Raw genomic sequence first — 128,855 nt, forward strand, 5'->3', positions numbered from 1 at the left:
TTACCGCAGTGCTATAGAATTGACGCGATGCTTACTTTGCTGTGAAACTCTCATGTTGACGTATACGTTATGATTGTCTACAAACCCCTAATGGACATTGTGACGATTAGAATTAAAGAGTTAGCTCATTAAGTTGAATTAACTAAATGGGCATTAGCGCGTAAAAAAACTATATAGGCGGTTTCTGAACAAGACTTCGAGCAACATGTACTTATTCTAATTCGCACAGAATTTATCCATCCTTTTTCGAAGTTTGTGAATTTATAGATGGATGGTGACACCATGTATAAATGTGTGCTTAGTTCGCTCCAATTAGAACTTTTCTAAAATACAACACGCCCCAGTGTGATGTACATCATTTTCTACAAAACGGCATCAAACGCGGCTCCTGTATCTTGTACTGTACAACTTGTACATATCCACAACATTGGTTCAGAGGCTGTGATGTTCCGCTGCTAACGCAAGGTCAAGGGTTCGGCTTTCACAAGAGACAACAGCAAATCTACAGAGACAGAGTGCGTACAAGCTCGTGCACTTCGATTTCGGTGGGGTTGAAGGATAAATTGACTGTTACTTAATTATCCTTACGTGATTTGAACAGGAAAGTATTATAATTTCGGAAATAAATAAAGTTCTTCTCTCTCTGTAATGAATTGGTTACGTCTATGATAGGTGACGTCATCATTGTCACGTGTCCTTTAAAACTCCAGCTTAATCCACCTTGATCCACTTTGCTCTAATTTGTACCAACCATAATCCGCCTGAATTCTCATTATTCCACCTTAATCCACCTCAATCTATTTGAGTCCACTTCAGTGCACGTTTACCCGCCTTATTTCAACTTGCTCTAGTTTGTACCGCCTTAATCAACCTTAATCCACCTCAATTCGTCTGATGATGATTTTTGGTAGCGCTCGTTGAGGACAACGCCGGCTTTTCTGCCTCATGGGACGTATAATGCTTTCGCATTGAAAACATATGGTCAAGGTTAATCCGGAGCCCTCCAACTGCGGCGTGTCTTGCTTGGAACGTTACACAGGTCATTCCGCAAACGCTTCCAAAGTCATTCAGAAAGAGCTAAGGCTGTATACGCCTTGGGTACCCGACTGTCTCCACGCGTACTGTCGCACATAACGAAAACAAAAAAAGACAGTTTGCTCTAAATATCATCGTGACTACTTGTTTTGTCTATCCCGTCTTCATGTGCTTGCGCTAGGCAAACCTTTTTTTTTATTCTTATTTTTACAGCGGAGCTGTTATACGCTAGTTTCCAGCGGATCGCTGCATGCGTAGACCGAGCGCGTAGACCAAAAAATCGTCCGCCCTTCCACTCCGTGAAGATGGATGATAAGCGAAGCTTGTCCCTTTCTATACCTAACCGTCCCCTTTGCCATAAACATTATGTTTACTGGAATGTGCCCTTGTGATTAACGACGTGCGCATTGTGTGGATACTGGCGACATCAATGAAGACAAGTCGGCAGGGAAATACGTTTATTGAACGTCGGAAACTTCACCGGGCAATTTTTTTTTTTTTTTTGCAAGTGAGCAGAGTAGCCTTGTGATCGCTGTGGTATACGGAAAACGAACCACAAGCGCTTGCGTTCGATGTCTCGAGTTCACTCGGCGGCGTGGTTAGCAATATCTGCGCGCCATTGCCGCTTGTGATTCCTCAAAATTAAATTTCTTCAAAATTAAATCTGTTCGTCGCGTAAGACAACGAATGGCGGATACCCCCTTAAGCAATGGCTCAAGCCCCCGTAAACGCGGCCTCCCCATTACGACGACAAAAGAGAAGTGAAATTCTACGTTGGAATGATGAGCGGCAGCGCAGCCAGCTGTGTAAGAAGACGACGACGACGACGACGCTCGAGCCATTGCTGATGATGATAGTTTCTGCGAACAGAGACGGACTTTCAGGCAAGACAAAGTTTGTTTGTAAAGCTATTGTCATCAGCAATGTCTCGAGCGTCGTCGTCTTCTTTCACAGCTGGCTAGTTGGCGCCCCTTGGCGCAAACGCGCGAACATGCTCGTGCCACTGCTCGCGCGTTCGTCGTCGTCATCGTCTTCCACAGTTGGCTCCGTAGTGCAAAAAACTGAAAATAGCCAATGGGTGTATCTCTTTGGCTGGTGACGTCACTCACTGCATAGACATGTTATCTCAGTTGCGTTCCGGCTCTGTAATAGGTAGGCCATGTGACGTTGTCACAACAGTCGACGTTTTCCCGGAATGTCCGAGGGAGACCTGGAGAAATTTTTGGTGGACGCCTTTGGCTGGACAACCCCTACCGACTCCACACCCATCATAATTGTGGGTTATTTCAACGTAGACCTGTCTCGGCCAGATGAAAAGTGGGTCTTGGCGTTTCTGTTGGAAAGGTTCGGCATTCGGTGCTATAGAAACGTTGGCGGGCCTACAACACGCCATCGGTCTGCATAGAATCGACGTTCGCGAGGAACGTTTCCAGCGTCGTTACAGAACCCATATCCGTCTACCATAGCGACCACAAAACTATAGTTTTCTTAGTGACAAAACAATTAAGACTGTAGAGAATGACAATTCATGCGGTATTTATCTTTATTTAAATCAAAATAGTTTATCACCATTTGGATGACCACCATCACCAGGGTGGAATGACCCTGAATTTATTTAAGGAAACGCAGTAGATAGTTATCACGTGATGTCACCGAAGTGCCTACGCACAGTGCTGGTGCCTGAAATTTATGAATCATGCCAGTACACCATATTGGCACGTGTACATTATATTGCTTCTGTCTGTGGCCGTTTCTTCATCGAATTATCCCAGTTGTCGATTTCTCACTCGGCGCAAGACGAGTCTGTCGTGCTTTCACGTTTCTTGCTTGCGCAGCTAATCAAAGATGGCGGTCCCGATGACGTCAATGAAAACTATTTATAGCGGGTACGTGCATAGCCTTGCACAGTTATTCGCCTGTTCGTGATGTCTTGTTGACCTTGTTGAAGTCAAACTCACCTAACGAACGATAGATAAAAACGCCAGCGAGTTCGCAAAGTACGTATCTATTTATCTAGTCTGTGTTCTTGAATAAAACACGTTCCTCAAAGGAGGGCCGGATAGCAACCGTGATTCCATGAGCCCGACAATCGAGGCCGGTTCTTTCGAATTTCGCTCATTACGTGAAATAAATTACAAATTAAGCACAACCGCAAGCGGCAATTCGCCGTTCCATATGTATCCACACTCTACAGCACCGACGCCACGGGATCCACAAAATGCTTCGTCAGCAGTGACCATTCACTTCTGATACATATCGCTACCTTTTCTTCAAGAGCGCGTCGATTTATCTCTCTAAATTGATACACTTTCTTTTTTTTTACATTTTGAACCGTCACTCGAGCGTATAACATTCTGCGCCTGCGCTTACGCAACGGTGCGGCCCCTGAACGGTGTTCGCAACGCATATATGCACTGTTAACTAACAATAGGGTAGCCACGTTTTTTTTTTTTTTTTTGGTGCGGTTGCCCCCACTCGTAAGTGAACGGCAATCGTTGCCCCGTAGATGCTGCAACTCGGCAGCCAAGTGACCAGACAACAAAACACCCAAAGAATGACACTTGCTATCACTCTAACGGCTAACCACGTGACCCTACTAAATTTGACGACGTTTCAGCACTTTAACCGCATGCCTTTTATGTATGGTTCAAATTCGCGTTCAGCGCAGGCGTGTTAAATGCGCAGCGGATATACGTATAAGCGGCGACTGCAAATACCTACACTACCGATCGACAGTCGACGCAACCCGCACGTCGGCACCTGCTCAAGAATTCCCGCAATTCTCCCGAGATCCTCATCTTCGTGCAAAGGTGAGGCCGCTGGTGCGGCGATGATTCCACCTAGATGCACCCGGAGCCGCTCTCGCGTCTGTTGTCTGCTGCGACACCTGACAGCCTGCAACAAAGTGTTGTGGCGCGCGGGCCTTCAGCTCAGAGAAGAGTCTGGCAACAAGCTCGGGGACGTAAGCGTCGTGACGGTGCCGGGCATTTGTCTCGGATTCCCATATTGCGAATTTTGCACCCACACCGAACAAACAGCCTTGCTCCTCCTGAGCTGGCTCCTCAAACGGCACCAATGCATTGTCTCAGTGGCGGCGAACTACGGGGCCGCGAACACAAGCGTGTTGGTCGAAGCCCTGCAATCCTCGTCGAGGCTCGGGAGACTCACGTTATTCGGCAACGCTAGCGGCCAACCGGAAATCCTCATGCAGCGGGCGTGGGCAGACTCCGGTGACCAATACCTGTTCCCGCATGTCCATGCGTGCTCCGGGGAGCAAATGAAAATTCCCGTCCGCTTGCTGGAAAAAGGTGGCGCCGGGCTGTTCTCACTGGACGTGATGGCGCTGAAACTAAGCGTTTTCACGGCGAAGAGGCTCATCGACGCTCTTCTCAAGAACGACACCGTCACGGAACTGGCCGTTGGAGGCTGTTTCTTTGCTTCAGACCCCTCCGAAGCCACATCGGTGTGGTTCGCGGACTATCTGGTCAAGAAAAACGCGACCCTCCGAAAGCTCACTGTGAGAGAGCCTGAGCTTGTGTTCTCGACGGCCGCGTTGCAGACGCTAGCGGAAGCCATCCGCGCAATGACGACGTTGGAAGATCTAGTCGTGCAAGGCCAGGCCGCGAGCCCCGACTGCGCCCTGTTCTTGGCAGTGGTAGTCCCATAGCCTGTCCCTGAGGAGTTTGAGCTTGCATCTCGCGTTAAGTGACGAAGACTTCGTTGATCCGAAACCGAGTGAAAACGTCGACGCACTCGGCGTCCCAACTTGGGTGTCGGCGTTGCAGCAAAACAGCACGCTACAGCATTTGGAACTTGACTTCTCGTGGTCCACCAGCGAAGACTGCTGCCTCTTACTCGAAACTGCTTGCGAGCAACCACCCCCTTCAAAACCTGACCATGTTTAGTCTTCCCAGCGACGGTGGTCTCCGAGAAGTTTGTCGCAGAATACGGGACGGGGGACTTGACCAAAGGGTGTGCATCGAAAGTTACGCCGTTGACCCCGAGGACGTTCCGACGCTATGTTCTTGTCAGGCAGTGACATCCGTCATGGTCAGTTCCTTTCACTTCGTAGATGTGGCTGCTCTCGGCAACGCATTTAACGTCATCGCTACGTGTGACCACGTCACGTCACTTCGCGTGTTTCTTGATTTCTTCGACAACGACGCTTTCGCATCGTTAGCTGCGTACATTAGTGGAGCAACCTCCCTCAGGGCAATCAAGCTCGTTATCGAAATTTATGGCTCTGACGATGAAGGGGACGAAATACTTCATGAGGACGACGAGTCTCTACGTCAGTCTATATCTAACTTGTGCGAAGCATTGTCTTCAAATGACAGCCTCACCAATATCTATCTGGACTCGACGATCGAACTGCGCGACCAAGATTGTCGAGTGTTCGCCGACGCCGCTTTGAACAACCGACAGCTTTATGAACTGATTCTCGCAGCCGTCAAAAACACTTCTGTCGCAGTATTTCTGGGGCGTCTTCTGCCGCGATTAGGCGAGAACTACAACCTACTTCGCCTGGAAATCCCCGCCTGCTTGCAGCCAAACGACGACATGTGTGCAGCCCAGGATGTCGTGCGACGTAACTGCGACCTCATCAATCGAGCGACCAGGTTCGTGATGGGAGACCACGGCTCAGAGTGCGCACGCCCCTTCGAGCTCCTCTCGGGTCACCCCGCGCTAGTCGAGAATGTCCTGCGCAAGGCGACCTGGACGAAAACGGACGAAGCCGTTGCCATGACCAGGAACGCCCGCCAAGTTCTGCGCAACGCTGACTTGCACATGTACATGAGGCTGACGGGTGTTGTCAAGGAACGGGTCGAGTGCGAGGTCCAGGAAGACGGTGGAGCACAGTTGGACCAGCTGAACCACTACTGCTGGCTGGAAATTGCCCGGTACCTGAAGTTAGCGGACATCGTGGAACCGCAAAACATTTTGACGAGGTCGTCAACTCTGTGATACACTTCTGGATAATCGCTCCCAAGAGATTATCCAATAAATATATAGTGGACATTCGCAAAAAAAGTGGACATTCGCAAAACTATTACTCGGTAACTACGGGAACCCCGTGTATTTCAATGCGCGGAAGAATTCTAGCGAACGGCAAAGACGCCCTGGTGCCAGTTTCTGCACCGAGCAAAGACTCTTGCTGTTCGTGTGCTACATTTGCCTTCAGGCCAGCGCACGTGAAGCCACCGCTGGATAGTTAAGAGGAAGCTTTGCATATGGACAAAGTCTGCACCCTGTTCAAATATATTGACGCGCGAATTTCGTTTGTATTTTACCATCGACCACTGAAATAATGGCTAACAAATTTTAAACGTCGTCGCTCGGCGGAAGACGCGCTTGCATGTATCGGAACATTCTCGATTATTGTAGGCCGATTCCGTCTGTTGCCTTTGTTGTCGCTGAACCTTGCGTAATCTGTCTGTATGCGCGACGCGAGTCGTGTTGTACTTTCTGAAAGGTATGAGAGAACCAGTGGTTACGCTGGAACCTTCGACGTTTCATGTATAAGAGCCGACGCACTTCGCCCACCGATCAGATTTTCGACGATCGCTGACTTGTGCTGATCGCTATCATTGTATACCTTGAGTGTCACAATTGCTTTTCTGGGTTCAAGTTCGCCCAATAAAGAGTTAGTTTCGTTATTCATGGTTTTTGATACTGTGTTCTTCACCGTCACTACAGTGTGACAATATGCTAACCTCGGAAATGCTCTATATAGACAGCCACTGAATTATATGGAAAAAAAATTATTCGTTGCCAGAAGGCTGAATTCTAGCGGCCCTAGGAAGCGCAGTTCAGATATACTACTTCAAATGGTTTACGAACATTCCGCGAATACCAGACAGTTAAAAAAAAAAAAAGGCTGAAACACAGTATTCGCAAATTCGCAGCACTGCAAGATACTCGGATATTCGAGTTTCATAAACTGTATGTGTTCGAGCATCTTAAGCAGACACAGCGTGATATAGAAATTTACAAATTACGTGAAACTTGCTAGTGCTTACGGTTGCTTATGCAGATGGTTTTGCGTAAATCCTATTCGTAAATTAGTGGTATAATTATTAACCTTTCTGCGCGAAAAAAGACTTGAACACGTGAGGGGATCTTGTAGTAGGTGGTCGCGGAATCTATTAGTAGGTTTTATTTTCGGCTCTTCCCTTCTCGCGGAGAACGTGCGAGCAAGCCTGTAACGCATCGTTCGGATCAATCAGATCGTTATGCTTGTCCGTCTGCGTCCTAAAAATGCGGCTTTACGATCTGCATAATTTGATGCTGCAAGTATCTTCCCCACTTACCCCTCAGCGATATCGTTGGTCGATAAATATCTATAGTGGATTTAAATTTTACTGCCCATAAAGTGCAGAGCCTCGGGAATCAGCGCGCGCCTTTATTATTCTGCATAAGAAGCGCATCGTGCCGTGTAGTCGTTATCTCGATTGCACGCACCCCATGGCACACAGAGGATTAGCTTTCTGTAATTATATTTCGTCGCGAAACGTCTTTAACAAGGGTCAAAGGGGGATTCGCTTGCAGAAACCGTCGTAACGAAAACATGTTAACTATAGCATTATCGCTTATACCTTTGCAACCAGACCTACCGACGCCCCTCACTCTTACTTTGGTATCGTGTGCAGAGGCACGAAGCCATTGCTCGACCACGCGCGTGTCGCACGCACAGATGGCGCCGTTTTGGCCCGACGCATGACGCAAACGGGGCTAAATCTATAAAGCCTCGCGGCGATCGTCGTTCCGAGAGGTGCATCTCGGCGGTGTATATACATTTCTCCATCCGGCAGGATTAGCGGTGTAGGAGAGAGCTCACTATGCCATCGTATAGGTATACCTTACAAACTAATAGTGGTGTTCATCGGGGAGTTGTGAGGCTTACAAATGTGCAATTTGTTGCAAAAATATGACGCGTTCTCGGCTATTATAACACCACCACCCTCCTTGCGTTCGACACGTACGCGGTCCAAAAATGGCGGGGAAACAGTGGGGCAGCGCTTGTAATGCATTTGCCGCGGCCAACTAATTTCTCGGCGATAGAAGGCATCCCAGCATTCCAGCGTGCTCTTTGCCTCGGCTCACCTCGTCTCTTCTTTGTGACTTTCAAAGGCTCTCTCCTCTCGTTCGTCCTTCCCTCAAAAAAAAATGATAATAATTAAACTATGGGGTTTTACGTACCAAAACCACAATATGATTATGAGGCACGCCATAGTGGGGGACTCCGGAAATTTGGACCACCTGGGGTTCTTTAACGTTCGTCGATGCTTATGATTATCTCTTGGCATCCACCTTTGAAACGGGTGGTGACACAGCCACCTACACTGCTTGAGTTTTAATCAGGGTAAGTCGGCGTGCAAGTTTGGCGCGGCGCCAACTGGCGTACTCGCTAGCATGAGCGCGCACTGAGCACCATGTGGGCGCCGGCAGCGGAAAGGCGCGCGCAGTTCAACAATCGAATCGAATCGGCCAAGAAACGCAAAGCCACCCAATTTGTCTCGATGCACACCTTGCTTGCTCTGGATGCTAGTAAGTAAGTCTCGATGCCGTCTACGATTTCTATACCGCAAAGCATCTGGCTCCCCCCGAGACGCAAGTTATCAGAACAGCCGAGAACCTTATCAGAAGATTGGGCGCTCCCTGTCTATCTTACTGCGTGGTTGTGGCTTCTGCTGCTGGCGCGAGCGTTGCGCGCGCAGTTTTAGTAGAGCGCCGCTTACGCTCCGCTCCACTCAGATTTGACGCTCTGAGATACTGCAGGGAACTGCGTCGATTTCGCATTTGATGAGCGCGTCTTGCCGAGACGCGTGCGACGCGCTATCAACTCGGCTGCAAAACCATAGAGTAACATACGGATTACAAGAGTGGCCACTCCAGCATAAAAGCGGCCGAGCTACGCAGCTTCATGCCGCCCGCTAGAGGGAAATACAACACTCACTGTCGCCAAGGGAACGCGCGTACTACCGTAAAAACCCGGAATATAGGTCGAACTTTTTTTCAAAAACAAACCATTGCGAAAAGTCGACCCTCGTCTTATATACCGGACATTGGCGGAAAAACTAGGAAAGTCTTCCAACAATGGGCAGATGAAGTAAACAGCCGCCTTCGCCATCGCATTCAGGCTGCTTTTTCACATTTTGTTTCAAAATGAGCGGAAGCCGACGGCAATTCACCGTCGCCTTCAAGAAAAAGGCGATTGAGTGCGCGGACGCCCACGGCAACCCCGCCAGGTTGCCGTGGGCTTCGTATCGTGCGACCATCGACCCGCGAGTTTGTCAGCACCTGATCATCACGGCACGGAGCAGCATTTAAATAAATACTGTCACCATTGTGCAGCCGACTGAGTCGCATTTGTTTAAAGGTAAGGGGTCTTTCGGTACTTATGCCATCGAAAACGATTTTTTTTTTTTCATTTTTAGAATTGGTTAGTTGGGGGGTCGACCTATATTACGGTTCGACCTATAGTCCGGTTTTTACGGTAGCTATCTACTGTAGTAACTTTTCTATAGTGCACTATACGTCTACTTGTCCATGTGGCTGTAGATGTAGACATTATCAACGGGATCAGCCGGCCGTGAGCGGTGGATGATAAGATTAGTATATAGAATGAAGCGTACCGCATCGCTAAAAAATATCGGCCATGGTGTGATCACGCAAGGTGACACTACAAAAGATGTGCGATTACGTCTGCGTGGTCTTTGCTGGGTTCGTCTGCCAGACGTCTGTCTGCTTGGTTGCTGCTTGGTAAGAAGGCCTTCATTACGTTCTTTTATCCCTTCATTACTTTGCAAATTGCTTATGTATTTGTCACTTCAGTCGTAAGTTGACATTTGTCACATTGTGCTGTTCGGCGCAGAGAGCTTTTTGTGTTCTTCACTTCGCGCATGATGTTCGTGGATTACTTCACATTATGTAATAAACAGCAATTTGGAATGCTGCGCAGCACGTTTGCGAGAAAATCGTTTCTTGGCGCGAGAAAGTGAGTCGGCACACGCCGGTATACGCAGTGTGAATTCAATGCACGTGTGTGCAATTGTGTGAAAGAATGCAGTTATGCTTAGGATCGTTATTCGTGGCGTGCGCAGATTGCTTGAAGCCTTTGTTACGAGCGCAATTAGAGAGAACTTGCAAATTGAGAAGAATGTTTGTAAGCTGTGGCTACGACGTATTCTGAATAAACACTCCTGCCTCACTAGCTCATGCATGGCACCGAAGGTTGCTTTTTTTTTTTTTTAGCTGCGACAATTGCACGTGACGCTTTTCGCGAAAGGGCGATCTGAAGTGCGTAGGTGAAAATTTGTGCGAAGGCGGGAGAGACGACATAACCAATACTTTTTTTTTTCAGGTCATGCCGACCATAGTCAAGTACTACGGGAATTACTGCTGTGTTGCGAGGTGCAGTAACAACGGCAGGACAGGGAGAGAGCGTGGTTGGCTGACAACTGCAGTGAGCAGCCTTCATTCCTTGTTTGCCATGCAGCCCGAAACTACCACTTAATAAGAAAGGTTAGGCTTCAAAGGACGAGCGTTGTTTTGCTCTTTAATGCTAATGCCGTCTTCTGCAGTTTTACTGTTCTGTGGGGTTTTTCATAATATCGCCTGTTTATTCCTTTTGCGAAATTTATTCTCAACATGTGACAGCTGTATTGGCATGTCTCTCATTGTGCAGTGCACCCATCTTTTTGTGCTTGCGTTCATCGAACGTTGCGGAAAAAAAGTGTGCATGTGCTTACTGAGAATATGACTTGAAAATAATATGTTTCGTATCTTCCAACACTTGTCATGTTTATTTAAAATGTCTGCATAAACACACAGTGGCATCGTGTGCTTGCTGCTCTGGTGGTACAGCTTACACGAAGCTACTCGATGCATGCATGCAACGCATTAAAAAATCGAAATATAGCCTCCGGGACGAGTACTCGTACGGAAGCGATCTTGAAGGCCGTGTAAATTTTCTAATCACCAAAAAATAACCTTCGGGGATTAGTTTTTCTGCGGTCCAAATCTCTGAGGCTGTGTAGATTTCACACACCCGCTAGGTGCGCTGCGAACCAACATCGGCTAGAGTTACTGTATATGCTACCAAAGGTCCCGTAGGGAGCATATACAGTAACTCTTAACATCGGCCGCAGGGGCCTATGGAAGTGTCCTCTCTTATCCTTGTATGTTACTCTATGGCAAAACGACGAAGAGGCCAAGTAGACACGCTGTCACGCTCCGCTCAGTCGGCTTTGTAGCGGAGCGAGGGATGCGGTCTTAGTTCCGCTGCCGGTATGAGCGCTGTGCGCAAGCGCAGTAGCGTTCCCGCTAAGCGGTTGTGTGGCATTTGCTAGCATATGCCGGTCTGAGCGGAGCGGACAGCAAGCGCTCAGCTAAAACACACTATTATAGCGTTAGTGCCGAGCTGCTTTGTGCAGTTCAACATAATGGTGCATACACTGGTCTCAGCAGAACAGACAGTAAACGTGAAGCTATATCTGATCCCTTTCAAATGTACGTGAGAGCACATTTTTTTAGCCTTTTGGCTGCCTTATACCTCACTTTGGCCTTCCTAAGTGTGCACGCTATAAGATGGCGTCAAAAGAATTGGGAAAGAATTTGAAAAAAAAAATAATTTCAGCAGTCAGCCTTTAGCTGGACGGTAAGGTGCACGCTGCAGGAGGTGTTACAAGAAACACTATTTAACCACGACTCAACAACGACGCCATCTCGCGCCCTACAGACGAGAAGCCCGAAACCATTCTAGCTACGACGAAAATCAAAGCATTCAGCCGTAGCCTCGTGGAGCCTCTCTTCACCAGCTTAGAGTAAGCCTAGGTGTCATCCCGTTTATTCCGATCAACATTGAGTGAACAAGCAAGGCCGACGCCTCGAACCAATGTATTGTCAAGAGGAACTGCCTTCGATGTCAGGGCCCTGAGGAAGGCCAGTCTAGGTTGGCACCATGGGCTGTGGCTCCCCCTTTTACGTCCTGTGTTGATCGATTCGAGTATGCCTGGCCGCGACACATTTGTCTTGTGGATAAGTGTTGACCTGCCTCTTGAGACCTCTAGCCTAGGTTTCAGCCACAGGAATATTCATGCTGTAAAGACTTTACCACGTAACCGTTTCCGAAATGGCTCCTCAATCTTTTTTTTTTTGCGGGAAACGTCTTTAAAGATGGTCACAGGTGGTCGCTTGGGAAAATTAATGTAGCTAAATCATGTTACAACATGATCGCTCATACCTTTGCAACCACGCTACCCGCACACCTTACTTCGGTATCGTTGTGTAAAGGAGCCCTTACTCAGTCATGCGCGTGTTGGTCGTGTTGTCGCGCCACCTGTGCAGCGACCTTTTTGAACCTTTAATTCCCATTTCATCCATACGTGCACCGCAAATCACGTGACACGGAGGCAGTCGCCAAATACGCTGGCCTCGGGGTGGTGCTGCTGGAGGAAGTCGCGTAGCCTCAGCAGGAAGCGCAACCGAGACCAGGTCCCGTTGATCCACATGGGGTTGCACATCGTGGATCTGCGGTCGTAGTTCACGTCGTACACGGCCAAGCCCACCCCTATGTCCGTCGCTTCGAGAGTCCAGGCGCTGCAGATCTGCGCAAGATATCGCTCATCCGATCACTCGCTTCATCCAATCACCTTATCCTCAGACATCGCCAATGATGCGCTCAAAGCTGACTGATTTATGCACAACCGGCTGTGTGCTCTTGTTAAGCTGTCTCAGTGATAAGCATTTTTTGCCCATGCGCCCCCTCCTACTATATGCTTGTGTTGGAAGTGGGAAATTATTATTATTATTATTATTATTATTATTATTATTATTATTATTATTATTATTATTATTATTATTATTATTATTAATGGGTTTTTGGAAGGTGATGAAATTCCGGCATGCCTAAAAACGGCAGTTGTTTTACCGCTACATAAGTCAGGGAAGAAAGATAAGATTGAAAACTATCGGCCAATTTCTATCTTACCGGTTATTGCTCAGGTCTTAGAAAAATTTCTCTTCCACACTATGTCTTCTTTTCTTAACAAATTTTCTATCCTGACCGATCGCCAGTTTGGTTTTGTTTCTGGGCGCGGTACTGTTGCACTGCTTGAAGAATTTGCAGGCGACCTGTTCTCGGCATTCGATCAGAATCTTTTCGCGTGTGCTCTCTTCTTAGACGTAGCGAAAGCGTTTGACACCCTGAACCACCAAATCTTGTTAAGTAAACTGTATTTTTTGGGATTTCGTGGACCCTTTTACAACATTCTCAAAAATTACTTGAGCAACCAATTTCAAGTGGTCGTTTTCAGTGCTAAGTTGTCGCTGAATGCGGGTGTACCGCAGGGGTCAATTTTATCGCCATTGTTGTTTAACATCTTCGTTAATGACTTTCCTTTGGCGATTTCCAAATGTTCTGTGTTCCAGTATGCTGACGACACTGTGTTACTAGCAAAACATCTATCTTACAAAATGTCAACTGAAATGTTGCAAAATGACGTGTACAATGCGATGCTTTGGTTCAGTAACAATGGAATGGCTGTCAATGCCCCAAAAACACAACTGGTATGTTTTCGCTCTCCACTCAAGACTACTGTGATTACCTTGCCTCTATACTTACATAAGTCTAACTGTGTTCCTTGTAAGTGTACTCCTATTCCATACGTAGATTGTGTTAAATATCTTGGAATATTTTTCGATAGCAACTTATCATGGCAACATCACTTATCACTCATTTGTTCAAAACGGAGGTCAGTCGCTTGGCTGATGTTTAATATGAAAAGTATTGCGCCTCTCTCTGTAAAAAAATTGATTGTGCATGCATTGGGTTATAGTGTAATGAGATATGGTATTACGGTCTTCGGATTCTGTTCGGATCGTTGGAGATGCAGGGTAGACAGGATTATAAAAAATATTCTTATAAATGTTGCCTACAATTCCCAAACAGTAACAGCTGCAAATATCTTCCGTGAACTTGGTCTGCCTAATTTTCATTCTTTGCTCGTTGAAACAGTTGTCATAAAACACTTCTGGACTTCCGCTTTCAAACAAAAAAATACCTCCACAAGGGAACTTCGTAAACACGTCCGCTATATGGTTCCTCGTTCATCCACAAAGTATGGTGCGGCCAGACACTGTGCATATGTGCCGGACATGTTTAACAAGTTACCGAATAAAATTTTTAACGCTACTTCAAAAAGCATGCTGAAAGAACTATTGAAGGAGTCATGGTGAAACTAACTTCCACAACACTTTGGCATCATAATTTTCACTGCTTCAACTTCTGTTTCACGTAGAATAACCAAATGTTATCTTATTTTTTTCTGGTCATTTTTTTCTTTGTCTTTCTGTCTCATCAACATCTTTTTATTTACCGTTTGTATTATGTTCATGGCACGGTCCTACAAGCCAATTGAGGCTTAGACCGGCCTGTTTGTGTTGCTCTGTATTTTTTTGGTGAATAAACATTATTATTATTATTATTATTATTATTATTATTATTATTATTATTATTATTATTATTATTATTATTATTATTATTATTATTATTATTGGGTACGAACTTGTACCCATTGGGTAATGGGTACAAGTTCGCCTGGGTTAAAGGCGGCAAGATTTTTGTAAAGAAGGACGAAGGTGCGCCTTTGATCCGAGTGATCAGGCCAGCTGATATTGCTAGGATTGTATAAGCAACATGGCGTCTAGTTTCTGTGTGGTTCCGGATTTTAGAAGTTTCAAAAATACGTTTGGCCTGAGGTCGCAACATAATTTTACTCTCGTCAGCGTAAACATAAGAAGCCTCCGAAAGTACTGGAATGAATTTAAAGAGATAGCGGAAGCGGCTAGCAATTACGTTGACGCTTTTGTTCTCACTGAAATAAATATACCACATGTCGGTGCCGATATGTTTACGCTGTCTGGTTATCGTTCACATTTCGTGACCCGGCCACGAGGGCGAGGAGGTGGTTTAGCGATTTTTGTCCGTGGCACGTATATTACGTCTCAAGTAGATATTACGTTCGTTCATGCGGAATGCCTGGCCATAAATATAAATCTTTCAAATGCAGATTTAATCCTCCTTTCCATATATCGTCCACCATGTAACAGCGTGAGGCAATTCTTGGCAGAACTCGATGAAATACTGGGCAAATGGGGTTCAGCTGTGCAGTTATGCTTAGCTGGTGATTTGAACATAAATACGCTATGCGTCACGTCAACTACTGTTTCCGATTACCTATCCATTTTGTCTTCTTATGGTATGGAATCCATCATAAATCATCCGACTAGAGAAGAGTGTTTAAATAACCGAGTAGTAGCGTCCTGCATAGACCACATTGTGGTGCGGGCATCTGACTATTCATTGGCTGCTTGCGTCATAAATCAGAGGTTAGCCGACCACTATTTTGTGGCCTGTCGCCTTTCGAATCCTTCTCTAGCTGTAGAACATCAATCGGCTGGGAACACTAAAAGAAATAAAATGGAAATTCAAATCACTAATACAAAAATGTTCGACCAACACATCACTAACTTTGACTGGTGTTTGCTGATTGATGGCAGTGCACCCGATAAGGTTTATGAAAAGTTCTCCACTCAACTTAAACACTTTGAGCGCCTAAGTACATATACTGTTATGAAAAAGTGCAGAAGCAATGTTAGCTGGCTTAATGCCGATATTATGCGTGCCATATCATTTAGGGATTGGCTCTGGAAGCGCTGCAAACGTTCGCCTAAAAATGAGGGATTAAAAGCTGAATACAAAATGGCAAGAAACAGGGTAGTCGGGCTTTTGCGAACAGCGAAAAGAATGTATTTTTTAAATAAATTCAACCATTCGCGCAATAGTCCCGCGAAAACGTGGTCGTTAATAAATAATCTTAGGAGAGGAAGTGACGTGCTTACTAATCCCATCGACTCATTTCCAGATGACAAAACTGTGGTAGTTAACGCATTCAACCGTTTTTTCTCGCATGCTTCTGAAAACGCTTTAACCCAACAGGAAAATCATTGTACGTTGAAGGAATCTGTGTCGGCGTCCGCTTTTTTGCCTAGCTTATCACCGCCTGACCTGAAAAGGATTCTTTTTAGTTTTCGGCAAAGTAAAACACCAGGAATAGATGGCATATCAGTAGGCACTCTCCGAAGAAACTTCGATGTGCTTGCGAACATCTTGCTTTTTTTAATTAATGGCTTTTTAGAAACTGCAGTAATTCCCGAGACTCTGAAAACGGCTATAGTTAAGCCACTATACAAGGGAGGCAGGAAAGATAAGGTTGAAAATTATAGACCAATCTCAATTTTGCCGGTACTTTCCCAGATACTCGAAAAATTCCTGTACGAATGCTTGACTTCTTTTTTAATGAAGTTTTCGATTTTATCGCCCAGACAGTTTGGTTTCGTTGCGAATCGAGGTACCACAGCCCTGTTAGAAGAATTCTCAGATGAAGTACATTCGGCATTTGAAAACAATTTATTCACCTGTGCGCTATTTCTAGACATAGCAAAAGCTTTTGACACAGTGAATCATAACATTCTACTAGCGAAACTAACTTTAATGGGATTCAGAGGACCATTTCACAACGTACTGCGAAACTACATGTATGGTAGGTCACAGATAGTTATGGCCGACAAGGAAACCGTCAGTAGCAAGCAATGGCTTACAGCCGGTGTTCCTCAGGGGTCAATTTTATCACCTCTTTTATTTAACATATTTGTAAACGATCTTCCTCTAGTAATTTCTAAAGGTACTATCTATCAGTACGCTGACGATACAGTAATATTAACGAAGCATATAAATTATGAAAGGGCTGTGGCCGCCCTGCAAACTACAATACATAGTGTAATGCACTGGTTTGCGAAAAATTGTATCAATGTAAATATCAAGAAGACACAGTTAATATGTTTTAGAAATCCCTTAAAGACCACAACAATAAACATCCCAGTATTCTTGCATGACCAGCACTGCGTTTCATGTACGTGTGCCCCGGTTCAGTATGTAGACTGCGTGAGATATCTCGGTTTATTTATAGATAGCAGCATGTCGTGGCAGCATCATCTGGCCTATCTGTGTGGCAAACTTAGGAGTGTCGCTTGGTTGCTTTTTAATATAAAAGGTTTTACTCCATTATCGGTAAAGAAAACCATAGTGCATGCTCTCGCGTACAGCATATTGCGATATGGAATCACCCTATTCGCTTTTTGCGCATTGCGATGGCAAACACGAATTGACAGCTTATTAAAAAATATTTTGAAAAGTGTTGCCTATGGCTGTGGCCAGGTGTCAGATGAAAATTTATTTTCATCATTAGGTTTTCCTTCATTTCAATCGTTATTTAAGCAAACTGTTGTTCTTCGTCATTTTTGGAACGACCAATTCAGAGAGAAACACGTAGCCCCTCGACTTTTGAGGGACAACAAGCGTTTTAAAGTGCCTCGTTCATCAACTAGGTATGGTGAGGCACGACGATCTGTCTATGTGCCAAAAATCTTTAATGATCTGCCTGACGAAATTTTCTCGGTTCAATCAAAAAGGACTTTAAAGAAAATGTCATCTTCCATTTGAGTTTTTCTGTTTTGTATGGGTATATGTTTATTGGATGTAATTTGGTTGCCTTAACCTGTACGTATATATATATATATATATATATATATATATATATATATATATATATATATATCTGTGAAAAAATGTTCACTACGTTGTCTTAACATGTTTTTAATTTTTGTTTTTTGGTCTATACATGCGTGAAAAAAATGTTCACTACGTTGGAATAACATGTATTCAATTTTTGTTGTCTATGTAAGCGTAAAACTATGTTCACGCTACATTGAAATAACATGTCTCTAATTTTTTTTCTTTGCACAACTTTTTTTGTCGGCATTAAGGTAACGTCTGTATGTATATACGCTGATCTCATCGCTGTTGCCGGCGCTGCCGGGCCTAGTCACACAAGCCATTCAGGCTTCGACAGGCCCGCCTACTATGTATTTGTTCTTGGTGTGCATAAATAAATATTATTATTATTATTATTATTATTATTATTATTATTATTATTATTATTATTATTATTATTATTATTATTATTATTATTATTATTATTATTATTATTATTATCATCCATAGAATACAGAGTCTTTATAACGCCCACTTTCATGACCTTGATATTTTCCACAACTCTCTGTCTTTGTTCTGCTCTCAGCTTTCCGTTGTTGTGTCTTAGTTTCACCATATTGTTCAACTTCCCTTCTCCATTTTATTATGTATGCATTTTGCGCCTTCGGTTACATGTATTTACACTTTTCTTTTCAAGATTGATATTTTTTATTCATTGTTTTTTTTTTCACTGATACTCCCCTGCTGTATTTCTTTTTCTATGTATACGTGCACCAGCACCCAGACCTCACGGTTGTTCCTGGGCACGATAAATAAATGATTGATTATTATTATTATTATTATTATTATTATTATTATTATTATTATTATTATTATTATTATTATTATTATTATTATTATTATTATTATTATTATTACAGAGAGTGCTCTTGAGGAAAACAGTGGTTCAGAATGATATTACTGTTGGAGGAGCTATAAGGGAAATCAGAAAAAGTTGGCAATAATTGCTGGTTCTACATAAGAAGGTTGATTCTCCCTTATTGATGCAGAAAGAGTTCACGATGGTATCTAAATCAGTTAGGAAACTCGAAGGATCGGTGTCGTTTTTTTTTTTTTTCACAGAGATGTACGACTCTGTATTGAAACAGCAGCAGAGAGATAGATGTACGACTCTGTATTGAAACAGCAACAGGGTATTCATGAGCGTCAAACGTCTGATGCTGCTGCACTGGAAGCTCTCAAAACAACAGTGTTAACTGAGACGGCATTAATACAAAAACTAGAAGAAAACCAACATGAAATTGAGCAGTACAGCAGAAGAAAGAATCTTGAGATTCATGGTCTGCCAGAGAAAAATAGCGATAGCTTAACACAAACAATTATGCAAATGGCAGCAAAACTGTAACGGTCTGGGATTTCATCTGACGACATTACGACCGTACATCGCTTGAAAGTCAAAACTGGTGGTACACCGGCGGTCCTGGTGCGCTCTACATCTCTAATTTGGAAGGAAGAATGGTTTGAAGTGAGTGGGAAGCTAAGTGAAGGTGTATCAATTCCAAACATCTGCTTAAATGATAACTTGACCAAAGCAAACCGTGATTTCTGGAAAGCCAGAACGAATGCAAATGAGGAGGGCTGTCAGTTTTGTTGGACAAAAGGAGTCAAGATCTTCGCGAAAAAGCATGAAAGAGCGTCTCTTGCTCGAATCGGTAAACAAGCAGACCTGGAAAACATTGTTTAGCCAGCGTGCCTTTTTGTTTCCGCCAACTACAGGACTTCAGTTCATTTAAAACAGAATTTTGATGCAATTCTGATCAAAGTTTCACCGACCGCATTTCGATGGGGGCGAAATGCGAAAACACCCGTGTACTTAGATTTAGGTGCACGTTAAAGAACCCCAGGTGGTCCAAATTTCCGGAGTCCCCCCACTACGACGTGCCTCATAATCAAATCGTGGTTTTGGCACGCAAAACCCCATAATTTAATTTAATTTAAAGTTTCACCGTTGTGAGCGTTAATATGCGAAGTCTGCGTAAATACTGGGAAGAGTTTAAATTTCTGGCTGAATTGGCGGCTGGATTTCTAGACGTTTTTGTAATAACAGAAATCAATGATTCCCAAGCTTGCCTTGATACATTCACTTTGCAGTGCTTTTCCACACATAGTGTTATAAGAAGCGGGCGCGTCGTGGCGGGGGCATTGCTATCTTTGTAAACGACAACTGTGAAGTTTCTTCTCTGATGCTTCTTTTGCACTTGATGAATCTATAATGGTCAAAGTTTGCAAGAAGTCATTTTCGGTGCATATCCTGTCGATTTATCGAGCGCCCTCATGCAGCCTTTCACGGTTTCTTGTAGAGATTGACGAAACTTTGTGGCAGTGGAGCTCAGTGGACCAATTGTGTTTGATCGGGGACTTTAATATAAACATTTTATACCCTGAAAAGGTATCTGTTTGTGATTATCTATGTTTTCCGCTTATGGTGTGGAACGGACAATTGGAGCTCCTACTGCATGGGAATTAATAAATAATAGCCTAGTGCTGTCCTGCTTAAATCGCATAGCGGTCAGAGCTCCCAAATGTACATTTAGGTCATGTACTATTCTACAAAAGTTAGCTGACCACTACTCCGTAGCATGCCGTCTTGTTTTACCCGACGCGTCTGGAACGCCGTCGACCGGAATTGCATCTGGGCAGCGCAAATGCCTTGTCCCTACTGTCAATCAATCCAAGCTTGATCATCTTATCGTTTCGTTTGACTGGACATCCTTAACCAAGGAAGATTCGTTGGGGAAAATGTATAAAAGGTTCGTTACGCAACTAAAAAATTTTGAATTACATTGCGCACGGTTGGTAGCCAAACCGATAAGAAAGGTGATTAGCCTAAGGTTAATGAAGTTCCTCTAATTAGTTAAACATTAGGTGCTGCGTTTTTGTGCAATTGATAACAGATTTCTCTGTTCTCCATATGATACACTACAATTGTGCGGTCTGCCACAGGTCATATTGAAAATTATACGGGTTACATCACCTGCGACTGCTGAGCTGACCACAGACTGTCTATGGTAGATCATGTGTAAGCCATACCATCCAACTCCCTGGGAAATAAAAAAAAAGGAACTGTCGTTCTCAAACATCCAGATATCGGGCGTGCTGTGAATGCCACGGGAAACCGTACCACATAGCCCGCATACTTTCGACAAAGACTGTACATATCTGTGTCATACTCTTCGACGACATACAACACATGGTACATGGGCCATTACACGTGATGTGGTTTGTACTCACCTTGTAACGTAAGGATCCTCGGTTCTCAAACGTGATGGCGAAACCGCCCGCGTGGTCGTAAGTCATCAAGGACATGAACACGTCGTCGTAGTTGATATTCGTACTGTACCCAGAATTCGGGTTGTCGCAGATCTAGATTTAGGAAAGAAAATACAACAAAAAATGTGGGGACGAGTTAAGTATAGTTACCTAGACCTGAAATGATTAAAGTCCAACGTTGTTCTACGCGCACATTGTGTACTAGTTACTCAACTCTATATCGATGAGTAACGGGTTATTACATACCTGCGCTTGTTCTATGTGAACGGGGTCGGCGTGACATTGAGTGAATGAAGGAGCGAATGTTGAGTTAGTGCAGGGGGTTCTAGCATCGAGTATCGCTGGAAGTTGTCAAGTGTTTATAAGGGACCAACAAGGAAGGCCTTAACCTGTAGCCATCAACCTGACAAAGGACGAGTTGCCTTTCTCAAACGTTGGTTCCAAATTGACTCGTGCCTTTGCCTATGTTCAGATATACCAGTGAACACTTTCAAAAAATTTAAAGGTTGCCTGTGGCAGATTGCGCAATTCTAGTTTATGAGCTGGTCTACTCGAAGAGACGGGCATTACTCATACAAAAAAACTGAAATACGTATTCGATTAATTCACATCAATTCAATAATTGTGTGTTTTACTAATTAAATTATGGTCCATATTGCAATTTACAAATTCTAGCCGCGAGTTCGCAAGGTGGATCCACTTGGAACAAATTCTCAGAATGATACCAGTTTCGAGATATTAATTCCCCAACTTTGCGCAGAAATGCATTGGCGCCCCAGTTACTTTACTGCTTCAATGCATAAACGACGTTTTCTTAAGAAAGTAACTGGAACGCCAATACATTTCTCCCCAAAGCTCGGGAATTAATATCTCGAAACTGTTGTCATTCTGAATTCGTTCCAAGTGGATTCGACTTGGGAACTCGACGGCTAGAATTTGTAAATTGCAATATGGGCTATAAGGTAATTAGTTAATAATTACTAGTGAAATTTCTTACTTATTCGATTATGCATTCCAATTTTTTGTGCAAGTAATATCCGCCTCTTTGAGTAGACCAACTAGAATTGTGCTATATACACAGCCAAATAAAAAAATAATGTGTTCACTGAAACACCCTATATATGCAGAGATAAAAATTATTAGATAGTAGGGTCCCATAGAACTGAAATGGCACCTGCAATCAAAGTTACATAGGTAGACTTGCGTCGTTAGGGAAGAACACCATGCAAAAAAATTCACTGTAAGACACTTACGAGACAAAAGATGCAGATACGATTATAGGAGGTCGACAAATACAAGAAAAAAGGTCGAAGTTTCGCCCGACAGGCTAAGCATCAATTGCGATAACAAATTGGTAGAGAGCTGTACGTAGTAAGGATAGTAGTTTTATCGGCTGGATAAACTTGGACACATTCGCTTACTAACTGAATTAACAAGCATGATGTCAGCACACACAAACATGACTAGATCACACTCGTTGACCGCAGACAACCGCTGTCAAAACGCTGGCGTGAGCAAGCTCGCCCGCAGCACCGAGCGAGCGAAGGTTCCTGCGGTCTATCGCTTCAAAGGAAACTGAGCAGCGAAAGCACAGAGCATACAAAGGTAGGAACTGTGTGCAGATCGCTTTGAAGATACGCTGTGCGCGACCGCTCGCAGCCGCGCAAAGTATAAGTACGCAGTTGCTGGCAGACTAGAAGCCACAACCCCCTCCCACCCGCGCTGCCTTCCCGCTTTCCTCCTTTCGCGTGCTAGATTGAATTGCCAGATCGCCATGCGCTGCGTCGCTAAATGCGTAGTTGGTTCCGGAGCACAACGCCCCCCCCCCCCCCCCCCCCTCGGCCTTTCGCACGACGGAGACAATCACGTTTGCGCTCCGCCGTGCGTTCACTCAGCACATACCATTTCGACGCCGGGCGACGATTTTATCACCCTTGTACTTTATACGGAACCTCACGGCAACGGCGACGGCAGGAATCTGCTTGGAGTGTCCATATAAATGTTATCTCAATAAAAGAAAAGACCACAATGACAGATATGAGGAAAAATCCAAACCAAGGTCTTGTGCTTAAAAGAAAGTCCATGTCGACTATGCAAAATGGAAATTGCGATGTGAGTGACGACATTTGCCGTGGAAAGTAAATCCCGAAAACTAGATAGCAGTGAGTTGCAGAGTCTTTAAACAGTATTTTGCACGGACACGTGATTCCGCCAATGTTGAAAAAAAAAGTTGTCGCAGTTTCACCTGAAAGGCGAAGCATCAATTGCGATAGCAAATTTGTAGAGAGCTATACGGAGTAATGATAGTAGCTTTATCAGCTGTATAAACTTGGACATGCAGCAGCACCGGCAACATGCAGAACTGTTGTCGACGCCGTCGGCGTTTTGCCCGCGTTCGCTCAAAATGCGTGCAGCGTTGGTGACTGTTGCCGGAGCCTCTGCTATAAATAGGCACTTGGTGCCGCAGCTGAACGTCGCCTCCTTTCCCTCCCCCTCCCCCCTCCCCCACGACCTTTCGCGCGTCGGAAGAAGGCGCGTTTGCTCTACATATATGGTGATTGTAAAGAAGGAAAGAGGCGCCTACTTCTGCTACAGTGTACTAGTAGTACACTGTACTTCTGCAGCGCTTAAGGAGCACGGCGCAGAACGCGCGTTTGTTCTCCGCCGTGCGTTCACTCCCCGTGAAAGCGCGCCTCCCTCGCGCCCTTTCACTCGCACATGCAGCGTTCGGCACGCGGCGACGATTTCATCTCCATTGATGTCATACGGAACCTGACGGCGACGGCGACGGCAGAAATCTGCTTTTGAGTGTCCATATAATTGCTATCGCAATAAAAAAAATCCATTCTTGTGCGACTCCTGCGTCGTGTTTTCGATTTGCTGGCATACGGCACATTACCAATTGGTCCGCGAAACCAACCGTTCTGGATGGGCAAGCAGTATGCGTGACACACAGCCTCTAGCAAACCTATAGGGCGTTGTGTGTACGAAAATGATACGTGGCATATAAAATTTGTACGGAATTCCTGTGGCGTATGAAATCCCATAGAAATTTAGCATATAGTTGCGAGATGAAGTTTCACACATTGTCACTAAAATCCTCTCAAAAATACCATATAATACTTCATCAGCAGTGAATGAATTTGTTGGAACGCATTTATGGTACACCCGTCCTCACCCGTCCTCACAAGTAATCAGAACCCGCCTTAGTAGACGCTTTTTTGCTTCACCTGTGCAGGATACCAGAGATCTCTGTTTGGGACACTTTGAATGGTGTTTGCTCAATGCGTCTTTCTTTCGAAGCATTAATGTTTGTTCCTCACAGCCTGGGTCAGAGAAAGATATGCAGCTATATAGATGTGTCTTCGTTGTTCGGGTTAAATCTGAACGCAGCAGCGATGCAGCATAAAGATCTGACCTGTTTTTGGCAGCACCAATTTCGTGTGAGGTGAACTTGGTGCGTTACTCTCGGAGATTTGCGCCGTCGAGATTTTACGGGCGTCCCATGAAAAACATCGCAATGCGCGAAGCGAGCTGTCTCAAGGCTTTAGGAGCTGCAGTACTGGTGCCGCAGTACTGTTAGCGCCACCTTGTGACAAAGTGTTTAACGAAAGTGAACGCAACCATCACGTCGAATAATAAGGAATTTAGCGCCACAGGCAGGACCAACAAAGACGGGAGAACATAAAGAAAGGACGAGCACATTCATGTCTTTCTTCCCTTCTCTGTGATCGTGTTTTTTGGCGCTAAATTCAATATTATTCGACATGCACCACCTTGCCCAACACTGACTATTACAACCATCGTATCCAATACATCACACGTTGCACTAATTTGCTAGGGTAATATTGTCACGTACGACATTATATCACAAACACACACACAAAAAAAACTTTTTCCGTGTTCTCGTTTAAGACAGCAAGCTATGAAATGTATATCTCAGCGTCGCAAGGTTTCAGCACTACCGCAGCCACTACTGCTCTCGCCTGTATACTTCGAGGGTATGCATACGTCTACGGTAGCACTTCACCGCTGTATCAAATCTCTCTGTTGATCTTCACGTAAGAGATATCATTACGTTAGGGCAACTGTGGTTCGCCTATTCAAATACGTGCGAAAGCAGGAACGCTCCCGTTAGTCAAGCAGTCAAGCAATTCATAGGAATTGGTTGCATTGAAGAGCGAACGCCATTCATCTGGCAGAAGGAAGGAGAATTTCGTTTCCGAACTTCTTAAAAAATATACGAGAAGTGGTAAGGGAAAAAAAAAATCGCGTTTAGAAATGCGTAGCTCTGAAAAAAAAAGCAGATATCGTAGTCACGTAAAGTTGGCCTTTCAGAGCATCTCAAACCGACAATTTACGACTTTATCGCTCACGTGATATTGTGACAATGTTCACATATGTTTTGCAAAGGTCCTACTCCGGAATCGGTTGTTTATTTCAGAGTGCTGCGCGGTACATCAATTTTCTTCACTCTAGTTGCCCCAATAGGTGTGCAGTCCTTAAAGTAGTAATAGTTTTCAATTACTCAAAGGGAATCTAAAGGAAAACATCGACTCCGGCTAGATCGATTCAGCATTCCTCTATAAGTCTGTCACCGTCTTTCCTGCGACTATATACCCCATTTGATGCGTAGAAAATTGCCGCCGAAGGTTCCGCTGCTGCTCCTTAATTTGAAGCGCCCACGCCAAGATGGACGAGCTGACGTAATCCCCCACGTGACGTTGGTCACTTGCCGCTCTCAATGAATCGGCTGGGGTTACGTGACACGAGATTTACAATAGTAAACAGCAGGTGGCGCCACATCGGCTACGAATACTAATTCGTCGTAACAGAAGTCTGATCTTTCAGCCTAGCTCATCCTATTATTTTCCTTTAGTGTCCCTTCAATTACAAAGGTGTAAGCCTGACGATTCAGTTTTTAGAATTCTTTACGATGTTCGACAATTTCTCTAGAAAAATTCGTGGCCAATAATTAACATCCGCTCACAAATTAAGCTAGATTTAGATTGCGTTTTTCTCGCAAGGAACATCTTCAAATTAGGTGCAGTGGAGGCTGCGAAAAACGATGTCTCTCCTTTTACGCGTACCTGAGTCCCTGAGGTTATGCTGCCAATTAATGCGTACTTTTCTCCTGGAATGCGTTGATACTGTTCAGCGTGCGCGTGGATTACCTATATGCCACGAGAGATGTCGCTGTAGAGCGCAGAACGGAATGCGCGCGTACCTCCTGAGCCGTAGTACGTTGTTCGTACGGGTCAACTTCACAGTCACTGTAGAACGGCGGTTTTCCCTGGCTGCCGCTTTTAAGCTTGTACCGGCGCGCTCGCATGGTGACGGACAGGGACATGTTGGTGCGGACGTTGTGCTCCCAGAGGCAGGCCAGAGCAAGCGTCGCGTCGCGCTGCGCACAGAAAACACCACGCGGGCTGATCAAGAAGTAATAAAAACTAGAGCGAATCGAAATCCAAACCTGCTTCTGCCACGGAGGAAAGGCAGTTCTTAGTAAAACAAAAGGAATATATTGTTAAGATTGAAGACTGGGTGTGTCGGTACAGCATGGTACAATTTGAATTGCGCAGCATTCTGACGGGACGCACGGAAGAGAAACACGCACAGCCGATCACTGTGTGCGTTTCTCTTTTGCGTGTCCCGTTGTCAAAATGTTGCGCAGTCCACCTTCTAGAAAGGAATATCTTGGCAGCTCCTATCAACGAACGACTCAAGCATTTTTTGAGGAGGTGAAGCCTTATGTAGCTTCTAACGTGAAAGAACGGAAATTACTTTAAGCTATTCGCAGCCTCAAAGTAAACTCGAGTGGATGACTTTTTTTATTTCCCTTTTTGTAATGACATCCTCAGCCCCTTAGCACAGATGAAGAAGGAAGTGTTAATTTATTTAACCATTTCAATAAACGTGATATTAAGAGACCTACTAGGTTAAGCGATGCTAGTTTATTATATCGCAATTCATTAACAGTAAACACGTCACCTGCATACCGACAGTGCTACCTTAGTATGTCACAAACGACGCGATACCGAAAGGATGCTAGCGATACTGACAATCCAGCACGGTTTGGGTTTCCGCAATGCGAATCCAGGTGGAGCTTCATTTTTGTGTAAATTCAGTAATTGTGTGTGTGTGTGTGTGGGGGGGGGGGGGGGGGGGGCAACAGTTCTGCGCGTCGACAACAGTTCTGCGCGTTGCTGGTGCTGCTGTATGTTCGAGTTTATACAGCTGATAAAACTACCTTGAGTCGACCCCATGGCTGCTTCGCATACTACTCAGGCAGTAGCGCACCCAGGATATTTGCCAGGGGGGGTTGACAGTTTGCCACTACCATCTAAGCAGCACTAATTTCGATTTGTTCACGGGAAATTGTCAAAAAAAAAATGCGCTTTTGCGAGTGTGCCGACGATTGCGCGTCTTACATCTTAGTTGCAGCACTCAAATGCGTAAGGAAAGAAAAGGGGTTAAACAAAAGGGGGAGTTAAATCGGCCTCAGGGGGGGGGGGGGGTTACAACCCCTGAATCCCCCCCCCCCCTCCCCCCGTCGGTGCGCCACTGTACTCAGGGTTCCCCTACGGGAAGATGGTGTAATATTTTTTTGCAGTATCTGCGTTCGCAGTTCGATGTATATTGACCGCAATTCTACGATACTGTTCTTTACATATGATCACTATTGAACTAAAAGAAGAAAGTTTTAATCTTTAGAAACAAACAAAAAAAACGTAGTATACAGCTGCGAATGCGTTGTTTTCGATCAATTTCCTCTTGGCAGTTTCTCTTTTCGTTTTTTTTTTTTTTTTTTTGCATGCTCGCGCGAGCTAACGCCATTGGTGCGCAGCGAAGCATTGGCAGAACGCGCAGAGTGATAAATTTTTGTGACCGAACTAGCAGCGTAGCTTCCACAGTCTTGCACACCAGGCGTTGCATCTGATGTCTGAAACGGAGTATAGACTTTCAATATATGCCACCGGCAGCCTTTGTACGCCTGCCTGTATTTTGCGATGCTTTTACATAGGTTAGCATTGTCTTATGTATCGTTGGTTTTGTCGTGGTCTACTTAAGTACTGGTAAGTATGTATGTGCTAAGGAGTTACGAAAACAGCGCGTGCCTTGCTGCTTGATGCGCGGCTTACCATGCGGTGACCGTAAGTGATGCCGGGTTTCTGAGTGCGTGGGTCGACGAAGTTCACGGGTGGCATGATGACGCAATCAGACCTTGTATTATCGGCGTAGGACAAGTGTCCCAAGACAACAACACCAGTCGGAGTGAAGATTGTCCTGCGAAGAAGTGGGTGGGGGGGGGATGTGTCGGCTATATTCGAATGGGTGTAATAGACGAGCCTATATGTGATTTTGTATGTAGTCACTATAGACTGCTCGTTAACTACTGCGCCTCCTTGCAAAATTTTTTTCTGTATGTTATGTCAAGTAGTAGATGTGATGTATATAACGGAAGTCGATAACATGGTTATAGTCTACGGTCTGTTGCGGTTCATAAACCTATTAGTTGGATTATAGCATGAACTCCGTAGACATACTCGTCAAAAAAAGGAAAGCGCCAGGCCACAGGTTGCTTACGGGCAATATACTAATAAGCCTTCTACATAACTTTGCGTAGAGGTATTGAATAGAATTGTACAGTACCACATCTCTGACGTTTCTCTAAAATGTCTAAACAACTTGTAAGGGCTACACGTGTGATACAAAGCGTACCCTTAGAGGAGACAGAGCTTGGTTGTCACAATACATTTCTTAGATTATGCTGCGAAAATTCAGCTTGAGGAATAACGCTTACTTTTTATTCGGGAGAGTGATACACACAGTCACACCCAGTCACAAACACAAACACACACATGCGCAAACTTGTACGCGATGCACACTAAAAATACTATATATTACATTGTTTGGCCACGTGCATTAAGCAATTAAGCAGTGTTTAATTCACACGTAAGCGACCTGGTTTCTTCGCCGTTATCGTGGACAAGGCACTTGAAAAGGAATTTCGAACCACATTTGGTTTTCTTTTGTTTATTTTTCCTAAAACACCCGTATATACAGAACTTCTGCTTTCTGATAACTTCTTTAAAATGCATTGCACGTAAACTTGCAGAAACTGCAACCAACGATACGTTCGTCTAAATTTATGGCACACGAGGCAGAAGAAGCAGTGCAACTCGCACATTAGCATGCAAGGCCGGAGTTCTGTAGCCTCAAAGTGCGTCTCCACTTTCGCAGCATCTTTGTTGACCTCGATAAGAAGCCAAGTGCAGAGAGTGGCTACATTCAAGGGCTCAAACCCCGTCATACACTTCCGAACCGCACTTAACATTCGCGTACGATGCGACAGCTCGAGACTTACTTGATGTACTCCGCAACTGCGGCGCAGACTGGGGATGTCCTCAGGTAGATTCCCAAAAACGTGTGGGGCCGCGGGGCATTTTTTGACAGTGCGTGTTCTTGGATCTCCTGAGGTAAAACAAAGTAAATAAGAATGTTTAGCACATCTGCACAAAACTACCCGGTAAGCATTCATCGAGCAGATCCTCATGCGAGAGCAAGTAGATTTGAATGTCTCGAAGAATTTTCCGAATAGGAACGCGCTTACACACAAAAAAAAAGTGTGTCTGAACTAACTGATGCTCTAAACAATAATGAACCTCCATATGATCTCATCAGAAACTGTAATCGAAGCGAATACAGAAAGGGAGATCAACTGCTTGCTCGAAGAATTTTCTCCATAAAATGTTTCAAATCTGGCGCTGTTTACATGCTTTCTGTAATCAAATAATTATTATTCGCACATTTACAGTACAACCATCGCTATTTCATTATTATTTTATGTTTTGTAAACATTGTATACACGGCCTGCGTTCAACAATTATTTTTTTTTTTTTGCATATGTCCATGCGTCTGTAATCTGCTAAATGGCCGATGTCTCGTCGCCCGTTGAAGGGAAATAACGGCCATGGTAGAGAAGGCCTATTCAGACACTTTTTTTTTCTCTCTCGCTAAGTAAGAGTGCAATTCGTTCAACTAGTTTATAAATTACAATTTTCAATTTTTTGAGGCTGCTGAAGTTTACACAGAGGTTACTCAACTCTGTACAACCATGCACACAAGGGCCGTTAGGATCTTATAGAGGAGATTGTCTGCTGTCGGAATAGGCGCTCAAGTCTTCTGCCCTAAAACTATTTTCATTCGTTTGGTCGAAAAGGATTGATTTTTTTTGCTGACGTGGAGACCAAACTTTCATTTTCCCGAATTTCGCACCGAAGCTTTAGCGCCGGTACATCAGTGACGTCACTGATTTCAATGCATTTTCTCGTATGTTGGTTGCTTCGGCGCCTAAAGAGGTCGTAGCTATAGCTATCTTGTGATGCAGCTTTCCTCTACTGACAACTGACAAAGTGACCCGAGCGTACGCTGTCAAAGTGCCCGACGTCGTCACGGCGTGGCCTCAGAGATCGGGCGGCGCACTCTGTTTCACGGGGGCCGTATTCACGGCCATTTGGTGCGGGACTTCACGGTGGCGTCGCCACTAGTATTTCGGTTGCGCGTATTTTTCTTTACGTTTTCTTTTGCTTGCGATGCGCGCTAAACATAGAACTGTGTGGCTGTTTCTGGTTTCCAAGATGCCAACTAACTAGCGAAGCCTGATTTTATGCTAGTGTTTGTTTTTCCTGTAGCACAGGTGACGCTAAGACTTGTCACGCTCGAATATTTAGAAGCCAAACCTCAATAGCGTGGCTCGAAGATGCCTTTGCCTTCGTATTGGCTCCTTCATATTTCCGCCTGTATTTTGCGATGCTTTTTACATTGGGTAGTATTGTCTGTTACGTATTGTTGGTGTTAATTGTCATGGTCTACCTAATTACTGGCGAGTATGTATGTACTTTGTGTGTATGTTTTTTTTTTTCATATGAGTTATGTGTGAGGGAAAAAAGTGCGTGGGCGAAAGCGTTTCCTGTGGGGCTTGCATTCTTGTATATATATCCTCTGGCTACGCGTCTGACTAGCGCTGCGTATTTCATATATTGCACTGAGCAAAGTAAAGTCAGAAGCTTCATGACCGTAAACACCGGACTGCGTGCCGCGCTCGTTACAAGCAGTGCACTCTAGCGAGGGGCTGGCGCACTCTCGTAGCTTGCATACAAACTACGACAGCGCGCCAGCATCTCGCTAGAGTACTCTGCTTGTTCTGTGCAGCACGCGCTTCAGTGTTTACTGCCACAAAGCTTTTGACTGTACGTGTAAGGAAAGAAAGAAAGGAAGGGCAAGAAGGTGACTAACGAAAACAAGAAAAACTACACGGATAAAGAAAGAAAAGGGAAAAAAAAAAGAAAGAGCGACAGAAGAAAATGTGGAGTGATCGGTGGAAAGAAGAAAAAAAACTGAATAAAAGACAAAGATCAGCATAAGAAAAGGTATGTGGATGAATTGATAAAATATGGTTACGAGGCATTGCGTATGCGCATGCCGTTAAAGGGACACTAAAGAGAAACCGGAAGTTGAGCTTAAATGATAGATTATCCTTTCACGATCACAGCCATACCATTCTTACTGCAAACGGATGTTTAATAAGCGAGAAAATAGCGAAAAACTGAAGGATAGGTGCTGACGCCCCTTCGAAATTCCCGCACTACACGTTCGTGACGTCGGAGATTACAAATGCAGGCCGGTCGCGATTGGTCGAGAGCGATTTATCGCTGTTAATAAAACGCAAAATGAAATACATCTTATACGTACATAAACAGCATTTGCCAACTTTTTAAACCGTTTCAAGCGAGGAAGTACAAGTTTAGCACAAAATTAAATAAATAAGAAAAAATGGCATGGCGGTACTTGCGGCCGTGATAGTTTCGTAGTTTCGTTTTTGGTCAATGCGTCGTCACGCGCGCCTGTTCCGCTCTACGGTGTTTGGTTGCGTGTTGCGTGGCTCGAAAAACGTTGACTTCGCGGGAAACAGCCAGAAAATGCCTCGTGTGTGTAGTGTTGAGGGCTGTATAAATGGCTCAAGGCGCTTGTTCAGGGGCAGTGGCAGTGTTGACTCGATTGTGTCCTTTCATGTGGTGTCGCGCGGAGAGCCCCGGCTCCCCGGCGTTCGCAATGGCTCAGTGCTCTGCCGATGATAAAACGGCAAAAGAGCCAGAGAAACCCATGGTGTGCTATCTGCATTTCTCGCCCTCGGATTATGTGTATAATCTTGCCCTCGGAAAGTATCTTGGCGTGCCCCAGAGGCCAGTTTTTTCTCGAGCAGCTGTTCGCCCAATGCGGCCTTCATCAAACCCCCACCGGTGCCCTTGCAGCAGCAAACTGGCGGCTCGTTAAGTGCTGAATGTCATTAAATAAAGCCACGAAATAACCATACCGAGTACGTGCGCAACTTTCTACGCTTGTTCTGTCGGGAACATCGTCGCCTGGAGGACCGCACGCTTCGCCTTCCATCGACGAAAACGAAGCTCTGCTTCCCGCCGGCGTGGCCGGCGGCTCACCGCCATCTCACGCGGAAACACCTACCGCTCGAGCACGGAGGATCATTTCGCGCTCCGTTTCACTGAATATCGCTGAAATGCAGTCCTGCTTCCCTGGCAAGCTCTTCGTTGCAAGGTTCAGCGGGAGCAACGGTATCCATCGTGGCGAACGCAAACGCAGCGACCATGCATGCAGCCATGATGCATCCAGCGCTTCAACCGTTTACGCAAGCGGTGACGTATCATGGCGCATTCTGATTCGCTGAGAGCAATGCAATCTGTGACGACACTGCTTCAGTACCAAATCTGGGGTGAGAGAAATTGAGGAAGAGATATTCGGTCTTTGTTTACGAATTTCTCCGCTAATAACTCATATTTTTGCACCCAACAAAAACTGCATGCATTCCTGAAGGTCCCTCTTTTATTCCAGCTCAACTTCCTGTTTATCTTTAGTGTCCCTTTAAAGTACCGCTTTGCTACGCGAATAGAAAGAAGACGGGACATGCCGCGTGAGATGCTGTCAGCCATTCTGTGGTATCAGCAGCCTGTAAGTATTGCAATATACAATTGCGTATATGCAGCTGCGGAGTACCAGAAGAAGCGCTGTACAACGGAGCTCCGCAGTGGTTGTCGAGTCGGGGTCATCATGATGACAGACGAGACCACGACCACGCCGCTTGCGCCGGCCAGTACGACGCCTGCGCCAGCCTCGACAGCTACGTCAACGATCGTCCTTACGCATCCTAAAGACCCAGGGTCGTTCTGCGGTACGGATGAAGTTGACGTCGAAGATTGGATTGCCATTAATGAGCGCATCAGTGATATCAATCGTTGGGACCCGACGCTGATGCTGGCGAACGTGCTGTTTTATCTCAAAGGAACGGCAATGGTTTGGCTCGATAACCATGAGGCGGAGATTGGAAGTTGGGACACTTTCAAAGAAAGACTTAATGCCTTGTTTGGGAAACCCACGGGTCGAAAGGCGGCCGCAACGAAAGAGCTATCCATCCACGCTCAGACGTCCACTGAACCATACATATCCTGCATTCAGGACGCCTTGGCTCTTTAACGTGAACTCGACAGGGACACGACGGAGTCAGACAAAGTTGGTCACGTGCTGAAGGGAATCGCAGACGATGCGTTCAACCTATTACTGTGCCGAAATTGTGCGACCGTCGACGCAATTATTGAAGAACGCCGGGATTTTGAGCAGGCCAAAAGTCGGCGTATTGCGCGGTTATTCTCTCGGCTATATACCGAACACCGCCCCGACGTCATCATGCGAAGACGGACAGGCCTCTCGGCTGCAGTCGTCGCCGCCCTCAGACCTTACACGAATCGCCTGTTGGGAAATCGAAGTATTGCTCCTGCTCTTCCCAACAACGGCCGCGGTCATTTTCACGTACCGGCCATTTGCCTGGTCCAGTCAATTGTGCGGGAGGAATTTGGCAACTTGGGTTTCGCCATCTGCACCGTTTCTCAATCTCAGATAACAAACTTTCGCCCTAGGTCGCCGCCTCGCCCAAGATCGCCGCCCCAAGAACAACGGTTCTATCCGCGCTCTCGTAATCCAGCTGAATGGCGCATGGCAGATGATCGGGCAATTTGTTTCCACTGCCGCCGCATCGGTCACGTCGCACGCGATTGCAACAACCGTTGGGTGTCGCCGTTAACCGGGGATGACACTGCTAGCCGCACCGATAACTGCCGCCGTTTTCAGCCCACTCAGCCGTACCAGCCATACAACAGTGATAGCTACCGCCGCTTCCAGCCTTTTGAGCCGCACGACGTCGATGCCACCCCTACATCGCACAGCCGCTCCCCGTCGCCACGAAGTCACCAGTCCCGCTCGCCGCCATCGCGTCGGCCGTCGTCTCCTAACCTCTATGACGACGTCCGACATCGCCGCTCAACCTACGACAGGGAAACTAAGGGATGCAGCTGTTAGAGGTGTTACAGCTGCATCTTCGACTTCTACCTCAAATCCTCTCCTTGTATTGCCGAAACGACGAAACTTGATCGGCGTTGACAGCTTAACTGTTCCCACACTCGTAGATACTGGCGCACAAATCTCCGTGATGAGTAGTCAACTTCGTCGTCGCCTCAAGAAAGTACTGACTCCCGCCGCTACTGGTATTATTCGTGTCACTGATGGAAGAAGTCCCGCAGTCACCGGAATGTGCACAGCTCGCACCACCATCGCCGGTCACCATATATCTGCTTTGTTTACTGTTCTCGAGCAATGCCCCAATGACGTCATTCTCGGACTCGAGTTCTTGTCGGCCCATGCCGCTCTCATTGACTGTGCAACCGGCGTCCTTCAACTTGAGCTTCCTCAACTTGCTGATGTTCCAGCTTTACCGTCACACCGCTTACGCTCGGTTGATTGTGTTCGGTTGTCACCGCAAGCCGCCACGTGTGTTGTCTTGACGACGGCATCACCAGTTCCAGACGGCGACTACATAGTATCTCCACTAGTTTACGTGCTGTTGACCCAAAATATTGCTGTGCTGCACATCCTCGTGACTTTTGTCGTCAACCACGTCCAGATCTCGTTCCTCAACTTCAGCAACTCGACCCAAGCTCTCCCGCAAGGCATCTCAGTGGCCAACGTGTCAGTAATTGACGAATGCGACGTCGCGGCATTAGACTGCGACACTTGTTTGTCCTTTCTCACAACCGGCCCGGCAAGTCCACTCCCCGACGAAATTGCCACGATGATTGCCCCTGATCTCCCGGCACGTAAAGCCGCGGAACTCCACCACTTCCTAACGACCTATAGGGATATCTTTGACTTCGATGACCGCCCTCTAGGTCAAACGTCTCTCGTTAGTCATTGAATACGTACCGGAGATGTTATTCCTATCAGACGGCAACCATGTCGTGTGTCTCATTCCGAACGCCACGTCATACAACAAGAAGTCGACAAGATGCTCTCCAAAGGCGTCATAGAGGTTTCCTCAAGTCCGTGAGCATCACCTGTCGTTTTGGTCAAAAAGAAGGATGGCTGCTGGAGATTCTGCGTCGACTATCCTGTCTGAAACAAAATAACACGCAAAGACGTATATCCGCTGCCATGAAACGATGACGCCCTTGATTGTCTTCACGGTGCGAGATACTTCTCATCCATCGACCTGCGCTCGGTTTACTGGCAAATTTCTGCTGATGACTTGGACCGAGAAAAAACTGCCTTTATAGCACCGGACGGCCTCTATCAGTTCAAAGTTATGCCCTTTAGACTGTGCGACGCCCCCGCAACGTTCGAATGCATGATGGACTCTCTCCGTCGTGGCTACAAATGGTCCATCTGCCTCTGCTACCTAGACGACGTCATTGTATTTTCCCCAAAGTTTGAAAGTCACCTTACTCGTTTGGCGACCATTCTAGCTGTCTTTCGTCGAGCAGGACTCTAGCTAAACTCCAAAAAGTGTAATATGGGCAGACAACAAATCACTGTGCTTGGTCATCTTCTAAGTGCTACAGGTGTCCAACCTGACCTCGCCAAAATTAGCGCTGTCAAAAACTTCCCTCTGCCCTCGTATACTAACGCTGTTCGGAGTTTTGTTGGATTATGCTCGTACTTCCGCCGTTTTCACCATCATAGCCTCTAGCTATGATGGTGAAATTTATACGCAAATCACCATCATAGCCTCTAGCCCTAACCGACCTTCGAAAGAAGGTCGTGCCCTTCTCGTGGGGCTACGACCAAGCGGCTGCATTTTCGGCGCTGACCAACTTGCTCACTTCACCATGCACCTATATTGGCTCACTTCGACCCATCCACGCCTACTGAAGTTTGCCCAGGTGCTAGTGGGCATGGAATCCGCGCCGTCCTCGCTCAGCACCAGCACGTCCAAACACGTCTTATTGCATATGCCAGCCGCCTGCTCTCCACATCTGAACCGAACTATTCGATCACAGAGCGCGAGTGCCTTGCGTTGGTTTGGGCTGTCGCAAAATTTCGGCCGTATTTGTTGGGCCGCGCATTCTCGGTTCTTACCGACCACCACGCTCTTTGTTGGCTGTCATCGCTCAAGGACCCAACTGGTCGCCTTGGTCAGTGGGCTCTAAGACTACAAGAATATACCTTTGAGGTAATTTATAAATATGGCAGGCTACATCGCGATGCCGATTGTCTTTCGCACCATCCGATGCACCCTGTTAGCCTCGCTGACCACGACAATGATTCCTGTGCGCTCAGCATATCTGATTTACGCGACATCGGGACCGAACAGCGCCGAGATGCAAACCTCAAGCTCACCATTCAGCAACCCTTTTCTGCACGTTGCGACCGTTCTCTACGCCAATATGTCCTACGCAGTGACGTTCGATACCATCGCAACATGAAACCTGACGGGCCGAAATGTTTGCTAATTATCCCCCGACACCTGCGTACTACCATTCTTCAACATCTACATGATGCTCCAACTGCGGGACACCTGGGCGTTTCACGCACCTACGACCACGTGCGACAGTGGTTCTTTTGGCCTGGCTTGTATCGTCCGGTGCACCGATACGTTGCTGCCTGCGAGCGCTGTCAGCGCCGCAAACGTCCTGCTCTTCCACAGGCTGGCCTGCTTCAACCTGTCGATATTCCACCGGAGACCTTCTTTCGCATCGGCGTTGCCTGGCTCGGACCTTTCCCTACGTCCGTATCCGGCAACAAATGGATTGCCGCCGCAACTGACTACGCGACCAGATATGCCATCACGCGTGCCATGCCCAGTAGCTGTGCTGCAGACGTTGCAGACTTTCTGCTCAATGACGTCATTCTTCGACACCGGGGCTCCGCGCCAGCTTCTTACGCATCGTGGCCACTGTTTCCTTGCAAGGGTCATTGACGAAATTCTTCGTAGCTGCTCTACTGAACATCGCCTTACGACAGCCTACCACCCACAGACCAACGGTCTTACCGAGCGACTCAACCAAACTCTCACGGATATGCTGTCCATGCATGTCTCTACTGATCACCGCGATTGGGACGCCACCCTACCCTACGTTACTTTTGCCTACAACTCGTCCCAGCATGACACCGCCGGCTATTCGCCGTTCTTTCTCCTGTACGGCTGCAACCCTGCGTTGACCTTCGAGACGCTCCTTCCTGCTGATCCCTCCGTACCAACCGTATATGCTCAGGACGTCCTCTCTCGAGCCAAAAGGGCTCGACAAGTTGCTCACACTAGGCTATGTGCGTCGCAGGCCTCCCAAACAGAGCGCTATGATTACTGCAACCGCTAAGTAGAGTACCCTCCTGAATCTCTGGTCCTACTCTGGACGCCGTCTCGACGCCAAGGCCTGTGCGAGAAGCTCCTCTCTCGCTGCATAAGACCCTACAAAGTTCTCCGCAAGCTCAACGATGTTGACTACCTCAGCACTCCGCTCCAACATCGCCCGTCGTCTTCTTTTACGTCTGCTACTGATGTTGTATATGTGTCGCGGCATAAACCCTACTACACCATGCAGCAGTGCTGACTGATTTTAAAAGGCGCCATGACTGCGCTCAGTCCGCCGGGGGTGATGTTACGAGGCATCGCGTATGAGCATGCCATGCCGTTAAATTACTGTTTTACTACGCGAAGTGAAAGAAGACGGGGCATGCCGGGTGAGATGCTGTCAGCCATTCTGTGGTAGCAGCCGCCTGTAAATACTGTAATATACAACTCCGCCGCTCTCGTGTACTCATGAATCCCCGTGACAATATAGACAAAGGTGACTAAAACACAAGGAGAAAAGAAGATAGATAGATAGATAGATAGATAGATAGATAGATAGATAGATAGATAGATAGATAGATAGATAGATAGATAGATAGATAGATAGATAGATAGATAGATAGATAGGTGACAAGCGTTTCTCCTAAGCGCTGACCTTGAGGGCGGTCAGCACGAAGATGACATCGGAGTGCCTTGCTTCGGCCTGGAGCTCGTCGATGGAGAGGAAGCCCCAGTCGTAGACGTTGAATGACCAGTAGCTCTCGTAATCCGCCTTACCCTTGGGTGTGCGGAAGGCGTTGCCGAAGTTCTCAGCATCTCTGCGGTAGAAGAGGATGTAACTCCTTAAAATATAAGGATTATATTCACCACGTAAATACGAGTGCGTGTTTATGAGTGGCAGCTACAAAAGCGTGTCTGAGAAAATTGCTGCAACGCACTGGAGAGAATTCCGCAAGAATGTTTGCAGTTGAAATCCAGCAACGTCCAGCTACACCGCTGGTTCGTTCGTGCTAAAATTTCGCACGGAGGTGCAGTTTCGCGACGCACGAAGTTTTATGTAAAGTTTGAGTGAGTTTATTCGTGAGGTCTCGTCAGAAATAAACCATAATACTGTATCGTCTACGGCGATACTGGGACAAAAAGTATTGATTTTGCTTTGCCCAAAGATCTCAAAACTTCGTAAAAAAACAACGCCTTTAAATTAAAAGAAAGAAAGTCATCTCGGTGAAAATTCCCTCTACACTCCTTATTTGTCCCTTTTACGGCATCAGCTCCAACCCTATTGGCCAACTGTCGTCGCTTGCGAAGCGCGCGCCCTCTTCGTTTGCTTACTGTCTCACTCGGTTGCCATTTTCGCAGCAAAATCATCGTGAACAGGCGCGCGTGACGCCCTTGTAGTTCATTAAGTGTTGTGCACGGTGCAGGTTGTACGCGTCGTTGTTTCAATGTCGCATGACGATAACGACGATCGTCGTTGATGCCGCGGATAGTTAATGTGCTCGCGCTGTCTGTATATATAGTCATCATCAGCTGCGCTCTGCCTTCACATGCCGCAACCGATTTGGCGGAGACAATAAGCTTTTCGCGATACCCACTGACCAGCAAACGTGTCATCGCGAGAATAAATACTTGGATACAGCAAACTGGCCGGAAAAACACCGAACTCTAAGACTTGTCGTCAAATTGCGGAGTAATATTGCAAATACTACGAAGTGAAAGTTTATCTCTAGGTTTGCATTTTGTGTCGTGCGCTGTGAGCTCGTGGTTGCCGAGCCGCTGACTGCAGGTGAGTACGTCACAGAATACGCCGGACAAGGCTTCGAAAAGCTGCGCTATGATGGGGCACTTCGGTGAGAACACAGTACCGCTGGTGCTGCCGCGTACACGCCATGTAATGCGAGCTTCTCACCTGAAGGACACGGACATGCCGTATCGTGTCTTGTGGCCAACTCGACCCTGAGTGACGAAGCGTACCGCGGTGGCACTCTGTCGCGCGACCGAGAAATCGTTGGTTCTGTGAGTCACTCCCAGCGAGTCGAAAAACACGGAGGTGCAGAGGCCGTCGTCCGGGAAGTACAATGGTTCTGCACCACCCGTGACGGTGCAAACCGTCAATGGTGCGGTGTACCCTGTAACAGCTGATTCTGACGACATATACGGCGAATCAGGTCGGAGGAAACCAGGAAAGTGGGCGAATGTTTTATAAAAGCGAAACAAAAAACTGTCAGGCCTTTCACTGGGGTGGATATGGAAGACCAGCGAAGCTGTACTATGGTGGGAATTATGTATTTCAGATTACGACTACGAAGATGTGATGGTGTAATTGGTTATTTGAACCATTAAATAATGCGGAAATATATATGATCCGGTGGTTATCATTTATTTAGTGACCACAGGGACCATGACCCTATGGTCGCTACGGTACACCGCCATAGGGTGTGCGGCAAAGGTTGGCACGTTCTTCATAAATACGTCACCAGCGCCGCGCGCGTTCGGTGCGAATGCGGGCAAAACGCCGCCGCCGTCGACAACAGTTCTGCGCGTTGCTGGTGCTGCTACATGTCCAAGTTCATACAGCTCCTCAGAATTTTGATAATGACAGCCCATAAACAAATGTCATGGAAGGAAAACAAATGCAGCGCATGCCTTTTATGTTAAAACTTCTCAGACTGAAATAATAAAAGTGCGAAACAAAACGCCCGGTCGCATGATAAGCATTTGGGGACGCAACTAAACGTCAACTCCCCTCCCTCCCTCCCGTCCCCACACGGCCTGTAGCGCGACGGAAGAAGTCGCGTTTGCTCTCCGCCGTGCGTTCGCTCCCCGTGAAAGCGCGCGTACCTCGCGCGCTTTCACTCGCACATACAGCATACCGCCAATGAGACATCAGAGGTGGTCATAGAAGACACGGACAAGAACGAGAGAACTGGGTACAAACGACTCGCCTACCCGTTGTGGTCGACGTCGTCCGCGGTATTTGTACGACAGGATTGACGACGTCTCCTTGACCACTGCCTTCATTGCCACCACTTAGCACATCGTCGTCGAAGTCGGTTGAATCGCCCGTTGCTGCATTGATGATAGCGAGAGAACGAATCCAGCGTCAAAGTGGTCATTCACGGAAAGAGCCTTAATGATCACTCGACACCACCCTTATACGAAGTGATTAAGAGGAACGCTCAATAAAGTAAGGTTTTTATTAGATATTGCCATTCTTAAAACCCCTAAGCGTTTTTTTTTCTTTTTCATTTCTTTCTCTTCCGTTTCTTGCTGAGAGATGACTTGGTTGAAGATAAGTTTGTAGAAATACAGGCTTACTATCGCTGCACTTCGGCAGTCTTCTCTAAACTCTCGAGAGAAGACAGTTAAAGGCCAAAACAACTGAATGCACTAAGCTGAATGAGTATAGATTGCAGTGTTATCCTATTGTGAATTTGTCCCTCCTTTGAGCTGCCAATCCAGTAGGGTCATCTCAATAGTCTTCGTAAGCGATATCGACATTTCCTCAGCTTCTCCACAGCAAGCTATCGCTGTAAACGCTGTCACTGTGAAGCGCTTTCGGCGATTTTCCCGCAGAAAGCGCTTACTCACGCACTCAGTGTTCTGCTATCACTGCTTGGGCACCGCATCCAGTTCCGGGCGTGGAACAGTGGACACCTTTGTAATAGCGTACAAGGAGCCTTGCGTATATTAAACGCACCCGAATATTCACGTGATCTGAAGAACCTTATTTACCATACGGGAACACAAGCGCCAAGAGAACTGAAGTGAACCTAGCGCCACGCCATCTGGTGCTTGTATCATATCTAGTCAAGCCGAGGCAATCCGTTAGCACCGCACGCGTCGCTTTCATGTAGAACCGTCCTGCCGAGCACTGTCGGAGATAGGCTCGGGTACTTGCCCATAAATTTTGGCTCAGTGGAATTGAGAGGAAGCGGAGGATCAGCGCTATATTCATTCACAATCAGCGATAGCAAGAGCGCAGCCATAATTAAACAAACAAACAAATAAATAGGTCACTGAAACCCAATTTTTATCTGAACACGAGCGTGCGAACGAGCCAGCTGTGGACGAAGACGACCACGCTCGAACACAATCATATGGTTCGCATAAATGCATGTTCTGCAAGCGTGGCTGTATAGTCTAGTGGTTAGGGCGCTTGCCTTGGTACCGTGGGTACGCGGGTTCGGATCCCGCCTCGGCAAGAAAGTTTATTTTCGTTTATTTCTTGATAGTTTCTTCATACGAACCACAAACCACAAATTACAGCTAGTTTAAAAAACAACTTCGCTGTTCAAAATGTCTACTAAGCTGCGCTCTTTACTGCTTACATTCACGGCTCAAGATCACCACCGCCAGGACGGCGACGACCACAGCGCTAACGACAATGGTACCGATGACCGCAATCAGGCACCACCTGCGGGCGTTTTCCTGCGGGCTGGGGGGAACACGAATTGAACAGGGTGTTTTCAAGGCCGCTCGTTACCACATCAGAGAGACATATCAGATAAATTGTCAAGCGCTTTCCACAAAACTGCACCTAAAAGAAGCGAATACGTGTTTACTTACTCCGCATCTGCACAAGGGAAGAGCAAGAACGCGATTAGTGACGCGGTTTTCTGCGAGTTACATTGTGCACTCCATTCGATTTCTCGACAGGCAGCCACGCTTGTACACCGAGGCCACAATTACGTTCGCGGCTTATATTTTCTCGTGTATTCGGTCAAGCAGTTTTAGTCGTGGGAAGCGGCGTTGCCCTTTTGATTAAGCTTGACACTTTTTAGGGCCCTTGTTTTAGCGCACTTAAAGAACACGGACAGGATGATGACTGTAGCGACTCTGCTGCCCCAAAGGGTTGCCAGATTTGCCTACTTTGCTCCAAGCTGGCTACAGTCGATAACTCTTCGCTAAAATGAAGTTTGACTTCAATAACAAACAGCTCTTTGGCTGCTTCGGGTATCAGCAACGTGTACCTTACTATTACAAGTAATGTAGGGCCTTCAGCAAAAAAAAAAAAAAAAAAAAAAAAAAGCTGTGATGTAAAAAATCCGGAGCCCTTCCACTATGTGAAGATGGAAGCCGCGCGAAGCTGTTGCTTTTGTTTAAATATATTTAAAGATTTTTTTTAACTTGGGGGTTATGTTAAATGGCTGAAAAGACACAACACATAACTTCGTTGCGTCACCGCGCCCCGTATGCTGTATGTGCGAGTGAAAGCGAGTTTAGGCGACTAGATTCTCACCACCTTGCACAATCGGCCGCAGCACGTTGGGCCGCTGCGCGTTGAGCTTCTCGTCGCTTTCGCATCCATTCGCGCTGTCGAGCGCACCGGCTCTCCTTGAAGGCGCGCTCTTCCTCTTCGGAGCGAGCGACACGGGTCTTACACATAATGAGTCTATGGGGCAACTGATGACGTCGCAAGGGAAATGGTTATGTCACGAGAGAATGAGACACAGCTATTGGTTGGTAGACTATTACGTGTTATCAGTGCCGTTTCGACACGCATCGTCACAGACAAGCGTTTGGGCAACAGCGTTCATCGCTCGGGCGCATTGTTTTTGCCTCTTTGGGCACTACGTCTGACAAGGATAGTTCAAGGGCGCGTTACAGGTCCCCGAGCCCACAGCGGTATGTGCCATTGAGCGTTGACCCTTTCTGCAATATCACCAGGATGTGCCCACTTTGTTGTTCTACGCGGCTTTTGGTCCGCGGACGCGAACCACCAGAACCTAGCCATTTACAGCTTCGCTGTAAGACAGCTGAGAATACAGAACAGAACGTGATGCAAGCAACGAACACTATGCGGGAATTTCTAGCGAGTTTCCTTACTCTGCCCCATTCGACAATTTGCGCTGTATTGTGCGACAATAACCCCCCCCCCCCCCCTCCCCAAAGCCAATCAGTCCGGCTTCTCGTGCTTTCTATTTTACTCTACATGTATATAGCACTGCTGTGCAGTATATCAATAAACATCAACTACTGACGTGAGCTCAAATTGTACTTCCACGTATTACGTCATAATAACTCATGAGTACAAGAACTCCCACAGACGTTTATTTCTCAGGTGCGCGCGTGTGTGTGTGAGAGATTTAAGTCTGAGCGGACGTGAGCGATTCTTTGTGACTGTGCGTGGACGTGCGAGCTAGCGGGCGTCTGTGTGAACTTAGTGCCCGGGGAGCGTGTGTGGAAGTGAGGATGCGAGCGAGCGCATGACCGTAAACGAATAATTACGGGTCAGTGAGTGTCCGCTTACACTGCAGAGAGACGTATGCCCAAGTCACACCTGCATTGACCGGCACGGACGCGGAATGTTTCTATTCTAGTGACTGGCGGCCGCTTGTCTGATTACTTGGCTATGTACTTCTTTCATTTACATTCTGTGCTGGCTACTTTTCTTTGTCATTTTTCAGCGATTACTAGCCTTGGAGCTTCGCTTATGAAAACCCTGCTGCTTCTCTTTTTGCAGCGAAGCTACCTATAGCTAGGCTATGGCGTCCGCGCGAAAAAAACCATCATCATCGGCAATGGCTCGAGTGTCGTCGTCTTCTTCCACAGCTGGCTCGTTGGTGGTAGTGGTGGTGCATGGTATTGGTGGTGGTGAAAACATTTATTGATTCTCGAGCCTTATGGCCGTGGCTCTGGCTTCTCGCCGAGCTGGGTGATGGACTGGATGAACGTTTTTAGGGAGTGGAAAAATTCTTAAATGGAATTGAAATGCTTCCGGGGCGGAGTGCATGTCTGAGGGAGGTTTACGGGGGCACGAGCCATTTCTTAAGGAGGTATGAGCTATTCATTTGCTTACGTGACGGACACATTTAATATCAGAGGTGATGCACGAATGTTGTGCGTACCTATCGTCACGATGACCACCAATCAGGACAATATATGTGCGTTCGTACCTTCGTTCAAAATTCTGTGTCACCTCTGTGTCGTGCGCTAAACAGCTTCACTGGTCATCCACCTTCACAGAGTGGAATGGCGCATGAATTTTTTTTGTACTTTCTACTATTCTAACTACTAATGCAGAGTGATCGATTCGCGTGACATCCTGCACATTGCCATCCACACGTGCTCACGCGCTCTCCTATATTTAACATAGTGGGCAAAGTAATTTAGAAAAGAAGCTTACCGAATTTTTCAGCTGGAAAGAGACAATGCAGACCATAGGTCTATAGTTCATGTTTCGCCAAGAGACAAGACGATCAAAAAGGTGGGCAGGGGGGGTCCTGCAATCCCACCATGCATTCCGAAGTCTCTAAACTGCATTACAGCGAACAAAATTTTCCAAATATGCAGTAAGTATATGCAGATATTATGAGCAACGGCACCGAACAGTAGTTGGAGGCCTTTGAACTGATCAAGGTACTCCTCCCCCACGACCCGGTCCGCAAGAAAAACCTGCAAGTTGTAATAAAGCGCCCTCAAACCACGGAAGAATGTGATAAGTTTCTACACTACGCAAATATCTCTAAGAAATATTAAAAGCAGGTAAATTTGGAGCAAGTGGCCAAACGAAGGGAACCACGGAAGCATTCAGGCCATTTCCGAGTTCACAGAACACACAGGGGACGCCTTCTCTTGGGCCTCTGCGATTGCATCATCTCCTGTGTGAAGTGCTCAAAAAAAGCACGTGTTTCCTCCAAAGCAGATCATCGCTGCTTCACACCCGCATCACCGGACCTCTTTCGCTGGATCCATCCCGCACAGCGCATAGTCCTGCGCCACCAGAATAATCCACCCGTCACCGAGCGACGCGTCCATGACGTCACGAGGCTCGGCGCGGTGACGTAGGCGGCGAGTGTTGTGTGTACGGAACAACAAACGGACACGCACTGTTCCATATCCTGGCTACTTAGAACCCCCTCTACGCAAAAAACGAACACCCTAGTCGCAGCGAAGTGCATGTCCCTTTCTCTTGCGCATGCGCATTCCGCATGCGCAAGAGAAAGCTATCATGCACACAGGTGGCGCAAGACAGTCAACTCTATGCAATTCAATGGCGCATGTGCTCGTTAAAATGTCACTACGCTGAATGAATCGTGGGATAGAGGAGCATAGCCCACCACGAAGTGAGGTCCAGCTCTGCGCCTTTCATGGAACCAAATTCTTGCCCAAGGTCGCTAGACAGGTTTGCAATTAGCGAGATTGCTCGGGGGTGCTACTTTGGATTGTGTCGAATTCCGCTAGATTGTCCAATTCCTCCGTACTTTCGCTTTCACTCAATCAGGGTTCGCGAGATGGGGAATATTCACAGTATTGAGTGAAAGTTTTGCTGTCCAGAGTGGCCGCCCACTACACCTATATGGGTTTATTTATTTATTTATTTATTTATTTATTTATTTATTTATTTATTTATTTATTTATTTATTTATTTATTTATTTATTTATTTATTTATTTATTTATTTATTAGGATTACCTACAGCGCCAAGAAGGCAATATAGTAGGGACGTTACAGTGCTTGTAAAATTAATGGAAAGCGACAAACAAACATTGCAGTATATACAAAATAGCCAATACTATGAACGATTACCATTGCTGCAAGAGATTAAAAATTTTAAATAAGATAAAGAAAAATAAATGTTTCAAATCATATTTTACACACTGGTTAGAAGATTGGGGCATGAGCAATTACCCGGGTTAAAGCATGCCGTTTATCAATCGTGCGAGGTTGCTGTAAACAAAGTGAATTAATGGCATTGAAAATAAAAATTTTGTAAATTTAGGTCTGGGTGGGAATCGAACCCGGGCTTCCGCGGTGTGAGACGAGCGCTTCGCCGATGCCACGGCGACTCCACGGTTCTGGCTGACTAAATGTGTGCCTAGCATGTGCGTCATCGTACACGTCACGTCGAAGCCACCTGGCTGACTAAAGGTGGGGCCTTGTGCGTACGTCATTGGTCACGTGATAACGCAGCCAATGGGGAGGAGGTGGTACGAGGGTTTAAGTGTTTAAATTGAGCGCGTTCATGACGTTCCGAGTGTACAAACAGTACAACGCTTAACGCATTCCCACAGGTAACTAGTCGCTGCCGAATTTTCCTTATGGCCAGAATGCCACGTTGGGACGCATGCAGGCGAATATGCGTGCGATTCGGTTGCCTTTACCGTGTCTTGGACTCATTTGGGTGTTGAAAATTACAAAATAAACAGCTCTAAAATTAAAGCTGTGTTACAACAAACTCTTGGTTCTTGTCCTACCTGCTGTCGAAATAAGTAGATGCAGGCACGGGAGAGAATAATCGGAGTCATATCTTTTTAAGGAGACGCTTTTTTTTTTCAACGAATCTTAGAACGAAACGCCATTGTTGCCACTTACACTCTATTGCGGTCAGTCCTGTTGCGAGATCTGAAAGATGAAAAGTCTTTTTGCAGATTGAAGCAACTTCAAGTAGAATAGTTCAGATGAAGCTGACGTGGAACCAGAACACACGGCGATACACACTGAGGAGAGAGCCCAAGCGCCTGTCAGATCAACGGACCAAAACCTTAAGCGTACGCTTGGCATGACAGACTGGACAAATATAAAAACGGGGAAAAAAAGAAAGCAGGTAGCGGTGCCATCTGCAAACTGCCACGCCAACACATCGTCACCTTCTTGACGCCGAATATTTGGGAACGTCGGTGCTTGTTGACGAAATGAAAAACGACTGTGACGTACTCAAAACTAAGCAAATTGAGATCGCGCCTGAAACTTTTCTGAGCAAACTGGCGCCATGAAAGCTGTTCAACTTTCCGAAAAATACTGCTACATCCGGGACGCCAGCTCGAAGCCTGCGATACCTCGGTTTGCTCGCGATATTAAAAAAGGTGAAGCCTTTGTCTTATTATCTCGACCGAGAAACACCTTTCTATGCGCAAATGTCACCTTGAAAGAATACACTTTCGGGTTACGATGATCATGATTTCACACGCGTTTCCATGTAGAGGCTCAGAATATCCGCAGTAGATGTACTGCAATAAAATCTCAGAAATGAATTCGGCGCCGTTGCCACTTACACATCGAACTGGCCGTTCCGCCATATTGAGCTGAAAATTGAAAAAAAAGAAAGAAACAGAGTTAGCACAGTTGGTCACAGTGGAGAGATCCAGTTGTAAGCAGCCTGCGTGTCGATATGACAGTAGCTCTACGCCACACAACCATAAAATCTGGCTACTTAAACGCCTATTCTCCAGTGTGCATTTCTGATCGTTCGCAATAACCGTGGTGTATCGCAAGTTTTGCGTGATATACTTACTCGGGAACGCGGTGGTGGCGTAGGTGGTATCTGTGAACGAAAAGGGGCGAACAATTAAGGCCAGCTGTCAGAGAAATGTATTTTTTCCTCGTTTCCATCAAGCTGGTAGCAGCTAGTATAGGTATACACGGTTGTCCACTCTCAAAAGCAACACTGTGTAGGCATCTCCTTCGGGCTTACATTTATTGCTGTTCCATTGAGAATCTTCAACCTCTTTCTTCCAGAAGTCAGTTTGTTTTACGACGAAAACAAGACAGGTTAAAAAATTCGTAATTTTTCAGGACTTCCTATGGGGGACGGGCCTTCATGATGACCCAACTTTAAATCTGCCGTCGACCTGCTGCGGCGGATTTGTGAATTACACGTTCTACTTCTGAGCTAAAAGTCGATGGTTCGTGGTAGCAGTTGTCCGATGATGTTGATTTGACTCAACGCATCCGCACCCATCTTTACGTCGCAGGTTTAGGAAACAAATCCCAGCTTGTCGAAAGGGATCAGGAGCCTTCCACTTCGGCGTCTCTCAAGAGCCCAGTGTCACCTTGAGACGGTAGAATGCCACTCAACCGTTGGTGGAATGAAACAGCCAATCAACAAAAAGTGTCAACGGACGCTCGTAACCCTTCAAATCCCGATGATCGCAGTCAAGAGTCCTCTCCCCCACCTGACTAAGAGACGTCTGCGCGAAAACCATAAACTGTTTCACAAATGGTATTGACTGATAAAGAGCGAACATTGGCCAAATTCAATACGTACCCATCACGCTAGAAACTCAAGAAATGCGTTTGTAGCAGATCTGACAGACTGGACAACAATGGCTGCCGCTGATGGCGATGATGCTGAACCTCTATCATGGCTCGTACCCACTGAGAGGGATAGGCCAAGAATCGGGCGGCAGTAGGTAGCTAAGGAAATTTCTTTTTGAAAATGAGAAACGCAAAGTAAAATAAAGAATAAAATAGAAGCCAAAGAAGATTTTCAAAATAACTAGACTAGTGTTCCAGCGAGCAGTCAGACTAACTGAAGGGTGAATTTTAAATGAGGTTACAATCAAGGTGAGGATCAATACAATGTTACCAAAGAATTTGGAGAAACCGATTTCAGTGAAACGAATACCGATCTGATAGGTAGAATAAAGCTTCAAGAATTAGCAGACTAATCGTCTTTTTTCAGTAGAAAAATCAAACACTCTCTGTGACAATAGCCTAGTGTCCAGGCCCCAAATGAGAATATTACTGGTATACTTAATCCTAATTCAATCTTGCAGAGTAGCTTGGCGTTCGTTTTATTTATTGTCGTCACCTTTTCAAATTTGACACGTACCCACAAGGAATGGTTTGCCAAGGTTCGCCATCGAAACTACATAAAATTTATTTACTTTCCCCGCCAACTTGACCCTAAATAATACAATTGTGAAAACTAAATTAGGAATAAACGCTAAATGTAACCGACAAACATTGCCATTTCCTGATGGCAGTGTCCCACTGCCCCAAGCTGAGCTTATTCATAAAAAATAATGCCACCACCCTTCGTTTTAAAAAAGCTGAACCAGACTGATAGCATGCGCGCACGTGAGCTAAACGTGACGTACCGTCTTTTAACCTTACGTCTGTTGTACGCCCTTTCTTTCTTATGTGCCACACTGAAACGTTCCACACACGAAAGAACGTCTGATAATTGCAGATCAGTCCCCTCTATTTTATTGTTTGATTACGAAATATATTTGCTCGAAGGTGGTCGTGACTGAGAGTATGTCGAAGCAGGTCCATTGCCTTGGTCGAAGGTTGATGTCTGAATTCGTAGAATCCTAGGTACCGGGCATTTAAAGAGCTGCCGTAGCTAGTGCGTCTGGTGACTCGTTAAAAGTAAGTCTCATGTGCCCTGGTACCCATACTAAACGGACGAGGCGTAAGTTTTGGCGGATAGACGACTAAAATTCTCAGAGAATAGCAGACGAATACGGCACTGATAGAGCAGAACAAACGGACAAGGAGTCGGTCAAGATTGCGGCTGAAGAAATAGGCATGGCAAGTTACCGCAGTGCTATAGAATTGATGCGATGCTTACTTTGCTGTGAAAATTTCATGTTCACGTAGGTTATGATTGTCGACAAACCCCTAGTGGACTTAGTGACGATTACAATTAAAAAGTTAACTAATCGCGTTTAAATAGTTGAATGGCCATTAGCTCGTAAAAAAAAAAACTATAGGCGGTTCTGAACAAGACTTCGAGCAACATGCCGTTGTTCGTATTCGCACAGAAATTATCCATCTTTTCTCGAAGTGTGTGAGCTTATAAATGGCGTTGACACCATGTACAAATGTGTGCTTAGTTCGCTACAATTGGATATTTGCTCATATACAACACACCCCAGCGTGATGTACATAGTTTTCTACAAAACAGCATCAAACGCGACTCCTAGATCTTGCACCGTACAACTTACACAAAATTGGTTCAGAGGTTATGATGTTCCGCTGCTAACGCAATGTCGAGGGTTCGACTTTCACCAGGTACAACGGCAAATCTACAGAGTTGGAGTGCGTACAAGCTCGTGCACTTTGATTTCGGTGCTGGTTGAAGAAATAATTGATAGTCCCAAGTATCCTTACGTGATTTGAATGCGAAATCATTATGACTTCTTTAATTATGATAGTAACGATAATAATAGTAGGATACAGTGATGACTCAATAAGGACCATGACTCAGCAAAAATGATAATGACTCGGCGAAAAACGATTAACACTCAAAAACCACTGGAATGGGTTTGGATGTGGGCACTAAGTGAAGGTAACACTAAAGGGTGATGGTAGAAGTCAGTCATGAGCATCACTCAGCAAAAATGACAATGACTCAGCGAAAAATGATTAGCGCTGAAAAACGACTGGAATGGTTCGGACGTGAGCACTAAGTGATGTAAACACTATGGATGATGGTAGACGTCATAGCCATGAGCATGACTCAGCAAAAATGACAATGACTCAGCGAAAAAAAAGAATTAACATTCAAAAACCACTGAAATGAGTTCGTACCTAAATGATAGGTCATGGCATGAATGTCATGAGATGCGTATCATGTAGGTCATGAAACAGCCGCCTACGTCTTGGTGTTGTCATGGCTGTTTCGTTAACTTGGTAAGCTCCCCGCACACTGCTTCGCATAACATGGATTGCCACAGGACGTGGGATCTGCCGCCTTTTAATTGCGATAGCAATTGTATGGACACTCTAAGCGCATTCCTGCCGTCAGTGTCACCGTCGCCGTCGCCGTGAGGTTCCGTATAAAGTCTAAGAGCGATAAAATCGTCGCCGCGCGCCGTACGCTGTGTGTGCAAGTGAAAGCGTATGAGGGTGAGCCGGCAATCGCGGCTCACTGTAGCGCAAGCGAGGGAGAAAGGTAGGCCGGAAGCGCGCGCGGTCTTCTTTCGCCCGCGAGGCACAGGGGCGAGGCGACGGAGAGAGAGAAATAGGGAGGGGGTCGCGTGCGTTCTGCGCCGTCGGCTGCTGCTCACAGCACGGCCGCGCGGGCGCCGTATCTTCAAAGCGCTCTGCGATGGGGACAAAGTGCATGCGCCGAGTGCCGGTAGTTTCGTATGCGCTGTGCTTTCGACGTCTAGTTGGTTTAGTTCGCGTTGAAGCGAGACGAGAGACAGCGCGAAGGTCAATTTGCCCGCTGCTACTGGCGCGCTTTCTCACTCCGTCGTTTTCACAGCGAGTTTCCACGGTCATCGAGCGAGATGCGTTCTTGTTTACCTGTGCGCGCTTGACACCGTGCTGGTCTATTTAGTAAGCAAATGTTTGCAACATTATAGGGAGAATTAAACTACTTCTTCTTCTTTCTGGGGTTTTACGTGCCAAAACCAGTTCTCATTATGGGGCACGCCATAATGGAGGGCTTGTGATTAATTTTGACCACCTGGGGTTCTTTAACGCGCACTACAACGCAAGCACACGGGCGTTTTTTTTTTTTGCATTTCGCCTCCATCGAAATGAGGCCGCGGCGGCCGGGATTTGATCCCGCGACCTCATGCTCAGTAGCGCAAAGCCTTAGCTGACTGAGCCACCGCAGCAGGTGATTAAACTAATATCCTTGCTTCGTATAGCTCTCTATTTATTTGCTATCGCAATCGATGCTTCGCCTTTCGGGCGAAACTGCGACTGCCTTTTTTATTCATCCAATTATCACAGTTGTCGATTTTTCATTCGGCGCAAGGCGAATCTGTTGGTTGTCACGTTCCTTGCTTGCGCAGCTAGTCAAAGATGGCGTCCACGATGACGTCAATGCAAACTATGTACCAGGGCACATGTGACTAAACTTAAATGAGTCACCAAACGTACTAGCTACGGCATCTCTTTAAAGGTCCGGTACCGAGGATTCTACGAACTCAGACATCAACCTCCGACGAAAGCCATGGACCTGAACCAACATACTCTCAACCAAGACAACCTTCAAGCCAGTCTATTTCGCAATTAAACAATCAAAAAGACGGTACTGATAGGCAATTATCAGTCTTTTTTTTTTCTTTTGTGGAATGCTTCAATGTGGCGCGTAAGAAAGAGGGGGCGTACGACACACGTAAAGTTAAGAGATGGTACCTCACGCTTAGCTCAAGTGCGCGCATGTTGTCAGTCTGGTACAGCTTTTTAATACAACGGATTGTGGCATTATATTTCAGGAATAAGCTCAGCTTGGGGAAGTACTTGCCGCGTTAAATAAATTATCTTAGCAGAGGAAAAGAAAATTGGTTTGGGGACTACTGAAGGCGCCTTCCAGTGTGAGTACGTGTCGAGATACAGTGTTATTTTAGGGCCAACCATGTTTTTCGTTCAGATGTGCAGAAAGCGAGAGTTTAGGTAGGGGTGGCTAGGATCGAGATGATTGCATAGGTCCCCTGTCCTGGTCATCCCTCAGTGCTGGGCTGCCTGGTCTCACTTTGAACCTACCGATGGAGCAGCTATCACCATCACAAAATAGCAATGTCTGTGGGTCACATTAAGTGTTGAGCTTGAATTTTTTTTTCACAATTGTATTATTTAAGATCAAGTTGGCGGCAAATAAGGTAATTTTATGCCGTTGCGACGGCAAACCTTGGCAAACCATTGCTCGATGGCACGTGCCAAATTTAAAAAGGTGACGACAACAACGAAAACAAACGACCAAGCAGCGGGTGGGAGCCATTGTTGTCGAGTCTGTCAGATCTGCTACAAACGCGTTTTTTCAGCTTCCGGCGTGATGGGTGCGTACTACTTTTCGCCAATGCTCGCTTTTCATCAGTCAAGGCCATTTGTGAAACAGTTTACGGTTTTCAAGCTGGCGTCTCTTAGTCAGGTGGGGGAGAGCTCTTGACTTCGATCATCGGGGTTTGAAGGGTTACGAGCGTCCGTTGAAACTTCCTGTTGATTGCCTGTTTCCTTCCACCAACGGTTGAGTGGCATTCTAACGTCTCAAGGGGACACTGGGCTCTTGAGAGACGCCAAAGTGGAAGGCTCCCGGTCCCTTTCGACAAGCTGGGATTTGTTTCTTAAACGTGCGACGTAAAGATGGGCGCGGGTGCGTTTAGTCAAATCAACATCATCGGACAACTGCTACGACGAACCATCGACATTGTGTTCAGAAGTAGAACGTGTTATTCACAAATCCGCCGCAGCAGGTCGACGGCAGATTTAAATTTGGGACATTACAAAGGCCAGTCCCCCATGGGAAGTCCTCAAAGATTAAATATTTATGGGCGCTTGCCCAACGCTTGGGCACTCTTGTCACTGTGTTTTGCCATGTGTTCTGGTTCCACTTCACTTTCATTTGAACTACTCCACTTGAAGTTGCTTCGATATTCAAAAGACTTTTCATCTTTCAGATTCCACGATAGGACTGACTGCAGCAGAGAGTAAGTGGCAACAATGGTATCCCGTTCTAAGATTTGTTGAAAGAGAGCGTCTCCTTTAAAAGATAACAAACTCTGATTATTCGCTTCGTCCCTGTACCCATTTATTTCGACAGCAGGTATTTCCAAGAACCAAGAGAATAACGAAGAGTTTGTTGTAACACAGCTTTATTTTAGAGCTCTTTATTTTGTCATTTTGAACACCCAAATGAGTCCAAGACTCTGTCAAACCCACCGAATCACACGTATATTCACATGTACGCCTCCCGACGAGGCACTGTGGCCGTGAGAAAAATTCGACAGCCACACTTAAGACTACTTACATGCGCGAATGCGACAACATTATAGCGTTTGTAGACCTCGGAACATCATGAACGCGCTCAATTTATACACTCGTGATGTGGCGCCACCTCCTTCCTCCCCATTGGCTGCGCCGTCACGTGTGCAATGACGTACGCACTAAGGCACACCTTTAGTCAGCCAGAACCGTGGAGCCGCCGTGGCGTCGGAGAAGCGCGGAGGCCCTCACACCGATGAATTAAGCCCGGGTTTGATTCCCGCCAAGACGGAAATGTACCAAATGTTCTTTTCAAAGCCATCATTTACTTTGTTTACAGGAACCTAGCATGATTGATGAACGGCATGTTTTAACCTGGGGAATTGTTCGTGCCCCAATCTTCTAACCAGTGTTTGAAATATGATTTGAAACATGTATTTTCCTTTATATTACTTGATATTTTTTTATGATCTGCAGCAATGGTAATCGTTTATATGTGTTTGTTTGTCGCTTAACTCCATCTTGCAAGCACTGTAACGTCCCGACTACAATGCCTTCTGGGCGCTGTAGGTAATAATTAATAAATAATTAATTAATATTAAAGCCATATAAGTGTCTTGGGCGGCTATTCTGGACAGGGAAAACTTCACCCGATAATGGGAAAATTCCCCATCTCGCGAACCGTGATTGAGTGAACGCGAAAGTACGGAGGAATTGGACAATACAGCGGAATTTGACACAATCCATAGTAGCACCCCCGAGCAATCTCGCTAATCGCAAACCTGTCTAGCGACCGGCAAGAATTCGGTTGCATGAAAGGCGCAGAGCTAGACCTCACTCCGTGGTGGGCTAAGCTCCTCTCCCCCACGATTCATTCAGCGTAGTCACATTTTAACTAGCACATGCGCCACTGAATTGCGTAGAGTTGACTGTCTTGCACTATACATTTGTGTAGTACAATGCATTCCGCATGCCAAAGGGCACGCGTTTACTAGCTGCGATTAGGGTGTTAGGGTTTAGCGAGGAGGGCGTTCTAAATAGCCAGGAAATGGAACCTACTATGTTCACTTGTTCCGACTCGCCACCTACGTCACCGCGCCGAGCCTCGTGACGTCATGGGCGCGTCGCTCGGTGACGGGTGGATTATCCTGGTGGCGCAGGACTACGCGCTGTGCGGGATGGATCCAGCGAAAGAGGTCCGGTGATGTGGGTGTGAAGCAGCGATGATCTGCTTTGGAGGAAACACGTGCTTTTTTTGAGCAATTCACACAGGAGATGATGCAATCGCAGAGGCCCAAGAGAAGGCGACCCCTGTGTGTTCTGTGAACTCGGAAATGGCCTGAATACTTTCGTCGTTTCCCTTCGTTTGGCCATTCGCTCCAAAGTTATCTGACTTTAATATTTCTTAGAGATTATCGAGTAGTGTAGAAACTTATCACATTCTTCCATGGTTGGAGGGCGCTTTATTACAATTTGCAGGTTTTTCTTGCGGAACGGGTCATGGGAGAGCAGTACCTTGATTAGTTAGGAGGTCTCCAACTACTGTTCGGTGCCTTTGCTCATAATATCTGCATATACTTACTGCATATTGCGAAAATGCTGTTCGCAATAATTTCGTCCTGAGACTAGGAATCGTGGGGACGGCAGGACCCCACTAACGACCGTTTTGATTGTCTTGTCTCTTGCGAAACAACATGTGGACAACCATATACCTGTGGTCTCCATTATCTGTTTCCAGGTGAAAAATTCGGTAAGCTTCTTTTCTAAATTACTTTGCCCACTATTTTAAAAATAGGAGAACGCTTGAGCACGCTAGGTCAATGTACAGGATGCCACGCGAATCGCTCACTCTGCAGTAGTAGTTAGAACAGTAGAAAGCACAAACAAAAAAGAAGCAGTAGGGTTTTCATATGCGAAGTTCCAAAGACTAGTCTGCATAATCCCCGAAAATGACCAAGAAAAGTAGGCAGCTCAGAATATAGCTGATAGAATTACATAGCCCAGTAATCATACAAGCTGCCGCCAGTCACTAGAGTAGCAATACTTTGTGTCCGTGCCGGTGAGTGCTGGTGTGACTTGGGCATACGTTTCTCTGCAATCTAAGTGGACACTCACTGACTCGTAATCATTCGTTTACGGCCATGCGCTCGCTCGCATCCACTCTTACTTCACACGTGCTCACCGGGTACTAAGTTCACCCAGACGCCCACTAGCTCACACGTCCACACGCAGTCACAAAGAATAACTCACATAAGTGGACGTCCACTCAAACTTTAATCTATCTCTCTCACACAAACACGCGCCTGAGAAACAAATGCATTTGGGCGTGAGTGTAGTCATGAGGTATTATGCCGTCATATGTAGACATACAATTTGAGCTCACGTCCAAAGGTGACGTTTATTGATATATAGCGCCAAGAGAAGCATAGTGTTGCTACATGCAGAGTAAAAGCGAAAGCACGAGCAGCTGGACTGATTCTCGGGAGGATTGTTCCACGAAACAGCGCAAATTTTCGAATAGGGCCGGATAAAGAAACTCATTAGTAACGCCCGCATAGTGATCGTTGCTTGCATCGCGTTCCATATATTGAGCTTTTTTTAAACCATGCAAACTTTTTTTTTTACTGAAGGCCTCATAATAGCAATAGTATTACTTGTAATCTTAACGCACTCCTTACTGATACCCTAAGCAGCCAAAGAGTAGTCTGTTATTGGAGTCAAAGGTCATTTTAGCTAAGAGGTCCTAAATGTAGCCAACTTCGAGCAAAGTATAGGAGACCTGACAACCCTTGGAGCAGCACAGTCGCTACAGTCATCATCAAGTCAGCGTACATGAATTGCGCTTAAACAAGGGTCCTAAAAAAGCGTCAAGGCTCATGAAAACTAATCTCTGCTTCCCACGACTAAAATTGTTTGACACAATACTCGAGCAACTATAAGACGCGAACGTAATTGTGGCGCGTTTGTAGAAGCGTTGGCTGCTTGTCGAGAAATTGAATCGAGTATGCAATGTAACCCGCAGAAAACCGCGTCACTAATGGCGTTCTTTTTTTTTCCTTTGTTCTTCGTTGCGCAGATGCGGAGTAAGTAAACACGTATTCACTTCTGTTGCACACACTTCCGTGGCAAGCTCTTGATTATTTATCTAACACGTCTCTCTGACGTGGTAACGAGCGCCCTTGATAACACCCTGTTCGATTCGTGTTCCTTCAGCTCGAAGGGAAGCGCCTCCAAGTGGAGGCTGATGGCGATCATCGGTGCCTTGTCGTCTGCGCTCTGATCGTCACCGTCGTCGCGGTGGTGATGATGACCAGTGAATGTAAGCAGTACAGATTTCCCGCTTAGGAAACATTTCATTGCGATAGCAATTATATGGACAGTCCAAGTGGATTTCTGTTGTCGGCGTCGCCGTCGCCGTGAGGTTCCGTATAAAGTCCAAGGTCAATAAAAAGGTCGCAGTTTCGCCCGAAAGGCGAAGCATCAATTGCGATAGCAAATTGGTAGAGAGCTATTCGGAGTAGGGATAGTAGAGTAGTTTTATCGGCCGCATAAACTTGGACACATTCGCTTTCTAACTGAATTGAGAAGCGTGGTGTCATCGTGCACAAGCAAACATGAATAGATCACACTGAATGACCGCAGACGACGACTGTCAAAACGCTGGCGCGGCCGCTGCAGCGGGCGAAGAATCGTGTGGTCTATCGCTTCAACGGAAACTGAGCGGCGAATGGACAGCGCATAAAGGTCAGAGCCGTGTGGAGACACGGCCGGGCTCGACTGGAGCGCGCGCTCGCTCGCTTCTTAAGAAGCGAGTGCGCGCGCCAGTCGAGCCCGGCCGTGGTGGAGATAAAGAGACGGTGCGGGCGACGGCTACCACAGCCAGTGCAAGCGTATTTGTTGGCAGAGTAGAAGCTGCTCCCCCCGTCCCTCCCGCGCTGCCTCCCCGCTTTTTTTTTTTTTTTTTTGCTTTCGCGTGGGAGATTGCGTTGCCAGTTCTCCTTGCGCTGGGTTGCAAGATAAGCATTTGGTGCCGTAGCACAGTGTCGCCCCGCCTCCCTCCCCCCCCCCCCCCCATACCCCCACGGCCTTTTGGGCGACAATCGCGTTTGCTTTCCGCCGTGCGTTGGCTCTCCGTGATAGCGCGCGTCCCCCGCGCGCTTTTTACTCGTACGGTGCGCGGCGACGATATTATCGCCCTTGGAATCTATACGGAACCTGACGGCGACGGCGACGGCGACGCCGACAGGCAGAAATCCTGTTGAAGTGTCCATATAATTGGTATCGCAATAAAAGTCGTCGCCGCGCGCCGTATCCTGTATGTGCGATTGAAAGCGTCAAGGCGGTGAGCCTTGACGAGGGGGGTTCTGCGCCGCGAGCACCCGCCCGCGCGGCTGTATCTTGCAAGCCATCTGCGACGGGCACAGAATCGGCCCTCCCTGTGTTTTCTCGGCTAAGATCGCGTTGATGGGAGTGCCGGCACGATGTCCAATGCGCTCGCTGCGAGTTTCCGCGATCATCGAGCGAGATGCGCTCATGTTAGCTTGTGCGCGCGTGACAAAAGGCTTGTTAATTTAGTTAGTGTGCCTATGGTTACAAGTTTATACGGCCGATAAAACTACTATCCTTACTTTGTACAGCTGTCCACAAATTTGCTATCGCGATCGATGCTTCGCCTTTCGGGCGAAACGGAGACATTTCTTTTTAGAATAACGTATATATATATATATATATATATATATATATATATACAGGCAAGCAAACATAAATGATTTTATTAAGTACAGAAGTAGCGTCGACCTCCACGATGCGCCGGGCGCTTCTCCTTCCTCTGGATTACGTACGCTATTCTCACGTACAGTAAACCGAAAGAAAAGGAGCACACTCGTAGAGCGCTGTGTGGGTTCCTGTTCTCTTGTGCTACCATAATCGCTGCTCTTTCCGCACATAAGCAAGTATATCATGCCAACTCGTACAGTAAACTCTCGTTAGGAAGAAGTCATCGGGACACGAAACATGCTACATCGTTATAAGCGGTATATTGTTGAAATCGCATAAGCGCTAAAGGAGCCATAGTATAGGGCAGAGGTCACTCCGACAGTGTGGGGAGCTCCTAAAGCGTGTGCTGAAATACATCGCGCTCGGCAATTAGGACATTTCAGCGGCGAAATTCTGATTACGCCCGTGAGAAGCTGCCGTGTCAGTCGGTGTACTCATCACGCGATAGGTTCAAAGAGCTTTCGTCCCGTTTTGGTGTCGCCACCGTAGCGGTATTTGCCTTCCCAAGTTGATAAGAAAAACAACGCAAACAACGCGAAGAATTACCGCGTAGGCTGCCCCGTACACTGCCATGCTTGTTTGCGGCTTCGCACTTCGTAATTATGCGGTTTTAGATTAGCGTTCGTCGTCTTACGTGTACGTTCAACGCAAGCACATTTGCTAGACCTGACGGTGTGCGTGCCTTCGAGATATTTAGTTTAACGCACGGGAACGTAAACATAAGGAAGGTGATGATGATTTAATGGCATGCCCTTCGAAACGGGGCGGTGACAAATAGTCACCAACCCTCCTTCATTGAATCAGGTATGCTATACACATTTCTAGTCTAGCGTTTTCCTATACATCTCCTTAATCTTTTTTTCTTCTTCTAAATCTACCTTGTATAGCACTACCTTTGACTCTAACACATCCGGTCGTATCAATCTCCTCCCCGATCTTCTTCCACCGAATACTTAAACGTCTCATGCTTATCTTGACTGCTGATTACAGTAAACGGTCGTAATAATTGCATGCTTCCGTCCACTTTAAATCCAAGCGCTTCTGGGTGTTGTACGTTACCCACGGTTCTCACTCGTTGAATCCATTGGCATTTATTTGGATGTGCTGAGTGGTGTTCGGTATTTTGCTGCAGCATACACACGAAGTACACCTAAATCTAAGCACCCGTGTACTTAGATTTAGGTGCATGTTAAAGAACCACAGGTGGTCTAAATTTCCGGAGTCCCCCATTACGGCGTGCCTCATAATCAGATCGTGGTTTTGGCACGTAAAACCCCATAATTCATTCATGCCTCATCTAGTTCCGAATATTTCCTCCGGTATGTTTTTGTCCTTAGACAACCGGAATGGAGCCTTAAATAGCAAGGCACTTGCCTTTGTATTATCGTACAGATTTTCCCTTCTAATTTCTATCTTCTCATTCTTGTAAATCTCCATGGTCCTTTTTGTTTCCATTCTTTGCATCGCGTTCACTGTCTCTGTTTCTCTCACTTGCTTTCTGATCCCACCTGTTTGTCGTTAGATGACAGGGAACCGTCTGGTGTCTCGTGGTAGACATTATCCAAGTCATAGACAATCCATTAGCAACCACCCTGTCGTTTCTATGCAGGCGGGTCTCGTTAGCCTTCCGGATGCCGGAATCGCCGAATGATCTTTGAAATTGGAAGCGCTATCCGCTTATAACTAACGCTTCAGGTGGATCTAGAGGAAGCGAAAACTCATTTCAAAATTTACTGGCGATCAACGATGACGAAAATGCAGCCATGACGAGAATTTACGCTGAAGTGGGCGCCATAGGTGGCCGCGGTGTTCGACAACACTATATATTTCTTATATTGTCAAGCATTACGTATGCTAAGCCAGTTTGGTTAAACTCGACAAACAACGTACGTCAGAAGAGCGTGCGTATACAGCGGAAACCCAATGCCGCCTACGGAACATGCGCAGTGAGACCAAAGCTATAATTATTTACTTACTTAATGCGTTTGGATGGAAACGGTTTTTATAAAGCTCTCGATTAAGCGCAGTCCGCCACCATGGCGTGTCGAGTAATCAGATCTGAAACATTGCATGCACCCTGGTATGAAAACCGAAAAAAGTTTGAATAAAGCGACAGTCCGGATAAAACGATATCACTCTAACGATACTTTAATAGAATATTGGCGCAGTGCAGCGTACTTAATAATATTTGCGTAAGCCAAGAAGCTGCGTTGTCAAACAAGTCGGCATCCTACGCTCCGGTTGTCGCTGTTCGTTCACCGAGTAATTGTGAATTAATCTTTATCCTCCTCTCGACTTACTTGAATCAAAAGACATGAATGGCAGGCCCATCCAATTTCCAAGATCGTTCGGCTATCCTGGCTTCTGCAAGCCTCCCGAGACGCTGTTCGCATAAAAGCGCCACATTGGGCCTAATGAATTGTTTCGTCTTGGACGGAATTGTAACCAGCAACTTATATAGCAGAATGCCGGATCAATTACGTTAAACTAAATATGTCGAAGTAATGCCCCACATAAGCGCGTCGCTTCACTCTCAGCGTTTAACATGGGTAAGGCCGTGTAAGCTATTGTGAGAGCCTATTCAGCGATAAACAAAACAAGATGAAAGGAATTGACACACTTCGCGCTGGCTTCGCGAGACCAATAGCAGATGACAGTTTAATTTCCCGGTGCTGCGTTATTAGACAGCTTTAGGATAGCATACGCCAGCAAACTCGTGGTCTTTGCCTATGTAAATACATTATATTCACTGCATATCCTTCGTATATGTTATCAGGGTTCTGCTATTTATGGACGCCTATACGCTTACGGACGTTATTTGGCGAGGTTACCGTGCATAACGCTTGCATATGCTACGCTCGAAGAAAGCGGACTCTTGTCATAAAAATGCGACTGAAATATTTTTCTTGCGCACGGCTACCACTCGCATACGTGTTTAGGCACATCAATCATCAGTTAAGACGCCAAAGATGTTTGAGAGGAAATGACATGAGCGAGTGCTATCGTTACATATATACTTCTATCGGAAATAAAATTCGACCTGGTTGCACATCTCGAAGGCACGTATGACACACAAAAAGCTTTAAGACGAAAGGCTTCGCAAACCAGCACAAATACTAAGGATAACTTGCCGTCGCAGATGAAAGTTGTGTTTGCACTTGCAGCGGCGTTTGTTGCCTTGCTTCTAAGTGACTTATTCATTCATTTATTTACTGATGGCTGCACTATTGCTATCGCTGATCGTGAATGACTAGTGCTGTAATCCTTCGCTTCCACGTAGAAAGGAAAAAGTTGAGAGAGAGCATTACGTCACGCAGCCAGCCTTGGCAAGCGCTTCACAGTGACAGCGTTTACAGTGATAGCTTGCTGTGGCGAAGCTGGGGAAATGTCGAGACCTCATATGAAGACTATTGAGACGGCCCTGCCAGATCGGTAGCTCAAAGAAGGAACAAGTACACAATAAAATAACACTGCAATCCATACTAATTCAGCTTATGCAGTTAAATCTTTAGAGATTCAGTGTTTTGTTGCCTTTACATGCGGCTCTCGAGGATTAAGAGAAGACTGCCGAAAATCAGAGAGAGTGAGCCTGTATTTCTACGCAATTATCTTCAGCCAAGTAATCTCCTGGCAAGTAACAAAACAATAATAATGAAAAAGAAAAAAAACGCTCCGGTGTTTTAAGAACGGTAATGTCTAACAAAGCTTCATTTATTGAGCATTCCTCTCAATCACATGTTATAAGGGTGCAGTCGAGTGGTCATTAGGGCTCTTGGTGAATGTGAACTTTAAGTTGGACTCGTTCTCTCGCGATCATCATTGTAGCAACGGGCAGTACAACTGGCCATGACGACGATGGCCTAAGTGGTGGCGGCGACAGTGGTCGTGGTCAAGAAGAAATCGTCATTCCGGTCTACGACACACTGCGGACTCCGTCAACCACTACCGGTAAGCTTCCCTTGTCTGCCCAGTGTCTTCGCACAAAGGTTTATAAGTCTGAAACTAAAAAAAAAAAAAAAAGAACAGAATACCCGCAAAATTCGTTAAAGTGGCTATGAACTAGGCAATACAAGCACACAGAAAACAAGATATAGAGAAAAATGTATAGGCGAGCTGTGAATAAGTGATCACCAACGAGTCGCCTCACGCGACTCAGTGGTGATTTGAGAGAGACCCCCGTTTGATGATTAGATGTTAAATTCCGGCATCGTTGATGACAGAAATGTTGAATGTAGCATACTGCAGGCTTTTCAGTACCACAATCAATGGTTAGCGGGAAACCGGGATGTTACATTATCGTGGCACAAACATATAATGCTTACATTTGATCTCAAGGGTAGCCATAAAGTAACCAGGCATTGTTGAAGCTGCAGCGTACCTGAGCATGTTTCCGGAAAGTCATCGTTTCACTTCACTCATTCTCCTCCGATAGTTTCTGCTCATTTTTGTTTCGCTTTTGTAGAACATTCGTCTTCTTTCCTGATTTCCACAAAGCGGATACGCAGCATATCACCTCAACGACAGCTGGTACACGGCACACACGGCACACCAGCCCATTGACGGTGTGCACCGTCACGGATGGTCCAGAACCCTTGTACTTCCCGGATGATGGCCTCTGCGACTACGTGTTTTTCGAATCGCTGGTACTGACTCCCGGAAGCAACGATTTCTCGGTCGCGGGACAGAGCTCCGCCGTGCAACGCTTCGTCACTCAGGGGCAGGTTGGCCAGAAGACACGATACGGCATGTCCGTGTCCTTCAGGTGAGAACCTCGCATTACACGGTGTATACTCGGCAGCATCCGGCGGTACAGTGCTCTCACCGATGTTCCCCTTGATTGCGCAGCTCCTCGTCGCCTTGTCCGGTGTATTCTGTAACATACTCACATAATTTCCTTTCCGTGAAGGCGTAGAACAGGCAGACGTTATCCTTTCAGACGATGACATCGTTGTTGTAGGAACATGCTAAACGCACGGCATGAGAAACACGTCGTCATCGCGCACGATTAAAAAAAATTCAAACCTAAATGCATACTTTTACTTCATAGTAGTTGCAAAACTACTTCGCAAGGTCGCGACAAGTCTGGTAGTTTCATGTTTTTCCGGCGAGTTTGGTGTATCCAGTACCTAATCTCGCGACGTCATGTTTGCTGGTCGGTGGTTATCGCGAAGAGCTTGTCGTCTCCGCCGGATCGGTTCCGGTATCAGAAGGCAGAGCGCAGCTCCTGACGACTAGAGACAGCGCGAGCATGCGTAAGGAAGGAAAAGGGGTTAAACAAAAGGGGGGGGGGGGGGGGGGGGTTAAGTCGGCCTCAGGGGGGGGGGGGGGGGTTGCAACCCCCCCCCCCCGCCCGTCGGTGCGCCACTGCGCGAGCAAGATAAAACTCCGTGGCACCAATGACGATCGTCGTTATTGTCATGAATTATCGAAAACCACGACGCACGCAACCCGCACCGTGCACCACACTAATGAACCACAAGAGCGTCACACATGCCCGTTAAACATTATTTTGTCGCGAAAATGGCGACGGAGCGAGACTGTAAACAAACGAAGACGGCGCGCTTCCCACTGGTTGGCAGTTGGCCAATAGGGGTGCCGCGGATGCCGGAAAAGGGACAAGTAAGGAGCGTAGAGGGAGTTTTCGTAGAGATTACTTCTTCTTTTTTTGTTAAGGGAGTTGTTATTTTACGAAGCTTGTGGGGGGGGGGGGTGCAGCAAAATCCAGACGTTTTCTCCTAGCATCGCCGTAGACGACACGGTATTATAATCCATTCCTTACAAGACGGGTAACTAATGCATCCAAACTTTTGATTAAACTTCAAGCGTCGCGATATTACACCTCCATGCGAAATTTGAGCGCCAACGGGCCAGCGGAGGGTGTAGCTCGACGTGTGACGTGCACCTGTCACTCGGCGTAAACGCAGTGTAGTCGTTGCTTGAAAAGAAATTCGCTGTTTTCTTTCATTGTACTGGCCATTGCATGCATGGCCATTGGCTAACGTGCGAATTCCGCCCTTTTATTGCAATAGCAATTATATGGACACTCCTGGCGCATTTCCGCCATTGGCGTCGGCGTCGCCGTGATGTTCCGTATAAAGTGTAAGTGCGATAACACCGCGGCCGCGCACCGTATGCTGTAGGTACGAGTTAAAACGCCCGAGGGTGAGCCAAAGATGATGGCTTTTTTTAGTGGTGCGTATGTGTCAGTTATCGTTCAGTATGCCCCAGTGTTATGGCAACCAACCGGTGTTAAAGCCGAGATAACTGCAACAATTCTTCAAACCCATGGGGTAATAGCTGGTTGTTCTCATACCTTCTACGATATGCGAAAAAAAAGAAACCTTCACCAGGTTGCGGGATTTCAGCTGGCGACATTCTTGTGGAATTCTTTTCAGTTAATTGTAACCAGTTCTGCAGACACTCTATTGTAGGTAGCACTCACGACCACGTACTAACAATTACGCGATGAGTGTAATAATGTTATGTTAAGGAATTACACACCCTTCTATACCGCAGTGATGCTGAGAAATTCGGCAACACCTTCCGCACACCCAAGGCTAAGGCGGATTACGAGAGCTACTGGACATTCGGTGTCTACGACTGGGGCTTCCTCTCCATCGACGAGCTCCAGATTGAAGCAAAGCACTCCGTCGACGACTTCGCACAGACCGCGAGCCTCGCGCTGGCCGCCCTCAAGGTCAGCGCTTAGGAGAAAAGCCTTTCGTTTATTCATTCGAAAGCATGACATGCCCCATTACGCGAACATTCGGCGTCGTCGTCGGCGCGGTGAGCGAGCAATGACACCAAAAAAGAGACGACTGCGCAGAGTCAAAACGCGTCAGAAATGCCAGGAATAACCTCAAGTTTGTCAGGGAAATTAATGTAAATGATGTAAATTAATGGCTTTGAAAAGATAATTTGGTACATTTCGGTCTGGATGTGGCATCGAAACCGGGCCTCCGGGGTGTAAGACGTATATATATATATATATTGAAAGGAGATTTATTGGCCGGAACAGGCGTAGATGTAGATCCTTAAAATGTGCTGGCACGGAACGGGCGGCTAAATACAGTTACGGCCCGGCCCGGCCCGGTAGGGCAGTTTTTTCACGGGCTCGGGCCGTGCTCGGGTATTTTGACGCGGGCCCGGGCCAGGCTCAGGCTTTCTGGTGGTGTGCATGTAACGTGCAGCGAGTTATCCTCGCGCGTCTCGACTCTGAAAAAGCTGTTGCCCCGGCGCAGCTGGAAGCTATAACATTGTTACTCCTGTGTACTTCCGTTTGCTTCTTCCGTCGTATTTTGCGCTGGTTGAACAGAATGTAAAAGTCCAGAAAGACCGAAGTCGCCTGAAATCAAAGGGTGTCATTGTATTCCTTACCTAAATCAATGTAATTAATGTTTTCAGTGCGGTGTAAACCCGTTCGCGACTTGCTGGTTCTTCAAAGGCGAATTGGTAAAACGATGACTGGTAAGATCAGATAATTCGTTAATTCGTCACGCGGCTGAAATATGGCACTGCGTCCATCCATAATTGCACTCATGTTCTCAACCGGCCGCCTAGCAGCAGCGCATTACGCTGCACCATGGGCCAACGAGAAGCTTTCTTTCTCCATTTACTCCATCCATGCGCTACGCTCACGGCCGGTCGTGGTGGCTGCGCTTTGGCTAGAGTGTACTAGAATACCGTTGAGTGGGACGAGCGGCTGGGGCGGCGCATGCTTTGAAGTGAGGCGCCCGACGCGGAAAAAGTACTGCGGCGGCGCTGCGATAGAAGTGGATTGGGCCGCTTCAAGGTCGCGCCGTGGGAAACTGCTGGCGCTACCGCTCGGCAGGGTCATTCGTGCTACGAGTACTTGGCGCGCTGGTATTTGCGTTCAGACCGCTCAAATGGTGTTCATAATTGCATGTGACATGTATTTATGCCTTAAGAATAAATTCCTTTCATTCTATTCTTTATTTTACTTTTTTAATGCCGCTCGGTGATCTTTCTCAGTCTCGGGTCCGGGCCGGTATTGAGCCGGGCTCGGGCCGGGCTCGGGCCTAAGGTAAAGGGGTGGCAGGCCGGGCCGGGCGGGTAACGTAGATTATTTCCGGGCCCGGGCCGGGCCCGGGTCTCGCCATAAGACTTTTGGTCGGGCTCGGGCGGGCAGCCCAACGTAAAAACGGGCCCGGGCCGGGCACGGGCTGAAGAAATCGGCCCGTGCAGTGTTCTATGCTGGACAATACGATTAGGTCCATCGAAGCGGGGAAGAAGTTTTGAAGAGAGGCCAAGAGCATTCGCAGGTACTCACAGTCAGACGAGGTCGCCGGGAGAGAAGACAGGTTGCTCACAGTGAGCGTCTTGGAGCCTTTTCTGGCGCTGTTGCTCAAGCGGTGGTAAAGTGGCGCGCTAACTTGCGACACTCCTCGGCATGACGTGCTGCAGTCGAAACGGGCACACACTCAGAAGCATCGGGCTGGTAGGGTAGCATGGGTGTCCACGGTGTGGGTTGGGTGATGGCCGTAGAGCAAAAAGTAGGGAGAAAAGCCAGTGGTAGTCTGGGTTGCAGTGTGGTATAGGCAAATGTAACAAATTACTTGTTACACTGTTATTTGTTTTTCATTTCTGAAAGTATTCTTTGCCACCGGTCTTCCAATACGTAAAGGGGGCCAGGGACCACTCAAGCTGCCAATAAGTGGCTTTTACCTCGGCCCCCTCCATTCGCTTGTAAATGGAATGAAATGAAATGGTAGAATAAGGTCCCAATCTCTGTGGTCAGATGCAACATGGCCAGCATGTCAGCCAGGGTCCGGTTGAAACGCTCGGTGAGTCCATTGGTCTGGGGGTGGTAGGCGGTGGTGGTTCTATGAATAACGTGGCACTGAGCCAGAAGAGCTTCGACAACCTCAGACAAAAAGACGCGCCCTCCATCGCTGAGGAGTTCACGAGGTGGGCCATGACGAAGGAGGAAACAGCGGAGCAGGATGGAGGCGACGTCGCGTGCCGTGGTGGCAGGGAGTGCCGCAGTTTCAGCATATCGCGTAAGGTGGTCGACGGCGACGTTGATCCAGCGATTACCGGCGGGTGTCGTAGGAAGCGGACCATAGAGATCAATTCGCACTCGAACAAATGGCCGGGCGGGACAGGGAAGGGGCTGCAAAGCTCCAGCTGAACGGCAAGGCACAGATTTCCGACGGTGGCAGTCCGTACACGAGCGAACGAATTTGCGGACGTGAATTGAATTTGCGGACTCGATGAATGCTTACCGGGTAGTTTTGTGCAGATGTGCTCAACATTATTTTTTTTACTTTGTTTCACCTCAGGAGATGCAAGAACACGCGCTGTCAAAAAGTGTCCAGCGGCCCCACATGTTTTGGGGAATCTACCCGAGGTCCGAACCAGTCTGCGCCGCATTGTCACAGTCCATCAAGTAAGGCTCGAGCTATAGCATCTTACGCGAATATTAAGTGTGGCCCTCAAGTGTGTGACAGAGTTCCAGCCCTTGAATGTAGCCACTCTCTGCACTTGGCTTCTTATCGAGCTGAACAAAGATGCTGCGAAAGTGGAGACGCACTTTGAGGCTACAGAACTCCGGCCTCGCACGCGAATGTGCGAGTTGCACTGCTTCTTCTGCCTGATGTGCCATAAATTTAGACGAACGTATCGTTGGTTGCAGTTTATGCAAGTTTACGTGCAATGCATTTCGAAGAAGTTATCAGAAAGCAGAAGTTCTGTATGTACGGATGTTTTTTTCAGACCATACAGACCACACAAAGAAACATTTCAGGAAAAATAAACAAAAGAAAACCAAATGTGGTTCGAAATTTCTTTTCAAGTGCCTTGTCCACGATAACGGCGAAGAAACCAGGTCGCTTACATGCGTATGTATTCAACACCACTTAATGTATGTGGCCACAAAATGTAACTGTATTTTCCGCGGGCATTCCGTACAAGTTTGCGTGTGTATGTGTGTGGGTGCGTGTTTTGCTTGAGTCTGCTTGTGTTTGTTGTGTCATTGTCCTAAAAAATAAGTGAGCGTCACTTCTAAAGCTTAATCCGCGAAGCATATAGTAAGAAATGTACTGGGATGACAAGCTTAGTCGCTTCTAAAGGTGCGCCTCGTTTCACGTGTGTAGCCCTTACAAGTTGTTTACACATTTTAGAGAAACGTCGGATATGTGGCACTCTACAATTCTATTGAATATCTCTATGCAAATTTATGTAGAAGGCTCATTTGAATACTGCCTGTAAGCAGCATGTAGCCTGTCGCTTTCCTTTTGGCTTATACGTCTACGAAATTTATGCTCGAATCCAACTAATAAATTTATTAACTGCAACAAGCCATGACCCGGCTTCTTTCTTTCTGGGGTTTTTACGTACAAAAACCAGTTCTGATTATGAGGCGCACCGTAGTGCAGGGCTCCACTACGGCGTGAACCCAAGGCGTGAGCCCCAGGTGCTCAAAAAAATTAAACCATAATCCTGTTGGCGACTTCCGTTATATCCATCATATAAGTTTGACATAACCTAAAAAAAAAAAACTGCAAGGACGCGCAGCTGCTTACGAGCAGTTTACTGATAGCTTACAATACCAGATATAGAGTGTCTATCATCATAGCCAGTCGAATAGCGGACACCCCCCCCCCCTTCTTCTTCGCAGGACGACCTTCACGCCAACTGGTATTGTTGTCTTGGGGCACTTGTCCTACAGCGACGATACCAGGTCTGACTGCGTCATCATGCCGCCCGTGAACCACGCCGACCCACGCACTCAGAAACCCGGCATCGCCTACGGCCACAGCATGGTAAGCCGCGCATCAAGCAGCAAGGCACGCGCTGTTTTCGCAACTCCTTAGCTTCACAGTGAAAACAGCCTGTGAGTCGAAGCACTGCGGGACCCTTTTATTGCGAAGCATTCTTTGCCTCATTCTTGCCACTTTGGCGGCAAATAGGTAGGTATACCTAGTTCGATTCCTGCCTTGTCTCGCTTTAGTGAAAAGAAAATAATATGTGACCGACGGTGGAATGGTCCGAGCCCATTATAGCCGGTGTCATATATTGAAAATCTAGAAGGCACAGCGCCTCAGCAACCGCGGTTGAACGCGATTGGTTGAAACGCCGCCGACGACGCTCGACGCCCTTTGGAACTGCTGTGACAGTACGCCGCGCCACTTAACGACTTTTTCGCTAACCTAACCTATCCTAACCTAAGCTGTCGTGGGCGACATGCAAATGCAACGCCCAGTGCTCTGACCATTAGGCCACAATCGCACGCGTACTTCTTTCGCTGCAAAGCCATCCAGCTGTATGAAACGCTCGGCGTGTGCACCCCGTGCAACTTACTCGTCTTCATCATGATAAAAACTTTATTATAGAGATTGAGGAGTTTGGAGCACGCAGGCTTCCGGGCCCCCGCACGACCCCACGGCACTCAAGCGTTTATGTTCGTCCGGTCCATAACGCTGGCAGCCCGGTCAGTAGTAATGGTCTGCACGACCGCGTCACCGGAGCGCAGCAGGGTCTCCCAATCCTCCCAAGTCTTCAGGTGCTCTAGGCCCCGCGGGGAGGATCCGCCTGGTAATGAGAAAGGAGATGGAGTGCAGAAGTACAGCCTGAAGTGATGAAAAGTTGGTGATAGTGAGAAAGAATGAGAGGAGAGAGGAGAGTGCGTGTCTGTATAATTGGCCCCAAAGGGTTGCTTGTCGATTGCTGAGAGATTCGTGCGGTGGAGGGTATACAGCTGGCGCGCCGCCTTGGAGGCATGCGTCAGCTCGTTGAAAGTGTGCGCGCGCTCCTTCGTGAATCCCGGATCGGAGACGGCAAGAGCCCGGTTTAAAGAACCTCGGGCTGAGAGGTCTGCGGCCTCGTTTCCAGGATTCCCGCAGTGCGCGGGCACCCAAATGAGCTCCACATAACGGGGCGGGGGCGCATCGGGCGAGTCCAGTATGCAAAAAGCAGGAACCTGGTCTCGGCCTCGTTTGAAATTTAGGATTGCAGTTTTGGAATCTGATAAAACATACCGTGCTTTTGTGTTGACGATGGCTAGGGCAATGGCAGCTTCCTCTGCAGCTTCGGGAGAGGTGTCTGGGGGGAGTGTGTGTGTTCCGATGGGGGAGAGAGTGTTATCCACCACCGCAGTGACCGCTTCATCGCCCGTGCAGGCCTAACCCATACGGCGTCCGATTACGAGCCGTAATATCTGTAGAGGGCTGTAGCGCGAGCTCTGCGGCGCTTATCGTGGTGGTTGGGGTGCATGTTACGGAGGAGCGGCCTAATGAGAAGTTCGCGGAATAAGGGTCTTGATATTGGGCGAAGTAGAGCACAAAGCTTATAGTTCAAAGGTGTGAACAAGGCGGCATAGGTCACGCTGCCTCATGCCCCTGTGGTGGCCCGAGACCCGGAAGATGAGGTGCGAGATCGCCCCTACTACCTGCTTGATTATCCGGAGTGTAATGGTGTTCTTCCCATCACTCTACATACGCATACTCAATATCCGGAGAGTTTTAACCTCTGGTGCCGGTATGCCATTCAGTTCGATGACGATGGGGGAATAGGGCGAGTTGCGGTTCTTGGGACGGATGCAGAGCATCCCGGAATTCTCTGGAGTACAAGAAAGTCCAACGCTGACTGCATAGTTTTAACGCGACAGCGTTAAGGGCCCCGTGTCGCAGAAAATACGGCGTCGGCGTAAGTATCGGCGTAAGTATCGGCGCTGGGCGGAAATAATCATTCTAAACCACATGATCCTAAACCACTCCGACCGGGCGAGCCGTTTGAGGGCGCAAGGCGATAGTTAAAAAAAATGGAGAACGCTTAAGCTTCGCCTTTAAGAGTAGAACGCGATAGCGTTATCGGGACCCGTTCGCATCGCATCGTTCGCATACGGCAAGTAGGCTTCATTCACTGCAACACTGAACGTGGGAAAGCGAGCTTGCAAAGACCAAGCTTACACCGATCCCTTTAAAGTCGGCTTCACTTTTAAACAGAAATGCATTGCTGGAAAGTTGTTTTTCCAGGGGCAATATAAGGGGTCTAATATATTAAAATGTGAAGGCCCTAGCACCTTTTTATTATTTTATTAATTGTTTGCTATTGCCCCGACGTGCGCGCGTGACCAAAACGAATTAGCAGGCGAAGTCCCAATTTGACCTGCCTAGGATGCGAGCGCCATCCGGATATCATTTTCGCAAATAAAGTACGCAAACGCGCGGCTGTAGGTCTGGTAGAAATGCTGGAAAAGGTGTTTGCGTTTGAGTTTCCTCGTAGCAGAATTAGGTTTTCTCGTACATTCAAATTACAATCCGACGCGGATTGGTAAACAATCCGACGGCGAATCCGACGCCGAATGGTAAAGTCGTGCGTTAACATTTTTCTGGCGGATTTCACTGTCTTCATCTGACGACATGCGCCGGCGGGGACGTGACCTCGTCCACGTGGCTCATGTCGTCAGATGAAGAAAGTGGCTCGATGAGAAAATTCACCGGGGACGTTCGCTCCAAGACGCGGTAAGGCCCTTCTCACTTTGGAACGAGTTTCGAGGTTGTAAAGAACAGGTTGGAGGCGCGTCTCAAGCCCTACCATGACCCTCTGCCTGCAACCTCTTGGGTCGCCAGGATGGCTCTTTTTCTTTGTAAAGAAGAAGGCGCGCCTCCATCCAGCGGCATCGCCAACGCTCGGCCCGCTCGGCTCGCGCTGCTGGTCGCTGGTGTATTAGGAGACGGTGCCCCACACTGCCTCGAAGTTCCTTGAACTCGTAGCGTCCTTGAAGGACACCGCCAATAAACCTCTTCTCACAATCTTAATACAATCGATCCAACTTAATCCACCTTTATTCACTCTGATTCGCTTTAATCGACCTTAATCCACTTCTTTTATTCAAGTACCCTAAAGGCCATAAGGGCATTACATGGGGGTGTTACAATAAATCAACAATAGTGACAGTAGACGCATTCAAACAGGTAATGCATGTTAAAATAAAAACCACACAAGCAAAAAAAAAATCAAGGCAAACCGCAAAAGCAGTTAAAACGACACATCCTAAACCTTGAAGACACCTATAACCATTAAGAGGGGAGTTACACAAGACCAAGGTTACTTAGAATGAGTAATTCAAAAGAAAAATGCTTGTTAAAATAGGTATACATAACAGCAGATACAGCATGTAACAATAACAAAAAATAATAATACAAAAATAACCAGTACAAGGAACTTGGTGCTCACCTAAAACAAAGCCAATTGCACAAGGAACATCAAAATATGTTGATAAAAAAATTAAAATAATGTGACACGAAAAAAGGAGCACAAGACCACAATGACGTCTTGAACGAAATTTGAGCAAGAAAATCCTGTGTGTGTACTTTGAAATAGTGTTTTAGTTTTGCTAGGAAATCATCATGACTTAGAGCCGATACGATTTCATTTGGTAACTTATTCAAGTGATATATTGCGAGAAAGAGAGGCGAATGACTCAAGATCGAAGTTCGTGTGCGCCAGAGCACTTAATGATCCAGGCACGGAAAGATACGATGGGCGGGCCTGATGTGGCATGCGCTGAAAGACCCTTCAAGGGATAAAGCTTGAGGAAAATGGGAAAGAAGTGCTTGAGTCTACGATTTTCTAGAGAGGGAAGATTTACAGAGTTTCTAATGTTGGTGATGCTGGACGTTCGTGAGTAATTTTTTTCGTAATGAAGCGGGTTGCTTTGTTTTGGACTGTCTCGAGCTTGTTTATGAGGTACGACTGATGCCGGTTCCGAATAAAAGACGCGTACTCCATTTTTGAACGAACCAGTGTCGTATAGGCTAATAATTTAGTGGACTCGTTTGCCGAGTAAAGGTTGCGCCTGATGTAGCCAAGGGTTTTGCACGCGCTGCTAGTAATCACATCGATGGGTTGATTCCATGAAACGTTTGAAGATAAATGAATTCCTCAGTATTATATTGCGTGAGCATGTGCAATAGTAATGCCGTTCATCGAGTAATGGCTAAGCTGCGGGATAGAAGCTCTAGTGAAAGCTATAGTATTAGTTTTTGAAACATTTATTTCCGTTTGCCACTGTCGACACCAGTCCGTAATTTTCGCGAGGTCAGATTGCAGAGTGTCAGCGTCGGAAGGGTTAATTATTCATCTATAAATTACGCAATCATTTGAAAATAGTCTAAGTGTGGATTTAATGTTACTGCTGATGTCGTTGACGTAAAGCAGGAATAAAATAGGTCCCAATACAGAGCCCTGCGGCACCCCTGATTTAACTAGGGATCGCGGAGAAAATTAATTAGTAGTTATAAATTGGCACCGGTTAGTTAAAAAGATGCTAATCCAATTTGTAGTCCTACTATTTATATTAAAATATAGTGAAGTTTCATTAATAAACGGTTATGAGCTACCTTGTCGAACGCCTTCGTAAAATCAATAAATATGGCGTCTATTTATGATGAGTCGTTAATAGCTTGGAATAAGTCGGAGACTAGCTCAAATAACTGCGTTTCGCATGAACGACCATGCTGGAACCCGTGTTGGTTAATGAAAAGAAGATTGTGTTATGTTAGGTATTTCATAATTGCTGATGAAATAATGTGTTGTAATAGTTTACATGGAATGCTGGTCAGTGAAATAGGTCTGTAGTTAGAGACAGATGATGGGTCACCGGACTTGAAGATTGGAATTGTCTGAGCTGTTTTCCATCCGTCAGGACCTGAATCAATAGATTGTTGAAAAAGGCAGGCAAAAATACGAGGTATCACTGGCTTAGTTGCTTTTAGTAGTTTTGGAAAGATTCCGTCTGGACCGGGAGCCGAGCTGTTAGAAAGACGATCAAGAGCAGCTTATATGGCCTTCTGAGTGATTATGATATCATTCATGATGGAGGTAATGGAACCGAAGTCAATATTAGCGGGAACAGGAAGTTCACTTGTAAAAGCGAAAGAAAAGAAAGAATTTAATGCAGTAGCGGCATCTGATGGTGGACGGAACTCGTTGTCTTTCGTTATGGATATGAAGCAGGATCATAACGGTTTGGGGTTTATTACTTGCCAGAATTTTTTTGTGTTGTTTGCTAACATGTTGGAAATATCATGGTGAAAGAATTTGTCTTTAGCTGCTTCAATTTCGGTTTTGCATAACTTTGACTGTTCCCAATAGTACTTCCAGGCATCGTTAGATGTCGACAGTTTAGCTTTTGAATAAAAGTGGTTTTCTTTATTAATACATCGCCTTACATGAGAGGTGAACCACGCGCTTCCAGTAGACAGAGTTATTTGTATTTTTGGAATGTACTTTTCTTTAAGCTCAGTCATCTTGCTACAAACAATCATCCAGTTATCATTGCTATCACGATGATGCATTCCGCCCAGGAATGCAACACAAAAAGACGAGAGCTCTCTGGTGATCATTTCGACATTTGCTCGCGCATAATTATAAATTGTTTTCTTTTCTTGTGCTCTTTTTTTTTTACACTTTAGCTCGTAATCACAATGGAGGACGTGGTGATCACTGATGCAATCTAACAGATCAACAGACACGTTTACGGGTTCAGTGGTCAGCACAAGATCAAAGATAGCATCCCCGCTTGTTGTCAAGGAAACTATTTGGCTTAATCCGTACGTAGAAATCATATCAAGAAAATCGTTACATTCAAATTTCCTTGGGCCGCCTTCGGCTGTGCCCGTCCGCCACTTAATTCCAGGGTAGCCAAAGTCACCCGCAAGAATAATAGGTGAGCCAGGAAATTTGTTACATGCAAAGGTTAGCGATTCGTTTAGCAATTTAAGAAATGTGTTCTGTGAGTCAGGCGGACGGTAACAAACCCCAATGGCACAAGTTACACATGAAAGCTGGAGCATGACCCACAAAATTTCAATACCGGAACCCGTGTCAAGTAGGCGCTCTTGGAATTTTTTGTTTACGGCAATTGTAACACCACCGCCCTTGCGTTTCATGCCTGTCTTTTCGAATTAGAAAAAGATTATTGTTTGTCGGACACATCGCACGACAGCCATGTCTCTGTTCCCAGTATTACAACAGAAGAGCAGGACTCGACAAACGCACAAAGGTGATCCTGTCGTCTGAAAAGACTTCTAAAATTTGCCACTATAATGGACAGCTTTTTGTTTTCTGTAGTGATGGGACGTCAGTTGCCATTCGCGGAAGCTTCGTGTGTAGGAATGGGGACCACTGCATTGCTTGAAGGGTCGACCGTGAAAATACCGTTACCCATTATAAGCTTATCAAACTGTACTTTATATTTCTCGTTCTGCTGGCGATTCGCGCGCGCGGAATCACGGAGCGTTTTTCTGATCAGTTGCATTCGCGGTGAAAAATATTTCTCGATCCAGACGCGAGGGGTTTATCAGGTCTTTTAGTTTGAAAGCACTTTTCAGGATATCGCTTTCATCTTTGAAGTTGAGAAATTTCACCAGAACAGGCCGAGTGCGATCTGGTTTCCGGTGGCCGACTCGATGGGCTCGCTCTATTTCACCTGGTTAAATGCCCAGGTTGGTCGTGACAAATTCAGAAATCAGTTTTTCCGTATCGCTCCACTTTTCAGCAGTCTGTTCAGGAACACCCTTGACTACGAGGTTGTTTCGCCTCACTCGATTATTCCACCTTAATCCAATTTTGGATATGGGCCAGGTCCGACACCGTGGCTGTTCACAGTGGGATTTCGCAGTGCGAGCCGCATGTAGGCCTAGCGCCGGAAACCTGACGTCATCACTTGGTCACGTGCATTTAGTACCATCGGATGATAACAACGGACGCCGGATTTTCCGCTTCGTGGGGCTTATAATGCTTTCGCTTTAAACACTTCCTTCGCCCATTGATACTAGGTACTAAAATATTCCTTTTTTTTTACAATGAACTACCGTCCCTCCGTGGCAGAAATAACTTTGGATTTTGATTTGCTGTAGTCTATATTACTTCTGTATAGGTGAGCCCGTGTGGCGTTTTCTGTGCGCAGCGTGATGCCATGCATGCTCTGGAGTGCCTCTGGAACCACGACGTCCGCACCAACCTGTTCCTATCCGTCACCATGCAAGCGCGCCGGTACAAGCTTAAAAGCGACAGCCAGGGACAACCGTGGATCTACAGCGACTGTGGAGCAGGCCAGTACGAACAACGTGTCACGGCTCAGGAGGTGAGCGCATTGCGTTCTGCGTTCTACAGCGATAGATCTCGTAGCGTATAGGTAATCGACGCCCACCCTCAACACGATCAACGCAATCCGGAAAAAAAATGTATTCATTAGTTGCTGGCATAACCTCAGGAGCTCCCATATAAATTGCGTGTGAAAGGAGACGTCGTTTTCCGCCGCATCCACTGCACCTAATTTTAACGCGACAGCGTTAAGGACCCCGTGTCCCAGAAAATCTGGCGTTGGCGTCGGCGTCGTCGTCGGCGTTGATGCCGGCGTCCGTGGCGGAGAAAATCATCACCAACCACCCCGACCGTGCAGGGCCTCCACGTGGTGCAAGGTTTTGGTGAACAAAAATTGAATTTCTCACAGTGAAATTCGTCATAAAAACGATAAAGCATGACTTAACCACAACCTACAGACATGGTGGCGTCGGACTGTAATTTGAATGTACGAGAAAACGTAATTCTGCCACGATGAAACTCAAACACAAATGCCTTTTCCAGCATTTCTACCATACCAAAATCGGCGTGCTCAGGTAGGGTACTTGCGAAAATCATGTCCAGATGGGGCTCGCATCCTTGGCAGTGTAGGGAACCTACATGCAAGCGCTGTTTTAGGGTGGTGACAACTCCAAAATTTTGAGCGCTATTTACCGCCAAATTTGGTGAGTAGCCATTTTGATTCTCGATTTCGCTAGAAGTCGCGGCGCATCCCTGCATTCTTTTTGTTATGCTCTGATGTGCCCATTTTGGCACGCGATCTAATCAAGTTCTTTAATTTAGTTTTGCAGCAATGCGCACACGAAACCTGCATGCATCTTTAATATACTAGTTGTCTGTTCCTTTTATTTTAACACCTCAAGCGTATTTTTTTCAATCACATACAAAGCAACAAGTTATAAGGAACGATGGCGTGCTCGTGGTAGTATTTTCTCACGCCAAGAATGCGAACTGCGTTAAACATTGGCGTTGCCTTCCCCTTGTACACACTATATAAAGGGTGTTTTTCGAAGTGTGCTGTAATAAAAACTGTGCTTACAAGCCTGTTTAACTAAAACGTAGACGAGCCATGCACTGCTCTCAGACACGCTATGGGTCTCTGCCTGCTGAGGCCAAAGTTTATTTTTTTTAAATGAATTAGTTTCAAGGCACCAGCGGGTGCGGGAAACGTGGTCTGTCGGCTGGTCTTTTCGCCATTTTGATTCCCACATGCTATATTTGGCGGAAAATTCTACCCGCCAATTTAGCTGGCGGCGGCAAGTACCCTTACAAAGGTTGTCACCACCCTAAAACAGCGCTTGCATGTAGGCTCCCTACGGCAGTGGAAGGAAACATAAACAGATCAGCCGTAGCGGTACAAGGTAAATTTTTGAAAAAGAAAAATAATAATGAGAGGTATACAAACATGCTAGATAAAGAACATGTATAGTATACCTGATTAAATCAAGCAGGCTAGGTGACTATTTGTCGCCAACCCGTTTCAAAGGGGATGCCAATAAATCATCATCAATATCATCAATCAATGGTCAAATTGGGACTTCGCCTGCCTAATGCGTTTTGGAACCGCGCGCGCCTTGGGGCAATAGCAAACAATGAATAAAATAATAAAGAAAGGTCCTAGGGCCTTCACATTTTAATATAAGACAACTTATATTGCCCCTGGAAAAACGTCTTCTCAGCAATGCATTTCTGTTTAAAAGTGAAGCCGACTTTAATGGTATCGGTGTAAGCTTGGTCTTTGTAAGCTGGCTTTCCCACGTGCTGTATTGCAGTGAAGCCCACTGAAAGAAAAATGTGACGCGAACGGGTCTCGATATAACGCTATCGCGTTCCACTCTTAAAGGCGAAGCTTAAGAGTCCTCCATTTTTTTTAATATGTTGCTTGCGAGAAATAAATATACTTTCTCTTGTGAGCGGATGTTAATTATTGACCATAAATTTTGCTAGAGAAGTTGTTGAATGTTGTAAGAATTCTGAAAACTAAATCGTCAAGCTAGCACATTAATAATTAAAGAGACACTAACGGAAAATATTAGGAGGAGCTAGATTATAAGATTAGGCTTCTGTTATAACGAATTCTCATTCGTAGCCAGAACATAGCTTTTGGGAGCGAGAAAACGGCTATATTGAAAAAGCGGATACGGCGCTACTTGTTGTTTACTATGGTAAATCTCGTGTGACGTCAACACTGACTGATTCACTGAGAGCGGCAAATGACGAACGTCACGTGGGGGATTACGTCAACTCATCCGTCTTGGCGGGGGCCGTTCAAATTAAGGAGCAGCAGTGCTCCTTAATTTGGCGACAAATTTCTACACATATCAAAGGGGTTATATAGCCGCACGAAGGATGATGATATTCTTCTAGTACAATAATCTGTCGATATAGCCCGAGTTGATGATTTTCATTACAGTCTCCTTTAGTAATTAAAAATGTCGCAGTTTTACCCGAAAGGGGAAGCATCGATTGCGACAGCAAATTAGTAGACAACTACACGAACTAAGGATAGTATTATTGGTCGTATGCACTTGTAAACGTTCGCTTAATAACTAAATAAATTAGCAAGCACGGTGCAACACAAGCACAGGTAAACGTGAACACATCTCGCTCGATCCTCGCTGAAACTCGCTCTCAAAACGCTGGAGTGAGGACGCGTGGCGGCAGCATCGAGCGAATTGACCTTCGTGCCGCCTCTCGCTTTAACGAGAACTAAACGTCGAAAGCTAAGCGCATACGAAGTCACCGGCACTATAGCTGCACTTATTGCATATCACAGATCGCTTTGAAGATGAGGCCCGCGCGGACGCGCACTTTCTCCACGTCGCAGATCGCTATCAAGATACGGCGCCCGCGCGGCCGCCGTGACTACAGCGGATCAAGAAGCACCATGCCTTGCATGCACGTGGCACCAGTCCGTCTCCGGTGACATCTGTCCCAAGCGCACTGAGCGGAGTCAATGCGGTTCTGCTCAGACAGGACGGGGTGCGGATTGAGTGCGGATCACGAAGGCGTGTCGTGCGCATTCTTCTCGACAGCGGCCGCCAGCGCACCTTTATTCGAACAGATCTTTCGAGGGACCTCAAGTGCCCGGTTATCGAAAACGAAGAACTACCTCTTGTTACCTTCGGTCACTCGAAGCCCCACCAATTGAGTAATTCGCAGTCATCGGGTAGCTTCGATTGCGTGACATGACATCGTGACATGACATCGCATGATTGCGTGACAGTGACATCGCGGTAAGCGTTAAGGATCCGTAGGTACCTGAAGTGGGCACGGTCACAAGCCCGCCGCTCAAAAGTGCAGTCCTGCAGCTTCTGTGCGAGGAGCAATCTGACGCTGCAGACAACTTTCACCCCGACACAGGCAGCCACAGAGAATACGCGTTTTTACTTGGTTCCGACGTGTACTGGAAGGTAGCCACTGGAAAGATTGATCGTTTGACCAGCGATCTAACAGCCATGGAAACCATGTTCGAGTGGACCGTTCAGGGGACCGTTGAACTGAAAAAGAGGCTCAACGACCTGCGAGTGCTCTGTTGCTGACTTGCAGCACGACTTCTCTTTCTGACTGCGATCCCTCTTCGATGTGGCATCTCGACGTCATTTGAATCAACCCATTCACAGTGGGAAATGGCAAGTCTCATCCAGAACTTGACATATTTCAAGAGAGCATCACCAAGTTTGACGGGAGCTGCCAGGTAGCGCTGATGATAGAAGCTACAGGGATACCTTCAGGCAGCGATAATCGAAGGTTAGCCGATCGAGCGCCGTTTGAAAGACCAACTCAGTAGGTTTCGGCAAAAGTGCGAACTCCTGAAACAGTATGACACGGCCATCAGAGCGTATTTTAACGAATAGCACGCGGAGCGAGTTCAAGAAGACGTAGGTCTTCTTGAACTCGCTGAAATGTGTAATATATGCCCCTCATGCAGTTGCCTGCCAAAACGCTGTCACGACAAAGCTTCGTGTTGTTTGACGATTCCTCGCAAGCGTTTGGTCATCCCTGCCTGAACGATGTCCCGTTCAAGGGTATAAAGCTCGGCGTTGACATTGTGCAGCTGCTACTGGTCTTCCGATGTCACCCAGTCGTCTTAATTGCGGATATCAAAAAGGCATACTTGCCGATGCTTATTCGCCAGGAAGACCGCCACGTGCTGCGATTCCTCTGGATTGACCGGTTGCCCTCAAATGCTGCCCCATCCCCACCTGTGGTGATTTGGAGAATGACGTGGGTCCCACTCGGAGCATCATCCAGTCCTTTTTTGCTAGCTGCCATCATTCGCCATCTCCTGCGGTCTGTCGAGAGCGATATCCGGAGACTGTGGCTTTGCTAGAAAATGCCTTTCACGTCGATGACCTCATCGTGGGACTTCCGAATGTCGATAAGGGCGTAACTGTGCACAGGGAAACGCGCAAAACATTCTCCGACGGAAGCATGGAACTGCGCAAGTGCGCCTGCAATTCTGATGCCTTTCGGAAACGCTTGCTGTGAGACAAGGTTGCTATTGAAGACGAAGCCGGACAGACTCCCATAATTCAGGCCCTAGGATTACCCTGGGAACGTGACGGCGACCGGATTATACTCACTGTACGCGAAGCGTCTGAATTGGCAGCGAACGAGCCTTCCGCCAAGCGCATGGTGCTTCAGACGTCATCAAGGGTCTACGATTATTTGGGGTATATAGCTCCAATTACGCTTAGAGCAAAGCTGCTTTTTCAAGACTTGTGAAAGAGGAAATGCACATGGTACGACGCCCTTCAGGAAGAAGAACGAACAAGCTGGAACAGTTGGCGTACTTAATTGACCAGCATGAACCCGGTGGCGTCGTTAGGGCCAGGATAAAATTGAAGATAGAGCTCCCTGGTGGGGAGGCTGGTGGGAGCGCCTCATGAGATCGACAAAAAAAAAAAAACGCATTGAGACGTTCAGCTGGGCGCAGCAGTCTCAACGCCGAGGCCCTCTCTATCGTGCTATGTGAAGTTCAAGCGGCCATTAACGACAGACCTCATACTTATCTCGATAGCAACTCGGCTGAACTGCAATCGCTGATTCCATCACACTTCTTGCTCGGAAGACGCGCCGTATGCTTTCCGCAAGAAGCCAGCATTTCCGATGGCACGTCATTGCCTAGAAAGCGCCGGCTCCGCCTCGCGCACTATCCTGAGCGTCTAAAAGCGGAGCTATGGATCCGATGGAAGCGGTCGTACCTGCTCTTGTTTCGGTCTGCCCACAACAGTCGTGCTCGTTAACTACCTCGGTAACGCGAAGTTGACGTGGTGCTTGTGCCTGACGATATAGCATAAACGCTACTATAGAACCTGGGCACCCAGGAAAGGACGGTATTGCGAGCATTTCTACACTTCGACTAGCTTCTGGACAGACGATCAAACGACACGTTCAGAAGGTGTACGTTCTCGAAGCAAGCCACCAATAACCGCAGCTGCCGAGTGATCACCTTGGCGCCTTGGGAATATGTTGAAAGTCATTGCGGACAGGCGGCGACGGGCAGGAGAAGAGAAGAAAAGGAAGAAGGGAAAAACAACACGGTAGATCCCACGCCCTGTGGGAATCGATGTTATGCGAAGCAGTGTGCGGGGAACCTACCAAGTTAACGAAATGACCATGAGAGCACCAAGACGTAGGCGGCTCTTTCATGACCTACATGACACGCATGTTATGACATTCATGTCATGAGTCCTCAGGAGTCCCTTTAGCTACGTACACCTAAGAGACCTTAATTAAAGCGAAAGCCTTAGTCATGCTCATGAATATGACTTCGACCATCAACCTTTAGCCTTTTCCTTCACTTGGTACCACATCCGAACCTATTCCATTAGTTTTTGTGGGTTAATCTTCTTTCGCAGTCATTGTCTGCTGAGTCATGGTCATGACTGTTACTTCTACCTTCATCCTTTAGTGTTTCCTTCACTTAGTACTCACGTCCTAACCCATTTCAGTTGTTTTTGAGTGTTAGTCTTTTTTTGCTGAGCCATTGCCATTTTTTCTGAGTCATGCTCATGACTATGACTTCTAACATTATCAGCTAATGTTTCTTTCAATTAGTACCCACGTGCGAACCCGTTTCAGTGGGTTTTGAGTGAAAAAGTTTTTTTTTTCACTGAGCCATTGTCATTTTTGCTTAGTCATGCTCATGACTATGACTTCTACCATTATCCTTTAGTGTTTCCTCCACTTAGTGCCCATGTACGAACCAATTCCAGTTGTTTTTGAGTGTTATTCTTTTTCACTGAGTCATTGTCATTTTAGCTGGCTGTTTCATGATCTACATGACACGCATGTCATGACCTATCATTTATGTTCGTCATACACTCTTGTCATACTATGCCAATTTTGGTACATACCAAATTGACGAAACGACCATGAGAGCACCAAGACGTAGGTGGCTAGATAGATAGATAGATAGATAGATAGATAGATAGATAGATAGATAGATAGATAGATAGATAGATAGATAGATAGATAGATAGATAGATAGATAGATAGATAGATAGATAGATAGATAGATAGATAGATAGATAGATAGATAGATAGATAGATAGATAGATAGATAGATAGATAGATAGATAGATGTGGTAAAAGTGGCAAATATTCGCCAAGAATTGTTTCGCATTTAAAAGAGCACGATCAACCGAATAAAGTGATGGAGTGCTTGGGCTACTGCTCGGGTCTTTATTGCAGGACAACGAGTACGCAATTTGCGCGCAGAACAACGTATGACATTAACCATTTCAGGTCTAGGTAACTATACTCACTTTGTCCCCACAATTTTTTTTTATTTTCTTTCTTAAATCTAGGTCTGTGACTACCCCCATTCTGGGTACAGTACCAACATCAACTACGATGGCGGGTTCCTGTCCGGGATCACTTATGACGAGGCGGACGGTTTCGCCATCACGTTTGAAAACCGACTGTCCTTACGTGACAAGGTGAGTACAAACGACACCGTGTAGTGGCCTATGTACAATGTGCTGTATGTCGTCGAACAGTATGACACCGATGTGTGAAGTCTTTGACAAAAGTGAATGAATTGATGCTGTTGAGTTTTTAAGTGCTAAACTGTGTGAGTTGTAATTGCGAATTCATCTTAGCTAACAAGTGCAGAAATTCACATTCATGCGCGGACATAAAACGCCCTGTGTGCGTTTTCTTTGTGTCCTTGTTTGAATGTGAATTTCTGCACTGGCTAGCTGAGGTGGAGTTATCAAGGCACGTCAACTTGCATCGAAATTTGCGAATACTTTGCGAATCTTTGCGGCTATCGAACGTGAAGGAACCCCTGTCTCTCGTTTTGAGATACATAATGGTTCAAAACCAGAAAATTCCCAAATTATATATGGTCGAAGAGAATAGTAAAGAGTAGTAAAAAACCGAACTCATCTAGGACAATATTCAGCTGTAAAGAAGTTGAGTTCCTATTTGCACACGGTACCGCTGACGCACTTGCTCTTGCTCATCAGTCGCCGCTGCACGTGAAAGCTCACGAACTTAATTGATTTAGACGGCGCAGGCAACTACACGTCCTTCGTAAAGGTCATGCGCAAATAAATTTCACTTTCGCTAAATTGGTTATAAATGAGTGGCATAGTATACACTGTTGACCGAATGTTGCCAAAGCTGCACTGCTGGTAATTGACAAATTTTGTTACTAACTTCCTTTAAACAAGCACCTAACCAAACTACGCGTGGTTGTCAGGGAGTGTTACGTGAATCCCAGCGAACCCCGTCCGAAAATGTTTCAGTGCACCGCGGGCAGGCTAGCCTCCGAGATCTTAGCCAGAAGGCGCGCTGGTTCTCTACGTTCTCGGTCATTCGTCACTTCCGGCGAGCAGTGATGGCGGCCTTTTATTCAGTTTCAATTTCAGTTTCGATATTCAGGCTCTGTTCCAATACTCGCCGTAGACGGCAAAGTAGACGGCTAAGCGGCCAGCGGCCATCTTAAGTCGCGTTCCAATTCTCACGCAGACGTCAAAGTAGTCAGCTTCGCGAAGACGGCATCGAAGTCAAAAACCATGCAGGCTACTTAGAAACTCGACGGGAAGGCCGTCTGCGCACAAGACGTAGACACGCTATATCCTACGCCCTTAATATGTCAAATCATGTTTTTCATAGGTTCGCAGGCGCAAAGATCTAATATACAGAAATAATGTGAGCTTTTCTCAACTTTTTTTTTGTCGCCGCGATGTGGCGCCACGTCGCAGAAGCGTCTTCCATACTTCTTCCAGACGATAGAATAGGAGAGGTGGCCAAACGCTCCGCCAATGCGCCACGCATGACGCGATGGCTCTCGAGTTGCCGGCGCTTTGCGTGAGGTGGCAGCAGGGGTGGTCTGGGCTCATTTCTCCGCTCGGCCGTACTTGAAAGTACGTATCCGGCGGGCATCGCGAGCATTCAAACTGCATATTTACGTATCCGACTTTTGAGAAAAAGCATCGCGTCATAGTGCCGTACACCAGGGAGGTCTTAAAAACCACTGAATAGTTACCGTCGCTTAAAACGGACTTCTCGCGCAGATTTACGCATGCAGCGTGACTTCAGGCGTGTGGTTTATTTCTTGTTTATTTGGTTGTTTTATCTCTTTATTTTGACGGATTGAGATTGGTTGTGAAAACTGTACGGTGACTAATGCGTCATTGCCAAATGAATCACGCTTGAAACGAATATCTTTTTTATATGTTCACGATCGAGTACATTTGTTGCTTCTGCCTCATTACAATATGCATAATCACTCCTTTATTAGCATATACGACTATGCAGAAACAGTATTAATTGTGTTTCTAAAACTTCTGTTGGCGTGTTAACACACACACACACACACACACACACACATATATATATATATATATATATAATTCATGAAAAACGTTGCGTCGAGAAATCGTCAGTTTCCAAGCACGTCACTGAAATATTAAATCACTGGGAGGACCGGCTGATATCAAAATCACAGTTCATCGACGCAGCCACCGTGATATTCCTCGTAGAAGCTTCAACGTGCGCAGTCTGTCTGTAGCGCGCATCCCAAGTGAAGTTCACTGCGCAGCGTCTGCAACGGTCACAGCGGCTTCACTTACTGCGTGTTTCGCGCCGTTTCTGTTCGTTGTTGCTCAGAGTGGCCGGCCAAGGTCGGCGGCGAACACGAAGGCGTGGCGACGCCGCTCTGTCTAGATAGAACGTCGTCTACTCCCGTCGTTTGCAGTCTCCAGCATTTCGTAGGCGCTGTTGCCTGAGATGGCAGCTATTGCCTCCGAGATTTCAGTTGGCATGTTTCCGTCTTTTTTTTTTCACTTAGTTACATTGTCTGATTAGACAGCTTAAACGGGTTAGACAGAAAGTTGTACTTAGTGTTAGCACTAGTTCGTAACGTTTGCTTCTGAAGCCTCTAGCATATCGTATACGAGAGGCTTCAGAAAAAAAATCACAGCATATCCACGGGGTGAATGATGATGAGTGGGCGAAGCTCCGGAGGGAATCATCGGATCTCCCGCTTAAGGGGACGCTAGCACAAACGCATTAGAAACGTGCAGTACTCTCTAGTAAGGGGGAGCGGCCACAGCGTCTTACGCAGCCATTTACACATGCCGGAACGTGCACCGCGTTTGCCGACGCCATCACATGACTGCTGAGAGAGTATACCCCCCGTATTCATAAACGCTCCTCGACTTGAACTTGACTTGCCACCGCTTTGGGCAGCGCGTTCGAAACGCGTTGAAGGTAAGGCGGAGAGGCCACAGCGTCTTACACCAGCTTCTTACACGGGCCGTAACGCGCTAGCACAAACGCGTTAGAAACGCGCTAGAAACGCGGCCTTTCGGTAATGTTGGGTATTTATTGCCATCGTGGTGCGTGTGTCCATGTCCGCTTCGTGGCGTAGTGGGCTAACGCCGCGCGCTCGGAAGCGAGGGGTCCCTGGTTCGATTCCGCGCTACGGACACAACTTCGGAATTTTTTTCTCATTTTTCTCAGACTGGTTACACACTACTACTACGACGACGGGGACGGAACGGGTGCCGCTATAAGGAGCTTCGCCCCTAAAAATTACATTACGAACGAGAGCTAACACTAAATGCAACTTCCTGGTGTAAGTAAAGCTTTGTCTGGTCAACAAACCCACATATGCTACCTGGATGCATCAATGTTGCCGGATTTCGTTATGTAATAAACGAGAAGTGGTGACGCTGGCTAACACTCCCAGGGTTAGTTCTAGTAGTAAAACATAGAAATACCCCAGAATGTGGATGGCAAAACGGCACCGCGGTATCTCAATGGTAAGAGCATCGCACGCGTAATGCGAAGGCGTGGGATCGTTCCCCACCTGCGGCTAGTTGTGTCTGTAGACATCTCGAAAAATACCCGCCGTGGTTGCTCAGTGGCTATGGTGTTGGGCTGCTGAGCACGAGGTCACGGGATCGAATCCCGGACACGGCAGCCGCATTTCGATGGGGGCGAAATGCGAAAACACCCGTGTTCCTAGATTTAGGTGCGCGTTAAAGAACCTCCAAGTGGTCCAAATTTCCGGCGTCCCCCACTACGGCGTGCCTCATAATCAGATCGTGGTTTTGGCACGTAAAACCCCATAATTTACTTTTAATTACTACATGACAGAGAAGAGACTTGAGGAGCCAGCACGAACACTGAGTACAACTTGAAGTTAATGGACGTGAGCCGATATTTCAGTTCTTGTTAGGAATCGTAGAGTGGTAAAAACTAAGTAGTACTTTTCAGCTTTATATATAGGGCGTCGCTGAGAGCTCCTGTGTTGATTTGTGACGTAGAGCCGGTTCAATCACCTTGAAACGAGGATATAGTAGTGGTGTCGGCGTCACGATAATAATAATAATACTTTCTCATTTCCGACCCAAGTAAAGTAGGAGGCAGTGCATGGGCAAAAAAATACTCATCATAGAGGCAGGTTAACAAGAGCACACAGCCAGTTGTGTATAAAGCAGTCAGCTTCGAGCGCATCATTGTCGATGTCCGAGGATAACGGTAATTGCATGAAGCGAGTGGACGTATCTTGCGCAGATCTGCGAGGCCTGGACTCTCGAAGCAACGGGCATAGGGGTCGGCTTGGCCGTGTACGACGTCAACTACGACCACAGGTCCACGATGTGCGACCCCATCTGGATCAACGGGACCTGGGCGCGGTTCCGCTCTCTCTTGAGGCTACGTGACTACCTCCATCAGGACGAGCCCGTGGCTAACATACTCCAAGATTGCTTCAACGTCACGTGATTGACGGCGCACGTAGGGACGAGTTGGAAAATAAAAGATCGAAAAGGGTCGTCGCACAGATGAGGATGGTGATCTAATGCCATGCCCTTTGAGACGGGGCGGTGAAGAATAGTCGCCCAGTCTGCTTGATTTATACAGGTACGCAATGCGTGTCTTAATGTAGCGTTTTTGTATACATTCTACCTAATCTCTTTTTTTTTGCTTCACAATCTACCTGTACCGCTACCTATGACTGCACGATATCTAGTCGTATCAATCTGTTCCTTGCTTTATTTTTTTTTCATCACTACCCTAAGCGCCTCTTGCTTATCGCGACTGTTGACCGGTTGATGCTTCCGTCCATTTTAAATTCAAGCGCTTCTGGAAGGAGTACGTTACCTGCGGTTCGCACTGGATGAATCCCGTCGCATTACATTAGGATGTGCTGAGTGGTCGCCTGATTTTTTGCAGCGAAGCTGCATACCTCTCGTTGGTCAGAATATTTCGCGGTCTAAACACAAAACTCCAGGTTAACAATGGAAGGCAAACGGCATTTAGGCGTACAGTATACATATATATATATATATATATATATGAATCCCGTCGCATTACATTAGGATGTGCTGAGTGGTCGCCTGATATTTTGCACCGAAGCTGCATACCTCTCGTTGGTCAGAATATTCCGCGTCTAAACACAAAACTCCAGGTCAACAATGGAACGCAAACGGCATTTAGGCATACAGCATATATATATATATATATATATATATATATATATACCAGAAAAAAGCGATTCTGGGTCCGGGTAAATATTCACAGTGAAGTAGACGCGTATGAAGCGGTTTATTGACGTTTCGGCCGGGGTCCGGCCTTCATCAGAATATATATATATATATATATATATATATACAATGAACGAGCAGAAAGGGAACTGAGGGGCCCGATTTCATTAATCATAATATAGGAAGCCAACAAACAAGACACCAAGGACAACATAGGGGCAATTACTTGTAATCACTAATTGAATTACAGAAATGATAAATTACTGGGCAAAAAGGGATGAAAAACAACTAGCCGCAGGTGCGGAACGATCCCACGCCTTCGCATTACGCGTGCGATGCTCTTACCATTGAGCTACCGCGGTGCCGTTTTGCCATCCACTTTCTGGGGTATGCATCCATTTGCATACCTGTTGCAATACCCCCCCCCCCCCCTCACCTATTGTGTGGTTTTGGTTATCGACGTTTGCCTAAATTTGGTGACGCGGGTAGTTTCATTGTTTCTTAACCTGTTCAGTCGAAAGCAGTAAGTTGCGACCGCCAGATAATTGTTGACTTTAGTTGTTTCGTGCGACAGCGCTGGCCGACGGGCTTCGCGTCCGACGAAAGGACGAGAACTCTACGCCCAAAGCGTTCGTCGGCCTCCAAAGAAAGTGTGTTCCGTGCAGGGATGCGATTTCGACATCCGTACGGCTGACCTTTTCCTGCATCGCTTTCCGTGCTGAAAGCTCGGAACGCCCACCAAGTCGTATGGCGGGCATTTGAATATACAGCTGTAATGACCGGCCTCCGAAAACAAATTTCGCGCCTTTGAGAACAAAATGACGTCACTTCTGTTTTTAACGAATATGACGTCACATTATTTTTTCTTCCGCCGGAAGTGTTCCCTCCTCACACAGATGGCGCTAAGCCCCATGAACCGCCGATGATCCGCCATGTTTTGAACCTATGGGCTTCTATGGAAGCTTCGCTACAAGGTATATCTACCTTGGTAAAATGCTCTAAAGCATGAATATTCCTGTGGCTGAAACCTAGACTAGGGGTCTCAAGAGGCAGCTCAACACTTATCCACAAGACAAAGGTGTCGCGGCCAGGCATACTCGAATCGATCAACGCAGTACGTAAGAGCTAGACTTGCCTTCCCAGAGCCCTGACATCGAAGGCAGTTCCTCTTGACAAAACATTGGCTCGAGGCGTCGCCATCGCTTGTGCACACAATGTTGATCGGAGTAAAAGGGATGACACCTAGGCTTACTCTAAGCGGGTGAAGCGAGGCTGCACGAGGCTACGGCTGAATGCTTTGAGTTTCGTCATAGCTAGAATGGTTTCGGCCTTCTCGTATCAAGGGCGGGAAATGGCGCTGTTGTTGCATCGTTCGCACCGAACGCACGTGGCGTTTTTATATAAATACGTATTTGGTGCCGCAGCTAAACGTCGCCTCCCCTCCCTCCCGTCCCCCCACAGCCTTTCACGCGACGGAAAAAGTTGCGTTTACTCTCTATATATGAAAAGGAGGAAAGAGACGCTTAATTCTGCAGCCATTCACGGAGCACGGCGCCGAGCGCGCGTTTGCTCTGCGACGTGCGTTCGCTCCCCGTGAAAGCGCGCGTCCCTCGCCCCCTTTCACTCGCACATACAGCGTCCGGAGCGCGGCGACGATTTCGTCGCCGTTGACGTCATACGTAACCTCACGGCGACGGCGACGCCGACGCAGAAATCTGCTTCGGAGTGTCCTTATAATTGCTATCGCAATAAAAGATGTGGCCTGCCGCGTCGGGCGCGCTGCTATGGGAGCGAACGTGACGGTCGCAGTTGCATTGTCGGCTGCTGGGCTGCGCCGAACGGCGCTAGCTGAGGGGGATGGAACGCTTCGGCTTGCACGCGCGACGGCGTTCCAAGCGCGTTCCTGACGCATTTGCTATGCCGATGCCAAACAACAGACCCCGGCGTGTGGCGCCGCGGCGGATCACACCGTTTTCGATGCACGCGGCAGGCCGCACCTTTTATTGCGATAGCAATTATATGGACACTCAAAAGCAGATTTCTGCCGTCGGCGTCGCCGTCGCCGTAGCCGTCGCCGTCGCCGTCGCCGTGAGGTTCCGTATGACGTCAATGGAGATGAAATTCTCGCCGCGCGCCGAACGCTGTATGTGCGAGTGAAAGGGCGCGAGGGGCGCGCGCTTTCACGGGGAGTGAACGCACGGCGGAGAACAAACGCGCGTTCTGCGCCGTGCTCCCTTAAGGGCTGCAGAAGTAGGCGTCTCTTTCCTCCTTTACAATCACCATATATGTAGAGCAAACGCGCCTCTTCCTACGCGCGAAAGGCCATGGGGGAGGGGGGGGGGAGGGAAGGTAGGCGACGTTTAGCTGCGGCACCAAGTGCCTATTTATATCAGAGGCTCCGGCAACAGTCACCAACGCCGCAGGCATTTTGAGCGAACGCGGGCATAACGCCGACGGCGTCAACAACAGTTCTGTTTGTTGCCGGTGCTGCTGCATGTCCAAGTTTATACAGCTGATAAAGCTACTATCATTACTCCGTATAGCTCTCCACAAATTTGCTATCGCAATTGATGCTTCGCCTTTCAGGTGAAACTGCGACAACTTTTTTTTTATATATCCAACGGTAATACAGTCGAAACACTCGTCTAGCTTACGCTGTGACTGTGCTGCGTGTGCCGCGCAGGCCTGGCTTTTCTTTTTTTTTTTCTGCCAGGTTCAGCTCTACGACATTTGCCGCTGCTTGGACGCATCGTCACTGACTGCTCTGCCTGCGGGCCAGTCAGAAAGAGGAAAAAAGTATCTTTATCCGATAATTTTTCAAGGGTATAGAAGCATTACTTAGAAAATCGGGTGAAAATCCGCGTGGCACATAGGCGTTACTTAACTAATTGAATTTGTCAAAGTAAAATGCGTCAGAAAATTCGTAAAGTACGACTTACACACAACCTACATACATGATAGCGTCGAATTGTAATTTGAATATACGAGAAAACAACATTGTGTTCAGCGGGAACTCACACACAAACCCCTTTTTGCTTACGAATGAGTCGTGGCTTTAGCCTCTGCCTTACTGGGGTACCAGTCATTGCTCTGCCCGGCACTGCCGCCGAGATCGGCCCACCACATTTTTTTTTTTTTTTTTTTGCCGCAGTTACGCCACGAAGAAATCCCGGGATCCGAACCATAGACAGCTGCGCTGTAAAGCGAAATTGAGCTGGGCAGGTCATGTAATGCGTATAACAGATACCCCGTGGACCATTTGAGTTAAATAATGGATGCCAGGGAAGGGAAGCACATTCGAGGACGGCAGAAAGTTAGTTGGGGGGGATGACATGAGGTAATTTGCATGCTCAAGTTGTACTCAGTCAACGCAAGACTATCGCGTTCCATTCTTAAAGGCGAAGCTTAAGCGTCCTCCAAGCTTTTTTTTTTTCTGTCGTGCCGGTGGTTTTCCGCTCAACGAACGCGATGTTTGAACATACCCCTTCGTAATCACGGCTGAACTTATGGAGTACTGACCTACTCTCACTTGGAGCATCGGCATCAGGATACAGCCACAGCAGCGTTTGCCGAGCCATTTATAATTGACTCTGCGACACGAAGCAATTGTCCCTATAATTTTCATTTCCCACGATTCGTGTGTTTCTGCTTAAATAATAAAATTAAGGTAGCACAAAAATGATTCCCAGCAATAATAATAATAATAATAATAATAATAATAATAATAATAATAATAATAATAATAATAATAATAATAATAATAATAATAATAATAATAATAATAATAATAATAATAATATCTCGAGCATACGGTGGATTCATCAAACGGAATGCGCAAATACAATCTGGCGGGTTCGCATCTGTCAGCAGGTGTACTTCGTTCGTACCACACATATTCGTTCGAGAAATATTGCGTGCCATTTCCGTTCGACACCACCATAATTGTCAATTTGTCACCATTCTATTGCACACGACGTCGCCAAGGCAATATGCGGGCATCACTTAGATGCGATAGCGATGCTCTCACCCCCCCCCCCCCCCCCCCTTACAAAAATAAGGTTGCCGACGCATTCAACGTGCCGTTTGCTTCAAAATCGCTCGGGCGTCAAAGGCGCGTCGTTCCGAAGAGGTCACGGTGGAAAAATACCAAGGTCTAAGACTGCCAAGGGTGTACAGGGTTGGGGAGTGGGGTAACGTACGAATGAGACCGCGGTGTAGCAAGAAGCGATTGATTCAGTGAAAGTTTCTACCCTGTCGAACGCTGGCAGTCGCAGGAGTTCCGGAAAATTGGTTTCATTTACCGACTCGCTCGCTTCATTTTTTGCCTTCACTCTATTACACTAACGTGTGTACAAAACAAAGAAAAACAAACGCTCTCTGTTTACTTGCATGTCCAGAAGGGAGTAGCATATTGTTTAGCTATGCGAATCTTCCTCGATGGAGCTTATGTATAGAGAAATATGCGATGCACTGCTGTAAACACATTCGCATCTACACCAGTCCAAATAAAGTGGGCTCTGCTAGGAACAGGCGGGCTCAGGAGCCACAACCTGTCCCCTGAACTAGATTTCCCATAACGAGCGCGCAGCACATGCAGGCTCTTTTATTGCAACCAGCCAAACGCAAGGAGTGTGGTGCACGATGTGTTTCTTTTTTTTTTTCCTCAGCGGTTCCACGTCAGCACGAACGGCTTGGTGAGTTGGTAGTGCAGACTCGACACCTTCATGAACTGCAAGGGAGAACGAACGAACGAAAATGTGAGAGTTTATCGATAATCATCTGCCCGCCGTCGAGGTTCAAGTCATACGAGAAAAGAGATTTCTGAACGATCAAGTCTGAGTGATGTCTACGAGCGAGTCTCTGAGAACGCGCATGCTCGCACACACACACGGGGTTTGTCGTGCTGTACACCGAGTCCACGGAGGTACAGATTTCGCCGTTCACTTGCCTACTACACCAGGACGTAATCATAGTGTGCAATGTCAATTAAAGTGCCGATGCTGCTTAAAAATATGACGTAAGCAATAAATACCTAACTACAACAACGTTCCCTGTGAATTTCGTAACTTCTTTGTTAGTGTGTAGTATGTAGTACATACGTATGTGCGTACGGATGGATAGCTGCGTGCATTCGTGCGCGCCTGGAGAAAATCGTACACTGGAGAAAATAAATATACTTGGCGTCACCAAAAGCAATTTCGTTTGCTAACAATCGTCCGCAACGCGTCTCTATCAAAGAAAACGCACTCAATAAATTGCTTGCATATCCAGACTATGGCAGCACATTGCAGTCACAAGTACCGCTTACATGCCATATTTATGCGCGTATAACCTGCCACCGCGTGAAACCCACACCCTCAATCACAACAGCCCGAAAAAAAATACATATATCCGCTCGTATAATCCATAGAAATAACTGCATACAACGCTCAAATCCTTCGCAAAAACCGTTCCGACTCGCGCATACACGACTCGTCCACGTCGTGCGTACGGCCAGCGGCTCGGCTCCCTCATTCTCCGCCGGTGCTGACAAAGCTGGATTCACACGCCGGACATCATCGCGGACCAATCAGCCACGTGATATGTTACGTGAATCGGATCACTTCGCGGCTAGCACTCGCACGACAGCGGATGACAGCGCGGACGGGCCTCGCATGGACAGCGGCGACGGAGCAAACTCGACCGAGCCGAAAATCTCAACGATGATTTGGCCCACAGCCGTATTTCGAAGCGCTTTGCGCGTACCGAGGGAGCGCCGCGCGACCGGGTAACGCAGGAGTTCGCCGCCGCCGCGCGCTCTATTCGCTAACTAGTAAACGCAAAATGGCGACCCGTGAAGAGGAGAATGGGCGACCATGAGAGAGGTGAGAGAAGGAGCTGCGACACGTATAGGGGCGGGGAGAAAGAGTGTGGGGGTTCCATAGGAGATAACGAAACTTTGAATGGCGGAGAACCTCGCCTTGAGGTGTGGCTTCACGGCAACGCGGCGCGTGTTGTGAAGCCACGCTTCAAGGCGAAATTTGCATAATGCTCCGGCTCGTCTGCCCCCACGTTACTGTCAAATTTTTTGAGGTTTTCGGGGCGGGTTATACGCACAGAAATACGGCATTCAAAGGGGTACTGACACTGCATTGAGTGAACTAGCAGCGTCCCGGGTGACAGCGAGACAGCCGGAGCGAGTTCCGAAGAAGTCGCGATCTCCTGAACCTCTTTCCTGGACCGATTCCGCGGGTAGTGCACAGCCCCGCCAATAAAATTGCGTCATTTTGAGGTCCGAACTCACCTTTCTAGGACGAAGCTACACCACGAACGTTTGCTCGAAATATAGCACGGCGCACTATGTACGGAGCGCTACGCCTCTCGAAGCAGTGCGCGAAGTATAGTATAACGCCCGCGCGCAAACGGATCGGCCGCCCACCTGTCCGGCTGGGTTGTAGGTGAAGTTGGTGGGCAGCCTGTTGAAGTGAACCTCCCGTGGCTTGTCCGTGACTCCGTACACTGTGACGGCGTTCAGCAGCATGATGCTGTCGTAGCCACAGTGCACGCACATGCTCGAAACCGTGTTCTGCGTGTAACAAAACCGACAGACTCATGTTTACAAATAACGAGGCGGACAGGCTGACCCAGAAATCCTACGTTCTAACAACAACTAACTCTTTATCAACTCTTTTATCGCACCAGGCTCCAACTGCAGCCAATAAAGGACGTTCACAGGAAGAGTAAAGCTATATATACTCCACGTAAAAATTAAAATTTGCTCTCTTGAGTAGCATGCTATGACTCTCGGAAGTGCTGGTAAATGTGACACTACAGGTAATGCCGCGGAAAAGAGTTGCAAGCACTCCCTTCGTGTCGCAGTTTGATTCTTTCAAAAGAGTAAAGGAGGCGCAGTCGCAATTTCTTGACGTAATAGCTGACTCCATTTTCTAGACCGCGCGAAATCTCTTATGAAAGACCTTCACAAGCTCAGGCAGCCTGCTTCATTTGAATACTGTGAGCTTTAGTGGGAAATATGCACTCGAAGAAACATTTACACCCATTTGGGCGTATTTTGTCCCAAAGAATAATGGTTATCGAACGTACCTTTCCATTTTATGACAGTGCACGCCCTGTACTTTAAGGTCACGAACGGGACGCGTGTATCAGCGTGGTATAGCGTCTTAATGTGTCAGTCATGCAGAATATTAGAAAAATAACGCGCTCATGGATGCCGATTATTGCTTAGGGCCAATATAAGCCCTAAAGCACGTAAATTTTCCTTCGAGTTTACTAGACATCTAGATCTCTAGGAATATGGAGCAACAGTGACACCTGCAAAAAGCGGTTGCCAGTACTTTTTTTCGCAGTGCTTTGCGTTTCAGGACAAGTGGAGTTTGGTAACAAAGGGAAAGCACGTGACCACGTGTCCCTATTGATTAAATTACCACACACACACAGACGCACAAACACTGACCGACAGAAACAATCTCACCTTGACTGCGACGAACTTGATAAGGCTGTACTCGCCCTTTTCGTAGGAACCTGGAACATACCGTGAGAGCGATTAGCTCGGAATTCAGTTGTCGCGGATAAAGAACAAGTTGTCGACACTAAAGGAATTCTGTGAGAGGAGCCACAGGTGGCGCTAATCGGCACGTATCAATTTTATAATTAACCCCAAGGAAAAGCACAATTAAGGGTGCAGGGCCGTATGCTTCTCTTCGTGATCTTCCTCGGCGGATTTTCACACACACACACACACGCACGCACACACACACACACACACACACACACACACACACACACACACACACACACACACACACACACACACACACACACACACACACACACACACACACACACACACGCACGCACGCACGCACGCACGCACGCACACACACACACACACACACACACACACACACACACACACACACACACACACACACACACACGCACACACGCATGCTTACTTTCTTAACAAAACGTCGTTTTATTGCATTGAAGCACAAAAGTAACTGGAACGCCGATGCATTTCTCCGAAAAGTTCGGGAATTAATATTTCGAAACGGGTGTCATCCTGAGAATTCGTTTCAAGTGGATCTGCCTTGCGGACTCCTCCACTAGAATTTGTAAATTGCAATACGGGTCTTAAGGTAATTGGTTAAACACTGAATTAATTATTTTTTGTTATTTAGTCAATTATGTATTTCAATTTTTTGTGCAAGTAGCGTCCGCCTCTTCGAGTATACCAGCTCATGAACTATAATTGTGCTATCTGCCACAGGAAACGTTAAAATGTTTTTGGGAAAACGTTCGATGAAACACCCAGTATATATGCTAGATAACTTAAGTTTTAGGGCTAAGCAGCACTATTTCCTTTTGAACTGGTAAAACTTTCCGCAAGATCAACACGTACGAGAGAAGGGAGTATTGTTTAATGATTGCACACCTGTTTTTGTAACGATCAAACCACGCCCCCGATGACGTCGTCACTTGACGTTACCCATTTTGCAGTGCTTACGCAAATATGAGTCCTCGCTCAGGTAAGTAATTATATTCTTGGGTGAAACTCCGTTTTTTTTATCTTGATTTGAAGCATCAACTAATCATAGCCGTAATCTATTACGTCACGATGAATCACTTCGGTAATTTCCTGGCGACTTCACCACATTTCATTCGAACTTGCTTTCCTCGTGTTCATAAAGTATACCATGTAAGTTAAATAATATTTTCGTAATAAGTCCAATTGGCTAGACCTATTGGCTTAACTTAACGCCGGACGGTGAATCAAGACTGCCTAATCAGACATGATGTTTGCGGCCCATTCGTATGCGAATACAGACAGATTATTAGTGGGCTCGTATAAAATGCTGCTATGCACAGAGGCGTTTATTGCAACGTCGTTCGCTCGAAAACGCAAAATGTCATGACGTCACATTCTAACATGTCCTCCCTCCTATGCATCAATTTTCTGAAAGGTCTTCTTCTTCTTTCTGGGGTTTTACGTGCCAAAACCAGTTCTGATTATGAGGCACGCCGTAGTGGAGGGCTCCGGAAATTTTGAGCACCTGGAGTTCTTTAACGTGCACTACAACGCAAGCACACGGACGTTTTTGCATTTCGCCTCCATCGAAATGCGGCCGCCGCGGCCGGGATTCGATCCCGTGATCTCGTGTTCAGCAGCACAATGCCTTATAGCTGACTGAGCCACCCCGGCGGGTTTCTGAAAAGTCCGGTTTCTACTTGTCCCAAAAGGGGTATACAAAACACCTCCGAGTGATTTTAGTGATTGCCTTTTTAAATAAAAAAAAAGATTGCGAGTCGCGAGTGCACTACCAACAGGCAATGCAATGATACTAAATTCTTCATTCGAGTAAAACGAAAATTAATTACAGTCAGCGAAGCTGCCACAGTGAAATCAGAGCAGTTCAGCGTGTTACGCATAATTCTACCGGGCAATCCCCGCGTAATTAGCTTCTATATTTCGAGTAAAACGGAATTAAAGCGTTCGTCCATGTGTTCGCGGAATCCAGTGCTTACCGACGTACTCCCCGTCGTCCCAGTAGAGCTCACCAGTCGCCAGCCCGTCATGGTTTTGAGCCACGAGCAAGTTGAAAGGCTTCAGCCGACTGCACATATACATTGAAAGACAGCATTACGCTAAACGTTGCTCACGTCACAGCACCTCAATAGTGTGCATGTCTCGTGGCGGCCCGAATGCGGCCAACAGTCACCGAGACTCTGCACCACCTGACGTTTCACACACGTCACAACTCATCATAGGCAATCACCGCGCGCATAGTTCAGTGGCTATGCCTTCACGGCACTACTTGCACTACTGCACTAGTTGTGACGTTTCACACACGTCACAACTACCCTCACCATCGGCCATCGCTGAGGATGGTTCAGTGGCTATGACGTCGCTGCGCTATTTGCACTACTTGCACTAGTTGTGACGTTTCACACGCCTCACAACTACTACTCTCATCATCGGCAATCGCCGCGCATGGTTCTGTGGCTATGCCATCGCCCTCATTGAGCATTAGGTCCTGGGTTCGATTCCCCAGCAGCCACGTTCCGCTTGGGCAGGGATGCGAAAACTCTCACGAACCACGCTTTAGCTGCTAGTTCAAGAAGCCCAGGCGGCCCAAATAAAAGACAAAAATGTCGGAGTTTCGCCCGATGGCGAAGCATCGATTGCGATAGCAAATTAGTAGATAGCTGTACGAAGTAAGAATGGTAACTTTATCGGCCGTGTAAACTTGGAAAGATTCGCTTACTACCGAAATAACAAGCACGGTGTCAGGCGCGCACAGGTAAACATGAACACATTTCGCTCGATGACCGCTGAAACTGGCTGTAAAACGCTGGAGTGAGGAAGCGCAGCGGCAGCAGCGAGCGAATGGACGTTCGTGCTGTCTATCGCTTCAACGCGAACTAAACGATGAAAGCACAGCGCTTACGAAAGTACCGACACTCGGCGTACTTTGTCCACATCGCAGATCGCTTCGAAGATGAGGCCCGCGCGGGCGCGCACTTTGTCCACGTCACAGATGGCTTTCGAGATACGGCGGCCAAGCGGCTGCGACGTAAGCAGCAGCCGCCGGAATAAAACGTCCCTTCTCCCTCGCCTCCTCACACCTCCGTGCCACGCGCGCGACAGAAGACAGCGCGCTTCCGGCCCGCCTTTCACCCTCGCGCGCGCGAGATTGAGCCGCGATCGTCGGCTGACCCTCGCAAACTTTCACTCGCACATACAGCGTACTACGCGCGGTGACAATATTATCGTGTTTGGACATTTTACGGAAGATCACGGCGACGCCGACGGCAGAAATGCGCTTGGAGTGTCCGTACAATTGACATAGCAATAATAAAATTGGCGCTCTCCAGTAAGAATCATTAATACCTTATATTGCGCAGTTTCGTGATTGTAAACCCAACCATTAGTTCTTCAAGCGAAGCGTGTATTGGCCCATAAGTTTCGGTGGCGTTGTAGTCACGCAAAAACTCACGTGTGGTACATACCCACATTGTATACGCGGGTATGATCCAGGGACAAGAAAGAAAGAAAGAGCCAGCAGGTTCGGGGAAAACTGCGCCGGATCACGTGACGTGCGCGATCAATCAGGGTCGTTTGATGTGTCGCAGGGAAGGAAAATGTGGTTGGTACATGCTAAGGCTGGCTTCCCTCGACTCAGATCAATTTCGGCGCCCGGATGGGAAGGCCCCGCGTGGTGCGTTCCGCCGAGAAGCAGGCTGCGTTTGAGCAACGGCGCCACGAACGCGCTCGGGAAAGGGCTTGTCTTCGACGTGCCGATACTGGCGTGAGCGATTCCGAAGCCCAGGCGAAACGTCAGCGAAGAGCCACGGACCCCGAGTTGCGGTAGCGCGATGTCGAGGTCAAACGTCAGGGTCGTCTTGCCCTCTAGGAACCCGACAATGGTGGTGCAACGCCTCAGCAACGCTAGCGCCAACTTCCCTGGTGCGCCGGCCAGGTTTCAACGCGAGTTTATCAACCAGAACTTCGGAGCCAGCTGCAGTGCGTGTGGCCGGTTGGAGTCCGCGCACAACGTGGTACTCGTCAGTGCAATTCGTTCCGAGGAACACCGAAGAAACACAGGACAAGCTGCGCTTACCCCCATTTCCTCGACAGGTGAGGGGCTACTGATTTTTTTTTATCACCATCGGCAGCGACACTTGCCAGCATTACCGAGCCCACGGGTCATGTTTTTTTACTGATCAGCTGTATTTCGACAGTATTTTGATCAGCTGGAAATTCGACAAATGAATCTCGTTGAAGACAACGAAAGCGCCTCAAAAAATTCTAAGAAGACGAAATCTGTTAAGGAGGGCAGGTTAGTTTCCAAAACATTTACACATTCTTCGCAAGAAGAGTAACGTTATACTCGCGTAGTCGTCAGTGCGAGCATTAGCTATCTCGCAGTACCAGCTCATCCCTATCGTTGTGTACAGCGGTGAATCCCACGGGGTTTACGCGGCACGGAAGGGGAGCAATTGTCTCAGAGAGTCTTCGTAGCATTGATAGCACCTTTGAACACGTATTCCCACCGCACACAATTAAAGGAGGCAGCACAGAGCTTTTGCATGCTAAATGTCGTCGGGATGGTTTCTTCTTCTCTTTCTTCTTCTTTTCGTTATTATTTTTTTTCTCGATACTCGCTCCTTCTACCGCCCTTCCGATGTTGTAGTCCGGGCCCGTAGTCTGTGGTTTGTTGCACCTGCCGCATGCAACATTTTACGACACGCTGTGGTAAACGTACCGGTTAAATTATTACCGATTCCTACCACCGGTATTACCTGTATTCTCCCCTTTGAGAGCTGAGCTGATGGCCGTGTATCGCAAAGGCCAATCCGCCAGAAGAAAAACACAAGAACACAACAAGCATTTCAAACACCGGTGAGATCGTGATTTCACTTTTTCCGTCTCTGCAACCAACAACTATATGTGCCCTCTGACTCCCTCTGACGAGCTATATGTCGTGAACTGGTCGTGGCCATTTCATTAACACAGCGTATATCAGAATGTGCATGCATGACAAGCATGCGGTAATGAATGACATCGCATGACATGTCATGAATGACATGAATGACAAACGACAATATGTCATAACAATCACTTCATTAGCTGGGGTATCCTACAGCGTAAGCTGTTATAGGCTCATTGAAATATTCGATTGTGGTGGTGATGTTGTCCGCCGCCGCTAACGCGCATGATAGTGTATGGTACCAAACTTTCGTGGAAAGTGACGCGGTAATGAATGACATCTCATGGCATGTCGTATATGACATGAATGACAAACTGCACTATTTCTTAACAATCACTTCATTAGCTGGGGTATCCTACAGCGTAAGCTGTTATAGGCTTGTGTTCAGGAATGTCACTTGCTAACGTATCGGCATTACTTTGTTATGGCGTTATCTGGTTTAAAGGTTAATACAGAGAACTGAAAGAGGCAGTGACCACCTTCGGCTTACGTATAGGCGGGAGCCCAGATTCACAAAACGCTATTGCGCTAGAACTGATCGCGAAAGCAATTGCCCGCACACTGCTTCGCGTAACATCGATTCCCACAGGGTCAATTGGGATCTGCCGGCTTTTTATATCGCCAGTTCTCTCATTTTCCCCACTCATAGTGATTTATAATAGCATTCCCTTTAAATAGGGGACGGTGACAAGTACGTCACCTACGTACAGCCTTTGTAAGCCCTTCACGTCCTATGCCCTGTCGCAATCTAGCGTTGTTCCAATATGCATCATCTCGTAAAAAGTTGTATATGTATGCCTGCGACGATCCCACCGCCACATCTTCACTGCCCTTCCAGTACTAAAACACAAAACCCCACCTGGCGGCGGTGGTCTGTGCCGGTTCCTGCGAGGGCACCACGTGACCTCCGCGAATGAGCAGGCAGATGGAGTCGTTGAGCGGTGCCATCTGGAAGTCTTCACCGGCGCTGTGGTAGGGCAGGCCGAGCATCACGTCGTACCATATGCCACGGGGTAGGTACGGCTTCACGCTCGTCGAGTTCTGAAAAAAGTGCAAAGAATTCGGCAAGACAGACACTTTACGAGTGTGTCACCAACTGTATATTGTTCGTTCTTTTTCATGGTGGTTTTCTTTAGTTCACATAATATACTTCAATAATTTACGGCACATCCAACACGTACGCTCGTTTAAACTTATGTTAAGCGAAGCTGTCCTTTATCGTGTCAGTCGAATGCTATGCAAAGAGACTTGAGATGCGTGTAATTATTCTTCATTTACGACTTACGCAATCGTTTAGCCTCGCCTCGGCAGTGTATCAGATCGCCAGCGCGAATCAGGAATATCACTGCAGTGATCGAAGGTTGTTTGCAGAGATTCACGTAGTAAACGCGACCGCTAGCTTGAAGTCTTTACAGCGTTTTGTTTGTGGCTGAACACGCGCGGTAAGTGTCATGAGCGCAACTAACCGGCTCCAGAATGGGGAGGACCAACAGGGCGCTGCCCCAGAGGAACTGCGTGTCCACGGCGTACGTGTTGACGTCCTTGGGGAACCTGCGTGCAGTGCAGAAAAAAATGGTTAAGTGCCAGTCGCGTTTTCGCTGGCTATTGCATATGACGGGCAACCATTACCATACAATAAAAAAAACCATACAGGCAACCGACCATTAGGGCAACCTCCAGGAAACAATAAGGAAGTCGAAACGTATGTGGTCTAAGAAAATTCAGGCAGAGCGCATCTTTCGGAGATGTTTATCGTTAATGTAATCGCATTATTGCGATCAGCATTTACGTGGATGAATGATAGATGAGAGCACGTGTTCAGTAATGCCACTTGCCAACGTATCGGCATTGCTTTGTTATCGTGTTATCTAGCTTAAAGGTCAATACAGAGACCTGAAAGAGACAGTGACCACCTGGGGCTTACGTGTAGACGAGAGCCCACGTTCACAAAATGCTATTGCGCTAGAACTGATCGCGAAGAGCAATTGCCAGCTAATCGGTAGCGTTAGACGTCTTATTGGCGGCCGACCAATGGACAAAGATCACTTAGGAGCAAACGCTTTGCGAATTCGGCGCTGTAGAATTAGCAGTGCTTCTAGGGGGCAGCCATCTTTTATCGGGGACTGCGGTAATTGGCGGAAACCAGGAAAGAACCGAGATAATGCTAAGCCTATATCCTTATCGCATGCTTTCAGCCATTCAGCCAATGTTCGCTCGCCATGGCTTTGACGTAAGCTGCTCCGTCACAGCTCCTGCAGTCCAGCGTGGGCTGCACCGACAGCTGGTAAACGGGTGTCGAGATTAAGTGTCCTTGCACTCACTGGTTGTTCGAGAGTACCAGATTCTGGTCTAGAGGGACAAGTAGGGATCTACAGAGTTGTGATAGGGACATTTGTTTACAGCAGTTCGTATAACTATTGAGTGAAGTCCGACCGTGATCCCGAAAAAAAATTGTTGCGCTTCGACTAGAGGGGGCGCTGGGACAGCGAGAGATGACAACGCACTCGAAGAACAGAGGCCGGGCGACCGTCTCGCCGAACACGTGACTGCGATAGAACAGGGTGTACAGGTAGGGCAGGAAGCAGTAGCGGATCTTGAGCGTCTTCTTTGCGGTGGCAGCCACGGGACCGCCCATGGCAGCCGGGTCTTGGTCCTGCGACCGAAGCAAATGCACAAGGTTTACTTTACAGTGAAACCAACGCTCACCTCTGCCGTGACGTCACGTAGATGAGTTAACATAATTGGCTGATGCATATCTCTCTTGTACAGCGGTTATTTCAAAGTCGCATTCTGGTCCTGAGAGGGAAACCAGCACCAGGTTCATCTACGGAAGCTTCACGATAAAACCGCATTTATACCAGCTCTGCAGCTACAGTGGTTGGAATAAAGCTTGGAACAAGTGTTTGAGAGTGAACACGGGCTCCTCGATTGATAGCATGTCTGTTTCAAGTATATGCCTCTGCGTCGAAGGTTGTGCATTCGTGACCTGAGCAGTTTGTAAAGCCGGCGCTTTGTGAACAGTAAATTCCACCTGAAATTTTCTCTTTCCCGCCTGTTTCTCATCGTCCATTACTTCTCATTTCTCTTGATTCTTTCTGAGGCTTTCAGGATGCACCCAACTGCACCGTAAATTTTTTTACACGCTCAGTAGTTTGTCTCGCGGCTAAAACCCTTCATAGCCTTAAGGTTGCAAAACTTTTATTGCACACGGCTGAAACTACGGCCATGATGAGAAGAGTTGTAGTAGAAAAATGTGTAATAGTTTTGACCATATTCTGCATACCGAAATATCTGACACGGAGAGTTTGACAGCGGGAGCTATCAATTGTTGTTTCACACAATTTCCGTGGCCTCTATCGCATCATGTTTACTGGCCACAAAGGCACAAAGGCTAGTTGGCCTGTCATACCGGGAACAGCACAAGACGCTAACTTCCAACTGTTTATTTCGTAAACACACATGTCTTTTTATGGATTATTTCTACGGATGTACACCAAGGTGTGACATCATGCAAATGACGGCACGCCGCGTAAGTGACCTTTTCAATACGCCAGTTCCTCATGGCATAGTGACAGAGCTGTAGTACTGACACTTGTCTGCTAAGTGCTGAATATGAACGACTTCTTTATCTCACGTGTCAGCTGCCGTCCGGCTTTGTCCACGTGACTGCACTGTCAAACACCAGTGCAGCAAAGAGCACCACGAAGAGCAGGCAAAAAATTCAGAGCCCTTCCACTACTGTCAAGATGGAAGCCAGCGAAGCTGTGACTATGGTGGGTCTGCTGTAGTGAATATTGCTATAGCGAATTTATATAGTATCATTATTGAGTGTATTTAGCGTCTTCGGCACGTTCGTCAAAGAGCAAGGGCACCAGCGTCCTGTTTTCGCCCGGCGCGATGGCCAAGTAGTGCGTTTGCTGCGCCAAGTCCACCCCATCGTCAAAGACTAGCGTATGAACCACAGCGTTCATAGCCGCGGCACACTGCACGGCATCGTCAGGATCCAGGAAGATGTGATTAAACGAGCGTCCGTCCCATAGCGAGTCCAAAGTGCAACTGCTGATAACAGCTCCAGCGCAATCTCTGCGTCCCGAGACAAAGGGGCACAACGATTGGTAGGACGTGCCACCGCCGAGTATCGCGACACTTGTGAAAGAGGCATCGGCGGTGGCGAGGAGTATAACAATGGGCCATCCATCATCCCTTTTGACACCGCCACGCACATGGAGCCCTATGTGAATTGTACACGCCGGTCAGTCTACTAGACGGACGCGATCTCCTGGAACCTAGCCTTTAACAGCTTCGCTGTAAAAAAAAAAGTTGTCGCAGTTTCCTGAAAGGTGAAGCATAATTGCGAAGCAAATTTGTAGGAGATAGCCATGGCACAAACAACGCGCCGAACTGCACGCCGTCGGCATTTTGCCCGCGTTCGCTCAAAATGCGTGCGGCGTTGGTGACTGTTGCCGGAGCCTCTGATATAAATAGGCATTGGTGCCGCAGCTACGCCCCCCTTCCCTCCCCCTTCCCCCCCTCCCCACGGCCTCTCGCGCATCGGAAGAAGGCGCGTTTCTCTACATATATGGTGATTGTAAAGGAGGAAAGAGACGCCTACTTCTGCAGCCTTAAGAAGCACGGCGCAGAACGCGCGTGCTCCGCGTGCGTTCACTCCCCGTAAAGAGCGCGTCCCTCGCGCCCTTCACTCGCACAAAGCGTTCGGCGGCGCGCGGCCACGATTTCATCTCCATTGACGTCATACGGAACCTCACGGCGACGGCGACGGCGAAGGGAGTTAGCCATGGCACAAACAAAGCACGCTTTATACATCCATAACGCCCCTGAAACGTTTCGAACGTAGCCCGAATGCAGTAATTAACAAAGACCAAGTTGGATTGCCATAGCTGCGAGCTTGCACTCACGAGATTCCCCTTGGCGTTGTGGTTCCTCGCGAACGGATAGAAGGCTCCCAGAGCCTGCCACCGGTTGCACAGTTCGCTGGTGGTGTTGTCCCAGAAGCCGCAAATGTCCGAGCCGGTTAGCGGGATGCCCAGTATGTTGAACGTCAGCATCGCTGCGATGGTCACCGTAAACAAACGAATGTTCGTCTTCTTCATTACAATTTAGAAAGAAACATAGGGCAGCATGCTAATGTCACTGAAGCGATTGACGAAAGCTTTATACTGCGGTAGGAGATGGAAACAATAAATATTTTCCATTTCTGTGCCTGGTATGTGTGTCTCATTCATAGATGAACAGGATTGTTCGAACAGTAAAATTTCCCAATTGGATACCGAAATTGGTTTCATTCCCAAAGCAAAGTAGAATGGAAACGTTGCCTGGAATTTACGTGGTAAATATTTGGCTCATTTAGTAGACAACACTGTGTAATTGCCATGCGGTGCCATGCTGAACGAAAGAAACAGACTTCTGAACAGGAGGGAGTGACACGACACGAAACAAGCAGAAACAACAGGCTTTTTATGTGTGAGGAGCGTCAGCCACAAGAGAGATTTGGCTTGTCTGGTACTCCTGTAAACGCCAGCGGACTGGGCGTTTTGCCGGATGAGCGGAAGTGCGAAAGTGAACGGCCTGCATGGTACAGCTACCCGCTGGCGCAGAACTCAACTTTGTCTTTTTTGGCGCAGGTGCGTTCTTGCGAACGCTGAGAATTGTTCCCTCGCTTGCCGCACACCCAGTGCACACTGGGTACGCATATTGGGCACCGAAGACTATTACGTTATCACCCGATCGGTGACAGAGTGGTCAAGTATCACGACGTCGTCTGGTCGGTAGGCGGCAGGTTCGAGACTAGTGTCGTGGCGGGGTGGCCTCACAGTCACCCCGATTCGGGCTGTTCGCTGGGTGGACTGCGGTAGTGTGGCCCCGGTTGGCCGCATACGCATCCTCGTCCAAGATTTAGGCGAGGGTTCGTCGCGGTCACGGTCACCGCTCGCCCGCGCTGCCGGCTCTTGCAAGCGGGAAGGGACGGTTGCAGACGACGGGGGCATGACCGTCTGCAGGCGGGTTAGCCGCAGCCCACTTTGTTTATTTTTTTTTAGTTTGCGCCGGTGCGTGCGACCGCTGAGAACTGTTCCGTCGCTTGGCGCACACCCAAGTGCACACTGGGCTAGCCATATTGGGTGCCGAAGACTGTTCACTTATAAGGGTGTAAATATATTTAGTGTGTGTGCGTGTTTTGGGCGGAAATACACCACCTACAAGCAAAAAAAGCGAAAGAGACTACCACAGCCCTAGTACTGTCACAGCTCCTGCGCTCTCACGTACACGGAATCGACGACCGCATGGCGTCCCAGTCGGACTCGATGTCTCCGCTCCAGTGACCCGAGTAGCGACCCTGCCCCGAGAACGTGGACCGCGATATGATGAACGGTCTCCGCAGGAGGATCTGACGCAGGGAGCTGGAAAAAGCAGAATTGTGTTGTAGTTTTGCGAGGCCCTTAAACATCTGCAGATGATGATACTGCACAAAGGTGACAGGCCATACCATGCGCCTAGACCATGGTATTCTTAGCATAACAACGGGCTTGACCAGCCAGAGAAGTCGCAAAGACAAGTGACATGCGTCGCGGCGCCAAAGTTTGTCGCGACGTCTGCTTGAGACGTGTGCAACCATGTTTTTTCTGCATGCGAATCGGCCATATTTAGTACCCGCCAATGCTTATACAATTAGAAAACACCAGCTTTGAGAGCAATGGACGGCAGCACTGCGAAGATTCCGTAAAATGGTTTACATACAAAAATCTCTCTCACTCACTTAAATTTTCTTGCAATCTAGATAAACTTTCGATTGAATAATTTCTTGCATCTGACAATAGGCAGCTCCGCCGGTTGATAAACACGAAGAAAACAAAGCGAAAAGAACATTTAGGATCAAGCGAGGACTTCAGGGAAGATTGAAAAAAAAAGAAAGCAAGCAAATACAATCCACAACGATCGATGATTTTAGAACAGATTAAGAAATAACGCGAAATAAAAAGAACTCTTAGAGAAGGCTTACTACTTGAGCTGCAGGATAACTTAAAAGCAGACTCAAGAAGAACGCGAACAAGAGAATTAATGCAGCCAGAACCTCAGGTGATGAAGAAAGCGAAGTACCTACAAAACACCAAGTACATAACAAAGTACTTAAGATTGCGAAGAGAAGACTTAGGGGACATGAAAACTTGAGAGAGGCAAGAGAAAGGAGACTTAAGACAATCTTCAGAAAATACTCAAGGAGAACAATATGAGACCTGAGGCTTTGGGAAGACTTGCGGCTGAAGAAGAAATTGAAGGCTTAAGACACGAACAAGACATAATAAGAACATGACTTAAGACTTAAGGTTAAGTTTAACAGAATACACAAGAGGAACGTGGAAAGCAGATAGGACTTAAAGGAAAACTCAAAGTGGAACGCGAAGAACAGACTTAAGCTTAAAGCAAGGCTTATTACCGAGGAAGAAAGCGATGATTTATGACGCGAACAACACGTCATACTCAAGAAAAACACTAAGAGTAGACTTAAGACATTAACAAAAGATTCAGAAAGAACTGGGATAGATTCTAAACAGTTGGGCTCACTCGTATGTGCGCAATGCCTCGGTCAGCCCGTACAGGTTGTGCAGGTTGTAGTGCCTGGACAGGAAGTGGCGACCCGTCATGCATAGCGTCTTGGTGCGAAGTGCCTCGTTTCCTTCACCGGGAAGGTACGGTGGTTCCTCCAGCGTTGACGCCGGGCATCCGCGCTCAGAGCCGTTGTAGAGGCTCGACGGCTCATTCAGGTCCTGACAACAAAATAGCAGAGCGCAGAGCATGGTGCGGCCGGACACGAACATTAGAGTCACACCTTGAGTAAAAGACAAAGAACTCATCGATGATACAAGTTGCGAAACTCCCCCCACGGCCCTGCGTTCCCCCACCAATTATCTACGTTCCAGAATGCAGCCACGCTCATCGGAAATCGACAGGGGCTCCGGAGTAGTCTCCGATTGCTGCGGGATCGGTCAACAGCAAAACGAACTATACTACGTTATTTTTGCGAAAACCGAAACTATGTATATCTATAGAGGGGAAGTATAAGACGGGCGAACTGAAATCATTGCGAGCTCCTATGGTTATTTCCAATCAACAAATGTTTTTCATCAAGATTTGCAACTTTCAAAACATTGGATCAGGCATTGGAGCAGGAATCGAGCGAGCGGTGCGCACTGGAGTAAAATTTCAGGCTCTGGCTTGCAGGTGGGTGGCGCAGCAGTTACTTATCCCCTGGAGCTTGATACGTGCAGTTCTAATTGCGAGTTCCGGAACTGGAAATCGTTGAACAGCATTGTGCGAAACGGTCGATCAGCAAAAGAATCTCGCTTGCCTCGAACTCGACCAATGCTCGAGGCCACACGAGAAAGGCGCGAACTTGAACCCCACAGCCATAACTGCACAGGTCTCCCACTCCGTGTAAACTTTACATTAGCTACGCATAGTATAGGGACGTCATCATAGGCAAGTAAACACAGCTGCTGCAGGGGGAATAACAATTATCGAATTGTTTTGCCCTGACGATAGAAACATCTTAACGACCTGCTGGTCGGTGACGGTCAACCGTTAAGGGAAAGACAAACCCTCCGCTCACAGCGTTGCAGCGAATGCAGCATCCGTCGCATATAGGGTATGAGGGCCACCGTCAGAAAAATATGAATCCGTCCTAAGCGAATCACACACGCGTCAAAACTGATGTCCTAATTATGCTTTCTTTTCTCGCAAGAATAGAAACGATTGATTGATTGATTGATTGATTGATTGATTGATTGAGTGTTTGATTGATTGGTTCATTATGATTCATCATTCATTTATTCATTCATACATTAATTCTTGGCATTTAATATCCCCAAATCAACTCTGCGGCTATAAGGCACCTCATAATGAAAAGCTCCGGGTAGTTTTGGACACGCGTGGTTTTCTTTTAATGTACACCTAAATCCACGTACAGGATCGTTTTCCTATATGTCGCTCCCATCGAAATCCGGCCTCCGCGGCCACTGGATACGAACCCGTGACCTCGTGCCCAGAAGCAGGAGGCACCATAGCCACTAAGCTACCGCGGCGGGTAGGAACACGAGTGTCTCAAGAGAAATCACCTACATTGGGTCAAAAAGGCTGTTTAGAATAAGTTGTGTCCATGGAAATTCAACTACCCAGTTTCCTGCTCTATACAACAACCGGGATGTTTTCTTCTGTAAAGACTGGCTTTTTGCATTCAATCTGATCTCTTGTCGACAAGCCGCCTCACTCTTTTTATCAGTCTTAGAGATCAACTCAAGTGTGTAGAGTGCTGACAGATACGCTTCTCCAGGGCGTTCTGGGTGAAAGACGCAAGCGAAGAACAGCCGTTACCAGCCAGAGTCCGTCGAAGGGCACCACGTCGTGGAAGTAGGACAGCATCTTGGTCCAGTACTCGCCGCTCGCCGGATGCGTGAAGTCCGGAAACACCAGCCGGCTGCGGTTGCCCACCTGCGGTGCAGACGTGAGGTACAATCGCGCCACGACAGTTTAAAAAGATGCGCAATATGACACGTCATGAGCAAACTATAACACAACCTAACCTGACCTAACCTAACTTAACCTAACCTCACCTGACCTGACACAATCCAACCCAACGTAACCTAACAGCACCATTGATGAGCTGCAATGAGAGAAGGGTAACGGCTGTTGAGGTTGACGGAGGGTTAGACGGAATGTTAAGCCATTGGAGGAATAACGTAGATGTTCAACTATCTCGGTAAACATATTAACAGCGTTGAAGTTATAGAGGACGCTGACGGAGTAAGTGGATGTCAATACTACGCATCGGTGTATTACGCCCCGTTTCAAGTAAAGGCATTAGCGGAACTTAGCATTGGATATGTTAACTTTCTTAGCACGTGTCCTGCTACTTACCATAGGGCGTGGGATGAAGCCGTTTGACGAAGGGCAGGGTAAACTCCTACGGCGAAGCTGTAACCTCACCTAACCAGTTACTGCTAGTTCTGTGAATACTGGTTCTGGATTTCTAAATTGAAAGACATGATTGAACAATAGAGCCCAATGCTCAAGTCATGTGTTGATTTCCAACAACATGTAGACGTGTATCCGTCCCCTGAGATTGAAGAACAAGACTTTGCGCACGGACGTTTCCGACGAGACTGAACACTTCGCAAAGCTCGCGCGGCTACATCCTACCAATCGCACAAATTTCGCTCCTCAACTCTGCTGCGATGCCAAACTGGTTTACAGGTAATTTCATATAGTCTGAGCATTCTCTGTGCTTCACTGGCTCCCCTCTGTACCAATGCGCCGGCGCTTCCTCACTATACCGACCACGCCAAACCACTTTGCAGCCATTGCCGCGCGAAAACCATTCTTGAAATCCCCTATATACAGCCTTGTCGTATAAATAAGGAAAAAGATGTTAAATATGCTGATGATAGTTATCACCAGCGATGTGTGCAATTAGAACGGGCTATACGTAACGGGGCGTTTTGAGGAAAATTGCTGGCCTAGACGCCGAGCTTTAGAAACGCATGCGCCAACACGCCCGCCGAGACTGTACAAATATAAACCTCGGCGACACGGACGCAGCGGTGGATGCCATTCTAACGAAAGACAAGTCTGACACGTTTGCTGCTTAGTAGATTGTCTATATGACACAATGACGCACATGCCAAAAAAAGCAACCAAACGGTGCTTGCGTCCACATCGCCATCAAAGTGCGTGCTATTGCCTAGAAATGAATACACTGTACAGTCTTTGAAGCACGCATCATTCATAATAAAGTCGCAATTTGTGACCACGACACTTGCCAAAACGCCAGACCTTCGCAGTCAGTATCAACCGTCCAACTGGATAGTGGACATCGAACTACAATATAGGGAAGACACAGCTCCTACCACGCTGTTTGTGGGCTAGTGTTTCCATCGGGCAATAAACCAGTAAAAATATGTATGTTTCTTTTCTTAATTTCGGTTTTCAGTACAGAAGCACAGAATGGCACGCAGCAAGCGCCATTGTTTAGGTTAGAGAATCAACAGAGGATGAGGAAGAAGTCTGGTGCGTGCCTTGCTTTTCTTTGAAAGCACGGTAAAAGGAGCAAACAAAAAGAGTGATGAAAGATTTCCTGCGTGCTGCCAAGTAGACTCCGCCCACTGCCAGCCCCACCATAGGTCGCCACTTTCCCCCCCTTTAACCCTCCCTTCTGCTTATCATTTGTCTTGACACTTCCCTCTCTCCAAGACCCTGAGCCGTGCTCCCATTAGGACTGCAGAAGTCTTTTCATCATCTCAGCCTCAACCCCCCCCCCCCCCCCCCCCCCCGTAGTGGTATCACATAAGTAGTAGAGGAAATTCAATGTAAACGTCACACATCTGCTTCACATCCGACGAACACTGTCTGTACAAGTTTCACACCAAGTCATAGGTAGCTTGGGGGGAAGCTCACTTCCAGTGTCCTGCCTGGTGTTGCCCACCTATCGATGACAAAAGTTCCCACGAACTGTTTTTTTTTAACACGAAAGTGTTTTATTCCGGGGTCCACCAAGACTTCACTGACGTATTTCCGTCACGGAAATACGTCATGGAACATAATACAAAGAAAGAAACCAGAAGAAAAAGTTCCACAACCATGCAAAATTTGGGAATCGAACCCACGACCTCTCGGTCCGCGACGATAGATCGCCGAGCGTTTAACCCATTGCGCCACAAACGCATTTGCAGAGAGCTACACAGACGCGCCTTATATATCTAACTCTCCTCCGTGTACCCGCGCTCTTGCTCGGGGCGGTGCCGCCGCCTACGAGCAGAAAAGAGAAGTACTGCATTATGACACTAACGCGCACCGACAGTGAACGCTTCGGTGGTCTCAGCTCTATGACGCCTCGATGCCAGCATTCGAAGGGACGCTGGCATCAAGAAGCACTACCAACGCCACCTAGGTGGCGTTGGTAGTGGCGTTCACCGTACTCAGCACAGCGGAGCGCGGCCTCCGCAATTAGGTCTGAAAATGTTTCTGAAGTTGATCGCGGAGGCTGCAATTACGACGCGCTGTACGCGCTGATTTGACTCGGTGACGATTCAGTTACGTGCTTTGTCTTGCGCGTTGTATTAGTGTGTCAGTTACGTGCTTCGTCTTTCGCGTTGTGCTAGCGTGTGCAGCGTAGTGCAGCTTCCATATGCACGACGGTTGCTCATGGTCATCGACGTTGGTAGTCGTGATGGAGGAGACGTGCCACCAGGCGTCAGCGTGGGTGCATCAACGCCTAAGGGCGCTTTAGCCACAAAACACCAATAGACATTATATATCAATGTGCAATAAACATTACACTACTTCTGTGAAGACACGTTTCACTTTCGTGTTCTATACCGATTCCTATATAAGAGGGATCAACCACATTTTTTCATTTCGTTTAATAACGTCATTATCGGTGCATCTTGCGCATTTGAAAGAAAATAAGAATTCGCTTCTATTTTTTTTAATGTCATTCGGAAATGACCAAAGCTTACGCGCTGCAGAAGGAACTGCCTCACCACCGACGACCACTCACCATGCCGTAGTTGTAGTCACCGGCTTCCGACCTCACGAACACGGCTGTCTTGTGACCTTCGTCGAAGGGAAGGTAGGAGCCACTTTCCAAGTTCGCGTCGATGCCGGGATGCTAACGGAGAAAGAGGCAGTTTATGACAAATCATACGTTAAAGAATGTCAACTCCAATGATCCAACTCCTTCGCAGTTATCCGACATGCTCGACAAAAGGTACGCCTCGCCATCTGCCAACATTTATAGTTCTTTTCAGCGAAGACATGGCACGACGGTGCGAATGTTCTTGTTCAGCATAACGTGATAGAATACTTTCCACATCGTTAGCAGAAATAAAGCATACGCAGTTGTTCTCTAAATTCAATAACTCTGAAGCAAAACTATACATGACAAAACTGCGAGACACCGGACTGATATATGGGGGCTTAACGTCCGCTTATGCGAAATACCTGCGCTCACGCTGTTTTTTTTTTCTGTTTTTTTTTTAAGAGAACGAAACGATTACATGTTTCGTGCTCAATCGTGACCCAACCGCGTACAATATCAATGATGTAAAACTTTTGAAAGAGCGAGGAGAAATATCTTTCAAATATTTTCAATATTTATTTTCACAGCGATTGGCCATGTTTCACGTAGCAAATCCGCGTTCAAGGGCGGCCGAAAATTCAGTATTTCAGCAATTGAATTTGTTAACAGCTCCTTATAAAAAAAAAGCCCTAGCTCGGGTGTCAAGTACGAGTTCCTAATCAAATACATGTAAAACTCTCGCATCAAACTGCGAAAACAATTTGAACAAGGTTTGTTGAAATTAAGAAAAAATAAAGCTTAATTCTACCTGTTGCAGGAGACAGAATTTATTTAAGGCCTGGACGGTTTTACAAAAAGAAATTTTTCTGAATGTAGGCCGAAACCAGTAGTATATTTCAGAACGATAACACATAATAGTTGTAAGCTTTATATGTCTCAATATGTGCCATTTAAAGAACTGTGTTATCGTTTTTTTATTGCTGGGTTACATAGTTGTAAACTCAATACGTAAGTTTTTCTCCTTTCTTTTCTTTCATTCTGCAATTTTCAACTAGTTCACAAACAAAAGTTGGCAGCCTAGAAAAATTACACTTCCTACAGTTACTATATTTCAGTTTTTTTTTTTTTCTGTAACGCAGCAAACCTCGTGAGAGGACGAGAAAATGAGTTTCCCCTGGAGCTCCCGACGTAAAGCTTGTTAAGTTAAAAGTTAAGATCAGTGATAAGTCCAGGTATGTTAGTGAACAACATTTCTGTAATAGCAAAAATGTGGTGTTACAGTTTTAGAAACGCTTCGTAAGCCAGAAAAAAATGCGCAGAAATGAACGAGCCGATGCCGGGCTCTAAAGTTCCTGCATTATTTCGCCGTGACGTCATGAACTTTGACGGCACCTCGTTGAGTCCAGTTATTTTCTACCGCTAAGCAAACTGGTTCACATTGGGAAGGATTCACAGACTCGGCCTAGCAAGTTTCGAGCACTTGCCTTGCGTCAAAATGGCTCAAATACGAGAAAATACAGCGATATAAATACAACGCCGCAATACAAACTCCTTCAGTTACAGCCAACCATTCTACCCCTTCACGAATGGAAATAAAAGTTTAGATTAGGTTAACTTAGTCAGCTTAGAACGCCCCGCAATCCCATATAAATTGAGTGCTGATTCTTTAGTACATCTTTTTAAGCTCAGCAGACAGAATTAGTGGCCACCCGCATGAATAGGGGTGTACTACTGACCAGCGTGAGGACAAATTTCATGTCTCGCTTGTGCAGGTCCTGCGCGAACTCGGGCAGACCGGCGAAGCGGACCTTGTCGTAGGTGAAAGGCCGCAGGGCCTCCATGTAGTCGGCGTCCAGCCACACGGCCTCGATGGGGATGCCGGCGCGCAGGTTTCGGCGCCGGGTCTCCTTGACCTCGTCGATGCTCGCGTAGCCCCAGCGGCTCAGGTGGAAACCCAGCGCCCAGTAGGGAGGCATGGCCGGCCGTCCCACCAACGCCGTGTACTGCTGCACCACCTCGGACGGCGTGGGTCCCAAGAACACGAACACGTCCAGAATACCGCCCGTCGTGCGGAAGGTCACCGAGGGACTCGGCTTGAGCAGGATGTCTGCGAGACATCAACGTAAAGACGTTGCTAAGAGGAATCCTCACAGCTTGGAGCTGCTGTTGTCTTTGTGAGAAGAGAAAAATCGTTTTTCTTGGCACCTCGTGCACAATATTTTATGACGTTTAATGGTTGCATTCTTCGATTTTTGTACATCAACTAGAGCATGTACGCTTGTTTAGGTGAATTGCTCACAGAGCGACTCGGCTTGAGCCGGATGTCTACAAGACGTCAACGTCGGGACGTCGTTAAGAGGGAGCCTCACAGCTTGGAGCATGTTGTCTACGCGAGAACAGAAAAAAAAATGCTTTCCTCGGCACCCCCTGCACGGGATGTGATGAGGTTTATTTGCTGCATTGTTAAATTGTTGTGCATCATCTCGAGTCTCTACAGGGAAATTTACAGTAAGATTAAAAATGAGCTGGAGTGCATACTGCAGGTACCACCAAATCCTGACTGGGAGTTTATTCCTGTCGTTGTGAAAATTACAATCATTGCATTCTACCGGTGTTAATATATGGGGAGAAACCTGGAGCTTAAAAAGAAGCTCGAGAACAAGTTAAGGACCTTCGCAATGAGCGATGGAATTAAAAATGATAGGCGTTATCTTAAGTGACAGAAAGAGAGCGGTGTGGATCAGAGAGCAAACTGGGATAGCCGATGTTGTAGTTACATTAAGAGAGAAACATGGAGCTGGGCAGGCCATGTAATGCGTAGGTTAGATAACCGGTGGACCGTTAGAGTTACGGAATGGGTGCCAGGGGAAGGGAATCACAGCCGTGGACGGCAGAGAATAAAGTAGTGTGATTAAATAAGGAAATTTGCAAACGCAAGTTGGGAATGATCGAGCTAGCGCAAAACTGGGGCAATTGGAGATCGCTGGGAGAGGCCTCCGTCCTGCAGTTGGCATAAAAATACGATGACGGCGATTATGACGATGACACGAATTCTTGTGTTTAGATATGTTACTGTAGAAAGCCAGTATCACAGTTTGGGCCACCAATGTTTCCACCACAATTGTTGAAAATTTCCAAATCACAGAGAAGATTATATCACGATGTTTACAACTATTAACGCGGATCTTCAAAGTGCTTAACTTTGTGGACGTCCGTGCAGCATGTTTGTGAACGCGCGAGTGGCTGCCCAACATTTTCTCAAGATCCGGGACACTCGTGGCAACATTAATAAATCGTAACACTTCGCAGAAAACTGTTAGACGTCGACCGAATTCATTCTTGATCATTCATTCGGCGACACTAGGAATGAGCGTCGCAGCTGTGACAATGGCACCGTGGCGGACTGCATGCTAGCTCGTGACTCACCCATGGCGTTGCTGTTCAACAGGAAGATGCCACAGCTCTCGCCGGTCTCCTCGTGCACCAGCATGAACGGGTGGCTGCTGTACAAGTTTTTGCCCTCCTGCAAACACAAGAAACGCCTTCGTTTCTCCCTACACGAACCTTTGTAATGTGACTTCGTAAAGTGACTTCGTAAAGTGACCCTGTAAAGGGACTTCGTAAAGGGACTTCGTAAAGTGACTTCGTAAACTCGTTGGAGGAGAACGAAGGAGAGGAATGTTTATTGCACTAAAAGCGATACAAGATTAATGTATCAGCATCTCGATCCATAGCCAATACGGCTAGTTGAGCATTCATCACTACAAGGCTGAGTAAGTGCAGAATGGATTGGTTTCGTTTTAGCAGCTCAAACAGAGACACAGTACAGACTCCACTTAGGCGGAACTCGAAGGGACAGAAAATATAGTTCCGTTTATTGGAAGTTTCGTTAATGCGAAGGACGCATAAATATTACGAAAAGTTGTTTCGTTTCAAAATCATCGGATGTTTTATCTCTAGAGCGGTGAAAAAAAAAGACGTTATTGTACTCTGCTTGGAATATTACAGCTACTTTCGCGCAAGGAATTTATTGGCGCATGTTTATTGGCGCGAGTTGTTTGATGGGTGCTATCTCGATGCACCAAGGAACGCGAAATCTAGGCAACGTGAACGCTGCATGAGCAGCTGATGATACCACGACAGCGTAAGTCACTGACACATTGGATTTTCCTGGCTATTTGGCATCACCATTTAAAATTCTTTTCAATATAATCTCTGGTTCATATGAAGTATGACAGCCGATGAGGTAAGTGAAGTTTCGGTTCCACTTTCGTTTACCCGGTGTTCACAAAAAAAAAACGCTCTGTTTAAAACGAGGTTTGTTAACATTGTTCATAGGCATGGCAAACCAAAGATAGCACCTTCGTCCGGTTTATATGTGGCATTTCTGTTTAAGCGAGTTTCGTTTAACCGGAGTCTATTTTTCACACTGACACAAATCCTTGAGCGGACATAGCAAAGTCGCGATGCTATAGCCTGGAGTATAGTGTCAACTATGGGGTAGTGGCAAACTCTCGTCACAGATGTTTCTCTGGTGACCCGGCTTACCTTCACACAAGGTAGTCGACTATACTTCTACAAAATTCCCTGAAAATGGCTGCAATGAACAAAATGCTTTCACGTGTATGGCAGTACTGTCCGTATACAGGGCAAAAGCATTCGTAGCGCCACGGCGTAGTACTCTCTCCGCCATGGTCTCTAACCAGCGATGTCACTACTTCCTCATTCACTTGTCGAATGGTCTTTGCAGTCTTACTATAGCTCACCGGGTTTCACAGCACACTAAGTGACGTCTGTAGAGACAAACGGAACTGACCATGGGTCTACTACACCGAACGACCTTAATGTCCACAATCAGACATGTCCTTGACCCATGGGTCAGCACTGCCTAACCTAACCTAACCTAATGCAACGATGGCAATTTTGTGTTTTCTTAGAGGCACTGGTCTCAATGAAACACTTTAGTTGAGTGTTAAGTGCTGTGTCCTGTGTATGTTAGTTGTGAACTGTGTGCGTCATTTCTTGTTTCATCCTTTTCATCTGGAGCAGCATGCTAGGCATGCCGCCAGGCAACCCTCTCCAGTACTCCATTAAATCTCTCTCTCTCTCACCGTAGGTGATCTCCCGGCGTTGAAGAGGGTGATCTTCTGCCAGTCCGTGCTTCGCAGCAGTGGAGACTTGACGTCTCCGACTCCGTACACGTAGCGCGAAGGGATGTAAGTGGACATTTGAAGGAACTGGTCGGCGAAAACCAGCGTCGACAAGTTTGTGTGGAACCTGCACCAAGCATGAACCTGTACCTTTCGCGTGACGTCATAAACAAAAGCAAACGCAATATAAAAAGTTTTTTTCCTTAGTTGTACTAGAACAACACACACTGAGGAAAATAACACCCTGAAGGGTGGATTGGATGTTGAAAAACCTTTTTTTCACACCCCTGCTTTCTGAGAAAATTTCTTAAATGGATGTATTTGTTAGCAGAACACCCTTAATGTACCCTTTCATTGATTTTATGGTGCTAGAAGGGTGTTTCGTGTCAAACATACACCTTGCAAAATTTAGGGGCACTGGAGCACATACACATTTCAAGCAAGTAAGAAAAGGCGTAAGTGTCTATTTCCCAGCAGTTTGCGCCAAGTCATAGCTCGAGCCCGTCATATGGTCGCGAATGGGAAGGTTAACCTGTTACGGGCGGCCTGGGTGGTCAAGTGGGTTATATCCTACCGTGCCTTTCGATTTTTACCACCGGATATACGTTTAAATTTCAGCTTTGTGTTGTTTTATGGATCAGCCGCCAATCGCCAGCGAATAATAGCACGTCAGTCTGTCATAGTTCAGGCGCACTTTTTTTTTCTAGGTGCAGCATCGGGACTGGCGCAATGTTAAGCACAGTAAGCTTTGCGCTGTTTCATGTAATATCAGTTTGAATAAACGCTCGCATGTGCACGAGGAGCACTCTACTACCTATAAGAAACAACATTTACTTCGCAGGTGGTGCGCCCTGGTCGTTAACTGGAATGACGCAACTGCTTTGTCCTCTTATCTCCTTCCTGCATTTCACATCATACTGCTAAAAAATTAATTAATGGGGCTTTTACGTGCCAAAATCATGATCCAGGACCTTCATCTAAATATCGTCCATGTGGAACTACCCGTATGCCGTCGTATCTAGTGGTTTGGTGTAACGGAACGCTATACATCTGGACTACCTGAGCTCACTAACATTCATCGTTACAGAGGGAGTGCGCCGGGAGCGTGGCAAAATACGGTGGCTGCTTACTATACAACTTCAGAATTTTCCTCACGATCTTCAAGTACCTAAGCTGTTTAGACCTTTCTTTAGAATTCGTTACCAACTAGCGCAAGAATTTGCCATCTAATGCATCAATTGCGGCGGGTAGAGGTCTTAGAAGATGCCGGCAGTATGGCCTTATTATTGCGAAAGTATTATATGTCCCATGAGGCATAAAAGCCGGCGTTGTCCGCAACGAATGGTGCCAAAAACATCGAGTAGGCTTAATATTCGCCTTTAAGAGTGGAACGCGATAGCGTTATTGGACGCCGTTGACGCCGACACGACACTATTTTCTGCGACATGGGGACCGATCAAAATTTAGAAAGGCTCGGTTTTCAACATTCCCTTCAATGTTGCCTAGAACCAAAGTACAGCGAAACACCCTCAGAAATGGAGGACGCTTAAACTTCGCCTTTAAGGGAGGAACGCGATAACGTTCAATGACCCCTGGCTGCTTATCAGGCTGTTTTTCTCGTATATTCAAATTACAATCCGACGCTCTCATGTCTGTAGGTTGTGATTAAGTCGCACTTCACAATTTTTCTGACGGATTTTACTTTTAGAAATTCAATTCTTTTTTTCACTAACGCCTTGCGGCCACGCGAAGGGCCCCGCCCGGTCGGGGTTGTTCGGGATGATTTGGTTCGGCATGATTATTCCGCCAGACACCGATGCTCACGCCGACGCCGACGCCGGATTTTCTGCGACACGAGACCCTTAACGCTCACGCGTTTTAAAAAGTTATGTGACGTCATGAGCGTCACATATGAGGTCAGTAGTAATACAGAAGATAGCAAATGGTATACGAACGCTAATTAGTCGTAATTATGGGTAAATCATGTAAATTAAAGTGAATTCAAGTGAATTAAGATGAATTACAGTGAAGTAAAGTGAAGGAAGGTGAATTAAAGTGGGTTAAGGTTGGCACAAATTATAGCAAGGTGGATTAAGGTAGAGTTGTGAAGGACACGTGACAATGTATGACGTCACTTACCGTGGACGTAACCAATTCGAGAAGTCATAATGATTTCACATTCAAATGACGTAAGGATATTTTTTTTCCTTTCTAGTCCAATTCGTGCAGAAAGTCGACCCTCATGTTATAGCCGGGTTTGCTACCTAAGGGTGGTCGCTATAGCCGCCCGATACGTACACCACCTTCCTGGACACCGGCCGGATGATCTCGACGTCTCCTGCCGGGCTGACCGAAGGTGTCGTACATCACCGGGAAGTAGTGGTCTTTCTGAGGCACGTTGGGCAGTGGCACCTCGTACCGCGATGATTTCGGGTCGTAAACCTGCGGACGTGATTGGCGGCGCATAGGTTAGTTTTCAGGTGACGTCATGGACGCGCCTGCTCCTCACCGTGCTAATACACGAGCAACATGGCGTCCAGGATGGCATCGCGGGGCTCTATTGTTTGCTTTTTTTGACAGTAACCGACTTTCAGCGGATTATCGCTGTTGTCAACTCAGGTCGCTCACAGTCTTGAGTGATTTGTTAAGCTATTGGTTCTGACACAGCAAGCGTAGCCGTTTGAACGAACCTCTCCCCAACAACACACCCCTGGAACGCCGGACCGCCTTTCCGAGGAGAGGGGCGGTGGAGGGGGGGGCTGCTTTTACACGTCACGGCCAGTGGGTGTCCGGCGGTGGGTATCGAACCCACACCTCCCGCAATCGAGCTGGGCGTCCTACCCACTTGGTCACAACTGCGCCTGTCATATGATGTCATGCTGTCGTGCTTCTTGTTTAGCGCAGCTTCTAGAAGTGCTAGTACCCTAAGATGGCCGCCACGATGATGTAAATGCGAACCATCTATTCAATGTCAAGTGCAATTTATTCAACCTGCTGAAACAATTTTAATAAAAATACCCTTTTCATCTCTGTTTGGCTGACCTGTATAACCGGCAATATACGCTGGGACGTATTGGATCCTTTCCGAACTTTGGTATTCCTGAATTTCTTACACTTGCACGATATTGCGTTTCTTGCATATTCTGTGTATTTTCGTGGTCATAACAAAGTCACTGTGCTCAAAAAATAACGCTGCCCAGTTCACAGTAGCGACGCTGCAGGTATTTTGCCTTTCACTTCCTTTCACAATATTTTATATAGAAACCGACATTGTAAAACAGACTAACGTTATATGACACTATCTAAGCTACGCACTGCATTGAGCCACTACAGCAAGTCAGAGTTATATAAACGAAGCGAAAAACAAATCTTCAAAGCGTATTTGTCAGGTAAAGCCAGGAAACAGGCAAAATGTGAGTCACTTGCGCCCAGCTTTAGGAGGGCCATGCGTACGTGCAACCACCGCAGCTCCCAGCAATAGTTGTTTGTACCCCGCAGAAAAATGGGAAAGAGAACCGCCATATCTGCATTCAAGTGGCCACATCAGATGAAAATTTGCGTCAAATACAAACGCGTGAGATAACTTCAGTAGTCAAGCTGCATGATGTGCATAGATATTTCAGCTTTCAATCTACAGTTCACGCGTTAACGCTTGCTAGAGAACAAATTCGACCTTCGTTCTCACGACGTTCCCGGGTGCATAGACCCATGAGCAACGTTACAGGGTATTGTCTTAATTTGAATTTAAGTGCATTCGCGTGACGAGGACCCTCCTAAGTTTTGGGCCCAAGACGTCGTGGCGATTGGATGTTAATGACGAACGTACGAGTTTTACACGGGACAAAACGTTACACGCGAAAGCTGCTTGTGTCGCATATTCGCGTGAGAGGCTAAACCCACCCGCCGTGGTGGCTTAGCGGCTATGGTATTGAGCTGCTATGCACTACAGACGCGGTTTTATGTCACGGCCACAGCAACCGCATTTCGCTGGGGGCGAAAATTAAAAAAAAAAACTCGTTCACCTGTGCATTAGATGCATGTTTAAGGAACCCCAGGTGGTCAAAATTATTCCGCAGTCGCCCTCTATGGCCTGCATCATAATCAGACCATGGTTTCGGCACGTAAACCTGCGGAATTTGTAACCCACACTTCACGAGTCAAGCACACATTGCACGTGTGGAAGTATGAAACCCTAACTTCATGACTCAACTTTTCTTGAGTCCAAAATTGAGTGTTTTTAACCTATTGTATGAGCAGTATGCTCGCGCTTACCCTGATGCGGGCGGTGTTGTCGTTGTAGTTGATGACCTCAACCTGGATGGCGTGGAGGTCGTCGGGCAGCCCCGATGGCGTGACGCGCACCGCGCGCACGACAGTTCTCGTCGGCGACCGCTGGATGGTGTCCACCTTGTAGCCCAAGTAATTGGCCGGGTAGAAGCAGGCCGGTGGCAGCTGGAAACCCGGCTCCAGGTTTTCGGCCGACGCGTTCACGGGCTCGAAGCAGCAGCCACGGGTTCTGCGAACGTATGACACGGTCAAGCATGAGGTCTTCGCGCAAGCAGAGTGATAAATTGTGCTGGTTGATGCTTAATTTCTTGTGTTGAGACAGTGCTTCAAGCACGGGTCAAGAAATAAGACTACAACAACGCTTCCGTCCTCTGGAGTCATCTTCATCTGATCCTATGTTCACTTCACTAAAACTTTGATGTGGGATCGCAGTGAAGATTTGCGCGCATGGGAACACGAGCACTAGATGGGGACGTTCAGCTAGTACGCCTTAAAACCTTTCTTTTCACTCTTCCTGCCATTTTTTACAGCGACGCTGTTTATGACTAGGGTTCCGTGCATTTTTGTTCTGCGCGAGCAAAAATGTGGGCCGATCCTGTTGATAGTACAGAAAGGGTCCAAGCGCAATGGCACATACCCCTGTGGACTCCGGGTGGCGGACTCCGGGTCCTGTAACGCTATTGTCACACCTCGGACCCAAAGAGGTCCCAGGAACAAGGGTAACAACGATCAGATCTCAGCCCAAAAGGCCAACCCGTGTCGGCCATGTGTATACGTTCGTACCGCCCTCTCTTTGTCGGCGTTCCAACCGCCAGCGTGCCTAGTTTCCTGCCACTCTCCCGGGGCGGCAGCACCGTCGCGCGTGGTGCCGTTCTCCGTTTTGATAAGACGAGGTGCCGTTCTCCGTTTTGAATTTCACTTCTATTCTCTCATCGCAATGGGGAGGTCGCATGTAGTGCGCACTCCCGAGGAGCAACACGCCTACGAAGAGCGACGACGAGAACAAAGACGATAATAAATGTGTTTGTATGCGCATGTGCGTGCATGACCACCGCCGGCGCTGAAGGCATAAAATCTTTTTGTACCTTTGATAAAATTCTGCGTCACCTCTGCGTCGTGTGCTACACAGCTTCGCTGGTCATCCACCTCCACTGAAAGGAACGGGTCATGGTTTTTTTTTTCTCGAAATAATGCGGCACTGGAAAGGAAGCTGCGAATTGTGGAGCGCGATCGAGACTTGAGCGAAGGATGTTCTTACACAACGAGACACGCTTGTTCAAGGTCACCTTCACTGCTAAGATCGTCTGGCCATCCGTCCAAGCGATAGCTGAATGCGTTGGTCCTCACCAGATTCACCTAAGCTAAGTGGCATTGTGCTTGGCTTGGTTCATTCTGATTGGTCCATGCCGTAACTGAATGCGCAACCCCTCGACACATCACTTGAGCTAAGCAGTGCCTCGCCAGTCATTGAGAGTAAAATCTCCTGGGAACTTCAACATACTGACGTTTCTTTCACTGCATCTCACTATAGTTGAGGCATACGCCTTTAATGGTACAGTCAATTATGATGACGACCGCGATGATCGATTCTGCGGCCCTTATGGCAAACTCTAAGCAAACCGTACGCATCTGCCTTGAGCGGGTGTTGGCATGGCTATCAGTACAGTAATTGCAAAGTGAGAATCTTTAGTATTCCTAGGATAGTATTCTAGGCCCTCAGGGGATAGATACTATAGTATTCCACCCCCTAAGGGCAACCTAACCCCACCTTTTGTTTAACCCCTTTTCTTTCCTTGCGCCTTTGAGTACTGCAACTAAGATGTAAGACGCGCAATCGCCTGCACACTCACAAAAAGCGCATTTTTTGACAATTTCCCGTGAAGAAATTGAAATTAGTGCCGTTTAGATGGTATTGGCAAACTAAGGCAAACTGTCAACCCCTCCCCCCCTCCCCCTGGCAGAGATCCTGGGTGCGCTACTGCCCGTCACAGCTGGCTTTCAAGATACAGCGCGGCCCGAGCGTGTGCGCGCGTCTGGCAGGGCCGCCCACCCCGGCCATGGCGACGACAGAAATGCGTCTAGAGTGTGCATATAATTGCTATGCCAACAAAAATAAGACCTATAAAATGTTATCTGGTACTGGGCGGTATTGAAATCACTTATAAGTATTCGGTCACTATTCTTTCAATAGAGAATTTCAGTGTGCCCGCAAACTTGGCATTTAGCACTTAGCACCGGGTTTCCGCAGTGATGTAGGGCAGCAACAACACTGGTAGCGACATCTGGTGACGCAGTGTCTAACAAGATAGCATGCAAAACTAATACTGCAATAAATCAAAATCATACTGCAGTGACTTAAAGTGTAAAGCGTTGGTAGTAACGTTGGCATTCCCCCCTTGCGCACGCGAGCAGACGCCGCCTCATCAAGCCACCAACCTTCTCGGCTCACCCTCGCAAGCTTTCTCTCGCACCTACAGAATAAAGCGCGCGGCCGCGATATTTTGGCACTTGGACTTCATCCGGAAACTCACGCCGACGCCGACAGCGGCAACTCGCCTGGAGTGTATACATATACGCGAAATTGCTGTCGCAATAGAAAACATCCAATTTCCATTAATGTCCCGCAGGTTTCAATGCATGTTTCTAGAAACCGGAGCGGACACCTTTTCGGCGTACTGAGCGGCTTTCATGCCGCACGCATCGGCCACTTGCGCACTTTCTGTAGACATTCGGCTTGTGACCGCTAAAGGCTGTATGAGTTATTTACACTGACCGAATGTAATGCCAAGAATTTTCGTTAGAAGATTCACATCTAAAGTGGGATATGCGCGAGTCAAATCTGTAAGACACGTCGCACGACACGTCCTATAGACGTAGTTGCTCCGACAGATACAAAGTGGTGGCGCGTGTAGGAATACTGGCGGAAAGCTTTCGAGAATTTTCGTTGGACATTGTCGCAGTACGTGCACCTCTTCAGTACGTTCACCTCTTCACCACTCGTAGCCCCCTCTATCCCCGTCCTGTTGACGAGATTTAGAATGCCAAGCTATACAGAAACCTACGTAAAACCTAACGCTCTGGCATTTCTAAAATAACCTTTCTCTCTGACTGAACTGGTTTAAGTGGACTCAATACATCAATCGGACAGATCAGACGGATCAGACGGATAGCCACGGGCTCTCATATTGTATCGAAACGCGAACATGGCAGAATTTGAGTGTCCAGATTAGCACTCGGGCTGCTCCTGCCCAGGTGACCGGCACTGTACATTCAATTTTGTGTTCTTGTAAACCAGAATCACGGTATGATTCTGAGGCACGTCATAGTGGCATTCAAGAATGCAACGAAAAGAAACGGAATTCACACACACGCATTGTATCAGCGGCTACAGGCTGGTACCCCCGAGGGTCTGCGGCTCACCGGCAGGACTCGTGGCTCGGAGACGACTCCGGGTGGCAGTCGACGCGCTGACTCTCCCACACCTGGCTGCATATCGGGCTCTGGATGACCACGATCTCTTTGACGTCAGCCCTGGACCCTGGGCCAACTCTGCCAATGTTCGCGTAGCCTTCGTCGGCGACCGCGTTGTCGCCGTACATCTGGGCCAGCATCCTTGGCTCGCCCGGACGCTCCAGCGGGGTGTGACGGTCGCTGGCGCTGCCGGCCACGTGAGGTGGCGCTGCCGGCGAGTGCCGCCGACCGTCTCCGTGACCGCGACTCTGGTCAGTGGCTACCGAAAAGGCAAAAAAAAAAAACGTCATCGGCATGGTAATCTGACATGATTTTCTATATATCATGACCTCCGAACCGCTTCAGGAGGCTGCGTAATCCACATTCTTATGTTCTTTAACGCTAAATATTTCGCCTGCAAGCGACGAGTGCACTGTAAACCAAAAAACACCCTTAAGGGTGCTTTCTCTCTAATTCACACTCCTACGACCACGGATGTAAGGACCCGTGGGCGTCCCTTAAGGGCGTAAATCGGTTTATAATGTGTGTTGCTTTTTATTTAGGTTAGCTGGTAATATGGTCCAGGGCTAAACGTTCCTTTTCTTTTTTTCGTTGCCTCTTTCCACGTTACGTTTACCTGAAATACAGTAAGCAGACGAGAGTACCCCAAACTTAGTTGTAAAATGTAAGCAGGTAAAATATTCCTCGTCACCTCTGACGTTCAGCCTCATTACTGAAACTCGCCGAGACTGACGCGTTACGTGTTAGACGTGGGACCACTCACTATCGAGAATATGCCGACCAATGAGCGGTTTGCATAAGCTGCGTAAGAATATTCAGAGCTAAAGACTTGGTCACGAGTCACAACATAAACGAGATACAGCGATATCACATCTGTTCTGTAAGCTACTAAAAAACTTTCAAAACAGGGATGTTTCAATCTCGGAGCGTGGCGTTAACATATCCAGCGCAATCGGCACATTCACGAGTGATTACGCAGAAAATAAATTATTAAATGACACCGCGCCAAAAAAAATGTTACTGAGCCATAAACATGACAATGTGGCTTACAAGCCATTGGCAATGAATCAAGTAAAAAAATGCTTGAGTGAATGACGGTAATTTTGATTTAATAAAGAAACTAGAAAAACCTACCGCTGTGTTTTGGAAAACAACTTTTAGCCTTGCCTTCTAGTACGCTCACCGTGCGGCAGTGCTCGTAGCATTTAGAGAAGGCGTAATTAGCTCAGACAGATATAAAGGCTACATGCATTTACATGACTTCTGAAGTTAATGCTTCGTGTCCTTCACGCGGTCATTGTGGGCGACAAACGCCAGAACGGCGGCTAGCGACACCGCTCGGCGGCGTGCGCTGCCGTTAAAAAGAGATAGCGGAAGCCGACTGAAGAAAGCAATGGATGCGTCACCACGTGATTACCACCACTCGACACACGTCCTGCCTCTTCGAGGAGCGAAGTGCAAATATATATATATATATATATATATATATATATATATATATATATATATATATATATATATATAATGTGTGTGTGTGTGTGTGTGTGTGCCACGTGAGCAGCGTCACACACACACACACACCTTTTTACACCGAGACTGTTTATGGCTGGGGATCCGTGGATGTTTCATATGCGTAAGGCCAAAATTCAGGTCCCGAATTTGATGCAGAATCGCTTCGTTCTCTTCATCACTTGGATATGCATTTCGAGTGGACTGGTTATCAATAGGCACCCTTTTCAAGATCACTAGACTCTCAGGCAGATTATAATGGCTTCTCAAAGATTTGCTGCTGCGCGGCCAGCGCCGGCCATGTGTATACGCTCGCACCGCCCTCTATTTGTCTTCTTTCCAAGCGCTTGCATGCCTAGTTTCATTTACTTCCGCTCTCCCGTGGTGGCGGGGACGTCGCGG

At 47.1% G+C, this 128,855-nt stretch overlaps 4 protein-coding genes across 4 annotated transcripts; 2 read left to right on the plus strand and 2 right to left on the minus strand.

The window, feature by feature from the left end:
- The first annotated feature begins 4,932 nt into the window (after positions 1-4,932).
- On the plus strand, positions 4,933-6,579 carry LOC125945323 (uncharacterized). The gene has a single exon (XM_049667093.1). The coding sequence runs from the start codon at positions 4,933-4,935 to the stop codon at positions 5,998-6,000; it is 1,068 nt and encodes a 355-aa protein (XP_049523050.1). The 3' UTR covers positions 6,001-6,579.
- A 17,607-nt stretch (positions 6,580-24,186) lies between these two features.
- On the minus strand, positions 24,187-39,827 carry LOC125945665 (uncharacterized). The gene is made up of 6 exons (XM_049667879.1): positions 39,583-39,827; positions 38,329-38,491; positions 29,349-29,455; positions 28,123-28,267; positions 26,208-26,384; positions 24,187-24,210 (listed from the first exon to the last, which is right to left on the minus strand). The coding sequence occupies exons 1-6, from the start codon at positions 39,825-39,827 to the stop codon at positions 24,187-24,189; spliced, it is 861 nt and encodes a 286-aa protein (XP_049523836.1).
- Positions 39,828-57,298: 17,471 nt separating this feature from the next.
- LOC125945324 (uncharacterized) lies at positions 57,299-88,239 on the plus strand. The gene is made up of 9 exons (XM_049667094.1): positions 57,299-57,380; positions 62,663-62,785; positions 63,332-63,599; positions 65,354-65,534; positions 68,140-68,246; positions 69,477-69,621; positions 76,773-76,949; positions 83,764-83,895; positions 87,989-88,239. Exons 1-9 carry the CDS (start codon positions 57,365-57,367, stop codon positions 88,196-88,198), a joined length of 1,359 nt encoding a protein of 452 aa, XP_049523051.1. The 5' UTR covers positions 57,299-57,364; the 3' UTR covers positions 88,199-88,239.
- Positions 88,240-93,622: 5,383 nt separating this feature from the next.
- Positions 93,623-121,611, minus strand: LOC119454033 (lysosomal alpha-glucosidase). Its single transcript, XM_049667880.1, has 16 exons — positions 121,485-121,611; positions 119,148-119,313; positions 117,463-117,559; positions 115,773-116,143; positions 114,016-114,126; positions 110,835-110,951; positions 109,029-109,231; positions 107,733-107,866; positions 106,367-106,518; positions 103,955-104,103; positions 102,917-103,001; positions 102,310-102,491; positions 98,485-98,573; positions 96,431-96,480; positions 95,378-95,524; positions 93,623-93,688 (listed from the first exon to the last, which is right to left on the minus strand). Exons 2-16 carry the CDS (start codon positions 119,262-119,264, stop codon positions 93,623-93,625), a joined length of 2,070 nt encoding a protein of 689 aa, XP_049523837.1. The 5' UTR covers positions 119,265-119,313; positions 121,485-121,611.
- Positions 121,612-128,855: the final 7,244 nt, after the last annotated feature.

This window comes from Dermacentor silvarum, chromosome 5, assembly GCF_013339745.2.
Source record: "Dermacentor silvarum isolate Dsil-2018 chromosome 5, BIME_Dsil_1.4, whole genome shotgun sequence".
In the NCBI taxonomy this organism is placed as follows: Eukaryota; Metazoa; Arthropoda; class Arachnida; order Ixodida; family Ixodidae; genus Dermacentor; species Dermacentor silvarum.

Excerpts from the sequence above, each read along its gene's own strand:
- LOC125945323 (XM_049667093.1), top strand. The coding sequence starts at position 4,933 with ATGTTTAGTCTTCCCAGCGACGGTGGTCTCCGAGAAGTTTGTCGCAGA.
- LOC125945665 (XM_049667879.1), bottom strand. The coding sequence starts at position 39,827 with ATGTCGTCAGAATCAGCTGTTACAGGGTACACCGCACCATTGACGGTT. Across the intron at positions 26,385-28,122 it reads TCACTTACGGTCACCGCATG|CGCGACGCGACGCTTGCTCT; the intron begins GTAAGCCGCGCA and ends TTCTGTGCGCAG. Across the intron at positions 24,211-26,207 it reads AACGTACTACGGCTCAGGAG|GTGAAGCAAAAAAGCGTCTA; the intron begins GTACGCGCGCAT and ends TATCCTGCACAG.
- LOC125945324 (XM_049667094.1), top strand. Across the intron at positions 63,600-65,353 it reads GGCATGTCCGTGTCCTTCAG|TGATGCTGAGAAATTCGGCA; the intron begins GTGAGAACCTCG and ends TCTATACCGCAG. Across the intron at positions 68,247-69,476 it reads GCATTGTCACAGTCCATCAA|GACGACCTTCACGCCAACTG; the intron begins GTAAGGCTCGAG and ends TCTTCTTCGCAG.
- LOC119454033 (XM_049667880.1), bottom strand. The coding sequence starts at position 119,264 with ATGTCCACTTACATCCCTTCGCGCTACGTGTACGGAGTCGGAGACGTC. Across the intron at positions 103,002-103,954 it reads GCCCGGCCTCTGTTCTTCGA|GTTCCCCAAGGACGTCAACA; the intron begins GTGCGTTGTCAT and ends CACTGCACGCAG. Across the intron at positions 93,689-95,377 it reads CCTACAACCCAGCCGGACAG|TTCATGAAGGTGTCGAGTCT; the intron begins GTGGGCGGCCGA and ends TCTCCCTTGCAG.